Source organism: Myzus persicae, unplaced genomic scaffold (genome assembly GCF_001856785.1).
Source record: "Myzus persicae strain clone G006 unplaced genomic scaffold, MPER_G0061.0, whole genome shotgun sequence".
Taxonomy (NCBI): domain Eukaryota; kingdom Metazoa; phylum Arthropoda; class Insecta; order Hemiptera; family Aphididae; genus Myzus; species Myzus persicae.
Window position 1 is genome coordinate 1358788 of NW_019100802.1, and position 144179 is coordinate 1502966.

The 144179-nt window shown below is 28.1% G+C and overlaps 13 protein-coding genes across 26 annotated transcripts in view; 6 read left to right on the forward strand and 7 right to left on the reverse strand.

Moving 5' to 3' along the window:
- The window catches only part of LOC111043149 (protein glass), a 24935-nt gene extending 5337 nt beyond the window's left edge, over positions 1 to 19598 (reverse strand). For all 3 annotated transcript variants that reach the window (XR_002605539.1, XR_002605538.1, XM_022328010.1), the window contains exons 1-3: positions 18911 to 19598; positions 9699 to 9936; positions 1421 to 1544 (exon numbers count right to left, since the gene is read on the reverse strand). Coding sequence is in view for 1 of the 3 variants with exons in the window: in XM_022328010.1 (XP_022183702.1) it covers positions 1421 to 1544; positions 9699 to 9886 (312 nt within the window). In the remaining 2 variants the exon portion in view is untranslated. The remainder of the gene's footprint in view (positions 1 to 1420; positions 1545 to 9698; positions 9937 to 18910) is intronic.
- Positions 19599 to 40254: 20656 nt separating this feature from the next.
- On the forward strand, positions 40255 to 60928 carry LOC111043060 (probable histone-lysine N-methyltransferase Mes-4). Of its 5 annotated transcripts, XM_022327843.1 has the most exons (31): positions 40255 to 40741; positions 41174 to 42068; positions 42132 to 42290; positions 42538 to 42662; positions 43312 to 43394; positions 43469 to 43562; positions 43628 to 44052; positions 45180 to 45263; positions 45347 to 45406; positions 45780 to 45845; positions 45952 to 46715; positions 47141 to 47353; positions 47417 to 47545; positions 47611 to 47776; positions 48611 to 48761; positions 48918 to 49061; positions 49140 to 49285; positions 49353 to 49504; positions 49572 to 49728; positions 50529 to 50736; positions 50986 to 51075; positions 51304 to 51384; positions 51456 to 51536; positions 51602 to 51688; positions 56105 to 56212; positions 56932 to 57000; positions 57261 to 57353; positions 57523 to 57621; positions 59684 to 59975; positions 60080 to 60246; positions 60327 to 60928. In XM_022327843.1, exons 2-31 carry the CDS (start codon positions 41192 to 41194, stop codon positions 60843 to 60845), a joined length of 5889 nt encoding a protein of 1962 aa, XP_022183535.1. In that variant the 5' UTR covers positions 40255 to 40741; positions 41174 to 41191; the 3' UTR covers positions 60846 to 60928. The 5 variants fall into 5 exon arrangements, with proteins under 5 accessions (XP_022183535.1, XP_022183533.1, XP_022183537.1 ...); XM_022327841.1 differs by having other exon boundaries at positions 41174 to 42290; positions 60327 to 60845; XM_022327844.1 differs by lacking the exon at positions 45180 to 45263 and having other exon boundaries at positions 40256 to 40741; positions 41174 to 42290.
- Positions 60929 to 64987: 4059 nt separating this feature from the next.
- On the forward strand, positions 64988 to 70057 carry LOC111043155 (threonine aspartase 1). Its single transcript, XM_022328032.1, has 9 exons — positions 64988 to 65141; positions 65306 to 65373; positions 65431 to 65702; positions 67541 to 67620; positions 67698 to 67765; positions 67826 to 67942; positions 68927 to 69113; positions 69182 to 69321; positions 69887 to 70057. The coding sequence occupies exons 1-9, from the start codon at positions 65114 to 65116 to the stop codon at positions 69956 to 69958; spliced, it is 1032 nt and encodes a 343-aa protein (XP_022183724.1). The 5' UTR covers positions 64988 to 65113; the 3' UTR covers positions 69959 to 70057.
- A 5131-nt stretch (positions 70058 to 75188) lies between these two features.
- Positions 75189 to 84768, reverse strand: LOC111043128 (protein Daple). The gene is made up of 22 exons (XM_022327977.1): positions 84712 to 84768; positions 84184 to 84272; positions 83990 to 84095; positions 83703 to 83912; positions 83505 to 83618; positions 82334 to 82488; positions 82185 to 82266; positions 81669 to 82110; positions 80927 to 81108; positions 80464 to 80595; positions 80226 to 80396; positions 79439 to 79731; positions 78902 to 79103; positions 78583 to 78840; positions 78377 to 78523; positions 78160 to 78305; positions 78000 to 78095; positions 77759 to 77822; positions 77049 to 77139; positions 76902 to 76975; positions 75483 to 75562; positions 75189 to 75403 (listed from the first exon to the last, which is right to left on the reverse strand). The coding sequence occupies exons 1-22, from the start codon at positions 84766 to 84768 to the stop codon at positions 75286 to 75288; spliced, it is 3309 nt and encodes a 1102-aa protein (XP_022183669.1). The 3' UTR covers positions 75189 to 75285.
- A 1586-nt stretch (positions 84769 to 86354) lies between these two features.
- LOC111043131 (GTP:AMP phosphotransferase AK3, mitochondrial) lies at positions 86355 to 88042 on the reverse strand. The gene is made up of 3 exons (XM_022327982.1): positions 87608 to 88042; positions 86886 to 87097; positions 86355 to 86818 (listed from the first exon to the last, which is right to left on the reverse strand). Exons 1-3 carry the CDS (start codon positions 87778 to 87780, stop codon positions 86526 to 86528), a joined length of 678 nt encoding a protein of 225 aa, XP_022183674.1. The 5' UTR covers positions 87781 to 88042; the 3' UTR covers positions 86355 to 86525.
- Positions 88043 to 95525: 7483 nt separating this feature from the next.
- Positions 95526 to 97380, forward strand: LOC111043132 (protein C19orf12 homolog). The gene is made up of 2 exons (XM_022327983.1): positions 95526 to 95881; positions 97073 to 97380. Exons 1-2 carry the CDS (start codon positions 95710 to 95712, stop codon positions 97330 to 97332), a joined length of 432 nt encoding a protein of 143 aa, XP_022183675.1. The 5' UTR covers positions 95526 to 95709; the 3' UTR covers positions 97333 to 97380.
- Positions 97381 to 97508: 128 nt separating this feature from the next.
- LOC111043129 (THO complex subunit 7 homolog) lies at positions 97509 to 99171 on the reverse strand. 4 transcript variants are annotated; one of them, XM_022327981.1, is made up of 5 exons: positions 99042 to 99171; positions 98820 to 98886; positions 98301 to 98424; positions 97830 to 98142; positions 97509 to 97762 (listed from the first exon to the last, which is right to left on the reverse strand). In XM_022327981.1, the coding sequence occupies exons 2-5, from the start codon at positions 98827 to 98829 to the stop codon at positions 97562 to 97564; spliced, it is 648 nt and encodes a 215-aa protein (XP_022183673.1). In that variant the 5' UTR covers positions 98830 to 98886; positions 99042 to 99171; the 3' UTR covers positions 97509 to 97561. The 4 variants fall into 4 exon arrangements, with proteins under 4 accessions (XP_022183673.1, XP_022183672.1, XP_022183671.1 ...); XM_022327980.1 differs by having other exon boundaries at positions 99000 to 99171; XM_022327979.1 differs by having other exon boundaries at positions 98820 to 99171.
- A 348-nt stretch (positions 99172 to 99519) lies between these two features.
- LOC111043133 (coiled-coil domain-containing protein 94) lies at positions 99520 to 101753 on the forward strand. Its single transcript, XM_022327985.1, has 2 exons — positions 99520 to 99570; positions 100540 to 101753. Exon 2 carries the CDS (start codon positions 100556 to 100558, stop codon positions 101405 to 101407), a length of 852 nt encoding a protein of 283 aa, XP_022183677.1. The 5' UTR covers positions 99520 to 99570; positions 100540 to 100555; the 3' UTR covers positions 101408 to 101753.
- Positions 101754 to 103027: 1274 nt separating this feature from the next.
- On the reverse strand, positions 103028 to 105319 carry LOC111043134. Of its 2 annotated transcripts, none has more exons than XM_022327986.1 (4): positions 105184 to 105319; positions 104928 to 105012; positions 103330 to 103465; positions 103028 to 103264 (listed from the first exon to the last, which is right to left on the reverse strand). In XM_022327986.1, the coding sequence occupies exons 2-4, from the start codon at positions 105000 to 105002 to the stop codon at positions 103080 to 103082; spliced, it is 396 nt and encodes a 131-aa protein (XP_022183678.1). In that variant the 5' UTR covers positions 105003 to 105012; positions 105184 to 105319; the 3' UTR covers positions 103028 to 103079. The 2 variants fall into 2 exon arrangements, with proteins under 2 accessions (XP_022183678.1, XP_022183679.1); XM_022327987.1 differs by having other exon boundaries at positions 105161 to 105296.
- Positions 105320 to 110467: 5148 nt separating this feature from the next.
- On the reverse strand, positions 110468 to 116558 carry LOC111043098. Of its 2 annotated transcripts, none has more exons than XM_022327922.1 (3): positions 116066 to 116558; positions 115062 to 115129; positions 110468 to 114934 (listed from the first exon to the last, which is right to left on the reverse strand). In XM_022327922.1, exon 3 carries the CDS (start codon positions 114888 to 114890, stop codon positions 111216 to 111218), a length of 3675 nt encoding a protein of 1224 aa, XP_022183614.1. In that variant the 5' UTR covers positions 114891 to 114934; positions 115062 to 115129; positions 116066 to 116558; the 3' UTR covers positions 110468 to 111215. The 2 variants fall into 2 exon arrangements, with proteins under 2 accessions (XP_022183614.1, XP_022183613.1); XM_022327921.1 differs by having other exon boundaries at positions 115923 to 116558.
- Positions 116559 to 116692: 134 nt separating this feature from the next.
- LOC111043099 (protein Vhl) lies at positions 116693 to 118179 on the forward strand. 2 transcript variants are annotated; one of them, XM_022327924.1, is made up of 3 exons: positions 116693 to 116793; positions 117329 to 117539; positions 117604 to 118179. In XM_022327924.1, the coding sequence occupies exons 2-3, from the start codon at positions 117349 to 117351 to the stop codon at positions 117899 to 117901; spliced, it is 489 nt and encodes a 162-aa protein (XP_022183616.1). In that variant the 5' UTR covers positions 116693 to 116793; positions 117329 to 117348; the 3' UTR covers positions 117902 to 118179. The 2 variants fall into 2 exon arrangements, with proteins under 2 accessions (XP_022183616.1, XP_022183615.1); XM_022327923.1 differs by having other exon boundaries at positions 116710 to 117032.
- A 170-nt stretch (positions 118180 to 118349) lies between these two features.
- Positions 118350 to 136326, reverse strand: LOC111043097 (eIF-2-alpha kinase activator GCN1). 2 transcript variants are annotated; one of them, XM_022327918.1, is made up of 36 exons: positions 136174 to 136326; positions 136004 to 136103; positions 135696 to 135891; positions 135326 to 135487; positions 135091 to 135268; positions 134781 to 135033; positions 134541 to 134719; positions 134202 to 134402; positions 133979 to 134131; positions 133683 to 133854; positions 133374 to 133603; positions 133146 to 133278; positions 132937 to 133061; positions 132484 to 132665; positions 132194 to 132413; positions 130964 to 131297; positions 130335 to 130896; positions 130029 to 130239; positions 128173 to 129058; positions 127934 to 128113; positions 127382 to 127867; positions 127151 to 127290; positions 124427 to 124575; positions 124255 to 124366; positions 123709 to 124127; positions 123515 to 123638; positions 122054 to 122287; positions 121733 to 121996; positions 121550 to 121663; positions 120353 to 120777; positions 120071 to 120282; positions 119849 to 119997; positions 119684 to 119788; positions 119405 to 119620; positions 118981 to 118998; positions 118350 to 118875 (listed from the first exon to the last, which is right to left on the reverse strand). In XM_022327918.1, exons 1-36 carry the CDS (start codon positions 136189 to 136191, stop codon positions 118747 to 118749), a joined length of 7971 nt encoding a protein of 2656 aa, XP_022183610.1. In that variant the 5' UTR covers positions 136192 to 136326; the 3' UTR covers positions 118350 to 118746. The 2 variants fall into 2 exon arrangements, with proteins under 2 accessions (XP_022183610.1, XP_022183611.1); XM_022327919.1 differs by lacking the exon at positions 118981 to 118998.
- Positions 136327 to 140100: 3774 nt separating this feature from the next.
- On the forward strand, positions 140101 to 144082 carry LOC111043153 (ARF GTPase-activating protein GIT2). Its single transcript, XM_022328021.1, has 13 exons — positions 140101 to 140634; positions 141100 to 141230; positions 141316 to 141416; positions 141479 to 141653; positions 141711 to 141841; positions 141912 to 142104; positions 142168 to 142240; positions 142310 to 142486; positions 142540 to 142643; positions 142720 to 142944; positions 143002 to 143175; positions 143431 to 143601; positions 143878 to 144082. Exons 1-13 carry the CDS (start codon positions 140583 to 140585, stop codon positions 144037 to 144039), a joined length of 1869 nt encoding a protein of 622 aa, XP_022183713.1. The 5' UTR covers positions 140101 to 140582; the 3' UTR covers positions 144040 to 144082.
- Positions 144083 to 144179: the final 97 nt, after the last annotated feature.

Genomic DNA, 144179 nt, shown 5'->3' on the forward strand with positions numbered 1-144179 from the left:
CACACCTGGGGTCTGGTATCTTTTTTTAGTTGGTAATTTAAGAAAGTTTGGTACTTTAACATTTTTATTATAATTAAAGTTACCATACCCCTTAGAAATAAAAATACAACGGATTACTGCGAGGTGTTTCAGGAATAAGATGTAAGTAAATATACGAGTCCTGATACGTTATAGGATTATAATTAGTCTTTATTCCAGCTTGAAATATTTAGTTGGATCGTTGGGTCGCTCCCTAACATATTAATATCGCTGCGCTTATCATAAGTCCAGATCCTGATTTTTAACGCAACTATATTCCCGGGCAGAGATTTTTACGCTTTCTGCCGATAAATTGAATCGATAGGTATGTAGAAAATAAATACATATTATAGTATTACCTACTGGCTTAAAAATCAACTGTTTTTTTTTTTTAATAAACTTATTCTACCTTCCATGCGTGAAACTTCCCAGCGTCTTAGAAATGTATAGTGAGGGTTCACACTGAATGTATATGTCGCCGGCAATATGGATAATTCAGGTATTTTGAAAAATGCCTAGGTATTATGTATATATTATTGCCGACGTATTTTAGGCAATGTAAATAAAACAAATGATTTTCAATATTATTTCATGTATAATACCTGGGCGTTATGTAAAATACCAATTTTTTTTAGGCAAAGTAAAATAACAATTTATCATATGTTATAATAATAATAATAATAATAATAATAATATTAAGATTCTTAGAATTATTATATATTATTACTCGTATTACAAAATTTATTATTTAATGTATATCTATTATTATGTTTTTACACATAGGTATTGCCATATTATTAATATTATTGTTATATTAAATACTATTATGTATGCATTAACTTAAAGTACTAGCTACTTATTACAACATGTTGTAGAAAATAGCATTTTGAATTGCACTAAACATTATTTTTAAGGAAAATGCACTTTTCATTTTGACACTTGGTCCTACAACACACATTAAAAAAATCATTGGCTAGTAAAAGTTCCTGTCGACTGTTCGTAACGCCACTTCTGTGTCTGTTGGAATCACGTAAATTTGTAGTAGCTTTTTCTGACATACTGTGAACTGACTTCTGGCGGACAACCGCTTCAGAACTTCAGAATTTTAATCCTTATTGCATCAAATCGTGCACACACGGACACGGTATGCGCATTTATACAGTAAACTATAAGTTAAGTCGTTGGTAATAAGCGATACCCTGCAATTTTGTTTATTTTTGTCATAATTCCTACTCCACGTTGGGCATTATATATAATACCTATAGCCTATAGGCAAAGCTCGTATTATGTATATTTCCGAGTGTTTTTTGGCATTTTATATAATACCTAGGTATTTTGCAAAATACCGGATTATCCACATTGCCGGTAACATATATAATATCATATTATACTTAGTACTTACGTTGTGATTTGTGGACAGCCCATACGCCTGGTCGTGTTGATGTTGTTCGTCTACTGAGGATTGTGGAGTTGGCACTGTGTGTTTGAGAGACATTAGTACGTCGGCCATGTCTCCGCACGGCTTGCTGTAATTTTTATAATTAAATATCGTATATAATATATGTTATGCATTATATAATACTAAAACATGCATAGCTAAATGAATTATAAAATATTATTTATTACATTTTTTAACATATTGAATATTATATTATGGCAGGCTCGGATTCAGAGGCCTATGAGTTCGCGGCCACACTCTGTCGTCTAAGCCACCAGTAAAATACATTTTTATTAAAAATAACGTAATCTAAAATAGAAATGCATAACCAATTTTTCTTTTTTTGATCACCCCTCATTCAATTTTTCTGGATCCGCGCCTAATAGTGGTAGTTCAATGTGCACTTAAATGAATTTATTTAAGAGTTAAATAATATATAATATTTAACGTAGGACACAGCGGTTTATGATATAGTATAAAGTGGCGATCGCGATGTTGATCGTAACCAGTTGCAAAGGTATAGCCATAGGTATTACAAACTACACCTTATTTTTAAGTAATAGATATTACATTAACTTCGTCTCAAAACTCAAGATTATTTCAGTGGAAGCTTTTCTCAAGGGAGGATGACTGACCAACAATAAAACTGGAAGAACAGTGATTTTTTTTAACGGATAAACCACCATTTGCTTTTAACCCAGAGGTATATTTGGTCACAGATCACTTCAACCCCTTGGGAGCCTATCCAGACGTGTTTAGACATTTGTATAGTGTAAACATTGCAAGACAAAAAAAAATCGTACCGGCGTACCAATGAATTCTAATACAAATTCTGATTCTGTGGCGACTTCCCGCCTTCTGGACAAGCGTACCTCCTCGAATTTCGGTGAAGTTCTAAACCGTATATGCGATCGCTATCTATCGCACTGATATTCAAACATCAAACTGCGCTGCCCAACTTCCAGTGGTAAAGCGGTAGTTGGTGAAGGCAGTCTCGTCAAAGTACCACGGAAACAAAATTAATTTAATATATAAATATTATTTCAATCACTATAGCTATTATGGAAATTAGAAGTTTCGGTTCTACATAGTACCCACTGAAGTCATTATTATATTATCGACCTTATATTGTAATCGTAGACCGTCACTGTTGATTAAAAAATCGCAAATAATAATCTGGGGGGGGGGGGTCAAAATATTACGAAGAGAGTAAGGGACGAAAGAGTCGTGCCATGAAACAGTTTAAATACCGCTGAATGATAGTCTACGGCACTTGTCTTGTGAGCCTGGTATCCATTATCTACTATATTTTCTCTTAATTAATATTTTCTCTTGATTCAATCTTTTGGCTAGATTCTTTCGATCGAACGTTTTCACGTTGACATATAATACAATTATTACATACGCTGTGTGCTGTGTGACGACATTACCACTCCGATTGTCGGTTTACGGTTAGAGTTAGCTGCTGAACAACCACGATAATACAATGCTCTATTGCAATTTGCAGCACCTACCTACCCAAGATATTTTGGTACAAGTAAACGGTCTTCGATATTCCAACTAAACGAGGCAAAGCCCACATGTTGCCCACTTGCCCGTTTTCTGAGGATTACCCTCCAGGCACAAGGACTCGCCAAGGTAAGAATAAGATGCACACCGACACTATTATGACATATTGAATATATATATTGTAATAGTCAACAGTGTATTAATGCATAACCTATACAAATATAATTTTTTATATACTATTTAGGTACATTGGTACATATAATTCATAAATTCTTCGTATTAACACATATTTGTACACTCACCTACACGACTGTTTTTTTTTAATAATAATTCATATTAATACACATCATAATATATTATATGTTCAATTCATAAATATGTTGTAATGTATATATATTGTATTACGATTTATACGTATAGTGTAATTCATATGAAGCTGTCGAACCAGGCAATTTACGGAGAGGCAAAAAGCATGCATTTTCAATAGTTTTTGGGTGCCGTATTGTACCTAAAATACAATAAGGCGTCGGTAAAATAAAATCACACCATTTTAAATTTTTAACGACTACAAGAAAAACGATCACGCTTCGTAGAATAGTCGGATTTGGGTAATTTTGGTTTTTTATTTGAAAGAAGAAAACTTTATTCATGTCACGCTGGTGGACTCCAGTTAACTTTAAATAATGTTTTAGTCGCTATAAAGAAATACATTTCAAAATACTTAAACATTTGTGGTATACATATATATATATATGAGTGTTAGACTTTTATTAAATTTCATAAAATAGAGTTTTTTAAATCGAAGTCCAATCCAACCTGCATAGTCTTAGAAATAAAAACGGGCCTTTGCGTCTTTGCTCTACATTTATTTTGGTGTGGACAATGTGTTAAATTTGAATTCAATGATATAAACTCATTTTATAAAAAATGATTCTGAACGAAGGTGGTCTGTCAGCAGATATAACTATGAATACCTATATTTTATAATATTATTGCTGTCAGAGTAATTTATTTTACTATAATTAGTAGGTAACAAAAAATTTCATCGACAACAATTTAAAAGAGTTAATAAAATGTTTTGAAAATTGTATGGTGCTTATAAAATGCTAATAAAAAAGATTCTGTAAGAATTACATGTATCTACATTCAACATACAATACTAATAGATACATAGTTATTATTTTTTGAGTTAACTTGATTTTGTCGAAATCTGGTTTTCGTAAAACTCTCCTTTTAATATGAAATATACAATATTATCGTCGTTGTATTTTATATTTTTTCCATCGATTATATTATGTTATACAGCATTACAGGTTACATTACATTACGAATCTACCTATATTATCAGTAGGTAGGTATCGACTATTGTAGCTGACAACGATGTATAATTGATGTATTAGTTGAGTGAGAATTCGGTGGGGCGGTGTAGGACAAAATCAATGTTGCTGATAGCTAGTCGATATAGGATGTGGTAGAATGATAATATGAATAATGTGACACTGTGAGGCTGTTTGAGATAATATCACCTATGACTTAGGCATCATATGGTCATTTTTAAAAAATCTAAAATGAAAAAACTACAAGATTGAGTTTTGAATAGGTAGGTAATTATTTATATAATATACAGTATAATAAATAACCGGAGATGCCCGTTTCGGCCAAAAACAAAAAAGGGTTCGGTGACACTTTTCTGCCAAAATATTTAGAAACTTTGTACTTAATATGAACATTTGGGAATATTTTTTGGAAATGTATGTACTATGTAGTATAGGCCCATCTCTCAGCACATTAATATTAGTCGTAGGGATCTGGGGCTCCTGCATCAGGTTATTATATGAAATATTAAATATCTGTAAAATCCCTCTTATAAAACAACACATTAATACATTATGCAGAGGGCAACATACTCGAAAAGGCGCCCATTAGGGGGTGCAAGGAGTTGAAATATCAGTAGTCACACTCCTAGACAATTTTAAATGATAATAATTTTTTTCAATTGTAAATAATAAACTATTTTTACTGATGATATTATACTACATGATGTATTACGTAGGTACTTCGTTAATCTATATTATATTTATTTTCTGATGTTTAATAAAAAGCAAATTTGTTGGTATAAGTTTATTTTTATGATATTTTCACCCTTTAGGGTCTGATTGATGGGCACTTTTCGGTATAGTCTTTAAATTGAAAAAGAGAAGATTGGTTGCAATGACAATGTGAGGATAATTAAAGCAATTATTATTACTATAGATAAATATGAATCTATGGTTATATTGATGTAAAATATATATATTACTAAGTTCGATATTATTATTATACGACGTCTAAAACTATAGCTACTACTTTTCTAAATGACAACATGACACATTTATGCATTATAATAAACTTGATGTTATTTGATAATTTGGTAATTATTAACATCGTGATTCAGTGACTATAAATATTTCTATGAAACTGGTGATAAAAAGATGTTGACATTGATAAAAGGCGAGCTAGTTAATAGTTATCAGATTATGATTTTTCACCAGTAATTTTCTTTGTTATTTTACTATAAAAGTCAATAATAATAAGTATCAATTAATAATTTGTATAGTTGTTTAGTCATCAAGTCATACCTAACTCATTTCTTTGATATTATTATATAATGAATTTTTTTAAACATTTATTAAAATTATAAACTTAATGGATATTATATTATTAAATACTATTTATATATTTACCTTTCTTGTTTAAATGATACTTGCATAGTCTCCATTCAAGTTGTCATTTTTTATGCCATAATATAACGATTTTTTGTTAATAATTATCAGTCTGTTTTTACGTATTTCTTGGTTGATATAATTCAAATATGAAAAAAAATATTTTTGATATAAAGAATTTAAAAAAAAAAATATGAATTATATTAGTATTATGCAAAATCGTATTTTTGAATTATTACTAATATATTCTTTTATTGATGCAAGTAATATAATACAATTATTATTTTTTACGTTACTTAAAAATATAAAAGGTATAATGTATTATTATACATTTGAAGAGAAAAAATATTCATAATATGTTATAACTAGCTAAAATAAAATGTGATCAAACTATTTGGTACCGAATGTGGCTTATTTGCGTATGTTATATTAATTTATATACCTATCTCTTTAATTATCAGCATATCTGTTATCTGTCTCAGAATAACTTTTTGGAAAGCTCCAATCCAAATCATTTAAATAATCGTTTATTCTCAAACGCATCCTAATTTCATTGATAATATGAATTATAAATGCATTTATGAATAAAAATACCTATAGGCAATTAACATTCTGATATTTCGGAAAAACTATGATTAAAACTTATAATTATGACTAAAGCAAAATAATACCTACATTTTTCCAAATGTTTAGAACATTGTGATATTTTACAATTCATTCAAAATTTAAAAATATATTATAAACTACATACAGGTACTACCAAAAATATGGAAGATATGAGGTTTCCGTTTTATAATAATTTTAAATAACTGTATATGCATTTCTGAATAAAAATGAATGACAAAAAATTAACGATAAAGTCAAACCTCAGTAGTCCGTCAATGACTCGTCTGTCGGCTTCTATTAAATACCTTACTCCGTACCCGACATTACTATTGCCATAAATTTTATTTTACAAGCAATGTTATCTCAAATGTTTCGCTGCTGCGGCAAATAGTGGTTGTACCACTTCTCGGCTAGACGGCGACTGTATACCTACGAAGTGCGGACAGGTAGTTGACGTTAGCTGACGTCCTGGCGCCGCAGAGTAATCCTAAGTTCTTTAACTGACTGTATGTCTGTATATGTAATAATATACAGTGTCCTCACTATAGACGTAACTAGGGCCAAGCTTGGGGGGGGGGGGCTAAGCCCTCTAACTTTTATATTAGTCCCCCTGTCATAATTCCTATACTCACACTAACGTTAGGTACATTAATCAATTTTAATTTAAAATATCGTTTATGTGATGAGTCTTTGTAGTTGTCAATAAAATAAGCACAAAAATAGTCTTCACCCAGAAGAATATAGACTCGTGATTTGATTTTTGTAACACATAAATGTATACACGACGATAAGGACTAACAAGTAACGATGACCGGAAGACGATCACTGATCCAGTGACTTATAGTGGCTTTTTTTAAAAACAGAATCGGATTTTATACTATTTTATTTAATTATTATTTTTTGTTGTCCTTGGATCTTCCTGTAAGTACAAGTGCAACGGTTGTGTCTGATAGTCTGTATTCTGTTCTGGTCAATGTCAGTATATTATTATAATAATAAATTGATCAGATTTTGTTGCCCATTTTTTGAGGCTTTAATAAATATAAAATGCATAAGACCGAATAAAAATTAGAAATTTTGGTTGGATAATCAATTGTTAATCATTTAATTTTATCATCATTTTACAATCATCAGCGGAAGAGTTGAGAGGCTAAAGAGTATTGATCAAAAATCTGTTTTCCAAATTTATATAAAATGCTACATTTATGATTCATTGCTTTCTGTTCCGACAAGTTCCGGTGCTAATGAAAGAACAGTTCCTAAACAGTTTCAGCGTTGGATCAAACTTATTTAGGATCAAATTATGTTTCTATATCGATTATTTAATAATAAAATAAAATTTTAATTGAAGTACGTTTATATTTAGTAGCAACTAGCAAGTAACGTAACATGTTCGGGGGGTGTTTACTAATTATAAAAATGCTAGGGCTGAAGGCCCCTTAACTTTAAGGTATATAATTACGAATATGGCCCATACCTACCTTCAAGTTTGTTTTATTTTATTTTATAATACGATGTTCCTAGCCTATAACTACGGATATATATAGATATAATGTAATTTTTGCTATTTTAACACGATAAACTTAAATTTAAGTTATAATTTCGAATTGCGATTAGGTAGTATACGTATTAAGTTGGTTATTAGAGGTTAATAATAATATTATGCAATATATTCGAAAACGAGGGTTATTGATTTGATTAAAAAAAATTCGCCAGACGATTATGTTTGTGCATCAGTAAAATAAAAGGTAGATTATAATAGTTAATTATAATTTCAAAAATATATGTTTTACTTTGACCATGACAACCAGCATATGAGTATCAGAGTATATTATAATGAAATTGATTTAAAATTTAATATATATAATATATACTAACCTAACTAGAGTTTTGTCTGGGTCAAAAATTATAAGTGAATCTCGGATTGGACCAGCAGATAAGTTTTGGAAATATTTAGATTAGTTTTAAGCTATCTATACCATGAGTCCATGATCACAATATACTATATTTCTTTGTTCCTATTTACACTATTTTGTGCTTACTATGTACCTAGTTATTACATAACATTATTAAGAACCCCTAAGTGAGGACTGCTGAACCCTAGGGTTCCGCTGAACACAGGATAAGAAACACTGCCTTAAACGATTAATATTTAGTATTGACTCTAGTACCTAATCTGACAAATTCTTAGGTATGTACAGGAAATTTTCGCTGAGTGTGCAGAATAATTTTTAGGAATAACTTCACCAGTTATTTTGTTAGTTAAAAATACATATTTAAAATTTAAGGTTTTGAGAGGAGCGATCTATGGATGCATTATTTTTACAACCACCCATTTTGCGTCTTCACACTTTTCCTAGAAAAAATGGAAAAAAATGTTCCAAACATCTACATAGAGGGACGTTTCTTTTTGAAAATTAAATTTAGTTTCTACGTGCTTTGGTGGGTTAAAAACAAAAAAGTTTAAAATAATCAGAAATAACTAAAAATATGTGTTTACATTTTAATATATCTATTTAGTACAATAACTGTTTGATTAGGTACCAACAAGTTGGACCGTCTTCAACTCTCAGATCGTCTTTCATTATGTGTATTGGTTTATCATTGAATTCAGTTTTAACACATTCATAATGAATCTTTAAAAGTGATCTACACGACATTACGACAACGAGGTACACTCGGCACCTATCTACTGTACATCAGAACGGTTACCTATTTTGTTATTCATTTTACCTGTAATTATAACTAATTGTCAATTATATTAATAACATAATATTACCTAGTAAATAAATCAAACATTTAAATAATATAGAAAATAATGTAAGATTGTTTGTTTAATGTTAATACAATATATTAATAAATGTTACATACAATAAAGTAAAAAATAGACTGATAATATTATGTAAATAATATCGTACAATCTTGAATTCAGAGTGGAAAGGGAGTGGCCGTTGACCATTGTGTATACAAATAGCACACAAATATTTTTCTTTTAAACTTAATTTCACATATTAGGTATGTTGTTTAATAATTATTATTCATTATTTTTTGCTAGGATATTCAAAATAGTTTATTGAATTAGAAAATCTATTATACTATATTAATATGCAACAATTTGATTATTATAAACGGAAAAAACCATTGACATTTTCTTCGAAATGATTGGAAATGTAACGGGGTGGACCGTATAGCCCCTGGACCCGTCCCGGGTAATGATTGTAAATCATAGCGGTGTATTTTATTTGAATATTCGTATAACATAACGTACGGTACGATAGAGACACGATTTTTCGACCTAAAAGCAACCGAATAATATCATATAAACTACCACGTCGAATAGAATTAACTTTTATTAGTTTAAGCTACTCTATGAATAGGCCAAAACAATTTCAGTTTGTTTATTTAATGAAAAAACAATTTATTACCTGTATGATCCGCCTACTGTAACGATCGCTGGCTGCTGGAACTGAACTGCTTGTTCGTTGCAGGGCTGCTCCAGTCCGGGCGTACAGCAAGTGTCTGTGCAGAATTGCGTTGGCCCGTGTAGCATTCCCGCAGCCACCAGCAGCGTTGGGTCGCCCAGCAGATCTTCACCACCTGCGCACCAATCCATCGAACCCCTCACCGACGCCCACTCAACCCCCGGCCATACCGTCTCCTCCCCTGAAAAATAGCACGTGACAAACAACGTTCTATTATTGAACACACAATATAGCGTTATTATATTTATAGAATGTGTATAGAATATAAATACGCTCTTTCTGCATGTATATTAATTGTCATAACATAGGTAGGTGTACGCTATTCTTGTAACGATTTGAAGGTATTGACACTTAATTGAAATGTATACATAATACAACAATAAATATTATATTATAATGAACGACATTATAATTGCTGTTATCTGCGGTTTTCCATACGTACACTAAATAAATATTTGGGTACACATTATTGTATTATGCATTAAACGTATATTTAGGTAATAAATAATAATATAGGGTTATAAAAAACTAAGTTAAAAAACAACTAGGTTAAATAACCAAAATATCCAATCCTTAGTCAGTAAATATTAGTAAGCCTATAACAATTATTAATTATTATATGGATATCGACATAAAAAATTAGGTTAAACTATGATATTATTTAGGAACTAGAAAAGACAGAAAGTGGGGTTCTCCAACAGTGATCGCTTGATGTCATGATGCGCAGGTCACTATATGGAACACCGTTGTGTCCAGTGGCGTGTACCATAAAAAAAATAGTTGTTGCTCTAATAATTGTTGGTGACCTACCCCTCATTATACTGTTATACCGACCTATAAAATTCCCTATTTTTCTTTTATCAATACCCACCCACCCATATTTAAGGTGTTGCCTCAGCTACACTTGGACCCTATGTTACACGCCACTGGTTGTGTCTATATGTTACTGCGAATGTGTTGAGTGCTGACAGTCACTGGTTAATGTCGTCATACACTAAAGTCATTGGCGATTGTTGGCGTATTGATTAAATTTGTACTGTTTGTAAACATTTACTAGCGAATGTCAACATTTATATAACGATATTGGTGAATGTTGGTAATTTAGATATTATTTAATCTGATCTCATCTAATATTCTAGTACCTACCTATTAACTAATATACACGGTATTGTACAAGTTGATAATTTCGATGAAATGTTTTATTTTATCTGGATAACCACCACGCTATGTGCTGTGTCGTTAATATTTAGTATGATATTGTCATTCAACGTAGTTATAGTGTTATCGTAGTATAGTGGTTGGCACTGTAACCAAAACATTTTTTTTTAATGGAAAACATACGTGAAGTATTTTATAATAAATTTAATAATTTAGTATCGAAAAAATTAGGTACCAAAAATGGTGTTATAAATCAATTATACACCAGAAACCAGTTTTCAACATGTAAAGAAAATTTAATATTAATCACTGATGTACAAATGGATCAACAAATTTCCTTAAGCCAAACTTCTGTATCAAATTCATTAACCGGTGGTAATCAAAGGTAATTGGAAAACAAAGAGCACCTCAAAAAAGTGTGGTTGTAGAAATGTTGTCATTTTATGAAGTTCAAAATTGCATGTTGCAATAAATAGAACAATTTTCACGGTTTTTTTAAAATAATAATTTTTTTATGGCAAAATAATCATAATTAAAATTAATAATAAGGGCATAATATTGTTCAATAATAATAATAACAATAATAATAATAATAATTAATAAAAGTAATTGTTAATATTTATAACTAATTAAACTGAACATATCATTTCTATTTCATATTATTGTCTATAACTATAATATTATGTACGAATACGTAACCTATGTCAACATTAACCAAAACCGTGTTGTGTATGTCAAAATTGACAAAAATCGTAATGTAAGTGTCAACATTCACTAGTACATGTCTATATTATTTTAATTTTTCAACATTCACCAATTTAGTAGGAGTATGTCGACATTCACTATAGGTGGTTTTCAGCACTCACAAATTGCGGACATTCACAGTAACATATTTATTATATTTTAATTGTGTGGAGTGTGTTACATTATGATGCCATAATAGCTTGTTACTTTACGAATTTTAACATTGTGCACATGTGTGTAATTATTTCTTAAACGGGAGTCACAGAAAGGCTTGACAAATTAAATAACTTTTGTTCTAATCAGTATTTCTTAATTTATAATTAAACTTAACGTTTGAAGTGCGTATTTGTAACGAAAATATTTTGAGTTGACGTGTGTGTGTTTCGGTGCTTTAACCTACTGCACAAATAATTGTGTCGATTTTGGTACAATCTCAGCCTTATTTTTGTGTATGTGTTTATTTGACTTGACAAGTAAAGTGCAATATTTATGAACACGATATTTTGTATTTGCATGTGACTATGTGTGAGTATGAATACGATATTTGAAGTTTACGTGTGTGACTTGTGTGTTTGGGAACATCATATTTTGTTTAAACGTGTACCTAATTATACTCTATTATAGCCTATAGGTATTGTATATTTTTAAGATTCGAGTGTACGTTGAGGGGTATATCATTGTCCATGTATGTGGGTGTACGTTCTAATAGAACGGTTTTAAAGGTGTGTTTATTTTATCATTTTATAAAACAAAAAGTTGTCTAACATAAATATGTGCTGGGTGCAGATATTTTTATTTTAAAACCGATTCTATGCGATAAAGAAACAATGAAACAATCGGAGAACTGAAAATCTATCAGAGGGAACTGACCAAGAACTGAACAAAACCCGAAAAACCCAACTAAAATCAGTAAATTTGTAAATCATTGCAGGGGATTATCTCAAATCATGGTTAAAGACAACTGTCAAGTCCTACAACTATTATTGTTTTTGAACAACACTTATGACGGCAACCCGATGAGTGTCAATCAACTTCTGAAAATATCAAAGATATCAGAGATAAAGTAGTTAGAGCACAGAGAATCACTGAAATGACGTTCCTGTCATGACAGGAGCAGTTCAATAATAATGGTTCTATGATACATGATGTAAGACATGCTAAACTGTAACGATGTAAACTTGGAAGTAGGGACCCCACCAGGAACTAATCTGAGGCACAAGTGGAATAAGGGTGACTGAAATTCCAACTCTCACAGTGGAAATAAAATGTCCAGGCACAACATCAATCGCTTTACTTGATTCACAAGCTAAAAAACTAACTTGTGACAGTGGATTGTCGACAAATGTGGCAAATTGGTACACAGTCAAAAACTAACTGTCGAGGCGTTTGATGGGCATACATGCGAGGAAAGTAGAAAATGTCGAATCGAAGCCCAAAATGCAATCATATTAGGTGAAATTCAAAGAAGCAAGTCTATTTAGACATATTATACGTAGGTACTATATTCACCAAAGGAATTTGGATACTTCGCTTCTTTAAAGAAGCCGTGAAATGTAATTTCGGATGGTTGCGGCGGTGTATGACGGTACATTGATTGGCTTATGTGCAACCACATTCTATCAACGAACGCAATATAGGTTCAATTGCATGCTTCCATCTCTCATAACAAGTTACATATATTTACGCCAATGGCCAAGTTAAATAATTGATACGTCATTCGTAATTATATAATTAAATTAAATGTCGATTACTATCCAGGAAAATATAATTTAGTAAATTGCATAGATACCTCTATAGAGCTCTGTATACTATACATTATTAAGTTATCAATAAGAAAACTGTGATGAAGGCATGAAGAAAACGCCAAATTAAAATAAACCCTGGCCAACTTGAGTTTTTTTTTGCAAACATTATAATTTAATTCACATAACACTGTATTCTGTGTACTTTTGCCGTAAAAATGTATATTATATGTATTTTTTTTAAAGACAAAGAATCCGTACGAGTGTCGGGCAGCGGCGGGCAACAACAGCAACAAAGGTTCAGAACTTTATATTCACAGAAATGTTTTTGTATAAAAATATTTTTTTACGTGCAGCATAATATATTATAATGGTGTTTTTATTTTCTTTGAATTTCAACAATAATTCGAAATACACATCACGCATTATAATATGTATACGTCGGGCAGAAGAGGGTGTGTTCGAGCACCCTTTGCGCGTCGTCGCGGGGGGCGGGCGTACGATTATAGTCCCTGGCTGGGCCCGCTGTAGTTGGCCGACCGGGCTGGTTGTCTGACCGTTGTCATGGAGACCATAATAATATATACATGTATCCAAAAAGGGACCGCGCGCGCGCCGCTCGAGTGTAATATAGCCTAATATTATTACGTGGCGGTTAGCCGTTGGCACGCGCGCGCGTATCGCTTCGTGTCGTGTACGGCTTCCGCTCATTGGTGGCGATATTAACGGGCACGCGGGACAACGAAGACGTGTGCCCTGGACAATTATATTGTTCACCGTGGCGCGTATTATAATAATTATTATTATTACTAAACAGTCCCTCGCCACTTTTTCTCACTCGTCGCATTGCAGCTTGGCGTAGACGTCACGCGGCTGCACGGTCGTCGGGTTCGGTTTGTGACTTTATGAGAGGGTGTTGGTCGGTCGGAAGGCGGGCGCCATAGACATAAATATCTATATGTCCATGGCGGGTGCACTATCAATCGCCAACGCAGTCCGTCGCTTTATTCTCAATCACTTTATATATTTTTTTTGCAATGCTCCTCGGTTTTGGTCTTGAACACTTGAAACACTTGAAGATTTAATATAAACCTCTTCGTAGGTTGTTGGTGGAATAAAAAAAAGTTGAGCTTAAATTCAAAATGATTTTTTAAGGGCGTCTGAAGTTAGAATTTTGACTAAATTCATCAAAATCACGAAAATTAGCAAATTATTTTGAGTTAAAAATTCATAGTAAAATATCTATGATTTGAAAACGTCATACGAGATTCCTCTTAAGTTTTTCAACATTTATCAAAAAAAAACTGTATCTAAAAGTCAAGTACATTTTTTATTAGCCACATAATGTGGAACCTTCTTTTTTTATTTAGCTGTAATTCAAAAACTATTAACCATGGGTAGTTTAAATTTTCATTAAATGTTTATTTTATCGTTTTCTATACACCACACAATTTTCAAAATATATTGACTTGTTTTGAATCATTCGTTATGGGCATATATTTTGAAATATTCTATTTTTTTAGTTTTTTTTCCAATATAAATGTAAATAAAATTATAGCTTGTCTTAAATTTTTTGTAATTTATCTTTTACTCATCATAAGGCTAAATAATGGTGGATTTCATCGAATATTCAAGAATTTTGCTGAATTTGTATAGAAGAAAAATTCTTAAAGCGGTTTTACCTTACTATTTATAGTATAAGTTAGGTTTCAATTGGAATTATATACATGTTCTGGCGGAATTGATGCTATATTGGTCAGGATACGATTTACCTCATTTCAATTATTTGATTTTTTTATTACATTAATGAATAAAAATAAACAAACAAACAAACTACTAACAATGTAGGTAGGTACTAAATAACAATGAAATCCAATAAATCTTGTATAACTGTTAACAACAATTAAATGTATGAAATTCATAATACAATCTATAAAACCTTTTATTATTTCTTCAATATTTTGAACACTAAATATATACACTAAATATATTACTTTACGAAAACAGGAGATACTACAGAAAATTAGCATAAATAATCAAATGGTGCTATACAAATTTATAATAATTACAAATAATATGTATTCGACATAAGAAATCCTGAAAAAGATTTTCGGAACACGTTCCTGTTCCTGAGGGTCTAGACCGACTAGACTCCTTGTGTATACTCTTTATACCTATAGATTTTAACTAGGTACCTAGAGAATAGAGAAAATAAATATTAAATATTTTGTTGACACTCCTAGTGTTATACGATGATAAAGAACAATTAACAAAACATATGTGTGACTTTTTCAGAATATAAAAACTACTTAAAAAGGTTTCATTAATACCTAGATTATCAAGATTATAATTTAAAATTATCTATAAGGGGCTTGTATCTTACGGAATATTTTTGGAGGGGCTAAAATTGTAGTCAGGGAGGGCTAAGCTTCCATAGACTCCCTCTAGTTGTGCCATAAGGTACTCGTTTTGAATAAAATGATGTACTCTTTTCTTCTATTATAAATATTCTCTGTACCTAATGATGAACTATTCTGTACTGTAAAAAGGTCTTTATGATACATTTTGAAATTATTAAATAAAATGTATAAAATAATACAGTTATGCTTCTGTAAATAATACATAAATGAAACGACAGGACCGTCTATGATACTAAAAATAATTATTGAAAAAAAGTTGTCCATTTTGAAAGATTTTGGTATTTTCGGGAATTCCCAGGATAGAAGGCTGTGATCGATATTGTAATCAATTATATCATTGGTACCATAGGTATGTACCATAGTTGCTATTCATGTTATTATTATTTATTGAATAGTCTTAGGTAATACAAGTACTGAAGTACACAAGAATCAGGAACTTCTTTGACAGAGAAATTTAAGAGCATATTTTTATTGTTTTTATTTGTTTTAATGTGGATGTCCCAGTCTTCTTTGTCTCGGCCCTGATCGGTATCGCAATATTATGATACTGTTCGGAATCGATGGATCGAAAGAATACGAGCCACACAATACAAGAATAATCTGAATTCAATAAAATTGTTCAATTGTGCATAATAATTAATAATATATTATTATTATTATTTATTATTGTATAACATAGTTGGCTTTAATTTGTTACCAAAATATTTAATTAAATTGTCCATTATTATTTTAAGTTGTATATTTGTATAGTTAGGTAATTGATACGTAAAATATGCATTTCTCATAGACGGAATTGCTAATTTGCTAATCAACAATAAGAATATTACCTACCTATAGGTGCATTATGATAATGGTTGATTTTTATCTTATATTTGAAATTATTAAAATATTATAAAGTGCACCAAAATAAAAACATGAATTTCCTGTGAAAACGATTAATTTATTGCTTGCAAATTCAATAGTTAAAAGATGTAAGTTATATAGCATTTAAAATAGTTCTATACTGTATTTAATTCAAACTTCAAACACTATATTATATTAAATTGTCATTAAACTATCAATGAAAAATGAGTGGATTATCATTTAAACATCAAAGTAATCTCTGAATTTCAAGCATACATTTTGTGATAAATAATACTGAAACTACAAGAAATGTTGTATACATTACGGTGTAATCAACCAAAATTACAGAAAGTAAATATTTATTAAAAATGTATAATGTATATTAATATTTAATATTATCAACAAATTGAATGGGACATGTTTGCATTAAACATGCATAATATTATCATTGTTAAATGTTGGAATGAAATGCCTAGTCATTTAACTAAATGTCTTGGCGGATAGTAAAATTGCATAAACATTAAATTCTTTGACTATATGCCTAGGCATTTAATAAAATGCCTGATTTGACTATATGCCTACGACATCTACACTCATTACTTCAAAAAGTTTTAACTTCTTTTTAATCATTTTTTTTGTATAATTAGATGTTATTTTAAAACATAATTTCTATCATCATAATAATATATATTTTTAACTATTTTTTCACTATCATCTTTTAAGTTTTTAGTTTTTTGATGACACCAATACACCATACATTTTGAATTTCATACTCCGAAGCAGAATATTATTTGGAGTATTTTAATCAATAAAAATCAAATCTAGGATAAGTAGGTATAGTTCATTAGTTATAAATTATAATAGTATTTTAAGTTTAGATTAGCAGAGTAGTGGACAACATTTTGTGGGGTATGGTTATGATATGGTTAGGGTACGGTGGGGTACGGGCTTATAACTTATGATCTAATTGTTCGAAATTTAATCTTTATAGATTGAAATACTCTGAAAAATATTTAACTTCTGAATATAAAATATTTTAAATGAATGGCGTCATTCAAAAAGGTAAAAACTTAAACAATTTTAACGATAAAAATATTGAAAAATAATATTTTTTTTGAATTGAATTTCAAGGTATAAACCTAACGAAATAAATTTTCAAGAAATTGAAACTTATCAAAATATTGAGTGTATAGACATTTCAATGGATCACCCTGTATTTAATTAATTATCCTTGATATTAAATAATCATTATTCATTTTCACGCGTATAACTATTAAAAATTATAATTAGGTGATATTATGATCTAATGTCTATAGACTTATTGAAGAAACATTTAATAAAAAGTTTATTTAATGTGATTTTTATTAAATACCCAACAATAATTTCTTTGGTTTATATGTTTGGTATAGCAAAACAGAAATTGCATGAGAAATTATACAAAAACTTGTGACTCTTGACAACCAGTTCCCAACACCGTGCTTGCAAATCGTTGACATGATCTAATTACATTTAATTTAAATTGTCTTTAAGTAAATTAATTCTGAATCGGTAATTTAAAACTCGTTATTAATAAATAAATAAAAATAATAATGCTAAAAAAGCACTAGCCTCGTTATTATAATGATATAGTTATGAAATTGAATACAAAATATAGACAACTATGAATGTCAAAATCTGTACCTAGGTATATATATAATACATTATGCTGTCAAAATAAATTTATAATTTAATGTCTATTGAATAATTATATAAAATTAATTTTTTTACTGAAGACAATGAATTGTATTTTTTAAACACTGTATTATATTGTATTTTTTTAACTCCTCAATTTCTTAAGCGTTTTTAGAAAGTAAACGAAGTTCCATCGTACCTGCAGAAAAATACATTAAGTTGCTGATAATAGGTGATTTTATTTTTGATTTAAAGCAGAGCTAAATCGATTCTGAGCTAAGTTTATCAAAAAATGTTTCGAGATACTAATGGATGGTTTCCTTATCATGTGAAGTATAAATTTGAGCATATACCATCTATATTTTGTATTTTGTCCACAGTACACCTCAGTGTATTAATTTTCTTTTAATTAGTAAAACCAATTTCGAAAAAGAAAATCCAGAAAAAAACATTTCTCCCGCTTGTCATTATAACAAAACAATAATTAGTACACCAGACGAAAACATTTTTAGTTATAATTATATAATTGTTATTGCGGGACAGGTATACAATAGTAATTTTATGAATTATAATATACCTGTGGGAACGGCGGCCGGGTCCAATTGTGCGGACTGCAACAGATCGGCGTCTTCCGTAGACGTTTTCTGGCGTCAAGTCATCATCGTTTCGTTATAACTAAAACCGAATTCCGCGTCCTCGCCGAAAACGACGTCATCCATTCGGTGGACACCGGCGGACACCCGTGTTCATCGCTGTTGATGCTGTTGCAGGCCACTGAGCGCGACGGCTGAGACGACGACTGGCACCATCGGATCACTGCCAGGTATACACACTATTTAATATTGTCCGTCGTACCTGGATGTTATTTCGACACGAATTCGATGACGCGGTATTATTCAAATAATGATTTTTACAATTGCATTGTTTGTATCGCTCGGAGTGTAAATAATACGGCTGTATGATTTATAATAACGAGAGTAAGAAGACAAGCTGGCAACGAACGATGAGGCTCGAAAACACTTTATTAATTGTTGACAATTTTAACAATATATTATTATAATACACGACGGTCGCGACGGACGCGGTGCAGCGGCCGAACCAGTGTTGTTTGTGTGCTCGTGAGACACTGGTTTCGACTTCACTGGCGGCGGCGGCGATGACGACCCTCGACACGATGGCGATTAATGCCATGTGATGGGGGTTGACCGCAGAAGGGACGCCGCAACTTGTCCTCGGATGTCACCGACTTACGTCACCCACAACTGGTGTCCACTTCCCGGCACTGCGATTGGCGCTCTTTTCCGAACCGAACGCATTCATAATCAATTGCTCGGCACACACACACGAGCACATACACACTAATACAGTTACACTTACATACACACACACACACACACACACACGCACACACACACACACACATACACACATACACACATACACACATACACACACACATACACACACATGTACACGCGCGCGCGACTGTTTCGTACAAACCGCAACAACTATACACGTGCATGTATATATATTTATTTATATATACTATAATAATATACCGTTCAATTCGATTCGATAGATGGTGTTTTAATATGTTTTCCAACTCTTCGTACCTGTAACGCGATATTTCGACGTCAGCGACGTTTGATGATGGCTGCAGATGTTCCGCCGCGATGTATTACCTATACCTAAGATATTTTTATGCAAACAATATACATGCATATATATGTAATAATAATACTCGTGCTTAAACAGGTACAGAGTGTTGACATATTATATTATAAACGTATATATAATATATGTGTTTGTATTATATGTAGCTGCCTATGTAGGTGTGTATACCGTGTTGAATAAACATCTAATAACCTCACAAACTTCAAATTGCGTTAAATTGTTTTATATTATAAATGAACAATACGTTTTATAGAATAACAGACAACGTTAAATTTGACTATTAAATAGTAAAATTGAAGAAAACATCCACAAAATGAAATACGAATCAATCAAATCTTATTTGCTATAAAATAAATTATTTTTTTGAACATTCAACCAATATGTTTAGTGTTTACATACGATTCCGAATAATTGTATTTTTGTCAATAATATTATTTCGATATCCATCATTATATTATTGTATCCACTTTTATATTATATATTACCTTAATGTATATAATGTATATACATATGCTTAAATGCTATATTATAGATACTATTTTATATTTATGTTGATGACATTTTTTATCATAATTATTATCAAATTCTACTCAATGATTATAATATGTAACAACTAAAATCGCCACATAAGAATTTATTAACAATTGGCAGGGTCTATTTTCCTCCATGATTCATGAAAAGATTAGTTTCCGTTTTCCCCCAAATATTTTTTTAGACTAAAATCATGTCTTCTTTCCTTCAAATATTAGAATTTAGAATACATCTTATGAAAAATGAATTATCAAACACACGACATGAAGCAATAGACAATGCAATCAGTAAACTGCAAAACAAAGACATGTATACTTCATAAACTTTATAAAAATTACAAACATTTTAACAATTATTCATCATGTCACATATATTTGTATGTATCACCCATTTTCTTTTCTGGTAAAGAATTAACTGGTAAGGTATCCATTTGTCGCTAACATGTCATGGAATTATGTAAAAAAAATATAATTGTAACCAATTTATTGGTAGGCATAAATGTATAATATAACCTACATAAATATGACAAAATTGCGTGAACTATTGTGGTACACAATCTAATTGGTATATTTGCTATTTATTTAATTCGTTTGTATTAAATATTAAATATAATATACTTGTATGACAAAAAAAAAAATTGCTTTAACAGTATATTTAAAGTAAAATGTTAATTTATAGTCATAAAATACTAGTATATTGTTTACTTTTAGAAGGATTGTTTCTTACAGAATAAGAAAATAGTCAGTTTCCTGGATTTTTTTCAAAAAGAGAATAATACAACTGAGTATTGATTGTCACTAAGTCGGTATAACGTGTATTATTGGTAAATTGACAAGTGATATTACAATTAGTTAATTAACTTTAACATAATGATATTATAAAAGGTTATTTATAGTAAAGCACGTTTTTTTAATAATACAAATATTTGTGTAAGTATGCATATTCTATTATATTTTATTATTATTTGGTGTAAGTTATAAAAATATGCTGTCCCACTTAATATGTATTATAATTTATAATAATGCATAGTTATTATAATATTAAATGAAGTATTACAACCGAGGCTGTTTTAATTCATCATTAACATTTTCAAACCATTTTTAAGCTGATACTCGATTTTTACTATCTAATATGCACATTATGTATACTCATGTATGAACGAAATGTATGAAATATGTGTTTGGAAAAAAAACCAATAGGAGGGGTGTTATCCTTATGCCTGGTGTCGAATGAAGGATGTCGGTTTGGGGTTTGGATACATATAACTGATATTGGATCCTAACCAGGGTTGCTATAGGGATGTGCACCGTTCACCTTGTTTCCGGTCATCAACACTTTTCAACTTCCTGGACGTAGCATAATTATTACTTCCACCGGACTGTCCGGTTAAAAAAAAAATTTCCTTCACTTTTTATCCATCTAGAAATTTGAGACCAGTCGAACACAAATATACACACGTAGGGTTAAAACTGTTTTGTATTAAATATCTCCCTTCTCGCTCTATCTCACTCTACCTATCAGTCTCGTAGACCGTAGTCCATCGTGCGCTATGTCCTGTCAACCCAGTAACTCGAGTCGAGTTACATCGTAGTCACACGTTCAGATCCATTCCATTCCTATTCGTGTTGGACAAGATCTATTACTGTACGCGGTATCGCAGAGAAAAGCGAGATTCTGCGGTTACGCATTTTCAAAATCCCACGATACCTAATGATATTTGCTCAATATGCGTATGTTCCCATAAGATATAATTATTTTATTTTCACCTATACGTTCCAATTAATTCAAGTGTACCGAAAAATTCCACGTTGAATCGAATTTCAAACTCTGATGATGTATCATAATAATATATGTAAAGTTAAGTTATACACACACACGGTCCCACGGATTATCAATAAATAATAAGATATTTTAAATAAAATCATATTATATAGGATTTTTTAAACTAAGATAATATTGTTTATTTTACACCTGATGGCCATATAAGTAAAGTATACATATTGTTTTTTTCAAAATTCTTAGTTGAATCGATTAAAAAAAAATGTTTAGTACGATTTGGTAGTATAATTATATTTTTTTAATATAGAGTTTGAGAGTTATATTATAAACGTATAAGTATTATATTATAATATACACGCCACCACACGACACACGTATAGTAAACTATTTTATTAAGTATAACATGTGTAATATGAATGAAACTATATAGACTGTATAGTATCACTTGTGTTCATGTTTATCGCGTATGGACAGTATCTTGTTGTAATTGACCTATATTTCTAAGAGCTCCCGTGATACCTAAACAGCTAAATATATTCTACATTCAAGTGTGATCTTGTGTTTTTAGTAGCGAAATATACTCGTCAATGTCAATATCCACAGGGGATTTGTTATTTTTTCTTTTCAAACATTCGTCCATTAATGAATTGGCTCTACGGGTGTTCCTAAGGCGCGGTGTTTGTGCATCTGACCAAGCTGCACGTGCCAAATAGACCCTAAACGGGCTAAACGACGAAAGTGAGGCATATATTAAAGGTTTTTGACAGTACAAAAACTAATTTCTCAATGACAATATAAAAATAATAAATACAATATTTATCATACTATAATAATTATCAAATTTGTACTCTCGAAAATGATTAAAATCTCTCAAATATTATAGTTTGTTATTCGATTTTACAATTGCATTTATTTTTAATACGTTAACAAAATAATTTACGTCTACAGATAATACTATTCCCATACTTCTTAGTCTAATATTTTATCATTGAAGATTGAATATACATAAGAACATTATTGCCGATGGAAGATTTTTTACTTGGATAAGTAGTTTCAGTTTCATATTAAATTATTAAAATAGCATGAAAAGTAATAATATGATTATATAAATACATGATTTCAAAAACTAAATTAAATAATTCGAATTAATGAAAAATATACTGTGGTAACTAATAGGTAATTATAATTCTGTTTTGATTTGATTTATCAAATATTTAGGTATATATTGTATACATTATATATTTTATACTATATAAACCCAGTGCAAAATGCAAGTGCATTCAAATACATTTTTACCAAATATCTTCAATTTCTACATTGAAATATTTATTAATTATTAAATTGTGTTATACTTAGATCATTAATTTCATAAATCGTATATTCAAATATAAATTATATTAAGTTTTCAAAATTATATAGGTATTATAATGTTTGAATATATTAATTGAGTATTGTCTGCTTTTATTGCAAATCATAATTGCCTACACACCTACATACGTAGGCTACATTTAGCGTGTTTTGAAGCATACATTTTTTTATTCGATTCGTTTATTTGTTGTATTAATATTTGTATAATTAACATCACGTCAATAATAAGGTGTAATAATTGTATAATAAACAGTTTTTGGATCATTTTCCACGTAGGTGCCAGCTAATGATATATTCTCGTAGGGCAGTGTTGTTATTATTTTCAACGAATATAGTCTACAATATTATAATATAAATAATATAATATGCTAATACCCATGACATAAAATATATACGTTGGCCGTGGTTTTGTTCGGTCATTATGTGTATAATATCTTGGCTCTACTGCCGTCATGGGATAGTACGCCCAGGACGGTAATGTCTGCGGACGAGTCGTTCGTCTGGAATGATATAAAACAATATCCACACACGTATAGGCCACACAACACTAAACTTGGTCACGTCAACTTCCGATCCAACGAACCCAAAGGCTGTTATTATGTTACACGGTCACCCCGCCAGCCACCTCTGGCACGTATTCCTTGTACTTATATGTATATATAAATATATGTGTATATACAGGTAGGTTAACATAACGTTTCCTTTGCCGGTGATATGCGATAAAATAAAAATATTCACTCCAAAGAGTAACCAACCATAGGTGCCTAATTAGACGTATGCACACACATACACACATATAAGACGTATATAATATATTATAAGACTTAATATAAAATAATATTATAATACTTGCATTCAGTAAAACAAACGTCGTTGTTGCAGCGGATGGACATGCAACCGAGATGGATTGAATACAAACGGCGACGGGCTGCAGACTGCAGCTGCAGTGTCATTAATGTGATTAATTGCATAATACATATGTATCACAATATAATTATAATAATACGAAATGTATAGACTAAAATCCTTTGTAGTTATAGCCTTTTACCAAATATGAAAATAATAATAATAATAGGATTTGATACCTATATCACATTGTGATACGTCAGAAATTCAAAACCACCATAGTTCACCGTTTTTACCGATAATACTGTCTACCGAGACTACAGCTGTGGTGCATCAGATGAACATAATAAAAAATGTATCAATGTTCATATATGCCATAATATAAGACTTAAAATACGAATTCTAAATTTATTAGGTAATCTTAGGTATCAAATACGTAGTATATAATTTACTATATGAGTTATAACTAATAACAGTTAAAGGTACCTATATATTATTATGGTATAAGCATTTAGCAGTTTATATCAAATATATATCCTACACGAGCGAGTTTAATCATAGTCTGCTGTATTACAGGTATGGAATTTTGCACGAAAACAATAGCTGTCTGGCTGAATATATTCACGGCGTATGTACATCACTGTATCTGTATGAATTATAATAATATCATAAGCGAAATTGGCTATGAAACTCCAGCGGCATAACGGCCATTATTTAAATTTATTAATTAAAACCACGAGCTAGTGTACACGCGCAGTACCTATACTGAGGATTATCGTTGTAAAAAGTAATATGATAACGATGATCATATTATAATACTATAATAATATACATTTCGAACAATATGTGAATCGGATGTGTACGCAGAAACGCTCGCACAAAACAGCTAGGGACAAGATAATCGGCGCGTCCCGTCTGATGGTAAAAAAAAAATGGTACGCGTGTCCGCCACGTGTGTGGTGTGTCTATTGCTCAGATTAACTCATAAAATTATATTACTTCGGACGAATGTGTATTATGTACGCATAATTTATATATATATATCACTGTAATGTTGTGTATGCTTTACGTATTATAGTCCGACTGGTCCGCAGTGCATGTACATAAAAACGGCGTAATCGGCTAATCGTTTGGCAAATAATTGAAAACCCAAAAAGTCTGCGATAAACATCGGTAAGTTGATATCATTGGTGGGTTGTTTACTTTTGGTCTTGGAGATGTCATAGATATATTTTTTATAATATAATATACACGCTTGCGGTTCGCAATTGTATATTATATAATTTAAAGCTCGTGGGAATCCTCCACGCTGCTGCAGCAGCTCGATCGAACGCCACCTTATTGACGCACAATCATTATAGTGATGCCTGTAAATAAAATAAATATACCTGCACCTATTACCTACAGGCTACAACCTAACCTGTGTAACTACTTAACTAGCCGTCACACATCGGGTTGGTTTAATTGCAGCATATTTTCATTTTAGTCTTATTTAATTTAATATAGGTATTAATTTTACAATGATGTGTGTTTTTTCTCTCACTACCATTTGGCATGTTGAAAATGCTTAGATTTTCCACTTTGAGGGTGTTTTTTGGTATTAAATTGAATCTGGTTGATACTTTGAAGGGGTCAAAATTAAAAAATGCTCAGTAATTTTCAAATTACCAGAAAAATAAAACAAAAAAAGGTGGGCAAGGATACAGTAGTAATTATAACAGTATAAATATAGTATATAAAATATGCTAGAGTCTAGAGTCTAGACCAACAAAAACCGTCTCCCCTCGGAATCGTTTTTATTATACAATTATATTATATCATTGAATTAAAATTTAACACCATCCGTTGCAGTGACCCACTTGCAACCTATACTCACATTTTTTGTTCAAAACGCTGAAGTTTGAATGCAAGGTTCCTAATAACTTCAAAAGTTGTTATTTTAGTTATTTAAAAAGTATTAGTTAATAGTTAAAAATTTAACCAAAACCGTCTAAATCACGACATTTTCAAATAATTTTTGAAGTTAAAATTGATAAGATTTTAAATTTGAACAGCTAACTACCTAAGGATTGAAAATTGAATACTTTCGAGATTTCTCATACATATGTAATATACAAAAATATTAAACTAAAATAAATTGCCTTTGTCTTCAAAATTAATTGTGTAAGTTACATATTACATAACATGTATGACGTATTAATAATTTGAATTAATTTCTTCAAAATTTGATTTTGAATAAAGATTTTTTGTATCCATTAAATTATCAACTAAGTAGTCTATATTCCTGAAATCTTCCTCGAAGGAGAGTGGAGCAATTTTTTAAATCTGTAAAAAAAATTTTCTTCTTTCAATTTTATTGTTTTAGAAAATTTTACAATGCAAATTTTCGAGAATCACATTATTAGATATATGCCACGAATCATTATTATGTATAGGTATAGTATATGGTATAAGGGAATCATTTAGTGGTGTTATTAATATATTATATCATTAGACAATGTAGTTCACGTGCAAATTGTATGATAAAAAGTACGCGTGTTTAATATTGTAGGTGCGTTACATTACTATCATGCTTAATAAAAAGGTTCCATAATGGAACATGTAAATTGAAAAGTAAATAAACACCTGTGTTTACAGTTCTTCTTAACTTGACAATTGATGTAGTCGCATTGAACTATTATGAAATAAATGGTACTCGTAACATGTAGTACGTAGGTACTTTATAGTGTTCATGTTTTGTAAAGGTTTTGTATTTAAAGGGTGATAAAGGGGACCATTATATCTGAACTATATATTGTTCATGTGTATAAAGCAGTTCACTGGAAGCCGACCTTTTTTAAAAATAGGGCTACGTGCTCATTTTATTTTCTACACTAAAGTATATAACACTGCAGAAACCAAAAAAAAGTATTAAACGTATTCCTCGTCGCATGCGATACATTTAATTGCAATTAAACAAGGTGACTTATATAGTTTAATTTAATGTTTTTTTGTTTATTAACGTATACATATCACGTATGTATATGGTATACATAGCTATACTTATAAACAGTTATTGTTTGTATTCAATATTTTATTAACTATAATATCTAAATTTTCCGATAATTATAAACATTATGTGTTGCAATTAAATGATCGAAACCGTATTCTCTAAAAACAGGTATACCTCCTATTGTAAGCTCAGAATTATGAGTTAAAACTTAAATTATTTTTTGGGGTGCTATTTATTTATTTATTTATTTTTTTTGATTACCTACTCAAAAGTCCAAAAGGTCCTCACATTACTTAATTAATATGATGATAAATATTACAAAAATCACATAAACCATAGTGATATGAGTATTTATGACTAATGAATTAAATTTATACACCCCTCTCAGAATGTAAAACAGTTTCAAACTATCAAAATAATTAAGCACGTGCCATTCAGATCCTATAATAGTTTCATCAGTGTCGATACTGTTTTGTTAACAGCTATAGGGTTATACAGAATAAGAGAAACTGAAACGGCAGGTGGTATAGTCATACTGACCACATCGACTGATGTGATCGGGTTGCGACCGTATAGTTGTATCAAATGACTTGGACACAGGAAATGTGGTAGCACGTGGCTACACCGTCTAAAACGTATTCAACCCATTTTCTGAACCTAACAATTATTATTCGTAAAATTGGTTACGTAAAGTTTTTACATTTGCTTATATTTTATTATTGACACAGGAAACAACTAGCACAAAGCAATATAGAGTATGATAAAGATCATTGTAAGTAAGTTTTAAAAATTAAATCTTACTAAATTAAAACCGGTTGCTATTAACTGTGGCATGGATTATCTTTATTTTGAATTAAAAAGTTATTATTCTATAATTAAGAAAAAATAGCGAACCAGTTGGTAACCACTTTGCTGTATAGTATAGTTGTATAGCTATATATTAACATACTAAATTATTAGGTACTGTCTAACATTACATATACTCATTACTCATAGCTGTGTACACAGGTTAGGCGGGCTGTGCAGATCCACACTTGCAAAAAATTTAATATTATTTAAATTTTTGATTTATTTACTGGGAAATATTAATATAATTGTTAATAAGTAAATACAGGTAAAACGAATAGCAAAATAAGTAACCGATCTGCTGTACCGTAGATAGGTTTCGAGTGTATATCTCGTCATTGAGTAAAATTATTACTTTTATAGATTCTGAGATTTAGCTTTAAAGTTAAATTAAATGATAAATCATTGTTTATAATAAAATTTACTAAATTTTTGGTAGCCAAAAACATATAACTATAAAATCAATACATTCATCGAACGCTCGGCTCAGAATCTAAAATTTCAAACATATACCTATATTTTTATAAATTTTTAATTTAAAAAAAACCAGGTAAGTGGATGTCACTCTGCTGTACATTAGGTGCCTAAGAGATCGTTGTAATGAATGGTATTAAATTTGAATTCAATGATTTTATATCATTGTATACTAAAAGCGATTCTGAGCGGTGACAGTATGTTAGTCTAGGATATTTTATACTGTTATTAGTGTTATTACTTATTATTAATATGGTAGCCGGTAAGTTGAATCAATATTATTCTTAAATTATCATTTATCAGTGATGCTGAAAAAATATTAAATATACTTATGTAAAATTGTTGTGTTTTGGAACCGAATTACAACAAAATGATTAAAATCGCCATTCTTTGTAAGAATATGTAATTTCGTCTAAATTTGAACTATAAAAAAAGTTGTGGTTATGCTTATTTTCAGATTTTTTGTTATAGAATTAACTACTTACGTAGTACCTTGTTTTAAATTTTCAATCCTTAGTCATTATAGTTGTACATTTAGCATTTTAACTACCAAAATCATTTTCCAATATGATAAATGTTGTCAACATTTGAACTTTAAATAATTATTAAAAAAACTATGTCTATATATTTTTAATATTTTTCAACTAATATTGTAACAATATATTAGGAGCCTTGTATTACATTTCCACACTTTTTCACTGAATAATTATTAAAATTGTAATGACATTTATGGAAAAAAAAACTATAACAACAGTGAACATTTAAAATGCCCGTAAACAGCTCAAAATGAGTCAAAATATTTTGAAAATTGTATGAAGTATCTATATAAATTGATAAAATAAACATAATATAATGTAATTTTCAAGTGTCTATAGTTATTCGTTTTTGTATTACAACAAAATAAGAAAATCGCTACATAAGAAGTTTAGAGAACATGTTGTTGAAATTTCAACTTCAAACGCTCATAAATTTTAATTTGACTTTCTGGTAGAAATTTTTATTTTTGATAAAGGTTAAGAATATTGTATTCAATTTTTAAATCTTAAATATAAATAGAAAATTTGTTATGAATTTCTAACTTAATATAATTTGGTAATTTTCTTGATTTTTAAGAATTTTGTCAAAATTCTTAGTTCAAAGTCAAACACTCATAAAAAATTATTGTGTACTCACACTCAACTTTTTTTAATTTCCACTAACAACAACTTACAAGGAACCTTGTATTATGTATTACCTTTTCAAATTTTTCGACAGCACGAAAATGTTTTTATGTTAAAACAAATAATCGAAAATTTCAAGTGCCTATAAATAGTTCAACACAAACCAAAATATTTTGAAAAAGTTATGGTGTATAGAAAATGATTACACAAATATTCAGTGAAAATTGCATGTGTCTACGGTCATTTTTTTTAGAATAACACTAAAAATCAAAATTGATCTTTTCGAAAACATTTTCTGCGTAAAAATTCAAATTTGTCCTTAATTTGTTGTTTGTTTTTCCTGTTGCTTTTATAAACTATTGGACATTTTAAATGTTGACCTCCCTAATGCACCAACTATAGATTCACTTTCCTACCCGAACAGTTGCTGTTGAAGAATATAGAAACACTTTTACTACCCGAAACCGTGATGACAGTTGCAAAAAAAAAATTAATAAATAAATATAAAAACACACATCATTATAAAATCAATACATTCATCCCTCCTCTCAAAATCTGAAATAGTTGGTGAAGCTTTATTCTTAAAAATAATATTCTGCACTCCTTCGAAAAAATCCCGTGCACGCCCAAGAATTTGTCAGTATAATAAAGCAAAAAACTATAAGGTCAATACTAAATATTAAACGTTTACTCGTTTATTATGACTATATAGTCAGTGTCTATGCCATGGCCGATGAGCCACTCCGTTTTTTATGGTCTCGTAAATTTTCTTTTTACTCGACGTGTTCCTGTTCTATATAGGGAGTATGATAGTATAAGTTTTATACTTTGGCAAGTGGTAACCCCTTATAATAAAATTGAAATATTACGTTTAGATTTTGGAAATAATTAAAAATAATTAAAGTTGTAAAATTAATATGCATAGTAAGTCAGAAAAAGATAATAATCATTTTTAAGTTGTAGATCCATAAAAGATAGATAAAATAAAATAAAATAAATATATAAATTTTACTAAAATATTAATTTAGTGCTTAACTCCATCATACAATTTAATTGTATAACTATAATTGAATATTGAACCTATTCTTACTTATTTCATTTATATATATAAATAATATTAATCAATTTATATAAACTTCATTATGTTATTATATATTCATGTACCTCACTTGATTTACCTCTGAAATGTATACTTATTACTTATTTATGTGAGTTTGATATTTAATAATGCACTATACAAGATCCCGTGTATGCAACAAAAGAGTATTTATTTAATTTAAAAGTACTAAGTGATGAATATGTTTTTTTTTTTAAATATATTTAATTAATAATCGATTACCTAATTATTATTTTTATTTTTTAAGTCATTGCCAATTATCAATAAATGTACATGTTTTCATAGTAAGAGGATATCAAAATATAAAAACTAAAATTTGTGGTGGCGAAAAAAGGAAATATGTATTTTTTTACTGGTGGTAAACGGAAAGGTTGATTTTGACTTAAAAGTAGATCACCCCTATGAACATATTTTATTATGTACCTAGATTTATATAATCGCTTTTATACTTACTAGTAAAAATTTTGATATTTGAAATATGAATTTATTTTTGCCTAAAACATCGAGTAGATTATATTATTGATTATTTTAATATTATGAATTTATGTCATATATTATGTTATTTTCGTAATTGCGTATAATAGTGGAAATAGATGCGTAGTATAAATAGGCTTAAGATTAATCCAAATATTTTTAGAATTTCATTGTTGAAAGAAAATTACAATAATGTACCGAAAACATTTGAATATCGATTCATTACATACATACATCACTGTAAACTCAATACATTCATCGCTTCACCCAGAAACATAACAATTTAATTTTACATTGTATTGATTCAATCTCCAGGGCACAGAATATGATAGGACAGCCGATCAGCAATCAGTGATAATATTATTAATATTATTAGTTCTTGTTTACTTGGGGTTACTATAATAGACTCTATATGAGTGGCTGTCAATTAAGTTCGTATATTTATAGGTAATTCAATATATAATTTGTTAGTATATATCTGTGGTAAATTTCTGTATTAAGTCTGTAAGTACCTTGGAATTATCAAATATCATATCATTTTGACTAGTGTTTGAATAAAATTGTAATCTAAAAATTGACTACAAGTAGTAAATTTTACACTTTAAAGATTTAACATGTCATAATACTTACATACCATTGGTAGCCGGTAGGAAACTTCTACATCTATGTGCACTCCGCGCGCCGCACGGCCCACAAGCCGTAATAATAATGGCATAGTCATCACAATGTGCATAATGCACTCTACTATACTACGCTATCGACGACCAAATTAAACATGTATTATTAGATTAATTAATTATTATTATTGTGGGTGACAATCGATCAGTATAATTATCGTGTTATAATTACTATTTGTGATCAAAATACACTCGCAGGATACTTATATAAATATTTGACCTATAAATGATATTCTAACTTCTAAGTATAATTTTACTTATACCGTAGAAGTGCCATATTTAAGCCAAATTTTAACTTTAACTTTGTATATCTTCATAAGAAATGTTCATAGAAAACTGAATTTAATGACAAATATTTGGTCTTACTTTAAATATATAAATATATAAGCATATAATTATTCATATACCATTCAAATTTTCAAGTCTGGTTTTATATTGTGGCCGCTCCAATTTACATTCAAAAAGGCAAAACTTTTGCCACAGAAATTCATTAAAAACTTATTTGACGCTGTAAATATTGGAATTGTAGCAAAACATATATTATAAAAAGCACTCTATCATTATTTTACATATTATAAGTATATTTTTAGCTTAAAAAATAAATTGAATATGTATAGTCATATAGATTATAAAACCAATATCAAAGAACACAGTTGTTTTTGTAGTATAGTATATTACGTATGTCTATATGCAACAAAGTTTTAATATTTTTAAATAGGTAATAAAAGATGATCAGACTTTAAATTGGATAATATAAATATAATTTAACATTAGGTTTCTGTGTTTCAGTGTAAGGATCGCTCAGTAAATAGGTGTCCTACAGTCTTAACTCTTAATAATGATTAATTCAATTAATAATAAAAAAAACTTCATAATATAATGTAAAACAAACATTAACAACAATTAATTGTGCTGATGAGTATAACTTTTTTTTCTTACGTGAACCAATTGGAAGCAAAAATAAACTAATATAAACCTTTTATTTTAATATTATTAATATATAGTGGGCCGCCCTAAAAGAATTAGTTAATGTATTACCTAAACATTCCTTGAATATTGCCAAAATCTGACAAGTATTTAATTACAATCAGAAATAAACGAATAATATACTTTATGAATTTAATTTGGCGGGTAAGACACCACGAAACAACCGGTTCAATTTAACATGTAAACATTATAAGCCTCTTAGATCGTTAAAATCGGTCGAGTTTTTTTTTTTGATTCCATATAAGTCTCAGGCGCCATAGCTACACCCTTTGTTTCTCAAAAAATATCTATAATAGCTGATACCAAAATTTTAAAAGTCACTGTTGGTACCCTATCTGGGGATTATTTTCTGTAGCCAAAATTATTGAGTCGTTAGCATAGGTTCTCATAATAAGTGATGTATGAGGAGATTTCGGGATGTCATGGACAAATACTAAATATTTATTTTAGCTATCCTAGATGACGCCATTCAATATTAGGACATCCCTGGTGTGTCGGCAACTGACATTTCCAAACGGCATTTATTAATAATTCAGAATTCTTAAGAGGACGTTATACTCGCATTTGTTGTCTCCGTCTTACAAGAGCGTAACATATCAAATTGTACGTTCAGCAGATCACGCTTAGTTCTGTTAGCTTAAAAATTTGAGTGAATTGACCTATTATTAAAAATAAAGGTAGATTATTGCGGAGGACTTCTCGTGGGCTTTTTATTATATTTTAATTTTAAAGAGCGTTATGAGTATTTTAAGTTGTACAAAAAATTTACAATTTTAAAAAACTCATAACTGTCTTTAATGATAATACCTACAAATTTTTTTCCTTGAACTAACGATTGTCGTTAAACGTTACAATAATAATATAAGACACATGAATTGAAGTTTTGCTATACAACCGTTAATAATCATTATTCATTATCATATATAATAAGGGCTAAAATTACAATTTCTAAAATATTTAGAATATACTTATGCCAGAATGTTAATTATTATTTATTTTCATGTCTATTGCCAATATTAGCCGATATATTATTTATGTAACAAATCTTTCCCGTATTTGTCATTCAGCTCATTTTATTCCCCTGCACTCTTTACGGTTTACGAATTTACGTTATATTATATAACATACGAATTTTGTTATAAAAATTGGTTTTATCGTCTTTGATTACTTACGTCACCACTCGGTGATACTATTCTTATAAAGTGGTCCTTGGCTGAACAAAGAAGGACACAAATGTAAATATTTTGATAATACGTAAATTGTAAATTGTATCTTTAAATTCAAAGTACCTACTTAAACTGTATTTTTTTTTTTTTTTTGATTATTAATAATATTACATTTGTAATTTGTTATGTGTTATAACTTATAAAATAAGCCTTAAAATATAAAAATACTCAACTATCACAAAACACTTACTAAATATTATTATAAATTTCATGCTATATCATCCAGGAATCCGAGCTTTAATAGTTTTTAAAATATAACAGTGGTCAATATTTATTATAATGTTGAACATTATAACATAGTTTATAAGTTTATAACACAGTTAATGTTTTTTTTACTGTATTGTTATCGATAACTGGAGATGCAAGCCATAATAGTATATTACCATTGTTATAAATACAAGTATTTGTAATCAATGATATTATGAACACATGTGTATTGTTTTTGAAACAATTGATCTATTATAAAATCAATGCAGGTGTAAACTTTAACTTTCGTTTAATATTATCACTCATCAGTCAGCTTATGTTTTCCATTTTGTATAGTATGTCAGTATCAAAATGATTACCTATGATTAATTGGTGATGACCAACGACTATAAAATACCAGTCGTCAAATTTTGTTCAAGGAAATCAGCAACATTTATTCCACAGTCTACACCCCCTTAAAAATAAACCCTAGGATTTCCCCTGCTAGTACTGCTTACCAAAATATAGGTACCTAATTAAATAATAATTATCTGGCCATTGGATTTTAATCTTACCCTTAGTGGAATTCGGGCGCAGACTTTTGGTAAACTCTTCCTTATAAAGTTATATATACCTACAAAATATGTATGATTTAAAATTATTAATTATTAATTACAATCTCACGTTATATCTTTATTGTATAATGTACAATATTGTTGTACTTTTGTTACTTGTCATTTGTACATCTTTAAAGTTTAGGCGTGAATGACAATTTAAAAATACGTAGGTATCATACACAAGTATATTATAATATATTACTTATATTGTACATTATTACATTTGGTTGTGTTCGATGCGTACCAACAATATTATAATGTATATACAAGTATAATGACGTAGTGTGTATACTACATTGGCGTGTAACGGGAGCTTTTGAGTTTTGAGTAGGGCTGTAGGTGTGGTGGTGGTCCGGGGGGGGGTTTATGAAAGGAAGGGTGTATAGTAGTAGGGTGAACTTAATAAAAAGCCAACACAGGCTCCCTTAAACGGTCGTAGGGCTTCAGCCGAACCGACCGACCGCGATCCAACCAATACGCTTGGCTACAAACTTAACGCAACTTGCAGGTCTTCCGCCCGACCCCTCGACTATACCCCGTACCTTATCCTCAACAATCGCTACGAAAACACATCATTTTATTCAATACAAAAATATCGTACAGACGTACAGCGTATTTATATATATATACTGTTCGGGACTGTTATTGCACTTTCCCCCGATAAATAGCTCGCTCCACTGCACCAGCTCTGCAAGTCCTCAGTCCGTCGTATAAGGTACTGCGGTATACGACTATACATCGACGCGAAGACGGTCGTCGATCGATAGTTAGGTATAATAGTTATCAGGGCTTATAGTATTTGCATATTTTTTTCTAGAATTTGAAATTATACAAATGTAAGCTACAAATTAATTTCATTATAAAAAAAGTTCAGAAACAAAAAAATGTAAAGGGCATTTTTATTTTTAATACAAGATTTGTTTGCATGTTTTTATGATCATTTTGTTTTTTTTTTTTTTTTTGATGAAATGGTCCATTTGTATTAATGGCGCTGTTTTTCTATGATCTCGCTTGAAATACTTCGTTTGGGCCCATAATCGGCTGCCTTGCCTCTGTAAATTAATATACTTTGTTTCTAAATTTGTTTCAAGTATAGTCTTATGTGATTACCGTCAGATTAAATTATATTGGTTTTTTTCCTGATACCAACAGTCAACAGATGATCATATTTATGTATTACTTTTTTTCAAATGATGCGGCGCCTTACGTGGTAAAATATTAAATAGGCTGTAACTATTATTCTTAGTTAATATTTATGTCTTTAAAATTATTACTCTTATCTTAAAAACTACCAGATTAAATAAGATTATAAAAATGATTATTACATTTAAAAATAGCAAATAATTACTTATAAACAATGAATTTTGATATCAACATCATATAGGTACAATTATAATATGCTATATACACAGAATTAACATCAATAATGGCATTTTTATAATAATTATGTATTATATATGCTTAAATAACTTATAAACAAAATTGAATGTGCCTTTGTGTTGAATTTATTATACAATTTTATGATAACTTATAATATTGTTCAACTATTCTTTTAAAATTTAAGTATTAAAATAGCTACTTACTTATTTAATTAGTAACGTTACGTATATAACTGATACGTTTAAAAACCGTAATTATTTTAACAGGGTGTAAAAATGAATGAACCACTTTCATTCTATTGACTAATAATTGTTTACTTTACTTATGATATTGAAGTTTGTAATAGTTGAACTTGAACACGAAATAATTTGGACTTTGGTACAGTCATCTGCCCACCCCAACAGTGCCTACGCTATAGAATCGCCAGTCACCATCAAAGAAAAGAAATTAATAATTTTAGTTTCAGACCAAAAATGATAAAAACTGACCAGGACATTTTTTCTAAATGTTACTCAAACATTTTTCACTTAGAAAAAATATTTTGAAGTACATTTTTAAATAAGTGATTGTTCATAAAGAAATGTGCAGTGTTTCATTATCAATCCATCATATGACACAATTGGAGAAGTTAGTTATGCAAAGGAGGAGTAGCTCCAAAATTATTACCCGGCAAACCGATATTTTCAGGCCTTTTTTAAATTTGAACTTTGCTAATTACTTACATTAACGTAATTCAATTGTTGTCTGAAAAATGTTTAAAAATGTTTTTGTCCAATCAACTTATGGGGACACTCATAGGCGTGGTATCATTAAAATTCAAAGGGTGCAAAACTAATCAGGAAAGTCAAAGTTACAAACTTTCTACAAGATGTCAAAATTCCTCGCTTCACATGCAAATGTATTTACCATTCTTAACTCAATTCCAGTTCCTAGATCAAAATTGCGTACGTCATTTAGTATTATCTATGAACTAAGTAAATTTTATTATATTGATAATTAGTTAACACTGTGATTTATTACACTGGATATTGATAAAATAAATATGATTACATATTAACTAACAAAATTTAATTAAACTTAAGCGTCTACCATGTACAGTTGCATTGAACTCGTCAATTACGATTTCGGAATCTATAACTCATTTCTTTCAATTTGTAACATAGCCATATTAGACAATCTTTCTTGCCCCATAATTGTTCTGAGGTGAGTTAACAGCCTTCGTAAGCAGGAGAAACTATCATTATTTCATAAATATTTAAAATTTTGACACTAGTTGTTATACACTATAAGTATAAACAATTTAGGAGGTGCAAAATGATAGTTTTGCACCCCTCAACAATTCCAGGGAGTGCTAGTGCACCTCTTTGCACCCCTCAGATTACGCCTATAGGGATACCAAACATTACTTAACATTTCTATTTTCTTCCTATATTATTTCCGGTTGCACTGTATACCTACATTACATACTGTATACCATATTACCATACCAATACATTATTACTTTGGGCTTTATTAAATTTTTATCTGAGAGTTATTAATTTAATTTGATTTAGTCTTGAAGTTGAACGATCTATAAATTTGTCATTGTTTTACATTTCATACAAATAAGAAATACAATTTTATGTCCTTATATTTAATATACATTAAAACTATTTAAACCTATTACCTATTCTTAACAAACAATTTATTTAATACATTACTTTTAGTACGTTGGTAAAGTAATTAAATTCATTAATTATTATATCATTATCTAGTTTCATCAAAATTGATTTTCCTATAAATGATTTTATATTATCAATTTAGTCATTGAGTTTATCAATATATTTTGTTTAGATATCTAGGGGTAGAAAACGTTTTACGATTATCCCTTTAATCTTAATCATATTAATTTAGATTCTATTCTTAACTAGAGAGCAGCATTTTACGCAATCGCATATTTTTTCCTTTTCTCATTTTTGTGAGCAATCTTTATGAATTATTATGGTTAGACGATTATGGACATTATGTTTTACATATTACAGCATATTTAATGGTTATGCATACTTCTGCACATTTTGACAAAATTCAAAATGTATTGCATATTGAAGCGAAAATTTAAAAAAAGTAATTTATCAAGCGTAAAATGAAATAATTCATTTTGTAGACATTACAAATGATTATGCATTTTAATAATATTAAATAATACAATTTAAAACTATTTTTTGTTTATTAAGTAGATACCTATAATTATAATCATATGTTAGTTAATTAGTTTTAAATTATTTATAATCTATTAAATTGTGTATAAAGTTTTTTTCCTTGCATATTTTCACTATTTTGATACTTTTTAGTGCGTAAAAATCTGTGCTCTAATCTTAACATAATAAAGTCAAAAATTAAACTGACGGACAACGGTGCATAATCAATCTTAGAAATCCAGGTCACTGGGCAATGTCCCGGTTCCGGTTGCCTAGTGGGCCTTTCCACCGTCTCCACCCCTGTAGATACGTTTTGAAATTGTCACAAAGGTGGGCAAGTTAATGAAAATAATTAACTTGAGTTAAGTTAAGAGGACACAAGATCGATAAGTTAAAAGTTAACAGTTAACAAATTATAAACTTAACTCGATAAGTTAAAAGTTAATATAGAAAAAAAAAATAACTTAACTCAGTTTAAAAAAAGTTAATCTATTTTTTTTTAAGTAAATCACATAAAGAGTGAATGTGTCTTTCTAGTTTCTAATTTATAAATTATAAATCAATTTGATTTAACTTTTATCATAATGTGCACTGTATACCCTTTTACTTTTTTATTATTTATTAAATTAAACTATAAAATAAATATATTAATATACATAAAATTATGTTATCAAGAAAAAGTACAGAAATGTTTGTGTTATTATAGTATTGGATTATATTTATTTTATACTGATATAGTAATATTTACGTATAAACAAAAAATTTCAAAATGTTTTTAACTTATTGGTTTTTTTTTAAATCAACTGAGAATAGCTAAGTTATTTCAACTGTAAATTAAACTAGTTAAGTTTATAAGTTAATAGAAAACAAACTAACTAGTTAAGTTAAAAAGTTAAAAAAAAATAAACTTTTTAACTTAACTTTAACTTTTTAATGCCCACCTTTTGAAATTGATACGCTTAACAATTAAAGTGTTAATAGCCGGCATTGCACATTTGCACTATTGCCGTCTGTTGTACTGCACACGCCACACGGCACACAGACGACAGACCACATAGTACGATGCCATATTGCGACATTGTTAGATTATAGGCATGAACAAGTTATAAGAAACTAATAAAACTAATAAAGTTTATTATATCATGGGCATGAACTAGTTACTAGTATCTACCTTAGATATATCTTAGCTCATGATTATAGGCGTCAATATGCGAGCGCCATCTACATTTGAAACAGCGCAAACGGGACTCAGACGCCGGACGGTTGGCATTAGTGAGACGCGAGCTTTCGACGTAACGGTCGGTCTGATATTCTCCTGTAGGTTATCGGTTTCATTTTGGTAGAAAATAATAATTTACAAGTGTACTAATTCGTTTCTTCTGTATGTCAATCTTCAATGGCAGTATCGTTGGGGTGGCATTCTGGCGCGCGTTAACTGGTAAAGTGGTAACCACTTCTGTTACCGCTCGCTACAACTACCATTTTATCACTCACGCATAATATATACATAATAATACAATTATTAATTATTAATTAATAATTATAAAATATAAATTATTAATAATTAATTATCATTTAAAGTACTATTGTACGAATACACGATAAAGTGATATATACCTACCTAGGTAGTGTAAAAATGCATTTGTAAATTTGATCTTAATTTTAACACGATTCTACGCGGAGTGACTGAATAAATTTCACTCGACGATTGCCTCTTTACTCTTTAGACTGAAAAAAAATCTTTCTACTATACTCCACTACTGCTGATGCCGGAGGACGAGGACTAGAGCCGAGCTAGTTCATTGGATAAACTTTATTCCGGTTATTATCTACAAACCCAAGTCTCTAGAGATTGCCCGTCATGTCTTGACAGATTTGTCATCGCCGTGGCTCAGAGGTACAGAATACTTATTATATAGCAAATATTAAACGATTACAAATAAACCGTCCATTACTACGTTTACAAGGTGACGTTAAAACGGTTTTAAATCTACCGATAATTGTGTAAAAAAGTGGGTATTCGATAATTTAACCCAGTCTTAACGTCACTGTGAAAACGTAGTCACTAGTAGCTGTTAACCGTCATTTTACCAACATTCCATCATCAATTAATGACCTGGCTTCTTGTTCTCTGTACACGTCTCTAAGATAATATTACAATGCTAACATTGTTATACAATTCGATACTCAAGCGTTTTGTGACGGAGCGCCCCGAATGACGTTTGCGAAACGCCTTTTGATACATTATGCGTTTTGCAGAAAGTTGATTACTGTAACAACATATAGGAATCCTTGAATTATGTGCATTAATATGAATTTGTTGTTACAGGTTTGACTTTTAAACACGATGGACGACATTGCAGAACCAGTTAAAGCATTCCTAGAAACTAGCCAAAACTATGTTAACGATAATGGTCTACAAACTACGATCGACGTCCTATTTTTTGACGACAGTTCTGTGCTGCCGAATACTATATCCCACTTAAATAGCAACTCATTGTGTAAAGACGAAGCTGTAAATACGCCATTGCCCTCTGATACATCTCATTTAAATGGTGACAAAGCTGTGAATACACCATTGCTGACTGATATTTCTCATTTAAATAGCAACTTATTGAGTAGCGAAAAAGCTGTTAATACACCACTTCTGTCTGATACCTGTTATTTAAATGGCAAAGAATCTGTGAGTACAACACGGCCCTCTGAAACATCTCATTCAAATAGCAAAGAATCTGTGAATTCACCTCTGCCCTCTGATACATCTCATTTAAATAGTGACGAGACTGTGAATATACCTCTGCTTTCTGATCCATGTAATTTAAATAGTGACGAGACTGTGAATACACCATCTCTGCCTTCTGATACATGTAATTTAAATAGTGACGAGACCGTGAATACACCTCTGCCTTCAGATACATGTCATTTAAATAGTGACGAGACTGTGAATATACCTCTGCTTTCGGATACATGTCATTTAAATAGTGAAGAAGCTGTGAATTCACCGCTGCCTTCTGATACATGTCATTTAAATAGCAAAGAAGTTGTGAATTCACCGCTGCCTTCTGATACATGTCATTTAAATAGCAAAGAAGTTGTGAATACACCGCTGCCTTCTGATACATGTCATTTAAATAGTGAAGAAGCTGTGAATACACCTCTGCCCTCTGATACATCTCATTTAAATAGTGATGAGGCTATAAATACACCGCTGCCTTCTGACACATGTAATTTAATTAATGACGAGGCTGTGAATACACCTTCCATTCAAGATTCTCTTAATAATACAGGTGTGGATGTTTTTGATTCATTATTAGACAAACCCGCCAGTACTAGTACTAAGCAAATTGAAGATTACAAGATCGGTGATATTGTTTGGGCTAAAATTGGGAAATATCCATATTGGCCAAGCATTATCTGTGTTGACCCAACGTTGAATATTCACTATAGTAAGCAATTTATGATAGTTAATTTATTCAAATTCTGTGACTGATTGATAAATGTAATTTTTAATTAATTTGTTCATAATAGAACATGACAGGAGTATGTTCTTATATTGTTAAAAATATATCATAATATTGAATAACTGACTTAATAATACAATTTTCTTGATTTTTCTTACATTTATTAGTTTAATTCGTTACATAACTGACATTTGTCTATGTAAGTTTTTATAAACTATTATATGTTTTTCAGAAGAAAAAAAGAGATTCTTGTGGCATGTCCGCTTTTGTAATGATAAAGGTAGAAGAAGTTGGGCCACAACTACTGAAAGTTATTACGGAAAATGTGAATTACTTTCGAAGTATCCTACTTGTTTAGTAAGTATAAATTAAATATTTACAGAGTGTAATGAAAGACCTGTCAAATTAAATAACTATTTGTATAATCAATGTTTTTAAATTTTTTTTTATATTTAATTTGTAAAATTCCAAGTAGACAATTTAATACTATGTGGTTTTTAGAATAATGCTGATAGTAAAGACATTGTCTTAAGTTAATTACAATTTTTTTAATCTAATTACTGTCTGTTAATTAACCCAGTCATTAAAAAACATTTTAAATTAAAAAAGTATAGGTTTTTTTAAATGTTTAATGAGAAATTTCAAATAAGTACTTAGCAAAATCTAAATATTCTTTTAAAAAGTTATTACTGTTCATATTACTGAGCCTAATTTTAAAAAATCATAAAAAATGAACCACTTGACTAAGATAAATGTTTTTAGAATCAAAAATTTAATCAGATTAAAAACATTAGTTTCAGTATTAAATAATAAAAATAAAAAATTATGTATTGTATGTGTTCTTACAAATCGATAAATCATACGTATAAATAGTTTTAAAAATTATTGATTCAAATAAAAGTTATCCAATACTTTAGAATTTAGATCTTTCTTTTCTCCTGTATGTATATATATATTACGTTTTAAAAGATATATTTTTGTATTTGACAATTATTAAAATTTACAGTCTTACTTTAAGAATAGTAAAAAACTTATGGATACGTGGGATTTGGCAGTTGAAGAAGCTGATAATTTGATGAAACTTGATAGGTATATTTTGAAGACAATTTTTTAAAATACTGTAATACGTTAATAAATTATACAAAATGTATTTTATATTTCAGAGAATTGAGAATGATAGAATTTTTCAAATCATTTTGTAATTCAGATTTGGTTACTCCACCTGTTTTAAATAAATCATCTGAAAGCGCTGTTACTGTAAGTTAAAATAGAATTTATAATAAATCAAGCTGTTGATTGACCGGGTATTATATTATTCTCAGGCTTTAAAAGTACGTACTTATTCAAGAAAAAGATCTCTAACAATTCCTGGACATGATAATGATTCTAAAATAATGAAGACTGAAAACATAGCTGATAATTGTTCATCATCAAGATCAATAGACATTCCTCTACTGTCAAGATCAGATGATGCAGATAGTACTGTTTCCGATTTTTCCATGAGTTATACTTTTATGGAAGATTTAGGTTTAAAAGCTAAACAGGAAACTGCAAAAAAAAGAAGATCAACAAAAACATATCCACCAAAAAGTTCAGTTACCAATAAATATGATTTATCTTATTCAATAGTAAATTCTTCAGAAAATAATGATAGTAATGGTGTATCTGACAATCAAGATAAATACCCAGTTACAACCACAAAATCTTCTACTCGTTCAGTACCTGATCACAGGAAACTTGAAATAAGGTAACAAATAATTTTTATTGTTATGTGAAATAGCTAATATATTATGTATAAAGTGAAACAGAAAGATTTGACAAAAAAAAATAACAATTAAACATGACAAAAATTGGGAAAATCTTATAGTTTATTAATAATTTAAAAATTATACCCCATATCGGGAAATTACCAAAAATAATATTTTGAATAAGTTATTACATTTTAAATTAATTTACTCTATAAAATAAATTACTTGATGTTTTTACCATAAACATTTTTCTTTTAACCGGATTTACAAATTGGCTATTTTAAAAATTTTATTTTCAACTTCAAAATATAAAAATGAAAAAATTGTACTAAAATGTAGCTCAAGTGTTTATATATTATGTATGTATATATATAAGAAATTAAATATTGATTACAACCAAGGCTCGTAAGTTCAAGCATTTGCATGTTTTTCTTGAAGCACAGAAAACCATGCTCTAACTGAGATACAAACTTGTTTCATAACACGAATAAATATTTACAAATTAATAGTTCATGTTTTTGCATATTTTGGGTGTAAAGGCATATTTAGCATATACTAGAATTTTTATATTCGCGCATATTTTTTCATAAAAAATCTATTTGTGTGTAATAAATATAGAAATTCTTTTTGTTTCTAATTTATTTTCCAATTTACAAAATTGTAGTATTTGTTTTGGTTTCGTTTATTCTCGTACGACCATAGGTTGTATAATATACCACAGTTTTAATAATAATAATAATAATAACAACAACAAAGTTTTGATTTGTCGAGTTAGGTTTTTCAGTGTTATGAAATGTATAAAAATTAAAAGAAATTAAATTTGGATAAAAAATAGAAACATTTTATTATTTTAAAAATATGCTTATGACTTTTTCATATAATGCATAATTTAAAAATGTTAATGTGTATAAATGCATATTTTGCCAATGTTTAGTGCATTAATGCCTGCTAATTTATACATTTTTTTAGTGCATTAACTTAGGAGCCCTGATTATGACAAACTGCGCTACATACCAGGCCTCAAACTCGATTTATTAATTAGATGTTTGGAATGTCAAATTAAAATATTATCCCTGCTAAAGATAAAATATTAATTGATCTTCTTTTTTAATATTATGCATTCTAGCATATTAGAAGGAGAATATGATCAAGATAATATTATTTTTCCAAGTACTCGTCGTTCAAAAAAAAAAAATACAATATATATAAAGTAAATTTAAATATATTTATTATCTGTGTATTTGTTTATTATAAAGGTAATTTTAAAATATTAATTTGTGTCAATAATTGCAGTACCAAATCAAATAAAGAAATCAATTCAAGTAACGGTGATCACACTATACGTTTACAAAGGTATAATTAAAATGATATACATTAAATATGTTGTGGGAGTATTATTTTTTGAAAACAAGTTGAGTTGGGAATTCATTTTTTTAAATCTAATTCAAAAGTTAAGTACTTGAAATTGACCACGTATCATATTGACAACAATTCTTGAGTTTTCCAAATGAGTACTGAAAATTACTCGAGTTTTTGAAGGTGTACACAACATACATATTTTGGTTGTATAATATCAATAGTTTTTACATTTATTTTTTCTCAAAAAAAAATAGTACTCATGTTGATGAATATTAAATAAACTTCTCTAAGTTCATGTTCTCGTCTGAAGACATTTTTCATATTCTAGAACTAGAGCAAATAAATAAAAAATTTATTCTTTTTCTAGTTCATCCAGTTCTAAGAAAACAGTTACTAGAAAAAAACGTATTGGAAAAGAAAACTCTACTGGAAGGTAACATTTTGCACTGAAAGTTATTATTTATTCCGAGATATACATATGGTTCTTCATAATTAAAATGATTTATGTTGCATTAATTTTTATTTTCTGTGGTCTTCAGAAAATCGACTTCCATTAAGCATGAAAGTAGCCCAGAACCAGATACAACAGAAAGTGAAGCTTCTTCAAAAAATGAAACATACAGTTCAGTTTTCTTAACCAGTTCAAAAAACAAACAGTTGTTTACAAAAACCTGGAAAAGAGCATGTGTAGTCTGTAAAAATATCAAAGACACAGTGAAATGTCTGGGCCCATGTCAAAGTTATTTTCATAAAGAATGTTTAAATAAGAGTGAGGAAAGATATACCAAAAGTATACCAATAGTGACTAAAATGAAAATAAAAAAAACGCCTGGTCGACGTAAAAGACATTACTCAAAAATCACACAGAAAAATGAAAGTTCTGTTGATGATAATTCTCAACTTATAAATAACGTAAAAGAAGAAAATACTGCTAAATTATTTATACAAGACGACATTGTCAAAACTAATGGCTTAAGGACTTTATCTCAAACCCAATGTTCTAGCTATAATAATGAAGAAACTATATCGCTTAATCAAATTGAATCCGATGAGCCATTTAAAAATGACAATTGCATTCTGACTGAGAATGAGAATCCTCAAAGTGAGTTAGAAAGTATGAATGAAGATTCTATTCAGGGAACAACTGATGAAAAAATTGTTACTCCAATTGTACCAATTGATGAAAAAATACCATTAGAAAATTTAAAATATATGTGCAGCCTATGTAAAGCTGATAAAACAAACTGTTTTGTGTGTGGCTTGATTATTGACGATCCTGGACAAAAGATTGCCTGTAAAATATGTAAGTTAAAATATTTAAAATGTTTATTATTTTTATTTATTTGATTCATATCAAATAAAAATTATTCAACATATTACATAGTTGACATAATGCGTACAATGTGTAATGGGCATTATGGTGTGTAAATAAGTTAATTATTTTTACTATTGTTTTATAAACAAATATTTACTATTCAATGTTTACAGATATTGTTATAAATTTATGAGTCATCTTATAATTTGATAACTATTTTAATTTAAATAAATTTTAAAGCATGCAAAACTGACTAATATATGAATTATTTATATATGTTTGTATTTAAAATTGTCTAGTACTAAAGTCAAGTTAATTTAAGCTGTAATTAATATGCTATATCTATAAATCAACTTAAAATCTATAATGTTAAATAAGATTTACTGATAAAATAAAAAAAAATATATTTTTAGCCAGCTGCGGAAAATATTTTCATGAAACTTGTTTACAAGATTGGCCTCAATGTCAGTGGATTCAAGGGTCACGGAATAATGTTCGATCTGTAATATGTCCACATCATGTTTGTCATTTGTGCATTTCGGACAACCCTAAAAGTTCATGTAAAACTCATTTTCCCGCTGAAAAAATAACCCGGTGTATTAAATGTCCAACAGCCTATCATAGAAGTAATAATATTTATAAACAAGTTATTTTAAATTCTTATATTTATATTTTTTATGTATTTATAGGTGAATACTGTTTACCAGCTGGTTGTCAAGTCTTAACATATAATGATATTATTTGTAGTCGACATTTTGAACCTGTTAAAGTGCAAATTTATCATTATAATGCTACCTGGTGTTTTATTTGTGCATTCGGTGATTATTATATCTAATGTTTAAGTTTGTTTAGTCTTAATCAAATATATTTTATACTTTTAAAGGAGGTGGTTCTTTAGTTTTCTGTGATTTGTGTCCATCTTCATTCCACATTGGTTGTTTAAATCAGGACCCATCAGAATTTGAAGGAGGTTTTACTTGTGAAGAATGTCAAACTGGACGATTTCCTCTTTATGGTGAAATTGTATGGGTTAAGATCGGAAACTATAGGTATGATTCTTGATTTTATTTATGTAATTACAGTGTTAAATAATTAACATTATTTTATTTTTAAGTTCACAAGGATTGAATAAACATTTAACATTTAATCTAGAATGTATTACATATTAAGAGACATCATTGGTATTGTTATTGATTTTTGACCATAGATGTTTTTAAACTTTTATTACAGAAATTATGGTTTCCGACAACCTTAATTATATGATATTAATCTGTATCTACTATCTACATTATAAACATTCATTTTTGTGTTTTTGACTTAATGAATTTGGTATCCTCCTGTTACTCGCTGGTACCCAAATTCATATAGAAAATACCTATAAATTATATATCTATATATTTTCACAATTTATACAGAACATGTATTTTAGACATTCCTTATATATAATAATGACATATACTAAATGTTAACTATATGTATGTTTAATAATATATGTTCTGTATATCCATATGATAAATATGATGGTTTTATCTAGCTATATAATTTATACAAATTCTGTTACCAGCTAGTGGCAGGAGTATAACCAAACTAGTCAATCCCCATCAAAACAGCACCTACCACTGCAGGATCAGGTTACCTCATTTATGGGAAACTATGCACCAAACATTTATATTCTTTTGGTAAATAGAATGCATAACTTAGATAAATTAAAAAATTATTATTACATTTTTATTATTTACCGAATAAATTATTAAACATTGTTATTTTCTCCCTAATTTTTGTGTAGGTAAATTGTGTATTTAATGTTTAAAGTTAAATTTAATGTGGATTCTATTTAGTGATATAATATCAAATTGTTACAAATTAAATTATTTTGCCTTTAGGTGGTGGCCAGCTCAAATTATTTTTCCAAATGAAGTTCCTGATACCGTAAATGCAATATCACATTCTGTTGGACAATTTGCTGTTCGATTTTTTGGAACATATGATTATTATTGGGTGAATCGAGGACGAGTATTTAATTTTCATGAAGGGGTAATTCGAAAATTTGCTTATGAATCTTGAATAAAAAAAATGTGTATAAACTAGTTGAGTCTAATACTAGCAATACAAAATCGCTTCCGACAGTATCCGCTTGATTTTTTAATCAATCTGGGAGCAATGTCCTCTATATTTGTTTGTTTTTTTTAGGATGATCAGAATATTTTAAGAAAAAATAATATGAAGTTTATAGATAAAGTGTTTCAAGATTCTATTTTAGAAGCAGCTCAAGCACATAATGCTTATATTTTAGAAAGGGAAAAAAATGATGCTATAGTAGCAAAATCTTTTACAGTATGTATTACGTTTATAACTAGACATGATTTTTGTTAAGTAATTTATTATATACTTTTTATTTTATTGTTATTATAGAAGCCTCCAAAATTTACAAGAATAAAATTCAACAAACCTATTGGCAATGTCAAAAATATGGAATTTGATATTACCACAATGACTCCCTGTGAATGTGATCCTACAAAGCCAAACCCATGTGGTCCAGGTTCTGATTGTATAAATAGGTATTTTGTTTTTAACATTTTTAAATAGCCTATTAAATTGTTAACTTAATTTTGAATTAACTTATAGAATGCTTATGTTTGAATGTGAACCAAAAGTATGCCCTGCTGGAGATAAATGTAATAACCAAAGATTTGAAAAAACATTGTACCCAGCTATGGTTCCGTTTTTGACAAAAGGTAGAGGTTGGGGTCTCAAGACATTAGAAGATATAAAAGAAGGTTTGATAATATAATACATTTTGGTATAATCATAAAATAGTGTTAATAATGATAACTTAAAATTAAGGTTCATTTGTAATTGAGTATGTTGGTGATGTAATTGATGAAGAAGAATTCCAAAGGAGATGCTTGGAAATGCATCAAAGGAATGAACAAAATTATTATTTTTTGACTATAGATAATTCTAGAACAATTGATGCTGGACCAAAGGGAAATTTATCAAGGTAAAAGCTAATTCTTATAAATTAAAATAATATTCCTCAATTACCAAGTTCTTAACTTAACCTACTCTGACAAAGTTTAAAAAAGAGAATGAAAACAGTATTTACCCTCGTTTAATTAGTTATTAAATTAAAATTAAAATAACATTAAATAATACAATTTAGTTTTGAAATGACAAATTTTTTTTTTTCATTGAATCCGCTGTGTAATTTGTTTCCATTCATTCAAAAATGGTGTACTTATTGATGTCAAAGACTCCAGCCTGACACTTGTATGAGACACTTTTGGCTTATAGATAGCCAATTACTTAAGTGATTAGTATTATATAACTCAACTCTCAATCAATGGTTTAATTTATCCCACTTACTTCTCTTGATTATCTCATTACCTTCGCTTTGACCCAACTTAAACATCATAAATTATGTTATAATTTTTCAATGTTTGTAATTAGTTCCTAATTAATATCTTTTTATTTTTGTAAGATTTATCTACCAGTCTAGTTTATATCCTTAGCCATTGCTAAGTTAAGAATTAATTTTGATGTACAGATATATTTTTAGTTTATATTGTAATCATACTTTATTTAAAGTATATAAACAAATTGAAATATTGTCGTCTTAACTATAACTTCTTTATAATTCTTGAATATTAAAGTTTTTTTCTTATTTTAAGTTGTATGACTTAGTATACAATGTTAAAAAACTTAAATTTTTAACTTACGTAATTTATGAAATGGTTGTCTTTTGTAAGCATATGTATAGTTACATTACCTTTTATTTATTATTTTTTTTATTTACAATAGATTTATGAACCATTCATGTGAACCAAATTGTGTAACACAAAAATGGACAGTAAATGGAGATACTAGAATTGGACTTTTTGCTTTACATGACATTCCAACTGGTACAGAGCTGGTTTTTGATTATCGTTTGCAGAGTTGCTCTGGAGTAGAGAAAAAACCTTGTCAATGTGGAGCCACAAGATGTTCTAAATTTATTGGAGTCAAAGTGGTAAATATTGTTTTATAGTGTTAACATTTTAAGTGTCGATAATGTACGTTAGATCATTAAAAGAGATTGTTAAACTGCACTAAACTTTGCTAGTATTCAAACGGATGATTCAGATGTTCTAGCAATGTATAGAGCCTTCTTTTTTGGCAAAAAAATTATGGTTATGGGGCAGGTATAAGTCTAACCACAGTAATGAATTTGACACAGTAACCACTTTTATAAAATAAATTTCAATATTTAATTTAATAGGAAGAAGAGAAAAAGAAAGTAATTTCAAGTAATGATGTTGATAAGTGCAAGGTTTCTTCAAAAAACAAACGAAAACCATTGAAACTGAAGGTAATCTAATATGGCAATTTGTGTGTAATATATTTATTTATTTAGTAAAAATAAAAAGTATGCTAATAGAATTTCCATTTGATGGAATTTTGTAAGCTTCATGTTTTAACTGAAAACATAGTGGCCTATCCTTTTTTCTTATATGTATAATGTATACATATATATATTGTACTTAAACATTTAGATGTCTTATTTATTATTATAAAATAAATGTTCTTTATTTCATAGGATAATGTTTCTGATTCGGACAAGTCAAAATTATCTAAAGTGATTAGTAATGATCAAAACATCTCTACTACTGAAAATAAGGTAATAAATAAATCACAACAATTGTATTTTATTATATTTATTTATTAAAATCTAATAAATGTTTTTAATAGGTATCTAATGCTGAGAAAGTTGTTCTTTCCAAAAAATCCAAATCGAAAACATCTACTAGCAAGCCATCTACTGCCTTAAAAGTATATTTAAATGACTTAATGATTCATACGTTATAGTTTAATTAATTATTTGGTTTTGATGTTAGAATTCAAATTCAGATTCCCCAGAAACACCTGCTGTTGTAAAAAGGAAATGGAAAAATTCAGCTAGGAACATCGCCAATATGACCAAAGTATGTAACAAAAAAAACAATTAAGAGATCTACATTGTAACTATAAATCTATGTCAAATTTTCATAGTCTGTTTTAATATATTAACATTTAATTTCTGATTTTAATAACTGATGAATCAATTTAAATTTAAATTAACTTTTAAACTTAATATTATATATAAAATATATTGATTTATATTTTGACAAGTACATTTTTTATAAATTTTATATAGTGGTTTTAGTAATTCTGTAAAATCTACCACTTTTTGTTCTCCTTTTATTTAGAATACTAAAAATATCTATTTAAAAATTATCGGAATTATTTAGGTACTTGATTCAAACATTAATTTGTATGTTATTAATTTATTATTATTATCCTATATTATAATATTATATAAAATCATTGACGTGTACAATTATTAAGTATGTTGAAAACTTGAATAATAAAATAAAAATGTATATATTTCTAATTAATTTTTAAACCATTTAATTTTATAAGTTCCAATTGGTAAATGCTATAGTAATAATTGTTATTCACAAAATGTAATCAATTAAACTCCTCGTTCACAGTCCAGATATGTAATTTTTATGATGTAAGGAACGTAATACAGCATGCAAAATTAAACAGGACAAAATATTAACTGTTAGTATATATTTTAGTTTTATTGTCCAAATGAAAATATATATGTTTGTTAAGAGTATCATTAATTTGCGAACACATTTTTAATATAATATTTTTTTATTTAAATACGCTTAACCACACTTTGTATTATATCGCTATTCTAATTAATAATATTTTTCAATAATAAATATTTATTTATATTAACTTAATATATCAAAAATGTTAGGTTTTATTTGAACTTAATCAAAGAAATATTTATAGTCAACATGTTTTGTAATGTTTTCATTTTTATTCTTTCATATTTTTCCTAACCATGGTTTGAAAATCAGATTTTTAATACTTTACTCTGTCTCAAGAGAGAATAATCACTTTTAGCCCATTGTGAATGATACAATTGGTGAAACACATGATCACTTTAACACTGGGTAGTTTTTAGGAGATACACAATACTAACATTTATCTGTCGGCCAACTGATTATTCACCTTTGAGACAGAGTATAAATATTTTTTGTTAACAGCGATCAAGTATTATTGTGTAAGATTATGTATACGTAGTGTTTCCTGAGAATAATTTTTTTCTAACTTAAATTTAGGCAGGTGTTAGGAGTATATACTTGAGGATATGTATGAGGTTGAACATGGTGAGACATGTTTATGTATAATGTATATTCTTTGATTTTAAATACTCTATTCAATTTAAGAAAATTATTTGGTGACCACAAGTTTTTTTTTGCGTTTATCAGGCAACACCCATCAATATCCCCCAGTGAATCAACCACGGTTATTTATCTGCCATTTAGCAAAGCCGCATCCTTAGCACACAAATTGGCTCCCGAGTATGTTTCTTAACTTGAATGGAGTATAGATTATTTATAATTCATTGTACATATTTATATTTTATTTTAATATTTTAGCAACTATTTATTTCTACAATTATATTAAATTAATGATATTTACTTATGACAATGTAGCCTCTAATAATTACATCTTTGTTTAAAGTTTGATAATATTCATGTCAAAATAGTTTTTATTTTTAAATACAGACGTTATTTATAACATAAAACACAGAATCTCAATCCATTTTTGTAGAACTTCCCACTTTTGTTTCCAATTCATGATTCCAAAACAATTATTTTTAAATATATCCATACATTTTTATCTAATACTTAAATTAATTTAAACTAGATCTTGGTTCTAATACTGCCAGTGGCATATTTTAAATGGGAGGGGTTTCATTACAAAATCATGTATTAATGGTGAATTTTAAGCATGGGCACCTCCTTTTTTCCTTTATTATTAGTACTTTTATTCAAATTCTAATGTTTAGAATTTTTAAACGTATCTTCTGACCCTATTTTCAAATTTCTGATACTTTTTGTGTTACATACGGAATGTCCTGTAGCGACAATTTTTCTTCGCATGAGAATCCCCATTTTTCATTGCTAATTTTTAGTGGATGATTAACTTGAAAACATAATTGTATCTAAATCAGAATTCTAATGTGTGGTTTCTGAGTTATTAAAATGTTAATACTTAGCATAATAATCGTTATAAATAGTTTAACAAAAATATTAACTGTAGGTCTTCAAGTGTATTTATTAATTCCAAAAATCAACATTTGAGTACATGCTTAATTTAAACATAAAAATAGGGTGAGTACAATTATTTCAAAAGGTATCTGGAATTTGAACATCAAATAATATAACTGTCCAAAACCAATAGCTTGATAATTGAAAAGTACCGAAATATATCAATATAATACAGATCTATTAATATTTGTTGAACAATCACCTCATGTTTGTATCAGAACCTTAATAATCTTTACAATAAAAAGCGTTGTTTATATTATAGAATATAATTTTAAATATCCGATATCTAATAATGACTTCGGTGTTGACTCCAACTCTGCAATTGGTTTATTTTTAATTATTAAAAATTCATTTTTTTTTTCTTAATATAGGTATTATGAAGGTAAATTATTAACATTTTTAAATTGTATTCATTTTTATACGTTCTGACCTCCTTTCCCATCCCATGAGTGTCTATGCCATTAAATACAACTTATAAATTAATAAACACTCATGAGTAAAGCAAATTATATCAATAATGTACTTACTCAAAATATCTATTGAATCTTAATTAGAATTTATACTTGATCTTTCATCTATACTAATACTTAAAATTTTATCAGCTGTTTAAAATGAAAAATCCACAACAAATTTGTTTTATGGAGAATCTAAAAAAGCTTGTATTGCATTAGTAACGTTTTAGTAAATATACCACTGTGATTTCTTCAATTTTTCATTTTTAAATCATTTTTTTCTTCACATTTTAATGTTTCCATTCATTTAACAAACTTTTAAATTGTATTCTAATATACCGCTAATAATAGTTGTAACTTGTAATTTCTAAAAGTTGAAAGTGTATAAAAAATTTTTTTTATTCAAGTGTTTTAATTGAATTTTTATTAATAAATAAATAATGTGCTTGTTGTATATATAGTTCAATTTTAACGATATTGATAACCTCATTAAAACAAACCAATAAAATCAATTATTATGAATTATTTTTATAAGCAATTACTTTACACTTTTGAGGTGAATATATATAGGTTTTTATCATCAATTGGTATTTTTTTTTTGTGTTTAACACTATTTTTAAATTAAGTATTAGTGTATTAGGAACAGATAACTATATCTCTTTCTAAATGTAGCTCTTGTAATCATATTATTTTCTGTTCGAGAGTTGTATGTGGGTAAGTTTAAATTATATTTTGTTTCTGCTTTATATATGAGATTAAAGGCTTGAATATATTTATGAAGCGTATTCAATGATAAAATACATAGTGAATGTATGAATGAATATACCTACTTTTATACAATTTATTACATAACTTTTTTAAACTAAAAAAAGTATATGATTTTGATAAAAAAAAAATATAAATATTCAAAATTAGATTTTAACCCATTATACTTAGCTTTATAGTGTGTTATCAAATTCTTAGGTAAAAAAAAAACTAGTGCTAAAGTGAAAGTTAGGTAGGTAGTGAAAGTGTTGTATCTCATAACATAACATATGAATTATCACAAGGATAAACCAACATGTATGTTAACACATTTTTTATTATAAGTATCTTAAAGAAATATAACTTTAATTAATTATTTTTTATTGATCCCAGATCTTAACAGTATATTCAGTGTGTGATATAATTAAATATAATTTTTTCTTACTGCTGAGATAATTATTCAAAGGCTTATTAATTTCATTAACGCCAGTTTTATATAATATTATGTAATATATATCATGTTTCTCATAATTTTACAAGTCCTTCCTACAATTTTTTTTTTTTTTTTTTTTGTTTCCAAAAAATATTAAATTAATGTTGATCTTTTGTTATTTCTGTAATTATTTTATGGATTTTATATATCAACATTACATTTTTTACAGTTCAATAATTTTAAGTCTAGTAATATTTTAACCATATTCATATGGTTTTAATTTAGAAAAAACAATATTTTACTAAAACATGCCATTTAATTTGTGCAGAAAAATCTAAAATATTAAGAAGAGTTTAAAAGTTTTAACTAATGAATTATTTGTGTTTAAAATTGAATGTTTGTTATGTCAATATGAACATTTGTGTTAACTGTTTTCAACATTTCAAATCTGAGAAAATTAATAGTATTGATAGGTAAAATCCTTGTAGCATTTAAGTTGGATTAGCATCTGGTTAGTGTATTTTATGGCGCTGTATATTAGTTGTCACTTATGATGAATTTGTGTGTGTATAAATGAATTTTTTTTATTACTTTTAGGATGACATTACAGTTGATGATTCTATGGAATCTGAAGAAATTGTTAGTTTCAAAGGAAAGTTAAGGAATGGTTTGTCCATGCTTTCTTCGAGAAAACTACCGATAAAAGTATGACATTACACGATAAATAATTTTTATTTTTTTTTGCACTGTGACATTTTTTAATTTATAATACAAAAACCATCATCATAATTTGTAGTTAATGTATAATACTGAGTAAATACTTTTTTATGCTTTAATTTGGACAAACAAAATGTACATATTGTTAATTATTTTACTGAATTTATACTATGTACTTTATGAATGATTATTGATTGATTGTGACAAAACATACTAAATCATTGTTTATATTTTATAATGCTTTTTTTATTTTAACCAAAATTTATCTATTATATTTTACTAAATAATTTAATATAATATACACTCTCCTAATTTGAATTGCTTCATTTATTAGAAACTATGTTTGGTTTCTCTTTTAACTGAATCAAACTTAAATTTTTTTGAACTTTTGTATTTAACAATTTGTTCTTACAAATACATATTACTATATTAGTCATAATAAAACAATTATATGGATTATACAAATATGTAGCCCAAAAACTTCAACTATGTTAAAATATTATGAAGTTCATGCAAGGTATGTCCCTAGTATTGTAATAATGAAAATGGGTTCTCATTCGTATAGTTTTTTGTTTTAAACATAGCTCATACAGTGTAATACCTATTGGTGTTGAAATGTTTATGAACTATGTACAACAATTAAAAAATATATTTGAACCAATTTTATTTATATTTGATCAGGTTTATACGTGATTTTCCTGTTTTAGGATGATACATTGGATACAGATGATTCTAATATAGTAAAAAAGGAACGGCAATTCAACAACTATAAAAAAGTAGGCAATTATTCAACGATATTATTAACAAAAATTTGTTTCAATAATTAATTTCATTGTTTTTCAATTTCATCACTAACAATAAATATCTTAATTTATTTTATTTTATTTGATCACATACAAAAATTAAAAATAACTTAATCAATATGTTCAAGAAAAATCTAATTATTTTTATTTATCAAGTATATATTAGGTTTGATGAGTTATGTTTATACATTTGAATCAATCAACTAGTGCATTTTTAAATATTTATTTTTCAGAAAAATCTAATCAAACGCAATTTTTTACCTCTGCCATCACCTACCCTAGTCAAGATATCATCAGCTACAACTTCATATTCTTCTGAAAAAAAAGTATGTTAAAATGTTACTTCATTATTTAATTGTGATTATTGTAATCACTGAAGCAAATTGCATAATATGTAACAACTCCCTTTTAGTTCATAGTTTAAATTTAGTTTTTTTAATACTTGACCTATTAAATATTTATTTAAAATTCATATATTTATTATTTGTTTATTAGGGCAATGATAATGAACCTGAAAAATCTACAAAGCCTCAAGAAAAAACCCGAAACAATTTAACTAGACTGGCAAAAAGTCGACATTTATTTTTATCCAAAGTGAATATAAAATGTCTATAACAAATATTATTAACAATTAAGAAAATATAAATTCATTATTAGTAGTGATAATATATAACAGAGGTCGGCAGTATGATGGTGTTCGTGGAGGGAAAATACTGGACCACCAAAAACATTTAACTTAAATGCTGGGTTCACCCATGGATAATTGTTTTATAAAGTCTGCAATCTTTGGTAGATACATTTTTTTTTTCCATTATTTGTCTATGTGTCTTAATTAGCTAATCACTCTGAACATAATTTATATTTGATTTATTTATATTGTTTAGAATATATAACATTCTGGTCTTTGAATTTTTTTTTTAAATCATACTGTTTCTTTTAGACACTAATGCCAACCTCTGCTATACATTGATTAAGAGGACATTACACTGACATTTATTGTCTCCATCTTACAAGGGCATAAAATATCAAACTATATACTCTTCAAATCACGTTTAGCTCTGTTAGTTTAAAAATTAGAGTTATTAAAAAGTCTTATAACATTTAAAGGTACGATTATTATCTAGGGCATATCTCATAGGCTTTATATTATGTTTTAATTTTATTACAAGTTATGAGTATTTGAGGATGTATGAATTTCCATTTTTAAATGTTCATAACACACTTTAAAATTATAATACACTGTTAGTTTTAAGATAAATATCAATAATTATATTGGGCTTGTCCTGTTTCATAGAAATAAATAAATAACTATAATAAAAATCCTATGAGATGTCCTAAATAATAGTAATAATCTTAGCTTAATATTTAAGAGGTCAATTCACTCCAATTTTCAAACAAATGAAACTAAATGTGATCTACTAAGTGTAAAATTTGCTATGTTACGCACTTGTAAGGTGGAGCCAACAAATATCCATGTAACGTCCTCTTGACATACTGACAGTGCTGGGAATTTATGCTGTTGAATTAAAATGTCTTCTAATTATTTACATTTTAAAATTCATACATAATACTTATCATTCGCCACATTTTTGAAACACTTCATAAAATGTTAATTTTTTGTATGATAATCCAGTTAGTTAAATATATAAATATAAATAATTTGAATTCCTGAAATTTGAAGTTTATCAAAACCTTAACTATTTTTCCTGACTATCATATTTTTTAGATTCTCATTAAATACTTTTGATAAGCTTGTAATAATATCTTGATGTATATTAATGTAAAATCTGAACTGTTCCCTTTAGTATTGGTAAAGAGCATTGATTTGTTAAAGGCAGCTCGTAGGCAATAACTGACCGTTAAAATATTTTAATTTTATACTGATTTTTGTTCATTATTTGTCCGTAAACATAAAGTAACTTGCAAATCAAAAAGATTTTCTGAACCTCGTAAATTTTTTTATCATAACATCCAGATCCCCTTCATAATTATTTGTTGACCTAACCTAACCTAACCCCTGATATAACAGGTCATCAATTTAACTTGACATTCATTATTTTAATATTTTAATATTATTTTTTTGACATGATTTTAAATTATTACAAAACATCATTTCTCAACAAAAAATCATACGATTGATACTTATATTTTTTTAAGTTTTGACTTTTTGAATGACAAAATACAGCTTTGATTTCATCTTTAAAACAGAATATTATACTGACTAAAAATTTTAATTGAATTTTAAACTAGTAGTTTATTAGTTGATTTTCTGACCATTGAATATAAATTGGTGAATATTGGTCCACTGCTCATTTGAACATTAAATGCTTATGGCTTATTAGCTACTCTTTATAAATTGGAATTTTATGTATCGATCTACTTTGAAAAATATTCTGCTTTAGAATATGAAATTAAAACTATTTGTTGTCCTTCAAAAATGTAAAATTTAAAATGGATATGGATAACTAAATATATAATTTAAAAAAAATGTTTTTAACAACTAGAAACAATAACACCGTGTAATTTTTTTTTCAAAAATAATAATACTTGTTCAAATGTTCATGATAAAAGAATTACTGTGTATACATTAAAACAAATCCTGCTTATTGGGATAACTTGCTTTATATAAAAGTTAAAACTAATTATATTTGTCTAGAATGATATGAGTAAGGAAGCAAAAGTGCAGCCTGTTGTGTCAAATATAAAATTCAACAACGGAAAAAAAAGGTTATCAAAAATCATAAAAAAAAGTGAGGAAACTTTGTCCAGGAAAACTGTTGTAATGAAGAAAACTAAAACAAATAAAGGATTCTTACAGTCCAAAGCATATTACAAAAACAATTCTTGTTTAATTTGTGGAAAAGGTCATACAGAACTATCATGCAAGAACAAAAAGTGCCCTAGAGTCTTTCATCTTAGTTGCATTAACAAAACTAGAATTGTTAAATGTGAGTTAACTACTCTCAAAAAATATAATATACTGAATTTCAATGATAGATGTATTAATTATAATTATTTGTATATAAATAATACCTAGTTTATTTTATTCTAGCCGGATTCATTTGCCCTTCTCATTTCTGTTCTCTGTGCAACAAACGTAAAGTAGTAGCCAAATGTAAATTTTGTGTAGAATCGTTTTGTGCTGTGCATGCCAAAGGTAATATATTTAAAGATCCGTTGGGCAATGGTATGTTGTGTACTACTCATCATCCTAACAAAGTGAGTTGACAACAGGTTATTATAAAAAAATTGTAAGTTCTTTTAATTTGCTAAAAATATGGTTTTTATTGTTTTAACAGAAATGTTTGCCAATCGTTAGTAATCTAGTGATTCCTGACCTAAATGCTAGCAGCAAAGTAAATATTATCAATAACAATGCGGAACGCAATGATTTTGTGGATCCCAGTTTTAATATTGCAATATCAGAAGACTTGGAAGATATTGATGATGATTCATTGAACATTAATATAGATGGAATGAATGAAGAAGAATATACACAGTCACAGGTTGTCAAGGATGAATGCGATCGTGAATATATACACATTGGCGGGTTCAATGTATGCAATATGTCTGATTTGGTCTCAGATCAAGGAGGAAGTTACACACCGCCGCTTGATACCGATGGTGATCTATTTAAGCCATCATTGGCTAATGTTGTTATTGACATAGAGTCTGCATCTGCGTTTTACCAGCCTATGGACAACATACAACTAGTGTCAATTGCTACTGATAACAAAGATAGCCATGACTATGCTAATGTAAATTTTATAACTGACACCAATCAACCTAAAAACAAATGGCTAGCAGCTGAACCTTAAAGTCATGAAGTCAAGTATCTGTTGTTTTGTTAATCTTTTAATAAAAAAATATCAATTTAATACTCCCTTTCCAAAAACGTCAGTTACCTAATTAGAAATTTTAATTTGTTTTGTTTTTTATATTTGTTTTTATTTTAATTTTTGAAAATTGATAATTGTTCATCTATTTTTTGTTTAAAAAAACTTATCAAATATTTACCATTTATATAGTTTATTAGGTATTATGTTTGTTGTTATTAAAGTTGTTAAATTTTTAAGCTTTTGAATATTATATTTATGCATGCATGTTGAATACATATATACATATATGTATAAAATTGTTTGATTGGGTATTTTGCTAAATGTAATTTTATTTATTGGATGTGATGTATTATATTAATTAACATGTGAAATTTAAGTTGTAAAAAAAATGTGTACGATTTTAGTTATATAACTTTCTTTCTTTCTTTCTATTAAACATGTAATGTATTTTTGTTAAATTCTAGATTTTAATTTATTAATAATATTTAATTTCTAAATAAACTATGCAGTTGTTGTATTTGGGTTTTCATTCTTTAAATCAATAATTATAAAAAAATCTTGTTTTCATACATTTACCCTTTTTTTAACTCGGTTGCCTCGAAACAACTAAATTGTAATACCTGTTCTGAAATGGCCCATACATAGAAATTGTTTGCGTACCCAAATTACAGCAAAAGTCTACCAAAACTAAAAGAAAAATAATAATTATTGAAATGCTCTGTAAGATTGTTAACAAAAGTTTCCATGCTCACTTTTACAGGCTTAATTAAATTAAATTACTAAAAACCAAATCTAAGTTTTAAGTTTTTTGTTAATTTAATTTATGTTATCTATTTTGTTAATTTTATTCAAAATGTATATTAAATTTGTTGTTATTTTATAAATTTTAATGTCTCTCGCCCCTTCTTTAATTTATTGCATTTAATTTATATGGTATTTTGTGCCTTTTAGATTTAAATATTCATTAGTTGCGTTATAATTCTGTCTTACATTTGTCTAAACAATAAAGTTTATCTATATGGCGTCTTCTCATTGAACATTGGTTTTATATTTCTTTATCAAAGTTTGCAATTGTAATGACGATGGAAACTTTCATTACGCCATTATTTGGATTGTTACTTGGTGCACTTGCAAAGACATTATTTTGTATTAACTACTCGACCATATATATAACGTTGGAATGTTCCATAATATAGGTAAATATTATTTACAATGCATGTACAGTTATACCTATCCTTGCCGTATCCTCCGGTGCTATTTAGTGTTTGTAGTTTTAAATATTTCTTAGGACACGATATAATATTTGTGTAGCGTTTATACTGCAGGCTTCTTCACTCTATTTAAACGACTGACAAGTCTTCCATTGGAAGTATAATGTACTTTAACGATTTCTTAGTAGTAAAATCGGTATCAATTGATTTATGCACTCACCAATACACAAGAAGAAGTAATAGTAAACTTTTGTGTATACCTACTACCTACAATAAGTATGTTTATTAATTGAACAAAATAAATGTCACACACGCTCGCTCAGTCACAAACATTTTATAATTACATACATTTTTAAGACGCGTCTAATACACTTTTAATTTCGTCTAAATCCAATCTTAAAATAACTACAAAAAAGTTGTGTTTATGTTTATTTTCTGATTTTTTTGTTACATGATTAACTACTTACGTAGAACCTTGTTTTAAATTTTCAATCATTGGCTATAAAAGAGGAGCATTTAATAAATACCCCCTACAAAATCATTTTTCAATATTATGATAAATGTTGTCAACATTTGAACTTTTTAAATGATTATAAAAAATGTCTGTATTTTTAATGTTTTTCAGCTGATATTGTAACAATATATATAGGCGCCTTGTATTCAATTTTCACACATTTTGAAATTTGAATCACAACAAAATAAGAAAATCGCTACATAAAAAAATAAGAAACCTAGTGATATGCTGTAAAAATTTCAAATCATAAAATGCTCATAAATTTTAATTTGACTTTCCGATAGAATTTTTTTTGATCAATGTAGACAAACTTATAAGGAATCTTGTATAACATTTTCAAATCATCGATATGAAAAGAAATTTTTTTATGAATTTCCAACTTAAAATAATTTGATTTTGACATATTTAAACAACATTTTGAATTCTGACGCTCATAAAAAATTATTGTTGATTTACACTCAACTTTTTTTTTTAATTTCCACAGCAACAATTTACAAGGAAGTTGTATTGCATTTACTAGTGTTTTCACCAAGCTAAAATTTTTTCTATAGACATTAATAAAAAAAAAACTAATTATAATCGAAAATTTCATATATAAATAGTTCACCATGAGTCAAAATATTTTGAACATCATAAGATGTATAGAAAATGCTAACACAAACAATATTTTCTGTCACTTAAGAAAACAATTGGTAATTTTTGGACGTTATGTCACATAACCCCAACATTGATACTTGAACAAATAATTAAATTTATTATGTTGGTATAATTAAAAAAAAATTATGGAAAAACGAAAATGTTAACGCAAAACCAGTTTTTGAAAAAAACGACTATGAATTTTAGGGTAACTCTAACAAAAATGACCGTAGATACATATGCCATTTTCACTGAATATTTGAGTTAACATTTTCTATACACCATAAAATGTTCAAAATATTTTGATTTGTTTTGAAATATTTATAGGCACATGCAATTTACGGTTATTTGTTTTAACATAAAAACATTTTCGAGATTTTGATTTTTGATGAGTTTTGTGAAAATTTGAACTTTAAATAAATTATATGCTTATGTAACTTTATTATTTTTTAACTTCGATTAAATAATGACAAGTACATCTTAGTAAAATTCTAACACAAATATTTGTTGAAATTTCAGGTACCTATTCACAAATTTTAGTTTTTAAGTCAAGTCAAAAAAAAATAAAATCGTTTTTTTTTTTCAAAAATTGGGTTTGCTTAAAAATTATCATTTTTTTGTTTTTCTAGACGCTTTCGAAAACTTGTATGAGTTTTCAAGTACTAAATTCTCCAAAAAGTACCAACTAGATTCACTTTTCTATCAGAAAAATATAGTGGTGTCGAGAATTGGAGCATTTTTGCCATCCCAAATTTTGACGATAGACAGAAAAAAAATACAACATTGGAAAACGACATTCGCCACTCTCAGATGTCGGAATCTAAAATGTACAGCAACTATCACAGAGCCAATTGGAGTACATCCAGACGGTTGCCTACCCAGAATTTCTCAAGGGGGGGAGGGGGCTAAGCAAAGTAAATCAGAAAAATTTAATATCCGTTCCTCGCCTATACGAGGTCGTATTAATAAATATCCCGTAACCATTATAACCTCTACAAGACTTTTTTCAGAAACATCGTCGTTTGTATTTTGCCGTTTATTATAGGTATAAAATGTATATTATAGCCAATCGAAGGGGCTGAAGCGAGTGGCGTGTCCAGGAAAGTTCAATGGGGGGGGGATATAACCCCTAACCCCCCCCCCCCCCCCACTTGGGCACGCCACTGGCTGAAGCACCCAGATACTTTCGATGAGGTATTAAACAATAAACAACTATCGAAATGAAATACTGATATATTATATTCATTGATAAATGTGGTGTTTAATTATTGCTGTGCGCCTGTGCTGCTTTTCAAACAACAAATGTGCCAATGTAATAATATTTATATTATATTGTAATGTATACCCTCATAAGTAATATTCTATAGTACCTATCTATTTTATATTTTTAATTTATCTATAGTATTTTTGCAGGTATTACATAATATGATTGATGGCGCCAAATAATTTGTGTTAGTTATCAACTACATAAAAGTGATAAGAAAAGGGGCTGAATAGACAATCACATACATTTTGTTGCACGTTTCTACGGACTACTGAGCTACCCCTCAACCACCTCCACCTTAACTCCACAGCCGCGGTCCCATACTCCCATTTTCTAATCTATAGTATCCGTTGATCTGTACGGTACTATATAGGTACTTCAGACTTCTACAGAACCACATGACTTGAATATTATTTTATACTTATTTATTAAAATTATATTTATCTTGGAGTACAGACCATGATGAAAATAGGTATAAAATATTCATTTTATTCTAATATTATTATTTATCATGACGTTTTAAATCTTAAATCTTAATGCCAATGAAATTATATTGATTCAAATTCAAAAGTTATGTTGAATTTAATATGTAAAGATTGTTAAATGAGAACATTAAAGTAACATGGAATGTGTAATTGCTGTTCACGCTGGTAAGATATCATAAATACTAATTATGTAACCAAGTAAATGGTAGTATTAGTACCTATTCAATGTGTATTTTGATTAAATCATTTTGTAATATGTTGTAGAGTGTAGATTGAAAACTAATATGTGTAATACTCAATTAAATTGATTTATAATTATTTTTAAATAGGTGCAGGATATCAAAAAACCACTAAAGAAGCAAATTATAGAAAAATATGTTTGAAAGCTTGTAAAAAAGTTGGTTACTATTATTATATAATTGAAATGAGGTTATAAAAAATATTATTCTTTTAGGGATTGGAGGTACTGAAAAATAATGGATCGGCATTAGATGCAGTTGCAGTAGCTACTATGGTTTTAGAAGATTCTCCACTAACTAATGCTGGTTATGGATCTAATTTAACATGGAATGGTGCTGTGGAATGTGATGCAAGTATTATAGATGGATCAAATATGCATTATGGAGGTGTTGGTGCTGTTTCTGGTATAAAGAATCCAATCGCTCTTGCCAAACTCATTTGCGAAAATCAAAATTTAAAAATGTCATTTGGAAGAATTCCTCCATGGTATATAGACGTATAGTCATTCATAAAAATAGATTATCTTATTTTTTAGATTTAAAAAGTAAGGTTTATTTTCACCACAAAGCACAGAAGATCTGATTAGTCTGTGGAACATTGTTTATTAGAGTACTACTATAGTAGTGTTAAGGGTTGCTATTTGTTTGAAATAAAAAATAGGACACATATTATAAACAAAATTGTCACATCATAATTCATAATAAGTTTTATTAAGTATTCTTATTATTAATAACTATTCTTTAATTTGTACATAATATTATTTTGTTTAACGTAAACAGTAGGCATAATAAGTATAATCTTAAATCACCCAATTTCAATTACTTTTTATATATTATTAGAAGGTGTTAGATCTGAAACAAATGTATAAATACAATCAAAATTTTTAAATTGAATTTAATGTGATTTCCTTACCAATATTATTATAAATCACAATTTACGTCATCCAAATATTTGTCTTCATTTCAGACTCCCTAGTTATCAATGTCTTGCAATTTTGTGAACTTGTATAAATAGGTAAATCTTTGTCATTTAAAATGTCTTCCTTAAGATTTTGATACGGATCCACATTTGTTTTAGTAAGTTGCTTTTACAGTTTTGAAGCCTAATTTATTCAATAATTTTGTTTAGATGGTATTGATTAAAGAAAATATTTTTTTCAATGCAGCACTAGATCCAGTTAATAGGTACAAACAAAAATTACACTTTTTTAATAATATAGAAAAATCAATGTTATTTTCCTTAATTTATTTGAAAATCAATAATCAATTTTCTTCAGTAGAGTTTGTACTCTACCATACATTAAGTTTTCATTGATTTATTATTTTGTTGTCTGTAGTTTTAATAACCAACTAATTGGGACAGTGTGTGAATACTGGTTGTGTCTAGGCTAAATTGGGACGAATGGCAACACTTTATTGTAATACTATAATTATTGATAGAATAAATTGTATCGATACTCGATAGTATAAAAAGTATTATTTAAGAGGGCGCCACACCCGCATGCGTTGTCTCCGTCTTACAAACGAGTAACATACCAAATTTACGCTCAGCAGTTCAAGTTTTATGACGTTAGCTTAAAAATTAGACTGAATTAACCTATTATGAAACTTGATGGTAAGAACTTTATCCGTGTTTTGTTGGAAAATTTTTTTACGATACTTCAGTTTTTAAGCGAGGTATGCTTGTATAATAAATGTAAATTAAAAATGCTCATAACTCACTTAAAAACTGAATTATTGTAAAAAAACTTCCAACAAAACACAGATAAAGTTCTCACCATCAAGTTTCATAATAGGTTAATTCACTCTAATTTATAAGATAACGGCATAAAACTTGAACTGCTGAGCGTAAATTTGGTATGTTACTCGTTTGTAAGACGGAGACAACGCATGCGGGTGTGGCGCCCTCTTAAGGTTGAATATAAATTAACTTTGGGATTTTAACTAACTAACCTAAACAATCATAATTTTTATTAATATTTTATGTTACATGCAATACATATTTATATGGGAAATGTATTTATTTTTCAATTTTATTTAATGCTTAAATGGAGAGCTCCTTGTATATATCATACCATTAGCTTATTATTAATATGTGAAATAATATAATTAAATTAATGTTGAAAAAACTGAGATCAATTCAAAATTATATTTGTAATCTAAAAGTGAAAGGGGTAGTTCCTTTTGCATCTTTTTATTTCTAATAGAATGATGCATTAAATAGTTTACATACAGTAAGATGTTATACCATGAATGTGAGAACTTATGCCTGAACTTTAATAATATATTCTCTTGTTTAACTAAAATATATTTTTCTCAATTAAGTTTACTTGTTGGTCTCGGAGCTCATGAATATGCTATTGCAAACAATATTATAGCTGTTGACCCATTTAGTTTAATTTCAGGTAAAGTGTGATTTTTTTCAACCATTATTACAATTTTGTGTTCTGTTTCTTATAAGTATATTGTTAAATTGTTTTAGAAAAATCAAAAAAAGACTTTGTTCACAGTAAATATAAAGTTATGAATCAAAAGTACAGTAATTGTCAAGTAACTTTAAAATATATATATCAATTTTTTTTTACTGAATAGCATTATTATGTTATATAGGTTGGAAACCCTAGATTAGATACTGTAGGTTGTGTTGGTATGGATAAGTTTGGAAATGTTGCTGCTTCATCATCTAGCGGTGGAATCTTATTGAAACAAGATGGTCGTGTTGGACAAGTAATTTTATATTAATATTTTTACAATAACTATAATTTGTTTATTAATTTACGTTTTTTTGCTTAACATAGATGTAGATTGTATTGGTTTAAATGTATTATAAAAAATTACATATCATATAATATTTTTTATTACAAGTTTAAAGTTCAATTTTGATAAAATTTGTAAAACTCACAAAAAATTGTAAATCAAATTGAATTGCTTGAAAATATAATACAAGATTTCAAAGTTTTTTATAGGAATATAAAAAAAAATGTAGCTCAAAGATATATCTATAAATATTTTATGAGCATTTAAACTTTTAAGTTCAAATTCTGATAATTTTGGATATTCATTGTACAGTAAGCAAGCAAAACGATTTAACCTTCAACAATTTTAGTTATTATGTTGTATTTCAAAAAATATTAATCATTGCAACTTGCAACTATTTATCAGCTCATTATGTATATTACCTATGATTTTCTATACACTAGATTTTATTTATGACTTATAAGTCATAAGTTTTAACTTAAATATATGAGGGTGCAGTGATCCACATTTGTTTAAACAGAGATTTCAACTAAAGAAAAAAATCTGGTATATCTGTACTAGAAATAATACGATTAAAAGAGAGGGGTCCAGAACTGGGAACCCCAGCTCTTTATTATGTCACTGTATCAAATAGTATCTGGCTGGTTAGGTACTGTCTTGCTGTTCTACATGATACAGTTAGGTGAATGTAGATACCGAGAATAGCAAAAACATTCACTATGGATTTTCATAATATCAATAGTGACATGACAAAAAAAAGTAAATGTGGCTCTTGCGTTAAAGCAATTTCAGTCCTGGATGACTCAAATAGCCTTTATTCTGCAAACATTACCCGCTACTGATAAAACACACTTACAGTCCTTGTTACACAATATACTACATATCTATTGTGATTTGTAAAGAACCTATTAAAAATCTATTATACGTAATGTGTCATTAAATTAATTTTTTTAGGCTGCTTTATTGGGATCAGGATGTTGGGCCCAAAATATGCCTGATGACGTCGCAATTGCAGTAACAACATCTGGTTGTGGTGAACATCTAATTAAGACAAATCTAGCTAGAGAAATGTCTAGACAACTTGTTAATTCTTCTTGCCCTACAATCGCAATTACTAAATGTTTTAATGAAGATTTTATACGTTAGTCATCTATTATAACTACATTTTTTATTTGATATATCTGTATACCTTTTATTTTATTTTTCCAGATTCACCGATATTAAGAAATTGCAATGAAAAACTTGCAGGTTCATTAGTATTATATAAAAATAAAGATTATTGTGAAATTTTGAGTGCACACACTACAAAATCAATGTGTATTGCCTATACTACTGAAAATGACAAAAAAGTATGTATTCAGTTTCAAATTGTGATCATAACAAGTTGGCTAATCAATAAATGTTGAGTAATGTTAACAATATAAAATTAATATAAATAAATTATGATCATAGGTACTCACAGTAAATATTTTTAATATCTTGTGTGTAAATTTCAAACACTTTGTGTGAATGGGTTATATATTGTACAAAAGTAAATAAATAATATGTCATGTTTCTAATGATTTTAATAGTAATCTAATCTGTAACCAATGGTTTTATTCATATAATTAAAAAATTACCGAAACAAAATTCATGTATGAGTCACTTTATAGCAACACATATTATATGGGTTGAACAAAAAAGCTAAAAACACCATCCCCTCTTCCCTGAGTCTCAAGGAATCTATTGATATAACTTAAATTGAAATCGGTTAAGTAGTGTTTGAGATTAGCTGTTAATAACTTACGTTTATTACGATAATATGTTTTTGATAACTTACAAAACTACTACCATACAAATTTTTAAGTGGGTGCATATAGATTATTACAAAAGTTAACAAAAATTATGATGAAATCATGTATATATATTTTTTAGAGTTTTGTGAGCCGTTTAATGCCAAATACTTTGCCAGGAACGAGTGTAATGGTACAGGGTTATCCTATATAAGTATTGTTGAGAAAAAGAGATTACATTTTTGAATATTACAATTATTATATTTTATGTCTAAATGAAATTGATTTTAATAAAAAAAAAGCTTTATTTTACTGTTGTGTTGTTATTAGATGAATCTTGTGTTAATGTTGTGAATTTGTCCTATCATCAAACTTAAAGTTAAGAATATTGGCTGTTTGTGTACATTGGTTTTTTTTTACAATATTTAATTTCCATTGTAATATATAAGTTATTGTACTATCTTACATACTCATAACTCATAACTCACATAACAATTATCTTAAAGTTCAATAATAGGTCAAGTCTCTCTAACATAAAATCTATGAATTTGTTATATAAATTTATAAATAATTCTGAAAAGAGGGTTATAAGTTATAACTTCTGCTATAGGTTATAGGTATATTATAGAAATAACTATATAAGTAAACATTGGATTAAAAAAAGGAAGAACACTTCAATTTAGAATTTAATGAGAATTTTGAAACAACATTTCTAAAATAGTATTGCATTTTTCCAATTTATTTTCTAGATAATAATATTATTATATTTGTTTTATCTTACCCAGATTTTTTTTTATGCCCTCGTTCAAGGCTGTAGAGAGAGAAGCCGAGAAGCCACCACTATTTTTGACCAACTGTCTTTAACTTTTTTATGTAACTGTTAGGAGTAGAATTTTAGCTGTGTTCATCGAACTACTATTAATAATCGTTTCTTTTGTTTAAAAAATTGAAAAGTCCTAAATTTCTGGGTCTGGGAAATTCCTTTCTTACTCGCCATGCCTATACTCAACACTAAGCCAATCGAACATCGTGAGTTTTGGATCCACAAATTGGTAATTCCGTAATTTTGTACGTAAAGCACTTTTACGGAAGCAACTTAATGTATTTTATTCACAATCATGCTAGATTCATTTGGTATCCCATTCTATTTTGATAATTTGTTTCGACCTTGTATAGTTAATAAATAGTTCACATAAAAATGTCTTATTCCATAGAACCAAACCGTGTTGCGCAAGTTGCTGGACTCAGCACCACTGAGGTCTGAGGCAATCTACTGACCGGTGTATTTTCCATATCTGCAGGTTCGTGCAATGGGGCATTGAGCTACTTATCTATACTATAAAATGTAAATGAGAGAGGACACCCAAATCTGTATGATATATGGGTGAAGAGATTTATATGGACCCAAATTTAAGTGTCCATATTTGGAGTAACACCGACAGGGACAGTATTTAAACATTTTGTGACAAATAATAACCGACAATTTCATATGCGTATAAAATAGTTCAACATTATTCAAAATATTTTGAACATTTCATGGTGTATAGAAAAGGTTAACACAAATATTCAGTGAAAATGTCATGTACCTACGGTCATTTTTGCTAGAGTTCAATAAAAACCAAAATCAATTTTTTCTAAAACTAGTTTTGCGTAAAAATTACGGGTTTTCATTAATTTTTTGTTCGGTCTTCCTGTTGGTTTTGAAAACTATTGGACATTTCAAATTTTGACCTTCCGAATGCACCAACTAGATTAACTTTCCTACCAGAAAAGTTGCTGTTGAAGAAATTTCTACTGCAAGAAACCGTGATGACAGGCACAAAATAAAAAATAAAATAAATAAATATAAAAACTCACATCATTGTAAAATCAATACATTCATCGCTCCGCTCAGAATCTAAAATAAAATATCCACTTAGTAAGAGGACCCCTACACCCGTATGTGTTGTCTCCGTCTTACAAACGTACAACATATCAAAAACTGTTTTGCGTGAAATAAAACCGCTCAAGCTGTAGTACAAGCTAAGCAACCATATTTCCACACTATAAACAATATAGAACATTTACTGTGCAACATCGCTTTTATTTTTTCGACATCACAAATACAAGAAAAATTCTTATTGTTTAAAAATGTATTACTTCAAACGTGAATAACGTTTTTTTGTGTTTGTGATACAGAAAAAATGAAAACGATGTTGCACAGTAAATGTTGTCCTATTAATATTAAGTAAATTTGGTTGCTTAGCTTATACGTTTGCGGATTAATTGAAGTCAATATGGTGAGATGTTTAAAAGAAATGTAGATAACGACGTAATAGTACACCCTAAATAATAATAATACATAATATTATTATTGTGGCAATAATTATTTAGTCAAACGTATGTATCAATATTGCATACACTTAGCGCCGTGTTACATTCAAAATAATTGTTATTGTGGGTGATATTACGCCTATTAGCTATTGTAAAGAGTTGCGGTGGCTTAGTTAGTACGATTATTGGAAACTCGTGTATGTGTGGCAAGGTTTTTCCACTCAACTAGTGGCAGACACTGGCAGTGGACGGTAGAGTACTCTTAAATCTCAATCACGTTACGTGACCGATTGCAGCAACCACGCCAAGCCAAACAACATTCAAAATAATGATTGAAGAACAAATGCTAAATCTAAAATACATGTTTCATTATTTTTCGCACATAAAATCTCTCTTCGACATCAATAACTTTAACTATCATAGTATATTACAATACTGTCTAAAGCCGTTGGGATAGGTCCTTGAAATGATATTCTAATAACTCTTTTTGGTAAATTAACCAAACCTTATTATGCGTTAAATGTTCAGCTAGATGGGAATGTAAATAAAATATAAAACATAATATTTCAGGTCAAATTCATAGTATGGGTCTTTTTTCGTCACTTTACCTCGATATTATTAGTATGTGTAATTGCCAATAGGTAAAACCATAAATTAAATTGTATAAAATATAAATGTACCTAAACTCAATATACAATAAAATGCCAATAAACTGTTACATTAATTAAATTTCGAAGCAATAATGCAATGAAACTTACCAGCAAACAGGAAAGAAATAACCAATTGGTACTTGGACAACTATATGAATGAGTATATGACATTAATGAGAAACTTACATGAATTAAATATTTGAAAAAAGTTTGCTTCAATTTACAAATCATATTTTATTATTTCTATTTTGTATACCTAAGTGATGACTGGTTGACTTCCTAATCACGGACCCTATACTATAGTGCAGACTGACTACCCCAGTTTTTAAATTGAAAAATTATTTTAAAAAATAATTTATTTTTCCTATTTATGTGGAAATGATTTTTCAAGCTGACCATGATGAAACAAACAAATTTAACCTTCGTATTTCCTTTTTAAGTTATACTTACAGTTAAGAAGACATAATTCATTCAGGTATTAGTTTATTACAATTTATTTAAAGATCTCTCAGGGATAGCTGATAAAACTATAAAAGTTTAAAAAATGTATATTTAAAAGTCAATTTGAGTACCTAATAAATTAAATGAAAAATATGTCGTTGGTAATGACAATCGTAGCAAATTGATGGTTAGTAAGTGATTATATTGTGATGATAACCTATTGTGATATGTGGACAGCACATACTTGATATTATATGACCTATAAAATGAATCTATCTCGATAAAAAAAATACATATGATTTTTGTCATCGAGTTAAATTTATTGTTTAAGTAATAATAATCATTCGCTCTGTTACGAACTAAAAAACAATGTCTCACACCCTATGGTCAATACATTTTTTCTAATTACCTTAACCTTTATTTTCCCAATCATCTATAATAAGTACTGACTGTTGAGTTTAACTCTGGTCAGCTGGATAATTCTTCCTACATATCTGAACTACAGGTTTCTTTTACTAACAATATGCCCCTTACACCACACAGTATAATGATTTTTTCGAAGCCTTTTATTTATCTCAAATTAAACTTCTAATAATTATTCCTCCGATTCTATGTCTTTTTTACAATCCCTAAAATCGATTGTCTTTAGTTCTAAATTATCCCCTTTCGTTTTTCATTTTAAATCATATGATTTCAAGTTTTCTACCGACTCCATATGGCACAAGGTTAGAACTTCTACCCGATTATTCCAATAAACTTGTTTTAAATGACTCTCCTTTTTGCACACTAGGCATATCTATCTATAAAAGTGTCTACGACCACTCACATTTACTCTTAGTCTGTCCCTCATTATATACCAATTACATTCATAATTTACCTTAGACACCTAAAATCTCTTAACATTACTTCCAACCTAACCTCGTCTCTATGCTTTATTAAATCTGAAGTGGTCATCAAAATGTACTTAGAGACATAAATCAACTATTGAAAAATCTATTGTCAGATAACTTATTACAGAATGCACAGTTAGAATGAATTGTTTTCAACCCAAAAACACCCAGTTGTACACTGGGCGGATGAAAGCATATTATATAAGGTTTTATGTCTCGTTCAAAGTACCAATGTTTAAAATGTATAAATGATTTGTTATTCACTTTTCATTTTATAAACCAAATGGAAGTATATCATATAGCACACATTTAATTCTTACTTTTTGAATTATGAGCCTGTTATTGTTTCATCATTAATTATGTAAAATGTACAACCATACCTATAATGAGTATGCAAGAGTACTGCTCAGCAACAATATCTTGTCACTTTTATCATATTAATCGTTAAAAGTATAAAGAACGAGGAACTGAACTGTAACATCTACAGAAAACTTCAGGTAATACATCTGTAGCATAAGAGCTCAAACGCTCAATCAACGAGAAAGACATTAACCCATGCACCTCAAGTGTTAGACCTCATGTTGCACGATATACAAAAATGAATTTTAATATTACATATATGTAAGCATATAATAAATTTAACATAAAATATAAACCATTCCATTTATTATAAAAACATATATTAAATATTACAAAAATATTAAGTATACATCCTTTTTTATAATTAAAATATATATTATTTAAGTGGTTTTTGATTGCATTTATATTAATTTTCTAACCACCAAATGTGTAGTACACAAATATCACAATATTTAATTCGTCATTACTGTTGATGGGAAATCCCTTTGTAAGTAAATGTTGGCAAGAATCAGGTAATTAATTCGATTTTTTATACCACTTGGTTGTGATATGTTATTTATCCAAATCTCACTAAATTTTAGTTTAAAATAGTAAAGTATAAACTTAACATATTTAATTAGTATTTAACTTAATACAAATTATTCTAGTAAAAATAACATCAAATAAAAACGGTATATGAAAAATTAATGTATATAAAAATTATGCACAAAAGAATTTAGAATTGAAATAAAACATAAATATGTAAAAAAGTTCTGAAATGTTTATATATTAGAAGAAAAAGTGTGCGATTAGATAAAAAAAAAACAGGAACATAATAGTTAAAAAAATTCCACACTAAAAAACTTTTAACAGTCAAGACAATATAAATACAACATTTTTAAGTTATATTAAACACATCCATATTCATACCAATTTGTATCTTCTTTCGTTAGAAGTGTTTTACTGGACCGCACTGTTGAATTATTACTACTATCCTTGATTTCATCATCGGTAGTGTGAGGTAACCTAAAAAATATATTGTTTAAGTCTACAATATTGAGAGAGAAAATTTAATTTTTAACACAGCAATAATATTTTGTATTACTTCTGTTCATTACGATATAACGGAGTAAGTGGTGAATTTGATAATGAATGGCTAGCTATAATAGATCCTTCATCAACATCCTTCAGTAAAACACAAAAATAAACATTCAAGTTACATTTTTATTTACATAACAATTTTAATTTGTATATACTAGTTATTACGAATACATATAACTTAAGCCGTTTTCTAAGCTTATAAATGTGTAAGCAATTGTAATTGTACAATCAGATATAATACACTAGTACAGATCAATACATTCTTCTTATAAATTATATCTTTGATAAATCTCAGACTTATTTTTCAAGTTGAGTAAGAAAATGTTTGATTAAGAGTTTGCCTACACGCATTAGTTATCTCCTTTTTATAAACGCATAATATAGAAAATTGCACATTCTGAATAATTAATTTAACTGTTACGTTAAATTTTAGGGTCGATTACCAAATGTAGGAGTAACCATATTAAATGGACATTGGCATAGATTTTTTTTTATATTTTTATTTTAAAGTACGTATGAACATTTTAAAATCAACAAACAATTAATTATTTTAAAATTCAAATAATTTGCTTTTAAAATTAAAATACAAAAAAGACAGTTTAACAGTTCATTGCTTGTTTGCCACATGTGACTGTTTACATTAAAATTGCCATGAGACAATATTAAAGAGGTCACTTTTTAGCCAATTTGAGTAGGCGAACACTTTATAAAGTATAATATATAATTATATCTTAGACATACCATAAGTCAGCAGAGTGAAATTTTTTTGTGATTATTTGTGTGAGATGAGGATTGTTTAGTAAGATAAAAATATAAAAAATAGTACGATGATTTTTTTCATTATTTTAATTTCCGTAAGTAATTTATAACATTTTTAATATTATTTATTTAATTAATTTTAGTGTTCTAATTAATAAATACTTTTTGTATCCATTATCAACTAAACACTATTTCCAATTAATAAATATGACTATTTTCACTTCAAACTTACTAAGAATTAATGAACAAAATAAGCTGTAACAGCAATGGAAATGTTTAAATTAAACTTAGTTATTAAACAAATTAAACGCCTCTTCATATTGTAAAATACAAAGAATATGATAATTGATAAACATAACATACTGGAAATTAAAAGCAAGAAATATTCTAACCTAATTATAACATTTTTATGATCAAGCTCATTTGATCTTTGGAATTTGTCCCTGAATAAAACAACTAGGTACTTGATTTAACTTGCTCAAATTGATCATTTAAATCACTCACATAACCTATGATTTTATCTAACACTCTCAAGCTTCAAAAGAGTATGAAACAAATACTTTTTATATTAGAGATAGTAGTAACCCACAGATACAATTTAATGAAATAAAAACTGCTATATATATATGTAGCTAAAATTCTAAAAATAAATACATTAACTTACATTTTCTTCACCAGACAGATAGAGAGTTTGACGTGTTCCTGGAGTTCCTAAGCTGCTTAAATTGTCAGAGTATTCTAAGACAGACAATGTTATTATACTATTAATAATTTGTATCTATAACACAACTTTAGGTAATACAAATCTAACCTTGATGATTTGATTGGTTGTCATCTAAGTCTAAACTTGTATCCGAATCTATCCCTCTTCTAGCCATATCTTCATGCCAAGACATACGACTCTGAAAAAAATTATAAATTTTATTTATTTTGAAATAACTAATAATTATACACTTTTAGAATTAAATTATCTGCTCTAATCTTATCACAAAAATTGTGATGCATACTTTATAAGAGTAACCTCAGGCGGTAGATCAATTTGTGTCTGATTCCTTCAGACCATACACCTTGATTAAATTGGTTATCGTGACTTTAAACAAATAGCTTTGCTGTGTTAATCTTGGCAAAATGCAAGCTATAGTCCAGCCATTGAGAGAGTACTTCTGGGTGGTGACCAAAAAACTCTCCTTTCTCACTCATTCTCACCACTAATCCTGCCAAAATGGTGGCGATCAGGTGATAGAGTGGGAAAATATTTGGGTACGAAACCGTAGAGCTTAATCATTTTGATGAGCAAAGGAGTAGAGCTCTCTCAGTGGCGGAAGTATAGAAGGTTGTTGGAATAATAAAGTGATGCTTCTTGAATACGGCACTCAGCACATATTAGTCACAACAATTTCAGACGTCGTGTGCAAAAGCCACTGGCGAGAGATTACTCTTACATAATACAGATATTACACTTATTCACACAGAAGGATTAGATCTATAAATTTATAGTTTCAATAAATACATTTTGTTTACCTTATTCATCAACTCAGTACCAGCTTTTTTTACTTTTCTGATCCAAGTATATCCAAAGGTTTTTCTAAATATTTCAAAATTAAATTAATTTAAATAATTACATTGAACTATTTGATATTGATAACATTTAACATTACAGATTATTAAAGAAGTATAAAATAAAGATATATTGTAATCATTAATTTTATGTTATAATAATTTCTCAAATAATGATATAAGTTATTAATTTGTTTTTAATTACTTCTTTGTAATACTGCAACTATTAAGTTTTCTATAATGATCCATTATTTTTTCTTCAAGTTTTTCTTTCTGACGGGATAAATGATTCAATTTATCACTAAAAATAAAGTAAAAATAAAAATAAATTATAATATTTTATGTTATAAAGTGTTTTAACAAACGTGTTATTTTTTTCTTCTAAATGATATTGTTCTTTATCTTCTAGTGATTGAGTTAAAAGCTCATGGTATTGTGTAATCAACATTGTAACATGTTCCATCAATGATCTTCTATCTTCTACAAAAGTACTAGTCATTTGTTGAAGTACCTAAATGCAATATAAATTTAAATTTAATAATTGTATGTTAATAACAATTTTGGAAAGCTATAATTTATTACCATATAGCGAGCGTTGGAATCTGTTAATTTAGATTTAAGAGACTCCACCTCTTTTTCATGAACTTCGACTAATTCCTTGGCATCCATTCCATTTCTAAGATCAGCTTTAAGTTTTTCATTTGCTGTAAATAATGCTCTAAAATCATCCTAACAAAAAATAAATCAAAATTTGTTGAGTTACTTTTAATATAGAATGAAATTCCTACTTTTAATTTAGCATGTTCAGCTGGCAAATGTTTTACTGTATTTAATTCTGCTTTAAATTGTTCATTTTCTCGTTTAAGCTTTGTCTCAACACTTTTCAACTGACTTAATTTTTCTTTAAGAGAAAATCTGGCTTCTTTGAGATCATTTTTTAAGGAGTCTTTTTGTTTTAGTTGTTCTTCATATTCAATTGTTAATTGATTGTGTAGTATTTGAAGTTTGGAAAAAGCAGAGTTGGTTGAATCCAATTCTTTTTGTGTCTAATGAAATTATTAAACCATTTATATAATATTTTTTTTATAAATTTAAATATTAAATTACTTCTTCTTTTTCTGCAGCTAGCTGAGTGTTTGCTAATTGCAATGCAGTATGTTGACTATTGAGTGAATGGACTTTGGATTTTAAAGTTGTTAAATCAACTTCCATTTGAGCAACATTAACAGTTTTTATTTCATGACACATATTAGTATCTTTAGTGATTTTCTCCCTTACAGCTTTCACTACTTCTGGACTTGAAACAATTCTGTAAAATTGTTTATAAATAATATTTATTTAATATAGGTACTCAAAAATATTTTCTACAATAAAAGCTCAAGATATTAAGACAATTTTGAATATTGTTATTAATAAACAAAATCAAATTAAAAGAAATTATCAAAATTTATAAAATTTTCACATATGTTACTGTGGTGAATGTACTCATATTTTGAGTCAGATTTTTACTTGCAATTGTAATATTAATTTTTTAAAGTTTGTATATTAATTTAAGTGTAAAAGATAAAATATTTTTTTATTATATTTTACTTGTTATGTCTTATACAATTTTAAATTACAGTTATATACAACAGTTTTTCTTACTGATCTAATACGTTTTCTGGTTCAGCTGATTGATCTAATGCTAAACCTAATTTGTCTAAGTTTTCCATTATCTGTTGTGATTTACGTTTTTCTGATACTAAATCATCTTGAACAGCTTTTGTAGCTGCCACTTCGACAGTATATTTACTTTTTAAATCGTGAAATTCATTTTCAATAGCACGTAAACGATGAATTTGCTTGTCATTATCTTCTACATTTTTATTTAACACTTCTCTTTCTTTTTTTAACATATCTATTTCACTTATTAAATTATCTATCTCTTCTAATTTATTCTAAAACAAATAACAAAAAATACAATTAATCAAATATTTAAAACTACAAAAAAAAAATTTGTAGACAATGTATGAAGAAGTAAGTATTCAAATGTATAACTTAAAATGTTCAACTGTGGTAGATTATTAAATTCAAAGTATGATTCAAAATAAATTTCAATATGTCTAATACAAATGAATATTGATAAAAATATGAGCTTTCAAAAATATTTTTATTATTATTTCTTCAATGTTCATGAAAACTACTAATAAATTTCAAAAAAAATTATTCATTTGAAAGTCAACCCTATAATCAATACGCTCCCAACAAGTGAAGGTGGTTTTAAATTTCAGTCTCAAAAAGAGAAAATAAAAATAAATATTAATACCTAGTAACTCTAATAAATGATTCAAAAGAACAGAAATTGTAATATAAAAATTAAATATTAATATAATTTTGAAAAATAATAGGAAATTAAAATATTTGAAATGTTAAAGGATAAAAATGTACTTACATCTAATGTTCCTTTTAATTTTGATATTTCTTTTTCTAAATTAGTATTTTTCAACTCCAAACCTTGAACAAGATCAGATTTTTCATTGGTACGAAGTGAACTGTTTTCCTTAATTTCTTTTTCCAATCTTTTGTTTTCTCTTTTCAAACTTTCAAATTCTTCAGCTTTAATCTATAACATTATTGATAAATAATAATGATTTTTAAGAATTTATTTTAAAAAAATTATATACACTCACCTCAATTTTTATTTTTAACAATTCATTAGTTTCCACCAACTTTTTATATTCACTCTTTATATTAGAGAGATCATTTTCAATTGATTTACAGTGTTGATTTAAACGATTTCTATTATTTTCGGATTCTTCCAGCTGTAGAAATAAGCATTTAAATATCTCCATTAGTATATAAGTGTCACAATAAGTTTAGGAGTCAACGTAATCACAATATCTTCAAAATTATTAAATAATTTTTTTTAAACAAATTGCATTGAAAATGTTAAGTATGGAAGTATCATAGTAGAATTATAATTAATATTTCCATAACTATAGCTTATTGAAGTTTAGAATAGGGATTTCATGAAAATATATGGTTAGGTATGTAAAATATATATCAAATTGAATTAACCTATATATTGTACACATTATTTTAAGACCATTTACGAAAATAATACAACATAAATATCATTTTTGAATTCATTACCTGCAATGAAAGCAACTTCTTATCTTTTTCTAGTTCTAATATTATTTCATTATTTTGATGTCTTATATTATCTTGCAAGCATTCTATTGTTGATGTAAGTTTTTTATTTTCCAATTCAAGTCTTAGTGCATGTGATTGAGCACTAGTACTAAGTTGTTCACATAAACTATTGTCTTTTGAACCTAAAGTGTACATATTATATTAAATACAAAAATGTGTTTACCTAAAAATAAAAAAATTATTTTCGTAGTAGGTTATTATTTTATTAATATAAGCATATTATGTTAAAACATGTTTAGACCCTTATTTTAGGTTGCTTTAAAAATTGATTAAGCTAATAACTGAATAAAATTTGATGGAACATCGTGGGTCACTAATTCATGTTTAAGATACCACTGTCTAACTATTGACTTAGTAAATATCTAGTTGTGATTGTTCATGCAACCCGGCATAAATATATTTAATTATTGAATTTAAACTATATTTCTGGTTTTTGAAGTATTTTTCCTTAATATTTAAACACAATTATAATTACTATCAGTTTCAATATGAAGAATGATGACACACTTGTCAATGTATGCAACTAAATATATAAACACCTAATATTTTCTTCTAAATAATTTTTTTTCCTAAATGGAAACTTTTATTTAATAACATTAAAGTAATTAATAATTTAGTAACTAAATGTCCCCATTCAAATAATATCATACATAATTATTTATCGAAATGGTATAATACTTGCCAATATGATCAAAATAACTATCATTGTCAATTTCTTTGTTAAAGCTTTCATTACATTGAAAAGATTTATTAAGTAGATCAAGCTGAGCATTTTCATTAATAAGTTCATCAATTTTCCTCAAGTGTGCATCTCGTTCTAATGCCATGGTATTAATATTTTGTTTAAAATGTAACAATTGTGATTCCATTTCTTGTAATTGGGAAGCTCTTCTTCGAAACTTAACAAGTTGTTCTTCAAGAGTTTCTCTTGTTTCCTGGAGAAGTAAATTATTTTGTGTGAGCTCTTCTTCTCGAGATTTATAATAATCCAAATCTTCTAATTTTTCTTTATATTTTTTTATTTCGATCTCCAGGTGTTCATAGTTGGATGCTTTTTCGCGTAAAGCATCTACTTCATCTCTATATGCTTTTGCTGATCTAGCATCTACTTTAATTTGTTGAAGCTGAAACACAAGAAACAGACATAATCATGAAAATGAATGAGGAATTATATTTGTTTATTTAAATAGTTATGTACCTCTTCTTTTAATTTAACTGCTGTAAGATTAGTTTGTTCAAGTTCTTCTTTAGCTTCGGCTAACGCTTCAGTTTTTTCTTCTCTATAAGAAAATAAAACATTAATTTTTATTTTTATTTATAATTGTTTTTTATTTTAAGAATATTTACAATTCATGTCTAAGTTTTCGAAGCTTTGCTTTCCAATCAGCAAGTTCAAGGGCATAATTTTGATTATCACCACTAGAACTAATAGATATGGTTAAACCACCAGCTTCTAAAGGTTTAGAGTTAGAAAAACGCTTTTCTTCTAACTCTGTCCACATCTAAAAAAACATTTTCAATTAAATAAAACATATTGTAAGAAGTAAACAAATATGTTTGTTATTATGCCCTATTATTTATTAACTAATTATAAATGCAATAATATGTTAAAATTTCAAATAATGATCAAAATGGACACATTTTATTAATGAACTATTTGTCAATCAAGATAAATTTAAATTATTGTGTACCCATTATATCATATTATAAAAGTTTGACTATACTCTGTCTAAGAACTCAATTTTTTGCACATTGTAAATACTGCAATTGACACGTCAAGAACTATATGATCGCACAAACACCGCGAAGTTGGTGGGAGATGCAGAGCACTGATGTAAATCGGTCGACAGACTGACTATTCTCTTTTGAGACAGAATATAAGGTAGTAATCATTTATTTTAACAACTATTTCAATTTTAAATTTTAAATTGGAAAGAAATATTCGAAGAAGAGAATTCAACTTTAGTTGATACACTCTAATATACAGAAAAATAGTATTTAAAATGTACACCAAATATATACAAACACTACATCTAATATTACATTAAGTTTAAATTTTATAAAACTATTTTCAAGGATAATTATCTTTAGAATAAATATTTCAATAACTCAAAAACTACAAATTAAAATTTTGATTTAGATACATCAACACTTTCAAGAAACCCATCAGCTAAATAATTTTCAGTAAAAAAGGGAAGTATTCATTTGAAAAATTGAAAATTTTAATGCTACAGTACATAAAATATCAGAAATTTAAAAATATGATTTTCAGGTATATTTAAAAATTCAGAATTCTATAAATTAGAATTTGAATAAGTGTTTTATTAAAGGAAAAAAATGGAGATGAGCATGCTAAAAAAATCACCCTGTATACTGCATCCAGAATTCCATTTGTATAGATGTCTGAAATCTGATTTCACTTTCTTAATCAGCAAGCAAAGAAAAAAAGAATATATCTATACATTAGATTTATACCTAAATTTTTTTTATTATATTGTAGCATATTCTTCTTAGTTACCTGAAGGTACTGATCACGTTCTTTAACCAATTGCCGAATATGAGAGATCATAAGGTCGGTTGTCAATTGCTCTGCATTTTCTTGAGTAATTACAATCTGTTGACTTTCTGTTATCTATAAAGTGAATCAATATTTATTTAGTTATACTTATTATTTATAAATAAATAAACAGTTTTTAAAATCAAAACATTGTATTACTTGTTTTATATAATGTACAAGTGCATGTTGAGATTCAATAGGCAATGTTTTTATCCGTTCAATAAATGATTCTTTATTTGGACATTGAACTGCACAACCAAGCAACAATAACAATAATAATTTCATATCATCAAAACTATGCTTTGAATAGGGTTCTCGTCCTAAACGTAAACAATCAGGCATTGTCAATATAACCTGTCCCAGTTCTTCCTAGAATAGTTAAAATAGATTCAAATTAAGTACCTATGTAGTACTATGTATTAAAAAAATAAAATTATATAGCTTACTTCATACAACATTTTTATATTTTTCAAAATACAATTAATATTTTGGATTCTAATAGATGGATCATTTTGACCCGAAACAATAGTGTGATATAATGGTTCAGGATCTCTGGAAAACCAAAACATTAAATATCAAAGTTATTTATTATCTATCAATTATAATAGTTTAATAGATTGATAAGGACTTTGATACTTACATTAAAAGTAATACTTCATAAATCAATGTTCCATCAATTAAATTCTCATATACACTTAATTTTTCTGGTTTGTTTAAGCATGATTGTAACTAAAAAATTGTTAAACTATAAATCTAATACATTTTTAATACTTATTTCTAATATTTTTAAGAGCATGCATATTTTATAAGACTAGAAGTCCTCGTCCCTAACATTGATAATGCTTGCGTAACTTAAAACAGGCACAACAAGGTGAAGTCAATTTACAAGTTCATAAAACATATGAATGCACTTATAGGTCACTAAAACCTAGTATGCCGCTGGTATGAAATGTATTGACCAATAAATATATATTAAATACAAGGTGGTAGTCTTGAAAAAAAGACGTAACATAGAACCAATTTTTTTTTCAAAGTGCTCTCAAGTAACCGGGGAATTTTAGTTTTTAAGAACAATACACTGAATTAGTACATAAAATGGTAACTTGATCAAATTAAAGATGGTAGTAAACTAGTAAACACTAAAGACATGATTAAGTAACTGACTCACCCAAACAACTAAATGTTCCTGCATAAATTCTTCTTTTTCTGTTAATGTTATTTCCATGGTTAAACATGAATAATTTCAGAATATGATATATGTTAACAATCTGTTAAGGTAAAATAATCATATTCCTGCTATAGTGCTATATAACCCATACGGTTTATCATTAATTAAACATAATTTTATAAACGACCCAGCACGTAATTTCATAGTATTGCACTACACCCAGTAAAGTATGCGTACATTTAAAAATCTGCAAACAACTTAAACACTAGAACAATTGATAGTTAAAACTATTATAAAAAAGTAAAAACACTAAAAACTAAAAAGTAAAAGTAATTAAGTAATATAAAATTAATTGATAAAAGCAGTAAACAAAAATAGAAATACAGTATGGCAACATAGAGTAACATAACACATGGGCATTTATCATGTTTTTATGATTACAATGGTTAGAAAGAGCAACACTTTTATTAGTCACATGAATTATGGTTGCACTGAGCCACGACTGAATGAGTATTTTATTTTTGAATAATATCCTTTATATTTCATAGATAATTGCTCTAATAAATAATTATTAGTATAAGGTACTCCTCATGAAGTGATGAGAATTTATTTTACTAGAAATTTGTTTGTACTTCCTAAGCAGTATTTAGACATAAAATTGTAGATAAGAATCCCCATTTTTTATGTACATTATTTAGAGGATTTTTTTTGTTGAAAAGATTGGTCGTTAATGTGCAATGTATCCATATTCTATAATTTATTCTCAGTAGTTTACTAATTTCATAGAATAATAATTTCTCAGTGAAATATTACAGTACCCCCGAAATTTAATGAAATGTAACCCAAAATACAATATTTCTTATCACAGATTATACAGGAGGCTATATATACAGAACATCGTGTGATTATTCTGTGTCTAAACTATTGAATATAAATAAGTTCGCAGACTTCTCTAGTTCAATAATCTATACAAATCTGTGAGCTTTCATCACCGGGTCACCGGGAACCTAAATTATCATGCTTGATGCGTACCTATTTATTATTTAATAATATAGGTAATAATTTATTTATTATAATTTTGATGTTTCTAATTAGTATCTATTATAATAAATAGCACCTTAATTGTATAGTACCTGACTGATTAATAACTGTTTATTATTTAATAATTATACTTAATGGAGATGGAATAATAAATCGTGGTATAATGTATATCACAATTATGTGGATTGGACCATATTTGTTGCAAGTATACATTTTAAATAATATGCTTTATGTTGTAATTTAATGTTCTAGTTCCAACATTGTTTTAACTTAACAAATTTTATAAATTGGATTGATATTTTACTATAACAGACTAATGCCTAACAATGAACAAAAATGATCCTCAAGGAGAGTAGGTATTATTGGGCGGATTATTGAAGCTATCCATTTTTTTGCATTGTTTGCCTAATTATCAAATTATAATAATAATTCTAGTTATTCTTCATGATGCTGAGTGGTACCAACCAATAATTTCTTATGCTTTTTTACTAATATTAATACCCTAAAAGTGCATAAGTACATTTTTAAAATTCTCTGTAATAAAGGAAACTTGGATCTACAATGAAAAGATTTTAGTAATTAAATATTAATTAAAAACAAAATTATTAAGCACCAGAAAAAATGTTAATTTTTAATTCTTTGAATAGCACCAAACATGTCACATGTAACAACAGTAATAACAAATAATAAATAAAATACCTATATAATATCAGTTTTTCAGTATAAAATTAGAACAATATTTAATACATTGGGATATGTAATATCTATAAATCTTATGCAAGTTTTTCCTTGGGTTCAATCTTGGTGGTCAAGTATTTGTAAACTTGAGGCCAAATTTCATTGGTAGTTTTTCCTGAGAATTTTACCAAAACATTTTGCTCAGCATAATATTCTAAAATGGGTCCAGCCATCTCGGAGTATATTTCCAAACGTTTCTTAACGAATTCTGGCTTATCATCGTCGCGTTGCATTAATGGTTCACCAGTAATATCATCACAGCCGGGTACCTTGGGTGCGTTAAAATCCGTGTTGTAGACTCGTCCACTTGATGCATGTATCCACCTACCTGTACATAGATAAACATCCATTGAAAAGTTTCAATTGAATAATTAAAATTTCATCAAGTTACTGACCTTTAACTCTATTGATGATGATATCAAAGGGCACATCGAGGCTAATTACTACTTGAACAGGTGCTATTTTGAATAGGCTCAGTGCCTGTGGTTTGGTCCTTGGGAAGCCATCCAGAAGCCAGCTGCGATCAGCTGATGACAAGCGATTCAACTCGCCGCCAATAGTTTTTAACATGAGTTCATCAGGCACGAGTTGCCCGTTGGAAACAAATCTGAGTAATAGTAAACACCAACAGTATAGCAAATGCAAGCCATAACCCATAAAAAATGTATAGGCAATGGGCATTACAACTGTAGGCGGAGCGTCAGCATTTCACTCTATAATGTTTAATATGTAATTTAATTTTTCTCAAGCAAAAAGTCGATGGAAATATTGATTCCCTGTTACTACACTTTTACTTTGACTTTTACTATCTCTAATAACTTTAAAGTCCCATCCATCTATGTCTGTCATACTTCATACCTAAATGCAACACTAATTATTTAAAGATTATTGCTTATAACAAATAAGGATCCGTAAACTCTTAAGTGCAGGAATTAAAAATTATTTATGCATACTATTATAAAATTATAGATATAAAATATCCAAGCATTTGAGCTACAGCCCCTAATTTTATTAGGCCCGTATTGTTGTATAAATAAATAATGAGTACACGGATACGGAGTACTTCTTATCGCCTATTATTCATTACCTTCCTATATAGTATGGCTGAGTGGCTTACTTGTTGACTTGGGTGCCTAAGTCAGTCTTTTCTCGTATCATTTTCCGCAGTAAATCACCACTGGATATATGTAACATGTCAAAAGATTGGACTATCCGTTCTGACACAGTTCCTTTTCCAGAACCTGGAGCACCCATGATCAGGGCATGCAGTAGTCTTTTCGTCAATGACATTTTTTTTCTATTTGGTATCTATCACTCAGACCGTAAAAAACTGTTACAACGACTTTTCTGTTGTGGCGTAGATTTTCCGACGATTGTCTCAACAAATTTATCTTTTGGCACTCACAATTTATGTCCTATTGCAAAATTGTTGCTACCCGGAAATGTAATTAATTATATATCATATTATTAGTGTATGCATAGATTAAAGTGTAAACTATTAACGGATTGCTCAATTGCTGTATTGCCGTTATCGTTTGTAAACGTGCGTACCTGTTGAACATTCGCCCTCCAAAATTATGTTAACACGCCGATCAGCTGCTACTATAGAAAAAATAATATAGTTGATAATGGTACAGAGTACAGACTACAGAGTAGATAATATATTACCACATAATTATTAACTATTCTAGTCTTCATGGACTATACAAGTTTCAACAGCATTTTTTCTATGAGCCATACCAAATTGGTGAAACCTATTCCGCCTATTTTGTGCTATATCTGTCTATGGCCTATGCCCTGTCCCTGTGGCTACGATAAGGTAAATTGTACATTATATACTCAATACTGTATAATATTCTTATCTATCAATGTACCTACTACAGTAATCAGTCTGTAGTAGGGATGCCATACGTCCCATATGTCCTGACGGCTGACACAAGAGAAAACTAAAAAAAGTCCCAATCTTAACTATAGTATACATTAACAGTTTTTCCAATTTAATTTTATAAACTGACGTTCTTATTGAATTTATATTTTTTAATAAAAAAATACATTGTTTTAATTAAAAAAATTATTTGCATTTGAACTTTAATAATTTTTATTTAATAATGTAGAAACTTTAAAAACTAAAGTATAAATATACCCTCGGAAAAGTTTAAAAATATATTTGACTTGTATTCCTTAGGAATATTGTTATCTTTCACCGACATGGAAAGAAAGTCCTTTAACTAGCTTAACTATATCTCAATCATTTACCAAAATACCAAATCAAATATTTGGGGTCATTTTTATCTTTATATTTTCTACATAAATTATAAGTATTTATTATGTTTCTAATTTTGTTATTAATAATGTTAAACGTTATACAGTGGACGTCTCTTATAATACTCACATTGGGACCAGCACAAAGTAAGTCTTATAACCGAATGAATCTTATAGGCGAATGGGAAAAAAAATTAATTACATATTTATGAATTTTATTTTACTACATATTTTTCTTTAATTGTAATACTCTAATACATATTACATATGACATACGTATTATTGAATAAATTAAAAAAATTCTGATAAAAAAATTAAAATTACAATACATGTAAAAAATGATTATATGCATTAATAAAAAAATTATAAAAGATGTATGTATAATGTACCTATTTATTATTTATGAAAAAAAATTGTGATTTTGTTTTTTTTTTTAGTTATCAACTAATATTCTGGAAGTATATTGGAAAATGTGAAAGACGATACAATTTGTTAGACATACACACATAATAAAGCAAAAAACATTAATTTATTTCTAAATTTTGACCAAAAATGTTTATTTTTTACCATTTTTTATTTTACAAATTATAAACAAATTTTTTGTAACGTATTTGGATACGTCCGGGCCGTTTCAGACAATTTTGAGTCTAAGCGACTGAACCTTATATCCGTGAGTCTTATAAGCAGCGTCCACTGTATTTATATGTTTGCTTAAATAAATAATATGTACTAATTAGTAACTATTTATTATAATATAATATATTTTTTTTTTTTGGTTCATAAGTTTTTATTCGATCTGTTACATAAAACAAAGAACAATAAGGACAATTGATGGTAAATAATATAAGATAAAATAAACAAAAATAAAAATAAAAAGCCCGATTAGACAGACTGCATATGCGTCCCAGCGGAGGAACCTTCGACCATATAAACTAATATAGCATATAATATGGTCGAAGGGAGGAACTACGATCGACGTAGTAAGAATTTTGTTAGGCTAGCAGGTCACGATCAGCGCATACGAATTGCGTCCCTAAATGATATTTTGTCCGAGTTGCGTCCGTGGTTTTATCACGAATTCACGACACAGCCGAGTTGCGTCCGCGGTTTTTTCACGACATATCCGAGTTGCGTCCGCGGTTTACTCGGGGTATTTTTTATCGGGCCATGGGTTTTTCAGCAACTGAGAATATTGTTTGGTGATAAACTCGTAGATAATCTCGATTATCGATATCTTATCTGTAAGTATCACCTTAAATTTATTGTTGGAAATTAATTTTGTTCGTGTTAGCATTAGTCTTACTTCGATACTCCATTTGTTCGACAAAACATTAGCGTTTTATACATTTTAATTTATTTTTATTAAATTTATATTTATAATTTAATATTAATTTAACTTTGCAATGGAAAATCTTAAAGTAGTTAAAATGACCAGTGAAAAAAATAAATTATTATATTGTGTTAATGGATACAAATTTGCTTTCCAAAAATTTTTAAATAATAATGTTCAGAGGTGGTCGTGTTCTAAACGTTTGTGCAAGTGTTATTTTAAAATGAACGAAAATAATGAAATAATTTTTAGTGCTTTAAATCATGAACATGATAAAGACGACGAAAACGTCTTAAATCGTCAAAAAATTGGTAATAAATTAAAGCGTAAAGCTCTAGATGACCCATGTGAAAAGCCATGCAAAATTTTACATCGGGAGTTGCGTAAAGGTGATGTAAGTACATTAACTACCACAGATATAAACCGTATAAGGAAAAATATTCATTATGCTCGGTCGAGCATTATTCCAAAATTGCCTACAGATTTAGAAGAGTTGCATTTGGCACTAACCAATTTAGGCGAAATAAAAACTAATAAAGACGAAATATTTTTATTAATAAATAACACTGAAAAAAATATTGTAGCATTTTCAACGACAACAAATTTAAAATTTTTAAGTGAGTGTAAAACTTTATATATCGATGGCACATTTAAAAGTTGCCCTAAGCTTTTCTATCAATTATTTATAATTCATGGTGCTAAAAATACTACTTATACTCCTTTAGTATTTTTTTTACTAACAGGCAAGACTATATCAATATATAAAGATGCGTTTTATAGTTTAATAGAAAAAATGAACGATTTGAATTTAAATTTTGCCCCCAATATAATTTATGCAGACTTTGAACAAGCAATACACTCTGCAGTTGTAGATATTTTTCCTGATGTCATACGCAAAGGTTGTAGATTTCATCTCGGACAATCAATCTGGAGAAAAATTCAAAGTCTTGGTCTATCTACAGTTTTTAAAAATAAATCTGAAATTGGAAAATTTTTGAAATTATTCTTTGGTCTTTCATTTTTAAAACCCGATGAGGTTAATAACTGTTTTTATGAAGACCTAATGGCTATAAAACCTAACGACGAAAGAGTTGATAATTTTTTGAATTATTTTGAAAAAAATTATATTTTGCTGGAAAGTAAATTTCAACCGTCATTATGGGCCGAGTTTTCAAACTCGTTAATGCGTACCACCAACGCATGTGAATCATTTCACTCAAAATTAAATAGCATGTTTTATTCGTCGTATCCCAATATTTTTCAATTTGTTGAAGTAGGTACTGAAAAATGTCCAAACAGATATTTATATTAAAATGCGAAGTTCAAATTTAAGTAATAAACGAAGAGAGGATGTGGAAAAAGAAGAATTTATTAAAAAAACTATGACTGAGTTTGAAAACAAAAATATAACACGTCTTGACTTTGTTCAAAAATTGGCAAATAAAAATTTACCGATGCATAAATGATACCTACATAAATATTTATATTACAATTTTTAGCTATATCATATTTTTTAAATCAACCAAACATTTTAAAACAATAAATAATTTATAATAAGCAATTACAATTTTTAACCACCACACAGTTTATATTATTACAATTTTTAACCACACCATTTATATAAATGACAGTCCTCAGTCTGTAAAAGTGGGAAGGAAAATATGTATATTATTATGTGGATTATTAACCAATTAATAAATTATTAACCAGGACGCAACTCGGATATGTCGCGAGAAAATCGCGGACGCAACTCGTATGTGTTGTGCAAATATCGCGGACGCAACTCGAATATCGCCATATACATTTTTGTATTTTGGGACGCAATTCGTATGCAGCCGTCACGATACCACTGCCTTTTTTTAAGATAAGATAAACAATTTATTGCAAACATAAGGATATCATACAATTATTTTACTTTTGAGTCGGTTAATCGGGTTTTCTGGGATAGAAGCAGATGATAGATTGGACATTAGGGGATTCTTATGGTGTGCTAGGCGGCTATTGAAAAGTTTGTAGTAGGTTATTGCTAGTTCAGAGACAAATGGTATTTTGAGATCAGTATGGAAGGTGTGGTTAGAGACATAGGATGGCGCTTTTAGAATTGAATGTAGGGTTTTAGATTGGAATCTCTGAATGCGGTAGATGTTGAAAGTTTTGGCAGCGCCCCATAGTTGGATCCTATTAGTCCAAATGGGCCTAAGAAGGAGTTTGTAGAGTAGCTTATTGGAGAGCTTCATGTGCTTAGATGTTAAAAGTTGTCGAAAGAGTCGGTATCGTATTCCCTGGGCAGAAAGAAGCGGTTGATTACTGAGATAAACTGTTGGTATATTCCATGGCGATGTGCAAATGTACCGTGGATGGATTTGGTTTCACTCATTTTTACTCCCTATGCTTTGTACCACGATTCAAGAGAGACTAGATCTTGTATGTAAGTCATAGAGTAATACTATAATAGTAATAGTATTACTCTATGATGTAAGTGGACGCTAAGACAGAATCTGGGCTGATTGTTATTATGGCTTTGTTATCAGCGAAATCACCGACTAAAATATGGGGTTAGGTAGACTGATCTGCGATTTTGATATTGAAAAGTAGAGGGGCAATAACTGCACCTTGTGGTACACCTGCTTTTATTTATAATAAAACATAATAATAAATGTATTATTCATTGTTTACAATCGCCATACTTATTTTTATTATTCAACCCCCCCCCCCCCTATCTATCTTCAATAGTTTATAATTATGTCCCGTTTCTTGTATTTTGAAATGCGTTTGGACTATGCCCCCCCCCCCAAAAAAAAAAATTTAATCCAGGATCCGCCACTATATACAGTTATTAGTTTTGAATGACAACAAAATATGAAAATCATTTAAGGAGAAATAGGTTATAGACGTTATAGTATATAGTATTATAGTACCTAAATAAATATATTATAGTAAATAGGTTAATATGTTGGCATAATTATTTTACGAAGGTATATCGAATGTTGTAAAAATATAAACTTCAAATGCTCATTAAAAACAATTGTCCTTTTAAGCTCAAATTATTTTTAATTCCAGCCCAGGTATTATTAATATAATCTATGATTCCAGTAACAACAACTTATGAGAAACCCTGTAACAAACCCTTGTGACCGAACAAAATATTTTTTATCGATTATTATTATTATTATTTATTTTTTACATATTGAAAGACTAATAAAAATCGAAAATTTCCCACTTTTCTTCAATTTTTTTTTGTTTTTCTTGGTAAGTATTGCAGTATTGGGATTTATTTGAAGTCCCCCAAGATACCAACTTCATCTAATTTTCAACCAGAAACTACTCCCCAAGATTAAAATAGAAGCATTTCTGTGGTAAGACCGAAGAAGCGATGATGACAGACAGAAAAATACCACTTTATTGCAAAATCAATATACATTCATTGATATTAAGTCACAATCTAAAATATACATAGTTTTAAACTCAACGTTGTTATTATATTGTATATATGTAATAAATTTTTATTTAATTTAATTTTTGTAAACCAGCAATATCACCATGGATACATGAAAAATAACAAATGAATAACAGAATAACAAACTTGTGAATAGGTATAATATTAAAAATATGTTTTTTGTAGGTACTTACTGAATGATAATAAAAAAAATCATTCATACATAATTCTGTAATCTGTACTAAAGAACGATATTTTTTTAAATATTTACTGAGATTATAAATTTATAACTCCAAATAAATTATTCTGGGGGGACTGAGCCCGTAAGTCTCCCCTCCGATTTCCATCTACAGGCATTCTCTTCTAGGCCTAATTTTCTTGTCCTTACTCCTTGCCTACAGGAAAAAGTTACATATCAATTATCATCAGTCAACACAAAAAATAACGTTTGTCATTTTGTTGTAATTCGGTTCCAAAACAGCCCAATTTTACATAAATATCTTTAATATTTTTCTGTAGTGGTCCAGCCCACAGATTGTGGTGTACAAGATTAATGATGACAAGGTGTAATAAATTCTAAGTAAATTTTAGATCATTATGAACATAGACTTTATTTGACATGTAAAACTGATAGAATATTTTTATAACACTGAAATTTATCAGAGTCGACTGGCGTGAAGGTGTTCGTACTGGCTCTGGTAAATCAAGTTTGAATATCGGGTGACTGGGTCCCTGTTTTATAGGCCCAATCTCCACTCTGTTAACGATAAGATGGAGCTGACCCCGTTTACTATATTGCATGTGAGCGTACGAGTTCCAGGAAACGGTCTACTCCTACGCGGTTGTCGCTGTCGATATATTATCTGACGGCTATTTATTATAATAGAACAATATATATATTATTCATTATATGTGTCCATATATATCCATGTTTCTAATTGTCTCCATACATTTTTCGCAACGCAATTTCGTTTGTCGAGTTCTCAGAACTACGCACACAAAGACTTTAGTTGTTGTCCTAAATCTTTCAAGGCGCTTTCCCGAGGTCAATCACATCCTAGTGTGAACAATCTCATGCGTCCCCCTCGCTATCTTAAGTATATAAGTATAATATGGCGGGACGTCAGTACATAGCATTTCCAACATCATTGATAATTTTAGAATATTATTATGAATCATATTAATTAAACTTACTGGTTGGCAGTCCGTACATAAGAAATAAATAAAATAATCCTAGACTGACATACCGTCTCCACTCAGAATGGTTTTTCATATAGGTACGATGATATGATACATTGAAATATTGAATTCAAATTTACGGGGACCCACTTGTAACCTAATGCACTGCAGAGCGACATCCACAAACCCTCTTTTTTTTTAAAATGTTAATAAATTTATAATTGTGGGGTCCATAAGCATGAAAACGTATTAAAAGGTTCCTTTACTGATATATTACAATATAAGTTGAAAAATATTATAAATACATACCTATGCACGATTTTTTTTTATAAACATTTAGCCCAAATTTTGAAAAAAATGTATAGAACTAAAAATTTACAAGTTTAAAATTTTAAACATTTATATCTAAGCCCTAAGGGTTGACAATTTAAAACAAGGTGTCACGTAAGTAGGTTATTCTGTCACCAAAAATCTAAAGATATTATGTAGTAGTATAGTCTTAGTTTTTTTATGGTAAAATATGGATGAAATTAAATTAACCAATAATAATGATATCTGTTATTTTGTTGTATATTAAAAATATTATTTCTGGGTACTTGAAAGTTTTAAAGTATATAATTATATTTTATACAGACAATGACTCTTCAAATGTACTATTTTTGGCAAAAATGAATTTAATCTACTGCGTAGTACAAATGTTTACCAATAATATTATAATATACATTTTTACTATCATTTTTAATATTGCAACACTGTGTCTTATCAGTATTCTTTTGTTTTTGATGTCAGAATGTCAAAATAACATGATCATGGACTTCGAACGATGTGCAGGCTGACAAACGATGGTCATATTGTACTCATATCACGGTTGTAATTTTTAAAGATAGTTGAAAATGTTTTTCATGTAAAATTCATCAGAATTATCAGATTCATATGAATATAGAATATAGATCTTCATGTCTATAATTTTAAACTTTCATAGGTAGTCATTATTAATAAATAATCAAGAAAAATGTCATCAATAGCACCTCAAAGTGTGGTAAAATCACTACAAGTAGTTGGTGAAATTTTTCAGGAAGAAAATATAAAAATATGTGTTAAAGAATCTGTAAAAGGTGGTCTTATAGCAGGCATTGCAACTCTTGTTGGCGGATTACTTGGTGGAAAAAGTGGTTTAATTGCTGGTATAGTAATAGCATTAATAAATACAATTTATTTAAATAACGTTTAAAAACCATTTAATTTTAAACTAACCTTTGGTATTTGTAAAATTACACTAAATGTTTACAACAAATAATAGATTTGTAAAATAATACAATTTTGAATCATTTAGTTTACAATTTTTCTCTGTATTTTTTCATTGAAAAATAAAATTGTATTTACTTACTAAATCATATTTTGTTTATTGTTATAACTAAAGATTGGATTTAATTGATATAGCATTTTTTTTTTTTGCAGTTTAGATAAACCAATCTGATCTAACATATAGTCAATATTATATTATACCTTGTGTGTTATGGGTAATTAATTTTATTATGCAATGTTTTGCATTTTTTTACAATTTTGTGTGGTTAAATGAACAAAATATTTAACTCTGCTAAATTTGTTGTATTAAAACGCTATTATGACATACCTAGTTTTTGTTGTTTGTAGACGATCCGTAGTTGTACCATAAAGCCTTTGTTAAGAGCCATTATCAATATATATTCATCATTTTTTTTATTGTGGGTAATTACCCAATATGGATAATTTTAGTTGGTTCAGATGGAAAATAAAATTAAGACAAATCTAAGGATTTGATTGAAAAAATTATGGGTATAAAACCATTAAATCTTGTTATGAAGTCATGTCGGGTAAAAAAGATGTTAATTTTGATAAAATACTTGTACAAATATATTTTAAGTAATGGAATTTGAATGAACATAATTTGGAAATATATCTAATTATCAATTTAGGATCAAAAAAGTAATATTTATCTAAATTTTTTTATAACTTGAATTTTTATAGTGCAATTATTATGTATTTTTGGTTCAGTTATACAATTTTTGTGTTTTCGATGCAATTAAATCTGGTCTTTAGTTATAACGTTTTCAACAATATCCACGATAGCTTAATTAAAAAAGATACAGGCACTATTTTAGCCATTTCAATCTATTTCTGATTTGTTAAATTAAATATAAAGATAGGTAATAAATATTTTTATCATATTATTAAATTAAGTTCAAATAATCATATCATATGTATTATATATTATTATATTATATTGTATGTTATTGAATTAAAACTTATGATGAATGCTAATTACAGTATCATTTTATTGTGTGTGAACATTGTAATTTTGTTATTAGTTATGTAGTAAATGTTTGTGATTTTAGGTGGAGTAGTGGGTACAGTAGCTGCTTGTTCAATGACTAAGGATTTTAAGTCTCTTATAGAAATTATAAATGAAATGGACTATGAAAAACAGAAAAAACTGTATGATACCATACAAAATGTAATATCATCAATTGACGTAAGTGACGTTGTCAAATTGGTGGTTTTATTAAGCACAAGTCAATCAATAAAACAGGCTGTCATTCATGAAACTATAAACTTTTTACGTAATGAAATGAGTCTGGAAATATGCCGTAGTTAATATAATTTTTTTTGGTTAAAACAATAAACAAATGTATGTATGTTCAAGGATCTGTTTATAATGTAAAATTAATGAAAATATAAAATAAATTGCATAATTATTGTTTAAAATAAATTACTATTGAATGTAAACATACAGTGTATTAAATTATTTAAGCTACAATTCTTTTGTTGATATTGATAATATACAATTTTTATTAGGTTGTAAACAATTTTAATTTTTTAAATGATTAATCAGACATTGGCTCCTCAACATCGTCTTTTCTTGTTAATATATCAAGGTCTTCATCATCAAATGTCTCATATGACATATCTTCACTCATCGAACCATTATCATCTAAACTATCTGTTAAGTCATTTAATGCGGACATAAGTACATGCAGTTGTTTTCGTCTCTTATCTAGTTTTTGATTGATTTCATTTTTTGTCATCTGAAATCAAATTATTTCAAACATTAGTACAATATTAGCATAGTTATAAATTTGTTTATGACATTACTTTTAATGCTTGAAGTTCATCTTTTAAATCATCAAGACGTTTAGCAGTTTCAGTTCTAGGGGGATGCTGAATAATGAGCTTTGCTAAAACATCATACTCCATACGATTTCGCCTTATGGTTTTAGCTTTTTTTAATTCTTCTTTAGCACAATCTATCTCAGTTTTTGTATTTGTTATATTATGATCAATTTCACTAGACATATTGTCATACATAAGCATTTCTTCTACATTCATACGCGAAACAGCTTGGGATTTCTTCATTGCATGCTCACATAAATTAAGATGAACCAACATCTTTTCCATGGCTTTTTGGCTAAAAACACAATTAATGTTATTAAACTAACATTTTCAATAGATTGATTTAACTTTGACCGACATAACATTAAAGTCAAGCCATAACACTCTTTTCACAATATACAAATAGAAGGTGCCTATTGGATCAAAATGGGTTTGTAAATAACAAAAGCGTACCTTTCAACAGGATCTGTGTATTTAGTATTACACCACTTTAAATATGTCTTAAGCAAAATATTTAAACGTCTATCATCACCAATTCCATCACCATCAATGAGCAGCTTACGCCAAATTACTTCTTCTATAAAAACAAAAATAAACCGTATTTATAGAGCATTGAACTTTTTTGAGTATTTTTGAAACAACATAAACAACTGCAATTAATAAGATATTACCATCGATATACTTATAAAACTTATGATTCATGTTATAAGATAATAGATATGTCTAGTGCTCAGAATCGAGAACATTAAAATACATCTTTGTTACATTTTTACTACAATACTTTTATTAACACATTTTTTAATTTAATTTTAAATTACTGCATTTTACAACCTGCACAATTTTGTGGACCTCAATATGTGAATTTGGTGTATGAGAAAAAAAATATTTGAAAAAATAAATTCACAGTGTGAAAAACCTCCTATTGGATTAACATCAATAATATCTAATTGACTAATTACAAAAATCATTTACCGTCATTCATATTTTATAAAATGTGATCATCAACTGCTGATATTTAAAATATATTGAAGCTCGTTATCTAAACAACCGTTTTTAAATTAAATTATTATAACACTGTACTCACCATGAATTAAGATATAAATGCATTATTTAATATATCTTAATTCATGGTCCTCTCTCAACAACAGATACCTATTATATTAAAACCTTAACGGTAATAGTTAAATTACAAACATATATAATAGCGCGAAAAGGTGCTCAAGCCTCAACATTACTTTACTAAAATAGTAATTACTAATACAAATATATACGATAATCAACGGCACTACTATAAACTAATATCTCTAACATATTTTCAATTTGGCTATTTAATAATAATAATATTATGTTTGTGAACTGTGTTGATAACTCAAAGATTTTAATTTAATGTTCCATTTAATTTAAGTTGGCAACAGATTAGTGACGCGGTAATGTTATCATTTTTTGGACAACACTATAGACTATATAATATAATATGTATTGTTTATAATATAAATCTATGGTTCTCACCACGGTTTAAGATAAATCGTGCTTTTACCATGATAAAAGTGTCTGCCATTTTGATATTTGGTATAATAATCAGTAGATTATAGAATAATATGTCCAATTTGAATTTTTTTATTATTAATCATATTTAATATATTCGTTATTAATTAATATTAAATCTGTGACTACTGACTACAGTCTTCTATTATTTTATTATTTTTGTCGCATCAAATATTTGGTAAGTAATAACATTTTGTAAAAATTTAAATTCATTGTTTCTATGGTTTAAACTATCGCAATTAATTATCTTTTATTAAACCTAAAATAATGTGACACCTTGGTATTTAACACTTTCACACCTTTTAATCTGGTCATTATAATTAATTATCATAAGGAATTATTTTTAAAAGCATACACAGGAAAAATTATGACTATGTATTGATAACTTTTTCGTTAGGTAGCCTTTGTTAGTATGATATGATCTCAAATACTAATTTGTATAAATATAATTTACAATATTATGACTAAAAATAAAACATGTTCCCATTTTTTATATTGTGCCGTTGAGGTTGAAAATAACAATATGCAACTGCTTGTGTAATATACTCCAAAGCAAACAATAACTTAATGACTGATTATTAGAAGGACTATATTTTTGGAAGGTAGTTAGGTTTCCAGCCAAATAAAGATTCAAAGAAAGTCAAGGTTTTGCTAAAATATTTAGCTTAAAGATTAAATTTTCTGTTTCATTTATTCTCAAGTTATAGGTAATTAAATTCTGTTATGATTGTAACCAAATATGATAAAATATTATCTTTAAGATAAGGGATTCAATTTTAGAATAAGGTTTTTCTTAATATCACTTTTGAACCATGAAGAAATGTTCTATGGAACAAACAAATTTTACCAGCCCCCACACAAATTTCATTTTTTTCTTCAACCTGTTATTTATGCTTAAAATGATGATATAAAATTTTTTTTGACAGCTTTCATTGTAATAGTTAAAGCCATTTCTAAATAGAAATTGTACTGCAAATAGAACATTTAAAAAAAACTAGTTGTTTCGGTGTTTAGAGATATTGGTGGGAAAACTATTAAAAAATCTTCAAACAAACTTTGTTTTTCTTCTATTAATTATTTATACATATACATTTTATAATTTGTAAAACAATTGTAAATATTAAATAAAATGTTTTATATTTTACAGGTAGTTAATACTCAATATGTCTGAAAGAAAAGTATTAAATAAATACTATCCACCTGATTTTGATCCTTCAAAAATCCCACGCATGAAACTTCCAAAAAATAGACAGTATACTGTACGTCTTATGGCACCATTCAACATGCGGTGTAAGACTTGTGGTGAATACATTTATAAAGGCAAAAAATTTAATGCCCGAAAAGAAGATGCAGAAAATGAAGATTATTTGGGTATACGTATTTACCGGTTTTACATAAAATGCACTAGGTGTTTACAAGAAATATCTTTTAAAACCGACCCACGTAACACAGACTATGAAATAGAAGAAGGAGCTACACGAAATTTCATGGCTCTAAAACTTGCACAAGAACAGGAAAAGAGAGAAGAAGATGCTGAAAAGGAAGAAGAAGCTACAAATCCAATGAAATTATTGGAAAATCGTACTCAACAATCTAAACAAGAAATCGAATTAATGGAATCTCTTGAAGAGCTAAGAGATTTAAATAGGCGCCAAGGTAATGTGGATTATGATTCAATGTTATTAAAATACAACCCTGCAGAATTAAAGGAGCAAATTAAGCGGATGCAAGAAGAAGAAGATGAAAATACAGTAAAAAAATTGATGGGTATTAAACGTAAGATTAATGAAAATGAAGATGAAGAGTTAGTAGAATTTGAGGACAATATGGCCGAAAGTAAAATAAAAAATGTAATTACTTCAACAGCACAGTCTAGTGCGAAGAAAAAAGTATCGAAACTCAACCTTCTAAATTTAGTTAAAGTTAATAATGTCACAAGTACCAACAAGACTAAAGAATCTTGTAATTCATTATCATTAATTGGCAATTATTCCAGTAGTGATGATTCTAATTGAATAGTTATTATTGTTTTGATTAAATTGAAAGTATAAGTTAAAGGTTAAAATAAAAATTTTCAATTTTGTCAATACAATTTGTCTATTTCAATATATTTGTAAATAATACATTTTCATACAATTTAGTACTGTTTACTTTTTCACCTTACTAAATACTTTATTTGTCTAATAAAATACTTGATATATGAATATTTTTAATCTAATAATTATTATATTCAAATATACTAGTTTTTATTAAAGAATTTTGAAATCTGCAAGAATAAGTTGGTAGTTGAAGTTACAGCTTATGTGGCCTAGGTGGTGGGTGAACCATTGAATAGTTCACTCTAATGGATATTTTAAATTTTAACTATACATGTAATAAATCAATGTAAATGATAAAAAAATTCTATACTGACCAACCTTTGATATCCAAAGGGCATCAAGCGATTAGTTTAATTATGACATTGACATTTTAGGTAAGTGTAAAAAAGCCCAGAAAAAAAATCTAAGTGAAACAAGGCACAAAAAAATAAACATGATATTAATATAAACACATGTACTCCTAATACTCTACTCTTAATTAGTAATTAATAATTCATAAATTATTATAGCCATTAAGGCAATTTTATATGTAACATTTTTTTTTTGTAATTCTTGATTATTTTTAAAAAGTACTAAAGTTAATATAAATAATTCGAAAACTGTGTCCTAAGTTTTCCCTGTTTGAATCATTCTCATCAACTCACTACCGAAAAATAGATCAATCGATGTTGAAATCATAATACGTATTTAATTTTTTTCTTATTTTATCTAAGGAAGCGTTAATCACATCTTTCCATTCCCATCTATAGACATCATGTATATCATTTAAACAAATACACTTTGTGTATAACAGCGTTTAGAGTATAGCGTATAGAGCGTATAGTGTATAACAAGTGTTTAACAGCAGCAATTCTTAATATGCAAGCCCCGATATTCTAGGGTAGTTCAAAATTGTATTGGATTCCTGACACATATTTCTATGCCCCACTAAAAGAAATGTCATGTCTACAGTGTAGGGAGTAACTTAACTAAAGTTACCTATTATTTTTCAAATTAATTACATTTAATTGCAATTTAAGGTATTTTGTTGTAGTTGAATTACCAAATTAGTTACGTTACATTGGTTTAATACATTTTTAGAACTTATTGATGATGCGAGTAAATATTTAAATATATCATACATGTATTATAATTCATATGTAAAATGTTTGCTACACCAAGAATGGAATTCTTATGTGTATTATTTAAAAAAAAGATAAATGTGTGTGGCAAAACGAACATCCATTAATAAATTCAATATGAAATGAATGTCAATACTTAGGTTATGTATTGTCTTATTGACATCATGGTTTGGTTAGGTAATTTATTTTTAAAAAGATGCTCAATGTATATTATGGTAAAGCAATCAACTACAAATAAAACCTAGAATGAAGTGAAGTTTAAAATATTAAACAGACCTTAGTTTTAAAATATATTTAAAACTTGTAAATGTTTAATATTTACTATTCCACTCAAACACATTTCCATTCAATCGAATATTGACAATCTCTTCAAAGTATGAATACAAAAATTGTATTCAATGAAAAAATAAATTAATCCCAAAATGTTACCACATTATTTATTTTATGTATATAAAGAGCAAAACAATTTAAGAGTTGGCATTTGGCCCTCTCCTGCGTCCGAAAGTCTGAACAACATTTACGAAACGCCTATTGTACTGAATACGTCTCTTTGATCGTCCAGTCTTCTTCTTCTTTTTCTTTTCAACTTTCTCAACTTTTGGGGTTTGTCCCTTAACTTTACCAGCACGAGCCAGGGATCCGTGAACCTTTCCTAAATTAATCAATTAAATTTAAAACTTCATATTTTTGAAGTAAAATAAAAATAAAAATATTTACCTCCCAGCAATGGAACGATGAAATCAATATTGAAGTTGTTTAATTCTCCAACAATTTGATTGTCATTAAGTGGTTGACCTTGATTGTACAATGAAATCAAATTTTCTTCAATATCTTCCAAAGCAGCTAATTTGTTCTAATTGTTTCAACAAAAATTTAGTTATTAATGGTGTATTAAAATGTAATTTCAAACACATATTATGTACTATCTGTGGATGCTATTATAACTTATAATATTTATATTTCTCATCAAACATAATGAAGGTTAGGCCTAATCAGTGGTGTATTTATGGGGTTAGGGCAATAAGTCCTTCCCCTGGCTTCCGGCTGTGCAAAATAATTTTGGTCATATCACCTCATAGAAAAAAATACACCACTGAGCCTAATTCAAAAAGGAATAAAATATAAATTCATTGTCATTTTCTTAATTGTATACAATATTACCACCATGTGGCCTGCATACTACACAACTGAGTACAACGTTTATCAACCATAAGTGCAAACAGCATATATTTGGAGAAACTGGTGGCAAGGCTAGTAATCATATTGAATAATCTTAAAATACAATTTAGGAAATGTTTGGGAGGCTGGCTTACTTCTTAAACACTCTCCCCCTTATTCACTCCCTACACACTAATATAATAACCACAATCATATAATATTAAAAAATGACTAGAGTACAAAATTAAAATCATGGTTATAAATTAAATGATTTAGTTGAATAAAATAAAGCCATTAGGTACTGGTTTAAAATAGCGCCGCCCAGTAAATTAAATGCATTGTTTAAATATAAAATAATGAGTTTAATTAAATAATATTAATTAATAATGTTTGGGATTGTTAAAATAGTCCCATACTATGTGAATTACACCTATGATAGGTACCTCAACAGTAATGGTACATTTTCCTAATGAATTATTAGAATATTTATACAATATATGTATTATTATAGATAGCAAGGAAATAACAAACCAGTACCCACTATTAAACTTTTTATATTAATTAATCAAGTAAATATTTGTTTTTTTTTTTTTTATATCAAGAGAATTCCTAGTCCTAACCATTTTTAAAATTATACACTTAGTACATGGTATACCTTAACTCTAAATATAGTACATGGATATCTAAAGCGATTTTCTTAATTTTGTAATAACGCTATCCCAGCAACAAGTGTGATGTTGAAATAAGAGACCAGTATATATTATGAAAAAATTTTTTGTAAACCCAATTACTTATAGAGATTGACATGGACCAATATCCAATGATACATGCAGCATCTAGCAAGACCAGTGGGTTTCAGTCAAATGTTTCATAAGAGTACATAATCAATACATAATCCAAATAGAATACAATTCGGGATATGTTTAAATACCTATGTAGTACAGAACAAGTCTTATGTTTTTTAATACGGACTCATAGTCTTAACAGTAAAATATTGAGAATAAAAAAAAATATAAAATATTGAATATAAAATTAAAATTGCGTAGGTACATCAATATTGAATGGGTTTAGACAAAACTTAGTCATAAGTCATAACACACGAGTACACAATACATAATATTATAGTGTTCCATCCATAATAAACACTCAATATTTACCTTGATCTGTGAAATATTCTCAAATCCTTGACATTCCAAAGCATGGACATTTTGACCGCGTACGAACAAATGCATTTTGAAGTTGCTAAAATGTTGTTGAATAAAAAATTAATACAACTAACGTAGATATTCAGTGTTTTTTTTTCTTTTGAGGTTAGACTTCCACAATGAAAATCGTATACAACACAATTCATATAGAAATGTAATATTAAAAAAACTAGAATAGAACTTACTATATCAACACCTATATAATTACCTTGTTTCAAAAACGTTCTCAAAATTTTTGAATTTTAAGGAAGAACAGAATTCTGGACCTGAAAATGTGGACGCAGCATTGGCGAAAAAAGTACTTGGTACTGTAATACTGTATACACTTCGATTTTATATTAACAGTAACCACTTACCAGGTAAAATGAACAGGATGCTAAGTTTGGTTAGCTTATAACCAATTTTTGAGTGTGACCAACATAAAAGTGAACGTTTGTACCAAAGTTCCCAATGCCTCTAAAGATTTTTATTAATACTGGGGTAACTGGATGCCCTTGACATTCGCTGAGAGTTATTATTAAAGATGGAGATAAATATGGAGTCAGAATCGTTAGGATTATAAAAGTAGTGCCTGTGTCTTGTAGGTAGGTCAAAACTGAAAAGTTAGGGCAGACGACAGGCGGTTTCTTGATAAGAATTTGTAATAAGGCTCTTTGGTAGTCTCATTTCGAAGGCGGGAATGTTTGAAATTCGAGTTTGAGTGTCTATAAATATAGAAATCTGTTCCCGTGGAAATCAGTAATTGAGTGGTCTTAATAGTTAAGTTAATCGTCTTGTGCTTTTATAAAAGTCGAAAATCGCAAATCTGTAAACCATATTTAAGCGAATAGCAAGTCAGGCACCTTGAGCAAAAATGTTTTATTATTATTATTCGTTTTCTAATGCGTATTTTAATTTTCAATTTTCAAATACAGTTGACACAAAGTATAGTTATAGGCTATAATTAGTAAGTTGATGGTGATTTAGTTCTTCATGCCTCACAGTTAATATATATCATATTATTATTTTCTATATTATATTATATATTATCTTTGCTTTGTACTATGTAGTATCGACCATCTTTCTACTTGCATGTCACATAGTACAAAACTACAAACCAGTACAGGCGTAGGGCTGTACTATAGGTAGTTAGTATTAAGTTTATGGTATAAACACTCTAAGCTACAACTTGCTGAAAACGATTCTTAGACTGTAAGCACTTGATTTAGTAGTGCCAAGATTTATGGCCTAGTCCTAGCGGCTAAGACATTAACATGTTAATATATAATATTATGTATCTATAATAATATAGTTGAAATGTTTTTTTTTTTCACTGAAAACACTGACATTTTAACATCGATGCATATTATATGTTTGAAAAGCATATGGAAATATTTCACTAAATATATAAAAAATATTTTCTGTTTTTTTCCAAAACGACTAAAGGATAATTAAAAAAGATTTTCAAAATGTTAACTAAACATTTTTTTTATGAAAAAGAGGCTATTAAAACATTGTTGCCAATATTTAAAAAACCTTTTTTTTTATTCTTTGTTTCATATTTTTAAAAACCTTTTTTAAATATTTCATTGCTTACAATTGAGTTACAAAGAATAAAAATATGGTCTGCCTAACCCTATACTCTGAATCGAATACTGTAAATTATAAATTATAATGCATCCTCAATCCTCATAGGCACTGCCGCACTGGGCATTACAAAATGTTTGGGGAGTCTACCTATATAATATTTTAATATGGTAGGTATGTCTGTGATGCAGAGGCGAATTTCTTGGGTCAACAACAAAATTTGCCAGCTCAAACCAGTGGTATGACCCCCAGGGGTAGATATTATCAACAAGAAATTTTATTATGTTTCATTTTAAGAAATTCACCTGGTGAATAATGATTTATATAAATGAAACACGCTAATGAGGTGGTCGAGAAAATGAGCAACACCAATCATGGTTTGTCTATATAGATTATAGAATCCAGAACTTTTTTTTAGCCGATTTTAATTTATTTACAATTTATAAATCAATTGCCTATCGTAAATAATTATTTGTGGGAAGGGTAAATCCTTTTATCCATGAATTTCCAACTAAAGCAGTATAAAAAATGAATCCCTACAAACGTTAATTATAACAGTAAAATATAACTAAAACCAACCGTCTACCACTTTAGTGCAGCGGATTAGCCTAGGAAATGCGTAGGATCTATTCTGAGTTTCAAACACGGTTCCAGAATGATGATCGGCAGGAATGAATCTATTTAATAATGTAGGCAATAAAAAAATGTATAATTTAGGTTGTTACATTTTTACAAATTATATAAGAATCAAGTCCAATACTTCCATTTATTGTTAAACTATCGTTTATACATATTATATGTGTACCAAGCTATATGTCTGTACCTATATAACCAGACTTCGCATGGGAAAAACCGAACAAATATAAAATACGGCGCTATTTAGGTGTATATGTCTATCTGGGTGTATTTTAAATTTTATTGGTTGTTTATAATAATACACTTTAAAGTTTTGAGTATCTACCCACGATGATATTTAAATTACTTATAAGTAACTTTGTATAAATTCGTCAAGCCATTACAAATGAAAATTTTATGCATTTTGAACTACAAAATAATTTTTAATATTAGTGATTTTGACAAACGTAGTTAAAAGTTTATCGACAAATGTCTATAAAAAACATTGTACATAATATTTTTAATCTGCTAAATAATAATAATTAACAATTTACGAGGAACTTTGTATTACATTTTCAAGCTTTTTACTAAAATTTAGCATTAAACATGAATTTCACAACTTACATAAATGTTTATAGTACATAATATACGCATGCTATAAATATGTATTTTATTCAAATAAGCAAAATAAAATAACCACCATTTTTTTCAAAATGATCCGATTTGTGGATATCGTAAACAAATGTGGTACCTAATCAGAAGTTGAAAATACTTAATGATGCATATAAATCCTAGCCCTAGTCGGCTAATTATTACCTTAGGCTCAACTAAATAAACATTTGAATACAGGGTGCTTAAGAGGACGCCACACCCGCATGTGTTGTCGCCGTCTTACAAACGAGTATCATACCAAATTTACGCCCAGCAGTTCAAGTCTTATGCCGTTAGCTTAAAAATTAGAGCAAATCGACCTATTATGAAACTTTATGTTAAGAACTTCATTAGTGTTTTCTTAAGTGAGTTATACATTTATTATACAAGCATACCTCACTTAAAAACTAAGTTGTCGTAAAAAAACTTCCAACAAAACACAGATAAAGTTCTTATCATTAAGTTTCATAAGAGGACGATTTACTCTAATTTTTAAGCTAACGGCATAAAACGTGAACTGCTGAGCGTAAATTTGGTATGTTAAGCGTTTGTAAGACGGAGACAACACATGAGGGGGTGGCGTCCTCTTAAGCTCAAGGTTTTTTTCCTAACTAGGCAGTAGACCTAGAGAGTTATAATGTATACTTATCTTTGAAATTGGTAATAAATAAATAAAATTAAACTAAAAGTTGTATTTTAATAATAAATGCATACCACGGTCAACTTTAGAATATTTGTCAAGTATAACAGTGGCGTAGCCAGGATTTTTTTTCGGGGGGGGGGGGGATCAATTTTTTACACAGCGGTGGTTTAGTTTTTGATAGAATGCCATAGACCATTAAAATAATTTTTAAATTTTATTAACATTTCGGGGGGGGGGGCTGCAGCCCCCTCATCCTCCCCCCTGACTACGCCACTGAAGTATAATATATTAATATCAAAGTCAAAATCATTAACAATTTAGAAGAACTTGGAAGAACGGCGGTGTTTTCTTATTTCTAAATTAATCGGCTCGTTCATCATTAAATTCAACATAATAAACCTAATTTGATAAAATTTATATTTTTTTATTGTAATTCCATAAATTTTCAAGCTTTCATTCTTTTAAATCAAATTTAAAAAAGATTTTTTAGAGGTATATGTGCTTATTTTGACTTAGGGGTGGAACTGGGAAAAAAGTTGAATTGAATTAGTTTCTTGTGTGTCACTCAAAAACGAATAAGTGTAAAATGTTGATACTTTAAATTTTCACCAAATGTTTAAAAATATTATGACAATTATTCTTCATAATTATAATTAATGACACAATATTTCAACTATTTTTAGCAATCAGAAATTTCAATTATTGTCGGTAAATAATTTTTCGCTTGATTAAAAGACTTCCAAATATAATACAACACGTTCTTCATAAATTATAATCAGTGAAATTTAAAAAAAAAAGATGATCATCAATTCAAAATAATTATTTATGGGCGTCTGAAGTTCCAATTTTTACGGCATTGGATATTCTCTAGTAAACTATGGATTACTTTAATAGAAATAATATTTTAAAATTTACTTATATAGTTATACTTATACATGGGCAGACGGTCTGTCTTCGCTCAGAATCGTTTATCGTGTACAATTACACTATTACAGTAGCTCACATGAGTGACACCTAATGTATAGCAGTTTAGCTCACCAGTATTCACTTTTTTTAAAACTATGTATAAACATACATGGCTATATGAGAACTTGTATTAAATATTCTAACTTTTCAACAGGACGAACGAGTTAAATTGGAATTCAATGATATAAAATCATTATATGCAAAAATTGTTTTGAGTGCAGTCGATCTGTCAAATACTTATGAGGTAGTAACTACTAAATCTTGCATCCGATTTTAAAATTTCAAATAAAAAGAGAAAAGTTTTTATGACTAGCTTAAAATAAATTCCAAATTTTCGGGATTATGACGAATTTTCCAAAATTCTAACTTCATGTCATATAATTTTTTTGTGAATTTACGCTCAACAATTTTTAAATTACACTAACAAAAAATTATGAAGAACCTTGTATCAATCACATCAAGTTTGTTGACCAAACTAAATTTTTTCAATCGATAGTAATCATTATATAAAAACTACGTGATCAAATAGGACATTGTTATGTCCATAAATATCTTGTAAAAAATCAATTATTTTTAACATTTATATGGTGAATAGAATATGCTAATACAAACATTTGGTGAAAATCTGTTATCTGTGGTTATAATCATTTTTGAGTTGCACCCAAAACAAAACTTAGTTAAAAACTGTCCCTTTTAGGCTGGTTTAAAAAATTTGTAAAAAATATAAATTTTCAATAAAAGCCAACAGAATGAATTTCCATTTTCGTTTTTTTTTTAATATTATACTTTTGTTGTTCTGGTTTATGGTAGTTCCCACTCTCCTCCTACCATTACAAAGTCCTGCACATACGACATACCCCTGATTATAATATTATAAACTTATTTTTACATATTTAATATTAAAATATTTATATCATAGAAAAGTTATTTTTTACATTTTGAATTAATTTGTGGGGGAAGGGGTTGAAAATTGAGAATTAAGAAAATCTACAAGGATAGCTTGGAATAAAAAGGTTGTAGAACACTGACCTATTAACTGAAAAAACTATGATTGCATTTCTAGTTGAGTCTTTAATTTTAACCTTTTCTGATAAGTTTACAAATATTACTTTCTATAACATATTTCAAATGGGTCTTTATAGTCACACAACATTTATAGGTTTGGGTTTTAATTGGAAAAAAGAACTTATCTTAAAAGTAAATTAAGAAAATACAAAAAAAAAAAATAAATAAATAAAAATACACAGAATTTATCAATAAAGAAGAATATTTGTCTAAATACAATATCATTTTCTTTATAAACAAAAATATGATTTCAAATTTAATAAATTAAAATTACAGAGTTTTTGGTATTTGTACATGTTATATTACTAAGAACAATATAAACTAAGCTTATTGGAATACTTGTGGTAAATTAATTTAAAAAAGGACCATATTATTTACCTGTGTATATATTACAATATTTTTTTTATAAATAAAAAAAACTTTATCGAACATCCTTCAACAATTTAGGAATATCTAGTTACAAAAAATGAATAAATAAATAAAAAGAAATATACATAAGTATAAATTTAAATACATTACATTGTAATTTATGTCAATACATACAATTTTTTTGTAACATTCCTAGGTTTTCAGCTTTGCATAAGAAAAAGCCAAAAATACATTTACAAAAACAATACCATATTTTTTTTGTACAAAGTTACTTAATTGTATAACAAATGTGTAAAAAAATGTAACACAGAAGATAAAGTACATTAGTTTTAGTGAACATATATGTATTTTAGAATTAATATTAATCAACGACAATCTGGACAGTACCAATTACCCTTTGGGGCAACTGTGATACCAACACAATCAAAATGAAACCATTCCACACGACAATTTGGATTATCACATGCAATCATTTCAGAAACTTCATCATAAGGACACCTACAGTGACAATATAATCTCTCTGTGCTCTGTACTGCTTTCTGTTCTGCAAATTTAGGAAGTTCAATAACTAAATTGCCAGAATCACTATCCGTATTATCAGTAACATCAGGAGGTATAACAATTTTACTTATTCGAACATCTACAATAGGCCTTGTTTGATGAGATTGTGTCAATTTAGTAGTTGTTTGTTGATGTTGAAGTGGTGATACTGGTTTAGGTTTCCGTTTTTGCTTCTTTTTTGTTACTGACGGAATATGAAGAGATAATGGCTGAACTAAAAGAGATGAATCTCCATTCTGTAGTTTTTCTTCATCACTACTCTCATAACCGAAAAATTTTCTTTTTTTGGGTTGCCGTTTAGACTGACGAGTATCATTTGACGACATAGGGCTTCTGGATAAATTAGGCGAACATGTCGAATAAGAAGAGTTAATTGAAAGCGGCGAAGGAATGCTTGCTACTACTTTTGATACTTTCGATAATAGAGGAGCTTCTTTTGATGCCTTTAATTTTAATTTACGTTTTGTTTGTCGTTTTGTAGGTGATGAAGAATGAAGACGTTTTCTTGTTTTTTGTGGTGTAAAATTATTGTGTACAACTTTTTTACCATGACATAAACTCAAATTTAATTCATCTTCTATACTATGTAAATTATTATTGCCATTGCATATAGTAACTGAACTTTTGTTTAAAGTACTCCCAATACATACCCCATCATCATTAGGTAATAAAAAATTATTAAATGGTGGAGATATATTATTTATAGACGATGAATAAGTACTACTATAAATTTCATATTCATCAGCTATTTTAAATTCATTATTGGGTAAACCAATAGATTTGCTATTATTTAATATTTGAGATTCAATGTTTGTACATTGAAGAGGATTAGACAATTTAAAACTGTTATCATTTGGTAAAGTTATGCAAGGTATTAATGTACTGTTAACTTTAGGTAAAATTAATGCATTTTCCATAAGATTTTCTTGCTTTTCTTTTATTATTTCTTTATTATTTAGTTCAGGATGCAAAGGGATTGGATTAATATCATAATATTCTTCATTATCTGTATTTGAAAACTCGCTTTCCAAATCAGATTCTAATGCACACAAATTGAAATTCGCTATTTTTTTGGCACTTAAAACTTTGATTTTTTTTTCTTTTTTCTTCTTTTTGTGTTTTTTTGGACTTTCAATTATTGGCTTTTTCTTTTCTTCCTTATCAGAGTCACATGATGAAGAACATGAAGAAGAACATGAACAATTTGACCCACATGAACTAGATGAAGAAGATGATGAATTACAGTGTGACGAACATGATGATCTTTGACATGAAATGTTGAAAGAATTATTTAATATGTTATCACTACCATTTACAATAGCTGCTAATTCATCTGGATATGGAGGGGTTTTTATTATTTCAGATTGACTAGTTGCGGATAATAAAGTATAGTCATGATCTAGTAATGCAATATTCACTAATTCTTTTTTTTGTTTACTAACATAATCCCAATAGTTACCACTTGGACTAGGCGATTTTAAAAATTTTTCAGGTTTATGACGAGGAGTTTTTTCTGTATCACTATCAGAAGAAAGATTTAAGGGAGGAAGGTTATAGTCAAATCCTTTTTTCTTCTTCTTTTTTTTCTTTTTTATAGGAGATATTACTTCTTTATGAATTAGTTCATGCTTCTTAAGTAGCTTTTTGGAAATAAATTTATTGGAACAAGTATGACATTCATATGGAACATTTCCAGAGTGCCATCTTTCATGAACTTTTAATAATAAAGCATTGGAAAATGTTCTTCTACATTCATCACATGTGAACATTGCAGGGGGAACACAAAAATGATATGTATAAGGCCATTTTTTTGTTAAACATGATTTACATTCTTTGCTGTCCCTATTATGTTTCCAAAACATGTGCTCAAAAATATCCTTCTTACTAAGATAAGTAATGTTACATTTTAAACACATATGCCTCATTTTATGTTTATTAACGTGTAATGCTAAACTTTGTTGATTGGAGAATGTTTCCAAACAATAATCACATGCATTATGAGCTTTTCTCAAGTGAACCATACATCGAAATGCAGATGGAATCTGACCCTGGCCACAAAATAAGCATCTAAACGATAAATTTTGCCAAACTCCAAGATCAGCTCCAGGACATAAATGACAATGCAGTTCTCCATAATTGGAAAAAGTTATTTTGCACATGATACAGTCATACGTTTTTCTTGAATGTACACTTCGTTTATGAGAGTTTACTTCTTTCATTTGATTTGATGTATATTGACAATTGAAACAATAGAAAGTATTATTAAATGGTAAATGACTTAAATCATCACTAGAGTCATAGTTTTCAGAGTTTAAATAAATATTTTCTAAAGCATCCAAATTTGATTTTAAGATATTAGCAACATCTTCAGAAGTTTCATTTTTTACAGTCATAAAACGATGTTTTTCTATCATATGCAGTGCTAGTTGTTTACCATTCACAGCAATACAAGTTGAATTGTGACAATAAACACATGTTAAACATGAAGTTCTAATACATTCTTTAAGTATTACATTTATTTTCATATCGGTCAATTTATGATCTAGAGTTAGAGCCATAACAAGAAGATTATCATTCTTTGTTGAGTTATTAATACTTTGTAGTGCCTCTGGTCCATTTACCCATGGACTTTTTTCTGATAAAACTGTAGACATATTTTTAATTCCAAGTTTAAACTCTTCTTCAAGATTTTGTAATGTTTGTACAGATATCAAGTCCACAGTGAGTGGAGATTGGGTTAATGTGTTAATTGACAACTCATTGTTTTCAGAAAAATGTGCATTTGTAGACAGAGAATTATCACAATTTCTCTGGGACATAGAACATTGGGTATGATAAGTGTCTTCTTCAGAAACACCTAATTTTTTAAGAGTTTTGTTATCAAATTCATCAGTTACTGATATATCAGAACAACTTAAGTCTTGTAATGTGCTTTCAAAAAGGTCATCAGCTTTAACATCATCTATAACATATTTTATAATGTCATCAATAATAACACTTACTTCCAATTCATCTTTACGTTGTTCACAATTTTTAGTACCCAAAACAACATCCATTACATCTATGTTATCTAAGTGTAATTCATCATCTTCAGAGCTACTACTTGAAAATTGAGAATTTGTAGTAGGTGGAATTGGAAGTCGAGAAGAAAGAAGAGGCTGAGCAAAGTACCTTTTATTTACACTATCACAAAATACATCTTGAGATTTGTTAAGATTATCCGAAGCTACTAATTGATGAATATCTTGTATGTGACATATCAAGTCTTTATGTATCTTAAATCTAGCTTTACAAACTAAACAGAAGTATTGATGATGAGATTCCCTGATATGGTCAAATAACTTCATTCTTTGAAAATTTTTTCCACAAATATCACATTTACTAATCCCACTATGTAATGACAAATGCCCGTATTTACCGTTTGGTCGTTTTACTTGTTTATAACTGCTATTCAAATTATTTCTCATGGCCATCTTCATGAATCAACATTTATTTACCAATATTTGATAGCAAATTAATTAATCTGAAAAAAAAAGTTAAGAATAATATTTATATATTAACCCAAATCTCTATTGACAATAGGATATAAATATAAGCCATATAATAAACAAATACAATTCAGTACAATAAGAAAACCATAAAATAATTACCTTCGTATTGTATACATAGAAATATTTGAATATTCATTTTCAAATGTACATTTAAAATCATTGGAAAGCTGAAAAAAATTAAACAAACATTGAGCGAATTAGCATTACGTAGGTACTAAAGTGCACAAGCATTATATATTAGTTTATTATATACCCTAATTGAATACTGACTATGTCTCTCCAATATTTTTCTTAAGTATTCTAAGTTATTTTTATAGTACTTAAGAATATGATTTAATCAATATCGAATTATTAAAATTTTTACTTGTAATAATGTACCTGCCTAAAGCGATAAATAAACTGTCTATTGACTAAATTAGAAAAAATCAGGTACAAAATAAATGGGCTAATAAGTATGAAAAACAGACCACTAGAAAAGTGGTTAGAAATAGGGCTTAGTGATTAAAGAAAAACTTTTGTATTTGTACTGCAACAATTCCACAATAGCATAGTATTTACTCTTTAATAATAATTGATTAAAAAAAAATCTTTTTATTCAAGTGTAAATAAATGAAACCAATTAATATGTGAATTTGGAGGGAAAATGTCTTGTAGAAAAACTATGAAATATAGAATGTTCACAATATTAAGTATAAAAATCAATTATTAATTTTTACATATTAGAAAAACTAACATAAAAACAATACTTCATATATTATCTTGATCTATTAAGCTGTGTCACAACTCTCAAGAAAATGAGTATTCAAATTTGACTAGTGATTATATTTCACTCAATAACAATCAAATATGAATATAAATATAGCATTTTACAACTTAAAAATGTTGCCGATAATAATATTATAGTTAAAATAATCTTCCGTCAGACCTAACAAAAGCCAATCAATATAGGAAAAGGCGTACCTGTGGATAAAATGGATTTGGCGTAAATTTTATCTTCTATGAATTAATAAGATACTAGATAATTGAATTATTCACAAGTCACATTTGATTTCCACTAATAATTTGAGTAGAAAATGATTTTTTGAGTATTCAAAACAACGAACCCATTTTGTGTTTATTTCCAAGCAATAGATACCCCTCTCCGGGCGCGGAAAATGGCGTCGCCCAGCATTTGATTAAACACTGCTTTCAGTTCAACAACTTAATTTTTATACTCCAACGTATTTGGATTTCACTTCACCGCTGAACGAAAATTGTATTTACAATTCGTGCGTACGGATCAATTTAATGTGAAAATAATTGAATATTTAATAAAAAAAATTGATTTGTTTTCAGTGTTAACACTATGTTTGACACTACCTCGTGTCTTAGCCTTTGTATATTTTGTACTAAAATTTTTATCATTTACAAGCGAAATTTGGATGTTCTTTAGAGCGTGTCAGCGTGATAACATCTTAACATCACAAATGTGATTTTTTATTTCAATCGCATGTAAATTTGTCCAGTAATTTACAATTAGTGAAAAATTGTCTTTTGTTCTTCAATATAGGAAATTTAAGGTTAGGAGTTTTGTCAGAACTCAGAAGTCAGAACTACTACAGATGGTGTGGTTATGATAAATTTTCATATAAAAATATACAACTTCCGTGGTAAAAACGATTGTGACTGATAGTGCCCAATTTTCTTATCATATAGTTTGCATGTGTTATCTATGATGATAATAGATTGTGATTAGATCATAATAATATTGATGTTTTATTGTTATGTAGTCCATAGTTGTCTGTATCTTGTAGTCAATTACTCAATTACTATTTACTAGTCTCCGATTTGTGTTAGTACTTTGTTTTTTAACATTGAATATTTATTACATTTTAAAATGTATTTTACTATTTAGTAATAAATTATTACGTTTGTCTAATTGTATTTAATTTACATTACCACATTAATTTCCTTCTCAACAATATTTTGTCATATTGTTGGAACTGATCATAGATGTAAATATTTCATGGATACGGTCATACGGCTTAGGATTAAGTCATTCGGGAAAATTTGAAGACGAACTATTATTATGTATTAAATGATTTGAACACTTTGTTATTGATTGTTGTACTTGCATGTATCTTACTAGGCCTATTACTTTAAAGAACACTTTTACTATCTATACATCAAATTCTTAAATAAGAGCCCAGTTAAATGTTTATCTGTGAGAAGTAAAGTCAAAGCTCTTAAAGTTATTTTGGAATTCAGTAAATTCCTTAATTTGTATGTCTGTGGCTAGTACAACTATTTCATTGTATATTCTCATTTAAAAATCCATACATTTATAATTGTATGTTATCTGAAAATTCTTTTTTCATATAATTCAGTGAGCGATGTTAAACTGACAATGGCTTTAATGGGTGATCAGTTTGACGTTGCTCAGAGGAAACCAGCGTATGTGCGTTTTCAAAACAACACCTGCTATAGCATCGAAGTAAATTGGATGAATTTTCACAATGAAGAACAAACCTACTGTATTTTAGCTCCAAATAAATTTTTAGATGTTAACACATTTTCTACACATTCATGGGTTTTTAGGTTTGCTAATATCCATATTTTCTTTGTAATCTGTATGAGTATAACTATTGTTTGGTATTTGTAGGGAATGTATATCAAAGAGTCATATGGTTGTTGCTGGAAGAGAAGTATTCATCGCAACACCTTGGGCTGAAGAACATAGGCGTCTTGAATTTAAACATCCTATCAATGTACCATTAAGAACAAGGGTTTTAATTGAAATGCCAGCTATGGACTTACGACAACTATGCTTGTTAAAATTAGCAAGTTTATTAAAAAATAAAGATGACATAATCATGTTGGAAATACCTACAACACTTCAAAAGGAATTAATAGAAATGATATCAAATAAAGAAGCTAGTAAAATTCAATTGACTAACTAATAGATTTTTTAAACTTTTTCATTTTACATTGTTTTATCAGAAATAAATATTGTATAAATTATTAAATAAAAATAATAGTTTTGGTAAGATAAAATTATATGAATAAAATGTTGATAGCACCTGTGTTCTATATAAGTCAGTAGTAATGAAATAATCTTTTTACCCATTTCTTTCCTCGAGAATCTTTGTGAGTGAATACCTGAGGGTGATATAATTTTTTTTGAATAGATCAATTTATAACTTATACAAATATAAGATGAAATAATTTTGAAACTAGATTGTGACTTTTGAGTATGATAAATCTGGCAACATTATCTTAAAACTTGATACTGTTATGCATGTGTTTATGATTTATTATACATTCTATGCAAATTCGATAGTTGTGTCAAAAAGGAAATATTATAGTTCCAACAGTAAGTAATAAAACTTATTTATCAACAATAAAAAATCGTTTTTATTCAACATATTTAATATCCAAATGAATAAATTAAGAGACCTAGTTCATGATGTATTCGAATTATTCTTTAATTGGATATGTGTAGTACGTCTTAAAAAAATATATATTGTTTCCATAATTTAATCATAATTTCTAATAAAAACATCAAAATGTATCATAAAAATCAATGTACAAAATATTAAACTGCAATGTAATTACTAGTTACAATTTGATTTAACTTCTTTTAATGTCCATGTACAATATTTAAATAATTAGTAAATTATTGACATTATGAGCACAAACATTTTATACATAATAAATGATTTGAGTTAATATTATTAATATTAATCTGATTATTTATACACACAAAAATTAATGCGAATACTTAAATTGATTTATAATACTAATTTCAACCAATTAATGTATCATCCAGCTCTTCAATTTTGGTGTCCATTTGAGTTGAAACTTTACGCAATACTTTATTTATAACATCATTTAGTGCTTCACGAGCACCAGTATCTAATAAATTCAAACAAGCCTAAAATAAAAGATAATAAAATAGTATATTAGTATATATTATTGTTATTTTTAATCCATAGCCAAATGTTATTTATAGACTCAAATTGTATGCACAATTGTTTACCTCCATTTCAGGTCCAGGCTGCATTTAAAATATACATGTTTTTACTAACAATAATTCTATTTTAACTTGTTTAAAAGCATTAATTATTTTTTTTAATGGACTGAGCATTGATAACTATGGCCATTAGCATTTAGGGGGAGTTCCGGTAAGTGTTAGGATCATGTGTTTGAGTGGGGCAAGGAGTGTGAAGGAACCTAGGTGATCACCCATCCTGGAGCTTGGGATTCGAGGCTATGCTTGTCCGCCAGACACATAAGTTGCTTGGCCACATCAGGCCTCAACCATTGGCTGATTTGATAACAACTTTAAGCTATTTTTAACTATTTTTATTTTGAGGCTAATAATATATTATTTTTAAAAATAAAAATAAAACATTTTATGGTAATCAATTAAAATTTATAGTCGCTCATGAAATTGTATTTACCTGCAATGTTGCATCGCCTTGTTGCAATTTAAGAACAGCAACCAGGGCTATTTCACTATTTGATTTGACATAACAATTTTTTTCTTTAGTTCCATTAACTAACATTGGTATGGTTGCCTTTTGAAATTCTGGAGATATAGTAACACCCGATTTCCCTAAATATGAACAAATATGTGCCACTAACTGCTTAACTTCATTACTGGACTGATTCATCAACTATAATTTATTATATAAAATAGTATAAGATATAAAATTATTATAAGTTTTTTTTTTACATACTCTAGTAAATGGACTTAAAAGTTGTGATGGTATTATTGAACCAATGTTCATTAAGTGTAAAAATAAATATCCACAACTTCGAACTCCATTCATCACAATAGAAATCTAAAAATTAAAAATGTGATCATTTAATATTGGAGTTATAAGTAATTAATTATTTGTTACTTTATCTGCTTGTAAATGACATAAAATTGTTTTTATAACTTTATCACTATACAATGAACTAAACACTGAATCTGGGGATTCTTTGAGGGCAACAAACAATGCTGAACTTCTACCATGCCTCAATATTGGATCTAGTGAAGGATCATCAACTGTTGGAAAATGTAAATTTGTATTAAATATGGAATAACATGAGAATAATGAAGTCGAATAAGCTATACTAACTCAAAATATGATCATTCAAAGCAACGTTTAATTGTTCAGGAGACAACCATTTACATAAAGCGCCGAGACAACCAGCAGTGCCACTTCTAATAGTATCTTCTGGGTTCCCTAGTCCTTCTCTTAAAGTCATAAATACAGTTCTTCGAACCTGATCTGACATTTTATCACCAGCTGGTGAAATAACACCACGTAAAGCTTGAAGCATTGTTTCTCTAAAGAGAAGAAATTAAAAAGAGCATAAACTAAAAGTAATTTGATATTGTGCATTATTGTTTTAATTACTTAATGGTTATATCCTCTGAATTTTTTACTCCAGAATGAAGGTCAACAAAAATTGTTTCCGTGCGAGAATGTACAACAATAAGATGACTTAGAGCGTTGGCTGCTTTAAGCCTAACTTGTCTATTTGGGTCTTGTAATGATTTCAAAAATGTTGTTTGCAACTGGGGTAGAAACTGTTTTAAATTACTTCCAGCCTTGGCTAGTAATAAAGCAACTGTTTCTAAAATTGCTGATTTTATGTTCCATGTGTAGCGTTCATTTAAAATACGAATGAGAGGTCCAGTCATATTCAATACAGGAGATGTTAATCCTTCCTTTGCAGCTACTTTAACAACTTCTCCCCAACCTTGAGCTGCTTGCTCTTTGATTTCTGGACTACCATTAAGAATCGCTTCTCTAAATATTGGTACAAATGGATCAGCCCCCTACAAATAAAACAGACATAAAAAGTTTAATTTTGGGTGAAACAAATGTAAAGCAAATCATAACCATTTATTAAAGGAATATACAAAAAACAAAATTATTTTGAATGAAAATAGTGTTTTCATCTCTAAAAGTATCATATTTACTCATTATACCATATCACACTATCTAACAAAAATATCTCAGAATCTAAAATACACAAGGAGTATTTACTTTGTACAATTAAAATAATTATAGGAAAAAAATTTAATGTGTAAATGTATAAGTATTTATATATTTTATTGTAAGGTTCTTTTATACATTTATTTTACTTTTTAAATACATATTTTAATAATGCATTGGTTAAAGCTTGAAACATCAGAGTAGATATAATATAATTTATCTATGCTATTAAACATTTTTATTTTTAGTTGTTCCTAACTATGCTGAAATAATTGTTAATATTATGGAAATGATAAAAATATTTAAAGAAATATAATATAACCTTATCAAAAATATACTTCCATAATCTATATGTTAAATTATTTTTATTTCTTTAATTATATTAATCGTACAAAGTAATTATCAAAAGTGTATAATATTAGATATGCTGGGATTTTCTGATATCGTGGGTAAAACTCAACTTCATTAATTAAATTAAATAACAATTTTTAGACCACAAAAATTATTATTTTTTGAAGCACTTTATTTCATTACAAACAAAATTTTTTTTTTAATAATATAGTCATTCAAAAAGATTTAGAATATCGCCTTTAAAAAAAATCATTAGCTTACTTTTGGTATGCAGAAACCTGGAAGATATTCTAAATGCTTGAAATCACTCATCACAAATTTTATAGCTTGACGTATTTCAAATACTAAGTGATTACTTTGTTTTGTATCAACAGACTATAATAAATATAAATAAATAAACAAATCACAAAGAACAAGATTGAAATAAATAAAATAATAAAATACTTTGCAAACAGCATTCAAAGCTTCCCAAGCTAATTGTAAATTTTTCTCATCTTGATCTTTAAATTGATAAATTATTCCATGTAAAAGTTTAGGAACATATGAACTATAATCTGCTTTTGTATGAGTGCAAAATACAGCTAATAATTGTAATGCTGATTGCTTTTGAGAAACATTTTCTGCTTGTGTGGCATTTAATAGTAAATCAACCATAGTTCCGGCATCATCACAAACTGCTAGTACAACAGCTTGACAATATACTAGTTCCTAATAAAATAATTTTGCAGGTAAATACAATACAACAATTAATAATAATAACTTTACCTCAGCCGCAGATTCAGTTTTAGATAAAGCTGTTAATAAGGCAGGTAATATTTTATGTAAATATTTATTAAGAGCTTCTCCAGCAACTGAAGCTAAAATTGATAAAGCTTTTGTATTAATAGGTGGTTGAGTCAACTGAGGTATTAAATATGGTAAAACCACTCTGGATTTAACTGCCATCACTTGGCGTAATCCATCTAAAGTTCTCTCTGCGATTTCTGAATCTGGGTTATTCTAAAATAAAAAATATTTGTTTATGAATACATTATCAATATTGACATAATAAGACTCGCTTCAGCCATTGTTATCCACCAATCCCTAGATATTTCCCATACTAGTTAATGTAAAAACCACTTTTTAAGACACTTAATTTTTCTTTAAGAAATCAGATTAGACTCTTTCAATTAGCACATTATGACAAATTACCATAGTAATTGAAAACATCCTTACTGAAGTACATAATCAAAATATCAAGCAAGCAAAAACAAACTCTTTCTTTTCAACCACACCAAAAGGTGAGAAAAATTATGTTTGAATTTTTATAATTTTATAATATACTAGCTGAATAACTTTGCTTTGGCCATGTGCCGCTTTTTTGCCGAAAATTCCTATATAGTATGTAAGCTATTTAGGTACATCTTGGTTTAAATATATTTCAGTTTTAGTGTACCTCGGTTCAAGGACTTAGCTTGTGAAATTATTCAACTTAGATGGGCAACCGCATGTCTCTGATTAGACTTCGCACTTGGTATATTTTACTTGGGAGGTTTAAACTAGTTTCATCTAAAAATAGTCTGAGTTTTCATCAAAATCAATCGAGAAGTTTTTGAGTATATGGGTAAGCTCGAGGCTATGTTAACGCGACAATTTGATGTATACTTTGAACCTAATCTATATAGAATAGAGTACTCACCTAACCAATGGTGACCATTTATATACAATTAAAAAAAAGTAGTGATTTCTACTATTACTATTATAAACTGTAACCATTGGCATAATAACAATAATTTCAAAATAAAAAAAGTTTCAACTTCCACCATGAATCTCAAAATCTTTGTTTGAGGACCTCTTTAAATGCAAATTTTAGAAAATCTTTTCTTAGTTGACATTCACATTATAAAACAAACTATGGACCAATTGTCATACTCATAGCTTTGGCAGATCCGTGTAGGAGACGATGGATCAATCACTCAGTCAGTACAAGTTGTTTAGTATATAGATATTATGTTAATGTTTAATAAACCTGTTTTACTTTAATTAATAAATAAACTCAATAATCTTATAATTGTATGACACATTGTCACTAAATAAATAAATAAACCTGTTTTTCTATACTAAATAAATAAACTTATTATTTTAACCACCTAGGATTTTTTACCAATTCCCCCATAAGACACTCTCTTTCTAGCTGGTTCCTTGAAGTTTGAGTCTTACTACATAATGCTTATTTATTTTACATACCAAATTATTTAACATGGATGGTAAAATATCATCTAATGCTCGATGTCCCACAGTTGAATGAAGGCTATCAAAGGTTTTAGCAGCAGCTTGTCTCACAGATGGTAAAGGATCTGCTAAAGCTCGACTAAATAATCAAATAAATGCAATTGATTTTCATAAACAGCGAATACTTTTAAAGTCTTATAAATAATTACCTGACGGTAGGAACTAAGCTATCTACGAAGGTCAATACCATATCTCTACTAGTAGATGCCATAATTTCTGACAATCCAATACAAACTCCTTGACGTTGATCAGCTTGTTCAGACTCAAGACCTTTTTCTAAAATTGGAATTATATCTGGTAGCACACGTTCTCCTAGTTTTCTTACTAGGTCTCCTAAAGTTCTTGCAGCTACTTGTCTTTTATCAAAACTAGTACTAGCTAAACATCCCAACAGTAGTGTAAATAATGTCGGCAATATTTCTCTTAAAGTACGTGGAGTGTTCGTGACAACTACTTTCCATACATGTAGCGCTGCTTGGCGAACCATTAATGCAACATCAGAACGACCCATATACAAACCAGCTAATACTCGGTTTCGTCTTTCTGCTCCCAAGGTGCCAATAATAGCCTTAAAAATGTAATTAAATTTTGTCAAGTATCAAGTTGTTTTTTAAAATAAAAACCAATAAATATAATGTCAGTATCCAATATAAAAACATTTTTTTTCATTATTTTTGATTTAAAAATTCACAAACCTTGTGAGAATGTTCTGTACCAAAATTATCGTCATCACTAGCAGTTTCTGTGCTCATTTTACCAGACACACCAGATATGCGATATAATAAATCACCAAGTAGTTGAACAGAACTGTAAAATAAAATATAAATATAAATAGATTTAACTGAGAAATAAATATAATAATTTTACCTAAATCTGATACGCCAATTGTCATCAAACAAACCACGTTCAAGTTCAGGTAAGAGTAATTGTATTGCAGATTCAGCATACATATTTACAATTCGTTGACCTGCTTTTAACGCAGTTTCCCGAACAAATTCATTTTCATCTGCTAAAGCCTAACATTAAAAATTACGTAGTATAATATATTATATTTATAATTTTATATCAAGTATGTAAGGTTTTTTCCGTCATGTAGCACTAAATTAATTGATGTATAATTAGATTTTAAGAGAATAATTATAGGGAAAAAGTTATACAATATGTTACTAACTCATTAAACAATAACATTAGTTCTTATAAATATATTTTTTAATTCAGATATAATATGAACATTGTTAATTATATATAATACATATAAAAAATATTAATAAAAACTATAGTCAATTACTTTTGTCACCTATTTCTCTTACATTGAGTAGATGAATATATAATGATGTAGGTTTTAGTTTTTTTTTATATACTTCTATTTTTTGAAGAATATTCAGCTAAGGTACAGTTTTCAAACTGCAACTAGTCATAGTGGCCAGCCGCAGCTCAGAAACTGTACTTTTAGCCACCCACTGCACAACAGTACAATTATAAGACAAGTAAGGAATTATTAACAACATATTTTCTTTTGTAGTTTAAATTATGAAAACTCTAAACATTATAAAAATACATTTTTTTTTCAATGTATAAATATATAAATACTCTGAAATAAAAAACTTTATATGTATGTTGTCAAAAAAGTGGTAAGTGGGTAATTCTCTGGTTACAAGCGGGTCACTGAAATGGACGGTAATCAATTTGAATTCAATGATATAATATCATTGTACACAAAAATGATACTGAGCGAGACGATTTGCAGTTCTAGGATATTTTATGTTACATTTGTATTGTTGCTATTATTATTGTAGCCAATAGGCTGAATTAATATTATTTGTACAAAATAATATACTTTAGAAGCTTCAAGTATCCACAAATAATATTTTTAAATCGCAACAAAATAACTTAAATTGTCATTCTTGATTATTAAGAGGACGTTATACCTGCAAGTGTTGTCCCCGTGTTACAAGTGCGTAACATATCAAATTTTAAGTTCAGCAGATCTTGTTTAGCTCAGTTAGCTTAAAAATTAGAGTGAATTTATTTCTTATTAAAATTAAAGGTAGGATTATTATGGAAGGTTTCTCATGGGCTTTTTATTATATTTTAATTTTAAAGATAGTTATGACTTTATGAGTATTTAAAATTTTTTGCATAACTTAAAATACTCATAACTCTCTTTAAAATTAAAATATAATAAAAAGCCCAAGAGAATCTCTCTGTAAAAAACCTTACCTTTAATTTTAATAAAAGGTCAAATCACTCTAATTTTTAAGCTAACTGAACCAAAAGTGATCTGCTGAAGGTAAAATTTGATATGTTAAGCTCTTATAAGACGGAGACAACACATGCGGGTATAACGTCCTCTTAAATATGTAATTTTATCAAAATTTGAACCTAAGAAACTACAAAAAAAATTGTGCCTATATACTTTTAATATTTTTCAACTGCTGTTGTAACAATATATCAGGAACCCTGGATTAAGTTTTCAAGGTTTTTGACTCAAAAAATAAAATTTTATTGACATTTGTAGAGAAAAAATTTAAAACTGAAAATCTCAGTTAACAGCTTAAAAAGTCAAAATATTTAAAAAAAATTATAAATTATAGAAATGATAAAATAAACATTTGGTGTTAGTTTCAAGTGCCTGCAATTATTTATTTTTGAACCAAACAAAATAGGGAAATCATTCCATGAAAAAACTAGTGAACATCCAATAATGTAAGAATTTTAATTTCAAACACTCATAAAAATTTAATTTGACTTCCCAGTAAACATATTCTCTTTTTTGATAAAGGTAAATTCAATTTTTACAAATTTCGTCAAAATTCTAAGTTCAAATGCTCATACAAAATTACTGTGGATTTATGATCAAATTTTTTTTAATTTTCGCTAACAAAAACTTACAGGGAACCTTGTATTAAATTTTCAAGTTTTTGGACCAAACCAAAATTGTTTTATCGACAAAAATTTAAAAAAAAAAACTCTTAACAATTAAAAACTTCATATGCCTATAAATAGCTCAAAATGAGCCAAAATATTTTGAAAATTTAATGGTGTATAGAAAATACTAACATAGACTTTCAGTAAACATTCCATGTATCTAGGGTCATTTAGGGTCTAACCTAACCAAAATTGATTTTGAGTAAAAATTACTATTTTTCCTTAATATTTATTTTTTCTTGGTGCTTTTAAAAACTTCTGGGAATTTTAAATTTAGAACTCTTGAATGTACCAACTAGATTTACTGTCCCCTCGGAAAAAATACTCAAGTTGAAAATTGAAGCATTATTTTGACTGCTTATCATGTACATAGATAAAAATAAAATAAACACACATCATTTTAAAAACAATGCATTCGTCACTCAGCAGAGAATCTACAATTATAGCAACACAAAATAACGAAAATTTGATTTTTTCTTCAAAATATAGTATTGTAATGACCTCCAATAATAATATAAAGAAAAATATATTTAACAAGGTCAATTAATACAGAAATAATGAGTATTTTACGTTTAAAAAAAACCACACTGTATAATTATTCTACCTATTATTTTTGAGAACAAAAAAATTTGTTGATAAAATTGTTTTTTTAATGTAACTTACTTTTAAAATAGGTGTAATGATTTGATTTATGTAAGGAATGAAATCATCATTAAATACACCTGGCATATATATGAACATCATGATATAACCATCTTTAACTTGAGGGGCTATATCTGTACGTTCTGCAGTTGCAATAATTTCTATATACAAAAAAAATTAATTAATACCTAAAAATCATAAATTATTAAAAATAAATTTTAACTAGTATACATATTTAGTTTTATAACATGCCTGGCATCAAACTGTGTAACTTATTTACACCAAGTCCACCAACAACTTCACTCAGACCTTGGGCAGCACCTGATCTATCTACTGAACTGGCTTCTGATGTAAGAGTTTGCATTAACCAGGGTAATAAATCCTGGAAACTAGTTTCACCCATTCCTCGAACCATGGCCCCAAGAGCACGAGCAGAAACTGTTCGAACTTCTGGAACTGGGTCTAATAATGAATTTTTCAGTCCTGGTATAATATTTGGCAAGTATGGTGTCAAATCTTTTTGATCAGTCAAAGAATACATATTTCCAATTATTTGAGCAGCCATTTTTCTTGTTTCTGTTGAGCGATCTATAAATGCCCGTTGTACCACAGGCATAATTAATGCAAGTGATGGAGCATCAATAAAATGAACAAATTTAGTGTTTAACAAAATTTGTAAACAAGGAGCAGTCTTATTTGATGGATTCTGAAGAGCTTCAAGAAGAACGGGAACAATAGCTACAAACAAGTTTTTTAATTAATTAGGTTTGAATGATATATCATATGAATGTATCAGAAAATTACCTTGAATTTCTGGATTTCGTATAACTGAACCAATGACTTTTAAAGCTTGGGCTCCAGCTTCTTGAACACTTATATGAGAGTCACTTAAAACCTCTATTAATTTTGGTACAATACTAGGCAAACATGATGATAGTTGTTTTGGCGCACAGTATGCCATTGCTCCTAATAATTCTATCGAACCTAATAATCAAATAATAAAATTAGATTTGTTAAAAACAAACAAATAAATGTATTCTTACCAGTTTTTGTTCTCCATGAATCGCCTTCCAATGCATTCAATAATGATGGTAAGATTAGCTTTACACCATGAGCTGATAACTTGCTCATTATTGCTTTTGAGCAATCATAAGTGGCTGTCCGTACATACTCACTGTTGTCTCCGAAACATGATAGCAAATGTGGTAAAACGTGAACAATATATGGTTCAAACAATCGACCTAATGTTGAGCACAACATTTCAAATGCAAATAATGCACCTTCACGCTTCTTATAATTTTTCTTATCTTGAATAGCTTCAGTTAAAGTACTCATAATATCATACTGTTTTAAACTTAGAATACCAAGACCTTTTATGACACCTGCAATTCCATGAGCAGCACCCTTGCGTTCTCCAAATGATGCTGAATTGAAAAGGCGGGTTAAAAGTTTCTTTAATATAGCAGATGCATCATCTTTGACTAATGGCATAAGAGGTGATAAACAATTAGCTACTGCCTCTTGAACTTCTTGAGATGGAGTAGATAATGCTTCAAGTAATCTGTTAGTAATAGGTTTTAATTTGGGATCATCAGAATCTAAATGTCTTGCTAAACTTCCCATGCATACAACGACACCTAACCGGACATTATCAAAACTTTCTGAAGAAGTTGCTTTTTTTAAAAACTTCTCAAATATATTCATTAAACGATCAACATTATTTTTTCCATGTAAATTTACAGCAGCTACTGCGGCTTTAAGCATATGCTCTCTTACAACATCATTTCTATCATCTAAACTCGTAGAAACAAAAAAGTTTACTAATTGTATCACCATATCATCACTTAATAATATTGACAACTGTTCCAATGCCATAGCTACACCAACTCGACCTTGCCAATCATCCAATTCTATATTATCTTCTGGTTTCTAAAACAGAAATGTTAAGTTGAACAGTTTAAATTCAAAAAATTATTTAATATGTTATTTAAAAAAATTCAACTATAAAAAATACATGTTTTATCATTGATATATATATTTTTTTAATTTTGACAGCTCTATGAATTGTTTACCTTGAATTGTAATACAATATTAATAATTACATTAAAACTCATTTAAGGCACAGATTATATGAAATATGGTTTGAGGACTAAGGTTCATTAGTAAAGCAACTTAACTTTAAATATATCTACATCAATAACATTGCAATTGAAAAACATACTAAACAATTTTAAAACCTCATTGAGAAATAATATAATACACTGTTTGAAGACATTTTAACCATCAAGTTTATTTGTGTGAGATTGGTATGTAAACTTTAAGTTGTGGTTTTCGATTACATCTAAGAAAATTTGTCCCTACTGTATTTTGACTTGCAGCCTAAATTTACATGTTTGGCATTGGAATTGTCTCTGATGGTAAGGAGTATTATACCATTTGCGTTCCAAAAGAGTATTTATAAGGGAGGTTTTGGGTTTAGCATAAGTTGACATTATTATAAATTTTTATTTTAAGTTCTGAGAAAGTTTTCTCCAACGCATTATCTTTAGTACTATAATTTCTGTTCCCGGGTTGTATGGCCAGGCATACAATTTTGACGACTTTTTGCAAGCAATACAAAAGAAATTCATGCATTCCCAGTTGCAATATTAAACACCTTATGGTTTGTTTCATACACAACTTTTCAGCTCTAGTGTCTCCATCATAAGGACTATACTAGCTATTATTAGGCTGATGCTATTTTTTACCCTTAGATCAAAATGTAACATAACAAAATGGATTGTACAAATAATATTCGGAAAAATAAAAATTTAATTTTTGGTTTAATAGGGATTTATTGATTTTCAAAATCATTATCACACCTTCCTACAAGACCTTATGTATAAAATTTAAAACTTACCATAATTTTACTGTTATACAAAGTGAGTAATTTTTTTAATGCAATATTTGTAGCATTTATAGGAGAGTCTTTTAAAAGTGAAAAAAGAGCAGTAGCTACTGCCTTTTGTACATCAGCAACTGGATGAACTACGTCTTCCAATAAGTTTTCTAGAAGTCCATTAACTTTTATTTCCAGTTTTGAAGATTCCCATAACTCATTTGCTAATTCCCTAGTAGCAAAAACAAATAAAAACAAATTTACAATCAGGAAACATTTATTGATATACATTTTTTTTTTTAATTTTTCTAAAACTAATAACCATACCTATTTTCTTCATAAATGTCAAATTTAGTAATCCATATTCTTTTAGTTATTCTTAATATGATTTGATTATCTTTTTTGGATGTTGGAAAAGCATCAACCACTTTCTGTAATGCTTTAATAGCGGTATATCTTACATTTCGAGATGGATTTTGAAGTGCTGATAGTAAACATAAAATTTCATCACGGCTAGCTGGATCACATTTCTCGTCAGTAGAACAACTATCAGCGACTGATAGAAATGCTAAAACAGCTTTATCTTGAAGACTGCCTGTTGTACGACTTATTATTTCAGATAATAGTTGAAACATTTCAATACGTGGTAAAAATTTGGGTCGTTGAAGATCTGAATTGCTTTTTGCTTTTGAAGTTGCTTTGGGACGAACAGCTGATTGATTTTTTATTAATAATAAACAATCATAAACCAACTCATGATCAAAAGGTAAATCCAACATAACAGCTCTGATCAATGTGAATGAATAACAAAATGATGGAGACGTAAATTGCTGTCCCTCTTTTTTACTTAAATCACAAAACAAATTAACGAGCCTCATTGTTGCTTTTTCTAACAAACATATTAAAAAAAATTAGTAAAGGTATCACTAAAATTAATTTAAATACATTCAACATACCTATATTTTCTATCAACCAAGCATCTTCAATTATACATTTTGGCTTTAACTTTCTAAGAGTATAATAAGCTATGGCATTAATATGAGAATCTGATAATTTAATGCGATCATTATTAACTTTGGATCCAACTTTGGCTTTTTTTGTTTCATCAGCATGAAAAGCACAAAATGCTAAATCTACGAATAACTGTTTAAGATGTGGTGCAGCTATGATAGATTGTAAATTTGAGATAATTCCTGGTATCAAATATCTCAATGACTGAGAAACTAAGAGTGAATTTCCAGCGATAACTCCTTTCATCATTGAAACCAAAGTCAATATTTCGTCATTCATCTACAAAATAAAATACATACTATGAATAACTACAGAGACAGATTTAATTATTGGCCAAGTCAAACATGTCCAACTGAAAACAAGCTGACAAAAAAATAATATTACATACAATATACACAATTGGAATTTACCTAATTATAAACTTTATCCATATCTTATTGATTGAGAATACTTATATTATTCAATCGACGTTTTCCGTGAATGTCCCAATATAATAATATATACATTCAAAATTGTAAAAATTATTTGATACGATAAATTTAAGGAATCATAAAATTGTTAAATCTATTTTTTTAAGTATATTTCCATATATGAACGAAATATAACAAATTGTGAATTTGATAATATTGTATTATTGAAAAAAAAAATTAATCTAGTATACAACTCTGTAGATTTAAAAAATGATTGTGCTAGAGAATCAACGAGAAAACTTATGTGGACTAGAGCTATTGGCTATTAATAAGAAAATTGCTATACCAGTGAATATTGTAAATAGATTCACAAAAATAAAATTGGATTTTGTTTGAATTACTTTAATTTATATTTTGTTTTACATCCAATATTAAGTTTTAGGTAAACATCACAAATAACAATTAAACAATTTAATATAACAATATCATAAATACTGTAAGAAATTTAAAATAAATAAATACATGTCATGATAAATGTACTTAATGTATAATCGTGAAGGTAGAATTGTAGAAACTATTCAGGTATAACAAAATTAGTTCACCCCTCTCAGAATAAAAATAGAATAGGTATATTACAATGCAAATTAAGTGGTATGAAAAAATGTTAAATTGCCATTTTTGTTCAATTGTTATTCATCATTGGTTATTGTAATATTACAAAGTAGAGATAAATTATTATTATATGCAAAAAATATAAATACTTACACTTCTCAATTTATTTCTGATCGTTGCTTCTTTTTCTAACTCTAAAGCTATAGCTTCTTTTTGTTTAGCTGAAAGTTCTGGTTTTTTAATTTTTCCTTCTTTAATTTTTTTCGCTTCAATTTCTTTTCTCAACATAATTTCTTCTTGTTGTTCTTTATATGAGTAAGCTTTACTTTCTCTTTTCATATTTTTAAGGTTCATAATATTTTCATTTTCTTTCCTGTGAATCAAATATTATTATATTTTAAGTCGAATTAAGTACAATTGGATAACACTCTAAATAACATTACTCGGCTAAAATTGATTTATCGAACAATTCTCCTTCTGGATACAAATATATGTTATACTCGATCTCAGTTACACAAATATATTTATCATTTTCTTCTAATTGTTGTTTAACTTTATCGATAACTGCAGGTATTACTGTATCTCCATTCATTCTGGTCACAGTACTTAAAACATTTTCCATACACTAATAACACATTTTAATTAGGACAACATACACTTAATTAAATATCAAGATTTACAGCATAATCATTCTTAATTAATTTAGAAATTTCAATATTTCAATATAATAATAATATACATTATTTTCTAACCAATTTAAATGCACATATTTAAGTAATCTGATAAAATACTGAAGATCCCTAACAAAAATTGTATGGTTACAAATGTATTGATATCATAATTAACAAAGTCAGGCTTATTTAACTTTTAAATGGCTTTTTTAAAAATGTACTTACTTTGGTGGGTATATAATCATCTATAAGAAGTTTTATGAGTTTTTTTTCATACAATCTGATGAAAACTGATGGTTTTAGTTGGAAACGATTAACTATTTTTATCCATAGATTTGGAGCATATGATTCTATAAATTATAAATAAATATAAAATTAATTTAATGTATTTATTTAAAAAGCATTTACTATCAAACGGAAAAGTTTTTTTATACCAATTAATGGATGATGTGAAGGTTTCAATGATTCAAAAGCCAAGATTTTTTGTTCTTCTTCTAAAATATTACTGTTATGGCATAATATGAGAATTGTTTCTACCAAGTGTTTAGGATTAATTTCTAAATCATTCTAATTTAAATTAAAAAAAAAATCAATATAGTTAATAACTATTCAGTAATTAGTGATTAATTATAAACATATAAATGGAATAAATAAGTATATACATTGGATTCCAAAAATTGTGAAGTTGCATTCAGCAGTGAAGCAGCTAATTTAGACCCTCCAGGCAATGACACAGCTTTTAAAACATTTGTCTTAGAGTGTATACGGACCGATGATTTAATTGACAGAAGACTCACAATTATTGATTTAAAATATGGTTCAATGGGACCATTAATTTGATCATACTTCATATCTAACACTAGCAAACTGAACATGCATATTTTATTCAACACTAAATTTAAAACAAATTAATCAATAATTATCTTCTTTAAATTTAATGGTATTACAAGTAAATAATATAGAAAACATACCATCATCTGAAAACTGAAATAACAATTTTTCACTCAAAAATAATGCTTTATCTGAATTGAGGACCACATTCCATAATGAAGTAAACCCAATTTCATTGTTAAGTGTTGGGTTTTTTTTTATGATAAGTAATAACAAATATGCGGCATATAATGCTTCTGTCACAATTGGAACCTACATAAAATATAAAATTCAATGAATGCATACATTTACATGGAAAATATTTCGCTTACAATTACCTAAACTATAAAAGAATATTTTATTTTATTAGATTAAAATAATGAATAATTTTACATACTTGAGAAGATTGAGAACATTTTTCAACACATTTCAATAATAATGGTATGACATCAACTGCACATGTTGAGTATTCATTATTGAAAATATTTGTCATACAATCCATGTACGATAATTTTACAGATAATACAGACGATTTTTTATCATACCCTTTCTAAATAATTATATAATTAATTCATAAAATTGTTCATATTTTTTTTTTAAAGTAATAAAAAAATAATTACAATAAACCACATAATTAATGCTTTGGGAATTCTTTTTTTTAAATTTGAGCTCCACAAAGTTAACATTTGGATGGCATGTACCAACGTTTTTTCATGCATTTCGTTATCTAATACTTTGATGAATTGGTCAATGGCTAACTCTGCTAATTGCTGAGAATCGTCATCGTTAGTCACTGTATTAAAACTAAAATTTCCTATTGCCTGAAAATGAATAATACTTTAGTATTTTATAAACATGATTGATTTTGTAAAAAAAAAAATACTGAAATTAATAATATATCTAACATTAATAATCATGCTGTAAAATAATAAATTTATATATTTTTGTTTAATTATTACTTGTAGAATATTAATTTTTTGTTCGGATGTACTCAATTTTCCTTCAGAACCATGATAAATATTGAACAAAAATTTCAATATATTAGAAACCACAGTTGCATCACTACATTTTAAAGCCAATTGCTTACATAAATCAGTAGACTCGATTCTAGCTCTTTCATTTTGAGAATAAATATTAGCTAAAATTAAAAATAAATAGATCACAAGAGAAAAAATAAATCTTAAATAAGTAGTTTATACCAGAAAATCCTTTAGTTATTTCTACAGCATAAGCACTTAAATCTAACTTTGTGCTAGAAATAACTGTTGCAATGCACTCCAATATTACTTCAGGATTACGAAGCATTGATTTTAAAATGGGAGGCAACAATTTTGATTTGAACTCATCACATGAAACTAAGTTAACAGTAAAAGAACATTGTCGTATAAATTCTTGCTCTGGTCGTGTTTTGCAAGCAATGCCTTCTTTTATAAATACCTCCAAAAATGGTTCCTTAAAATTAAAAAAAGTTAATACCAATATGTTACATTATTACATATTTAAGAATACCTTATATTTGTTAGCAAGATTCATATTAATTAATGCCATTGATTTAAGTAAATATGATTCAATGACCAGTAAGTAAGGTTTTGATTCGACTTCTTTTAAACATTCTCCATAATATTCTAATGTACCTTTATCATGTATCCAAATATCGTTGATTGCATTAAATGATTTTATACATAATCTAAATATTAAATAAAATACAATATTTGACAATTATATACAGTAAAACATTACTTACTGTTTATTTTTTGATATTGAAACTAAATGTATTAGTATAGCTTGAAGTTGAATAAGCTGTTTCAATTCAATTGCATGTGAAGTGTTATAATCTTTGAATGCTACTTTGAAAATAATGTTTATAACTTGCAACATAAAGAAAGCTGATTTTGCCAAATTATTCCTATAAGATAATCAATACTTAAAATAGAGTCTATAATTAATCATTAAAATTAATTATTTACTGTTTTAAGTTACTTAAAATTGATCTCACTAAATTTAATAAAAACTTACCTTGCTATTTTGAGGAGTTATCATCATTGATGAATAACAACCCTTATATTGTGTAAATGATAATCTTATATTAGACATTTAAATTACATAATACTTACGATATATTTAAATGAGGAAATGTATTGACATAATCAGCTAATATCGGAGTAAAATTTATTAGACATGCTTCTGGTTTTGAAACCATCAGTACTTTGACAAAATCTTTGACATATGCCTGTGATTTTAGGTCTTGATAACGACTAAAAACAATTGGAAAAACATCACCAATACTATTCAATACCTCATTAGAAATATCTGAAATTGTGTATAATTAATTTAATTTGAACAAATAATAACTGCAGCGTTTGTGTGTGATTACGACAACTACAAGTCCCACACATAACAATATTAATATTAATATATTTACTAGATTTAACAGCATTTGTAACATTTTTAAAAACAAGTTTTCGTTCTTTAATGCTGGATGACAAGACTTTCAAATGAAAGTCCGAAAATTGTTTAGTATTCTATAAAACAAATATTATAAAATTATAATATATATTTTCACACATAATTCTCAATCAATTATAAACTTACTCCTTTCTGATCAGACATGGTAGAATTGTGTCAACTTGAAATTTAAATTTAAATTACAAATAACATGTTAACTTTCGATTCGTAATTCGCATATGACAAGTAAACGAAAGATATTAAGCCGAATACAACTGTCGACAGCATTCGGCTGATGTGCGTTTTCATGGTTATGAACTTCGGTGTGAAATTCAAAATGATAAAACACCGATTATTCAGAACATAGTAACGGTTGTGATAACATCGAAACGGCGTAGTGAGCACATTTAACGGATTAAGATAGTATCTATTACTAAAAAATATAAAAATAAGAATAAAATATATATTTATCTGTGATAAAGTTTTATATTATTATAGATATTATTTATGTCTATGAATTGTAATATTTAGAGATGGAGAATTTACCCAAAAAAAAATATCGGTTAACGTACAGGTAAATTTAACGGTAAATTTACCAATAATGTGGTAAAAATGGTAAAATAGTTACATCTTGGAGCCATTGTTATTTTTAACTATTATAAATTAGTAAATACGATTTGTATTAGATACTAATGTCGTATATCTACTTGTTAAATCAAGTTCTTTCTAATAATAACAATAATCAACAAAAAATTAAAAAAATTAATCGAAAATATCTATTGTTCTGTATTAGACATTAATAATTAGGAAGTACATTTTATGAAATACTAATATTTAATTATTGATATTACAATTAATAAATAATTTAAATTCAACTAAACTATCAAAATTTGCATAGCCTTTATTTCTTTTTAAGTCAAAACATTTATATTTAGACATAACTTTGGTATTAATAATTGTATAATATTATCAATGTCACATAATCTGCCTTTTTGGTATATCGTATATGCCTATAAAAATGTTTCCTAATTACCTACTGATATTTAATGTTCTAACTCCTAATATAATATAGTAAGGGTGGCAGAATTTTGATACTTTAACAAAATATATAAACAGTAACAAGTACCTATATCAATATTAAAAATGACAATAACACAGTAAGTTTCTTTTTCGATTTACCTACTTTGGTCCAACCTAGATACTTAACCTAGCTGCTTATTATAATAAAAAACAAAACAAATAATAATTATTTTATACCTTAATAAAACAAATATTCAGTATAGGCGTTTTTGATTTAATTTGATTAGAGGGGCCACATAACATTTGTTTTGGTAAAAAATAATTTACCAGTAAAAAAAAAATTGGTAAAATTTACGGTAAATTTTTTAAGTTACTTATGTTACACTAAATTAAAAGTTATAAATTATAATAAATGGATTTGGGAAAACCAATTTCCAGTTATAAATTATTAGAATTTTTTGTTCATCATTAACCCAAAGTAGGTACTTTTTTACCTACGTTAGCCGTGAGGTACCAAAATTTCAATAATATATATTATATAGGTACTATATACATTTAAAATACGAGTACCTATACATGTTAATATGTTACCTACTTGAGATTAAAAATTTTGTAAAAACAAAATTCCTATTTCAAATATATGTGGCATTTAAACATTATTTTTTTTAAAAATATAAAATATTTAGTAACAGAATCACTCTTACTGTTTCTTATAAAAGATTTAATCTTCTTTAATTAGCACATATCATATATATGATGTGGTTCTTAGCCTTTTGTAGAACACGGACCCCCGATGATAGATTTTTGGAAATTGCGGAACCTCTACCAATTTTTTGTCAAATACCTTTTTTTTACAAAACATCTCATGTTATCATAACCAAAATTTTAATAACTATTTTACATTTCAAATTATAGAAGTAGACATAACAAAATATACACATTTATATTTATTTTTATTAAAGTTATAAACTTTTATTCATTCTTCTCAACAACTGTTCTTTAAATGTCCTGATAAACCATCAATTAATTTTGTTATTGTATCATTTAAGCTATTTGCAGCTTCTTCGCCAATCATTGCAGAAACCACTGCAGCTTTCGCAGCAGGAAATATCAAATCTAATACCTAATAAGTAATAAGTAAAGAAAATGCTAAAGATGCTTTTACGGAGCTTTTATTTGTACAATCAGTTGCAGTTCTTTTGATAAATTTGATGTTTTTTCTTAATTCTTATTCTTTATTTTTAAAAAAATCAAAAATATTGTAATAATGGCTAATGCACTCATGTCGCATGTTGACTAATGTTAGGTGTAAAAGCTGCCGCGGACCGGGACATGAGTAAATAACTATACCTATAATGAATAAATACCCACTTAAAATTAACAAAATGTCTTAAAAATTAAAATGAATACTCAAAAAGGCCAAAACTGAAAAAAATGTAAAATAAAAGTGTACGTTTTCAATTATGTGATGTATGAAACGGATTTTGAAATTGAAAAGCATGGCCTAGGGGCTAGGACTTCCCAAAAATAATGTATTTTGCAGTAAAATCCTGGCTTTAGTTATAGCCGTTATAGGTATTTAAAGTTTAGTTGGACCGAATGCATTATGTTAGTTCTCTATCAAGTTCTTCTTAATAGAAGATGTTCTAAAAACTCATCATCAATAATAATATTAAACCAGGTAGTCCAGGTGGAATATTTTGTAACAGCAAGATATCATTAATAGCACCAGCACAATGTGAAATTGCACCGAGGAATTATACGCGTGTGTATTATTCACATAGATTTCAAGCAGATGAAATTCAAATTTTTTGCATTAAAAAAAGGTGCTGTAGCGGCACCTCTCTTGGTCAACCTGTACACATCATACTAACCCACCACCATCCTTACCACCACCGGTGACTTCGCTGACGATGAAGCCATCCTGGCCCTCCACCATGACCCTCTCGAGGCATCCAACAGAATCCAAACTTACCTCGACATACTCTCGACATGGTACCTACAAAGAATGGGGATTCAAACTCAACGATTTCAAATCTATCCACTGCACATTCTCTCTCGGACCAATAATTTGTCCCTCTACCACACTAAACAACCAACCTCTCCCTACCGCTCAAAATGTGGTTTTATAGTATATAAAACTAGGTTTATAGTATAAACTTTATAGTAGAATCGCCGGCTGACATGAGCTACCCACATACGTAACAAACGACTAGTACTCAATAATCGTCAAAGACAGCTTCGCCTCCTCTCTTCCAAACACGTCTCACTACATGATAAAATCTTTACGTATAAGGTACTCCTCAAACCTATCTGGTCCTATCGTATCCAGCTCTGGGGATCAGCCAAAGACTCCAACATAAACCGAATCCAAACTTTTCAATCTAAATGCTTCCGGCAGATAACCAAAGCTCTCTTCTATGTGTCGAATGACACCCTCCACAGGGACCTCTTCACTCCAACAGTAAAAAACGTCGCCAAAACTCAATACTAACATTTCCACCTCAAAATTGCAAATCACCGAAACCTTCTCATCCAAAACCTCACCTCCCGAACAATCCCGGGCGACGTTTAAAGCGTAAATGGTTTCGTGATCTACTAGTGGACTATAGTTAATTAGTCCTCTAATCACAACTATCTCGCTATGAAGTGCTATTACTGAATAGCTTCTTCAACCAAGCCATTAAATGACCAATTATGTAACGATCCGTTGTGTTTATTGTAAATTTCTGTAATAGATTGTACAAATTAATAAATATGTTAAAAAAAAATTGGGTTTTTCCAAAATTTTCTTTCGTAAAAACATTTCCTTGGCAATAACAAACAGCTGGAAAAAAAATTGGGCCGAATCGGTACAACGATTCTCAATCGATGAATTACTATACATTTGCCACACCATTTTTATTCATATAGATATCTATTCTGTGACACAACAAGTATAATATACCAAAATATTATCATGCTACCAATGCTACCACAGCTGCTTTAGAAGGCTACAAACAAAACATCGTGATAAACAGTAATACCTATAGTATCACAGGACACAGATATGGATTAATATTATGCACAGATGCAGATACCATAAATAGTATTTGTTTAATTATCTATATATATGTGATAGTATTAGTCTATGGTATTATAGTATTTAAAAAACGATCTGATAAATCGTGTGCCGAATGCAGTTTTTTTGAAGTTTAATGGTTGTCAAATGTCAAATGTCAATACTCAATAGTGTTATCTAATATCCATGCTTGTGCCTTGTACTCTTGAATCAAGAATTGTTTATTGTATCTCTACTATCCATTTCGTCCTTGTGAGTTACCTACTCATGGACTTTAAAGATTGAACATTTTCGGTGTTCGTTGGTTCGTCCATGTCCTGCTTTCAAACAATTGTTTTGGCACTTAGTTGTGTATGCATCATTTTTGAAACCGATTTCGTTTCTTCGCCTATTCTCGTCGGAGGCTCAGATAAATTGTACACTTAACAATTATTTTATGCGCTGAATTCTATCGTCAAACAAGTTCTCAACAATTATGCCTCTTAAGTATAAAAACTATGACGTATGCGCCGATTGCAGTGCTCCAGGTATTTAATGAAAATATTAAACATATATTCAGGGAAGAGTTAATTGGTTTTTTTATGTTTTAAAAATACCATAGTACAAATGACCACTGAACATAAGTTATAATTTTAAATTGACAAAACATGGGTTTTTTACTTAGGTTTTTCCCTGGGTTTTACATTTGTGTTTTGTACCAAGAATACTGGTTGATAGATGATGAATAATGATGAAAACTATTCAATCTATCTTTTAAAGTTATATACAATTCTTACTAGAATTTAGGTAAAAAATAACTTCTGAACAGTGCTCAAATTGGGAATTATTAAGTGGAGGAGCTCAATCCAACAATTTAAAAACTACGTTCCAAGTGCAAAATTAATTAATACAGATATTAGTGATTATGTCTTAATTTGTGGTTCAGATGCATATATCAATTGTTGACACTAGCCCACCGATATATAATAATACAATAGTTTATTTATGTCTAGATTCAGATTGGATAGTTGTAAATCGTGGATTGTACGTTTGTGATGAATGTTGTAGTATTCATCGCAGTCTTGGGCGACACATATCACAAATTAAAAGTTTAAGTGCCGACTGGTGTCCAACAACATTAAATGTAAGCACTTCATAAATATTATATTATATAAAGAATTTTGTTGTATTAATTGATAAAATATTCTACATAATATATTTTTGTTTAGATGGTGAGAACTTTACATCAAGCTAATGTTAATACACTTTGGGAACATGCTTTAAGTGATAATAAGAATCACAGAAAAAAACCTACTCCCAAGGATCCACTGTAAATTAAATATTTTTATGATTTTTTTCTATTCTTAATTACTTATTAAAAAAATATTTTAGACCTTTAAAAGAAGATTTTATTCGTGCTAAACATAGACAACAAGTGTTTATATTAAAAAGTAGTGACACTAGAGAAGATTTAAATCAACAATTACATTCTAGTGTTAGAACATCAAATTTAGAAACAAGCCTAAGAATTTTAGCTCAAGGAGCTGATTCTAATTATTATCATCCTGTAAGTAAACATATTATTAATCATCTTAAAAATATTTTATTTCTCTAATAAATTTAGGAAAAAGGAAATTATCCATTACATGTGGCAGCCAAAGCAGGTCAAATATTACAGGCTGAATTGCTACTTACTTATGGAGCTGATCCATGTGCTATTGATAGCAAAGGAAACACTCCAGCAACATGTGCCAAGTAATTAATTTGAACCTTTTTTTTTTACATCTTAAAACATTACATTAAAACATCATACCTGATTTTTTAGGCTATCTGGTCATAAAGATATTAATGAAAGACTAAATGATAGCATGTATGAAGTATTAGATGTTCTCTCAATGTATGTATTTGGACGTAAAGCAGAGCATAAAAATGGAGTGCATATGATACCTTTTGATCCAAATGATGAATGTGTGAAACAAGAAAGTGATCAACAAGGAGCTATAAAAAAGATGCAACAGGTAAATTTAATAAATATTATATTTTATTGTTGGCTTATTAATCTAAAAATATTTTTTTTGTAGTTACCAAATTACTTATTTGAAGATTTGGTGTTGGATGTGTTTGATGAAATTGATAGAAGAGAAACTGAAAAAAGTAATTAATACATATAAATAATTATTTTCTATATTTTAATAATAAAATATATCATGGTTTTATATAAAGTTTGGCAACATAAAAATTCGCAAGCTCATATTATGTCAGTACCATTTTTACCGGTTAATCCAGATTTATCATCAATGAAAAATCAAGGCCGTCAAAAATTAGCTTGTTATGGACCAAAAGAATTCAAAAATCTTGTTACACAAATTTTAATTGAAATAAACAGAAGGACTCAACCAGGTAAGCTAATTTAAAATAAAATAGTTACAGTTTAAAAAAACTTTGAATTTTAGTGAATAAAGTTATTTCAAAATTAAAATATGATGACGATGAACCGCTTTATGATCATGTTGCTTCTGATGAAGACTATGCAACACCTGAACAAATTACTGCGATGGTAATTTTTGTTGATGTAATATTTACCAATCTTAAATAATTACTTAAGGGTTTATTTTTAACCATTTGTTTCAAAGATGACAGTGCACATTAAACCTCCTACCAATATAAAGGGTAAAGAGAATAGTCTTCAAGTAGAAAAAAATGTGACTGAAGAAACTGTAGATTCAAACAAAATGAGTATGAATTATACACTATCTAATTTGCCATTGTATAATGGTAAGGACTTCGAAACAAAATTATCAGAGTCTGAAGCCAAAATTTCAAAATTGATTTCTGAAATTGATTTACTGAAAAAAAAAGTTAGTTTAATTAATATATAAAATAATAAAAGATTTTATTATGTAATTGTTTATAAGGTAGAAGAAATTACTAAAGAAAATGTAGAACTGAAATGTGAAATGTTACGGCAAAAACAACCAGCTATGGTGATAAATGAAAATGAGTGTGGTGATGTTAAACAACCTATTAGACCTGTATCAATGTATGAAACTCGGGAAGGAATAAAATGTGATATGATTCAACGTAAACATGTAAGAAATTATTCAATTCAAGCACTATAAAGGGTATAATGTTTCAAAACTGGTGAGGATTAAGGTCTTATGCAATCCTTCCTAGTTCTGTAACATAACATTTGGATAGTGATGGATTAAACCATAATTACTAAAATACTCTAAGTCTCCAAAGTTATATAGATACTTATTTCAAAACAAAATCTTTGTATAAGTGTGTAACGGATTAGGTACTTGCTAAACTTATGTTTCTTAATATTTCACAAAATCTTTTAGACAGGTAATTTACCATTGTATGAAGATGTTGTTCGTCATACCGCTCAAGTAACTAAGGGTATACAAGAATTATGGACTAACATAAGGTCATCAGAAGCTTGTAAAGCATTTGTTCCTGGCACTGAAAAAATTAGAACTGCTGTAGTTGAACTTACTGCCATATTTCCACATGTAAGCATACAATATTTACTTCATAATTATCACTGTTGCAGTGTTAACCCCTGAATATAGATAGAACAATAAAGAATTTAACTTTTAAGTAATGTTAAAGTTGGTCATATTAGAATTGAATATTTTTGATAATTGCATGTATTTATTCCATTTTAAAAAATATAAATCAAATTTTAAAGTTAACTATAGTGAACTGAGACAAAAAAATGTCTATAAAATCCTAATTGTTTTGATTACTGACAAATGTATAAAATTTAATTTGAAATTTATATTTAGAGTATTAATGATGATGTTCTAAAATCGGCATTATGGTCATTGAATACAAATACAACTCAACTACAACTTGAATGTGCGTGTTTGGAAGCTGGTGTTGAAAGAGTGCGGGATTGCTCATTCAATATTGCAAAAGCTACTAAACAGCTTTTGACAAGGTTTTGAATATAATCAATGATAATGGACTAATAAATATTTTTAAAGTATATAATTATATTTTTAAATTTAAAACTTTTCCTAAGTTCCTTATTATTATTTTTGATAATAAAATACACATACAGGGTATATTTGTATTATAATTTAAG

Excerpts from the sequence above, each read along its gene's own strand:
- LOC111043134 (XM_022327986.1), bottom strand. The coding sequence starts at position 105,002 with ATGCATTTGTTCGTACGCGGTCAAAATGTCCATGCTTTGGAATGTCAA. Across the intron at positions 103,466-104,927 it reads AGAATATTTCACAGATCAAG|AACAAATTAGCTGCTTTGGA; the intron begins GTAAATATTGAG and ends TGAAACAATTAG. Across the intron at positions 103,265-103,329 it reads CATCGTTCCATTGCTGGGAG|GAAAGGTTCACGGATCCCTG; the intron begins GTAAATATTTTT and ends TGATTAATTTAG.
- LOC111043098 (XM_022327922.1), bottom strand. The coding sequence starts at position 114,890 with ATGAAGATGGCCATGAGAAATAATTTGAATAGCAGTTATAAACAAGTA.
- LOC111043128 (XM_022327977.1), bottom strand. The coding sequence starts at position 84,768 with ATGGAAATAACATTAACAGAAAAAGAAGAATTTATGCAGGAACATTTA. Across the intron at positions 78,306-78,376 it reads ATTCCAACGCTCGCTATATG|GTACTTCAACAAATGACTAG; the intron begins GTAATAAATTAT and ends TATTGCATTTAG. Across the intron at positions 75,563-76,901 it reads ATCTGTCTGGTGAAGAAAAT|GATGTTGATGAAGGATCTAT; the intron begins GTAAGTTAATGT and ends GTTTTACTGAAG.
- LOC111043131 (XM_022327982.1), bottom strand. The coding sequence starts at position 87,780 with ATGTCATTGACGAAAAGACTACTGCATGCCCTGATCATGGGTGCTCCA. Across the intron at positions 87,098-87,607 it reads TTAGGCACCCAAGTCAACAA|ATTTGTTTCCAACGGGCAAC; the intron begins GTAAGCCACTCA and ends ACTATTACTCAG. Across the intron at positions 86,819-86,885 it reads CATCATCAATAGAGTTAAAG|GTAGGTGGATACATGCATCA; the intron begins GTCAGTAACTTG and ends ATCTATGTACAG.
- LOC111043155 (XM_022328032.1), top strand. The coding sequence starts at position 65,114 with ATGGAATGTGTAATTGCTGTTCACGCTG. Across the intron at positions 65,703-67,540 it reads TTTGGAAGAATTCCTCCATG|TTTACTTGTTGGTCTCGGAG; the intron begins GTATATAGACGT and ends TTCTCAATTAAG. Across the intron at positions 69,114-69,181 it reads TTTTAATGAAGATTTTATAC|ATTCACCGATATTAAGAAAT; the intron begins GTTAGTCATCTA and ends TTATTTTTCCAG.
- LOC111043129 (XM_022327978.1), bottom strand. The coding sequence starts at position 98,549 with ATGAATCATAAGTTTTATAAGTATATCGATG. Across the intron at positions 98,143-98,300 it reads TACACAGATCCTGTTGAAAG|CCAAAAAGCCATGGAAAAGA; the intron begins GTACGCTTTTGT and ends TTGTGTTTTTAG. Across the intron at positions 97,763-97,829 it reads ATGAACTTCAAGCATTAAAA|ATGACAAAAAATGAAATCAA; the intron begins GTAATGTCATAA and ends ATTTGATTTCAG.
- LOC111043133 (XM_022327985.1), top strand. The coding sequence starts at position 100,556 with ATGTCTGAAAGAAAAGTATTAAATAAATACTATCCACCTGATTTTGAT.
- LOC111043153 (XM_022328021.1), top strand. The coding sequence starts at position 140,583 with ATGCCTCTTAAGTATAAAAACTATGACGTATGCGCCGATTGCAGTGCT. Across the intron at positions 141,231-141,315 it reads GGTGTCCAACAACATTAAAT|ATGGTGAGAACTTTACATCA; the intron begins GTAAGCACTTCA and ends ATTTTTGTTTAG. Across the intron at positions 143,602-143,877 it reads TTACTGCCATATTTCCACAT|AGTATTAATGATGATGTTCT; the intron begins GTAAGCATACAA and ends ATTTATATTTAG.
- LOC111043097 (XM_022327918.1), bottom strand. Across the intron at positions 134,403-134,540 it reads AAAAAATTAATATTCTACAA|GCAATAGGAAATTTTAGTTT; the intron begins GTAATAATTAAA and ends ATTCATTTTCAG. Across the intron at positions 124,128-124,254 it reads GTACAGAACATTCTCACAAG|GCTATTATTGGCACCTTGGG; the intron begins GTTTGTGAATTT and ends TACATTTTTAAG.
- LOC111043099 (XM_022327924.1), top strand. The coding sequence starts at position 117,349 with ATGGCTTTAATGGGTGATCAGTTTGACGTTGCTCAGAGGAAACCAGCG. Across the intron at positions 117,540-117,603 it reads ACACATTCATGGGTTTTTAG|GGAATGTATATCAAAGAGTC; the intron begins GTTTGCTAATAT and ends TGGTATTTGTAG.
- LOC111043132 (XM_022327983.1), top strand. The coding sequence starts at position 95,710 with ATGTCATCAATAGCACCTCAAAGTGTGGTAAAATCACTACAAGTAGTT. Across the intron at positions 95,882-97,072 it reads AAAAAGTGGTTTAATTGCTG|GTGGAGTAGTGGGTACAGTA; the intron begins GTATAGTAATAG and ends TTGTGATTTTAG.
- LOC111043060 (XM_022327841.1), top strand. The coding sequence starts at position 41,192 with ATGGACGACATTGCAGAACCAGTTAAAGCATTCCTAGAAACTAGCCAA. Across the intron at positions 47,546-47,610 it reads GTGTTTTATTTGTGCATTCG|GAGGTGGTTCTTTAGTTTTC; the intron begins GTGATTATTATA and ends ATACTTTTAAAG. Across the intron at positions 51,537-51,601 it reads AGCCATCTACTGCCTTAAAA|AATTCAAATTCAGATTCCCC; the intron begins GTATATTTAAAT and ends TTTTGATGTTAG.